This window comes from Homalodisca vitripennis, chromosome 7 (genome assembly GCF_021130785.1).
Source record: "Homalodisca vitripennis isolate AUS2020 chromosome 7, UT_GWSS_2.1, whole genome shotgun sequence".
Lineage (NCBI taxonomy): Eukaryota > Metazoa > Arthropoda > Insecta > Hemiptera > Cicadellidae > Homalodisca > Homalodisca vitripennis.
In genome coordinates this window covers 62,165,143-62,309,321 of record NC_060213.1, presented here as the reverse complement: position 1 = coordinate 62,309,321, position 144,179 = coordinate 62,165,143, and the positions used below count along the sequence as shown (strand labels likewise).

The window sequence follows — 144,179 nt, the reverse complement described above, 5'->3', positions numbered from 1 at the left end:
GACAAATAGCAGAGAACTTTTGCCAACGTAGAGAGTGATAAGCTCAAAAAACTCATAAATAGACGTGCACCATCATCGCACTCATTCTTATCTATGTAGAAATTAAATTTCATGCACAATTTAAAGTCTACAAATGTAATCTTCTTCGAGATATCTTGCTACTTGATATGACATATCTTGATGCACATTTTTGTCAGGTTTCATTAGCAATATTGAAATAACAAAGTCTTATTAAACTACATGTGTTAATATCAAATGTTAAAATATATAATTGTATTCAGTTTGTTTTGAAAATTTATTTATTCTGCTATTTTATTGATGCCATCATGGTTACTCATTTAAGAAAACATTTTTCGTTAACGCTTATTCAAATGCTATGGAGTGAGATGCAACATCATCGAACTAAAGTTGTTATATCTCTCTCAACATATCAGTTGGTCTCCTGAAAGTTATTGGTATAGAGGTTTCCAAATTATTATCCAATACAAATGAACAGAAATCTCCATTCTTTGTTTATAATTATCATATAAATACAAAACCTTTCTCCATAAATTCTATTGCATTTTTTATTGTTAATGCATAATGCATAATTAACCATCGTTAATTCTCAATTCAAGACATACAGTTAACCAAATCTATAGGGACGTATAGTTTTAATTCAGTTTATACTGAACAAAAAACGAATAAAGCCAGACGATACGTGGAAATCGCTGAACCATTGGATGATGCAAATTTGTGTTTTCCTCATGAGTACTTCTATGTGTTGAAAACAACGGGGGTGGCGTAAAGAGTCCCAAGGGTTATATTTTGACGCTAAAAGTCAGAGTTCAGCAACTGCGGGGGTGGTGAGAAGGGTAGCGGGGAGAAGGGATAGAGGGTGTCTGATTGCAACTTTTGTTATTGGCTAACTCTTCCCACATGTCCATTTTCATGGCTGTGTGCCCACTCGAACTTTAAACCGAGCTTAATGCAGACAGGGGTTTTCCAGGAATAAATTGATTTTTTAATCAGTATGTATGTCTGGCGATTTAATAATATTTTCCATAATGGACCTCTATGCTGGGAATGAGGTTTAGTTGTATATCGTTCCTTTGTGTAATAAAGTTTCTCAATTCAAGTATTTTGTGTTTCAACTCATTTTAGTGGGTAACGTGACTTTAATAATAAAACTCTCCTATGTGCTTCTAAAAATCGTTAAAATGGTTTCAGAATTCGTCGTAATAAGTTTAATACTCACCCTTATTTTTAAAATATGCGGGGCAAAAGTATATACGAGGGCTGCGCCTCGTAACTTTAATTTTGACCATTCAAAAATTTACCACCCCAGTCTCTCACTCCGTACAGATCAGTTCAAACTCTCACGTTTTCCGTGCCACAATTTATAGTCCTGGACGATTTATATATCTCTTGTGTAAATAATATAACAAAAAACTAAAACTCACCTTTAAGTTAACTAAAATCGAAAAACTCTGCAAATAATTTAAGGTTTTCTTTTAGTAACATTATAGAGCTGTAGTTACTTAATTTGGAACCGGAACTTGTGTTTCAGAAAGAGTTCTTTTATATTACGTTAAAATATAAAACTCAGGCGGGAGACGAGTCTAGACATGTTATCAGTGAGAAGGTCAGCCAGCTTACTGTCTCACAAAGTTTAGAACTTGTCAACTGGCCGGGTTTAACTTACTGACAATCAGGCTACACATCAGTAACAAGACAGTACCTACTGTAAGAACATGCCGAGTGGGACGCGAGTTCAGACTTGTGTGTGAAAAGGTCAGCCAGCTTACTGTCTCACAACGGATAGAACTTGTCAACTGGCCGGGTTTAACTTACTAACAATCAGGCTACACATCAGTAACAAGACAGCACTCACTGTCAGAATATGCCGAGTAGGACGCGAGTTCAGACTTGTGTGTGAAAAGGTCAGCCAGCTTACTGTCTCACAACGGATAGAACTTGTCAACTGGCCGGGTTTAACTTACTGACAATCAGGCTACACATCAGTAACAAGACACTACTCACTGTCAGAATATGCCGAGTGGGACGCGAGTTCAGACTTGTGTGTGAAAAGGTCAGCCAGCTTACTGTCTCACAACGTTTAGAACTTGTCAACTGGCCGGGTTTAACTTACTAACAATCAGGCTACACATCAGTAACAAGACAGCACTCACTGTCAGAATATGCCGAGTAGGACGCGAGTTCAGGCGTGTGTGAAAAGGTCAGCCAGCTTACTGTCTCACAACGGATAGAACTTGTCAACTGGCCGGGGTTATCTCACGGACAATCAGGCTACACATCAGTAACAAGACAGCACTCACTGTCAGAATATGCCGAGTAGGGACGCGAGTTCAGGCGTGTGTGAAAAGGTCAGCCAGCTTACTGTCTCACAACGGATAGAACTTGTCAACTGGCCGGGTTTAACTTACTAACAATCAGGCTACACATCAGTAACAAGACAGCACTCACTGTCAGAATATGCCGAGTGGGACGTGAGTTCAGACGTGTGTGAAAAGGTCAGTCAGCTTACTGTCTCACAACGGATAGGAACTTGTCAACTGGCCGGGTTTAACTTACTAACAATCAGGCTACACATCAGTAACAAGACAGCACTCACTGTCAGAATATGCCGAGTAGGACGCGAGTTCAGGCTTGTGTGTGAAAAGGTCAGCCAGCTTACTGTCTCACAACGGATAGAACTTGTCAACTGGCCGGGTTTAACTTACTAACAATCAGGCTACACATCAGTAACAAGACAGCACTCACTGTCAGAATATGCCGCGTGGGACGTGAGTTCAGACGTGTGTGAAAAGGTCAGTCAGCTTACTGTCTCACAACGGATAGAACTTGTCAACTGGCCGGGTTTAACTTACTAACAATCAGGCTACACATCAGTAACAAGACAGCACTCACTGTCAGAATATGCCGAGTAGGACGCGAGTTCAGGCGTGTGTGAAAAGGTCAGCCAGCTTACTGTCTCACAACGGATAGAACTTGTCAACTGGCCGGGTTTAACTTACTAACAATCAGGCTACACATCAGTAACAAGACAGCACTCACTGTCAGAATATGCCGAGTAGGACGTGAGTTCAGGCGTGTGTGAAAAGGTCAGCCAGCTTACTGTCTCACAACGGATAGGACTTGTCAACTGGCCGGGTTTAACTTACTAACAATCAGGCTACACATCAGTAACAAGACAGCACTCACTGTCAGAATATGCCGAGTGGGACGTGAGTTCAGACGTGTGTGAAAAGGTCAGTCAGCTTACTGTCTCACAACGGATAGGACTTGTCAACTGGCCGGGTTTAACTTACTAACAATCAGGCTACACATCAGTAACAAGACAGCACTCACTGTCAGAATATGCCGAGTGGGACGTGAGTTCAGACGTGTGTGAAAAGGTCAGCCAGCTTACTGTCTCACAACGTTTAGAACTTGTCAACTGGCCGGGTTTAACTTACTAACAATCAGGCTACACATCAGTAACAAGACAGTACTCACTGTCAGAATATGCCGAGTAGGACGTGAGTTCAGACTTGTGTGTGAAAAGGTCAGCCAGCTTACTGTCTCACAACGGATAGGACTTGTCAACTGGCCGGGGTTATCTCACTGACAAGACAGCAATCAAAGTCAGAACATTCCGTTTTATACATATTTACTACATCACAGGTAGCACAGTGATATAGTAGGCCTAACTGAGTCTATCATGTAGTTAGGCATTACGGTTGATAGAACCAAGGGAAGGTGTGTTATATTGGTAATTTACAAATTGGTGTGATATTTTGTCATTATTGATACCGTACATTTGAAGGTACAATTGTTTTAATCAGCTAAAGAGATGCTGCTGTCAGACAATTTGTGGATGTACCGCAGCCCCGCAATCTGTGCTGCGGAACACCTGGTTGGGATGGTATCGCTGATATTATATCATCTTGTTGGTGCCCGCAATAATACGTTTGTGACATGTATTTCGCATTCAATAATTAAGCCATATGTGTAATACCCAGATATTGTATCCCTATGCCACACGTATGTAATGTAAAATCATCATGATATTTCAATATGACAGTCGCTCATGAATTCAATCTTATCTCTGTGTCGGAAGGGACATTTTAAATGAAAAGTTTACAGACAGTATAAGATTACCGCCAAACCTATACCGTGTTTACGCTGTTTTTGTATAGAGTATTCAACACACTTATATTAGGAGAATATAGATAATACTGTTGGTAGTGTCAATGCCATAACATTAAAAGTAGCTCTGTAGTCTCTATATAACTTACTTGTAGTTAGTATATACTATTATACTATACTTAGATAAACCTTAGGGTGTGGGTGTTAACTAAGACATTACAGATGGGAACGTGGTGTGAATTTATAATATTAACCACACATTCTGCAATACATCTATATACCAATTTTGAGATAGTTAAGAACTGAAAAGTTACATTGATCCGCAACGTTCCTTCATATAAATCATCATAATTATCACTAATTTTCTTTTGGCTTCTTAAATTAATTAAAATAAACTAAAGATGTCTTATTTTACCAGGTGAAGTTAGAGCTAAGTAAGAAGTTTACTACAAAATTAACACTTTAGGATTAAATTACTCTCATTAAAGAAAAATTTAGTCTAGGATTTTGACCGAGCAACTGAGATTAATACATTTAGGTCGACAATCTATGACTGATATTATTAATCTCAGTTTTGTATTTTCAAACTCAACATTCTTTCAAGTTCAACAAAGTGCATAAACACAAATTTATAGCTCTACATAGAAATTCAGTACATACTGTATTTTTATTTGTAAAAATATGGTTGTCGGCTACAACTAATTAATATAATTGTTAAAATAGTGAGTAAGGAACATTTTAGAGGACACTAACTGGTTTGAACTGTCAAAGATGAATAGGTGGAAAGGATATTACTGGAGTTGGTGGCACTTGTAGATATAAGGATGTTCTAACAAACTTTGCTCGTATGTTGTAGGTTTGTTTCAATAAAACGTTGATTGACTAATAGAATATATATTTATGTCAGGAGTTCCTTACTAAACCGAGCGAACAACTAATGCACAAGCGGGAGTGTATAGCGAGCTGTATTGTGTTGCTTTGACTTTGAGCTCGGCCAGACAAAGAAACGTTTGCGTTGCCCGGTTCACTTCCAGCTCTATAACCGCTTTTGTCCCGGTACTTGATGTGAAGTCGTGCATACTCATGGGGGGACCTTACTAGTTGTGTCAACTGTTTATTAACCATTACACTGTGATACACTGCTTTTTTAGGGATGGTCTCTGCAGTTATTTAACTTCAATTAATTACTTCATTTGTTACTTCATCTGATTTTAAAAACGTCAAAACAGCGAAACGTTTTTGGCAAATATACACTTATTATTATTATTTTCTTATTTTTTAAATGTTTATAAAGCTTTCGTCTAGTTTAAAAAAATACGATAGAATACACCACACGATGTGCAGCGTGGATATGCTGAGGTTACGCACAACATTTCAAATTCACAGCTACATTTGTTACAATGTCGCATTTTAAAATTTCATAATTATGATTCAAACTGTGTGGTTACAAATTTATGCATTCTGCAATTTTCTTGTTGCCACCATGGTTACCCGAAAGACCAATGTTCACTAACGCTCGGCTAAAGTCCATGGAGTGATATGATCTAGTCTAAATATAAATGAAGGTTCATGAAAAATTTCAAGTCTGCAGGTCAGTTTGTATGCGATATATCGTGTGGACAGACAGATATATCAGGTTAATATTTACAGCCCACTTCGCTTAACGTTCATCCAGTAGCGACAACTTTCTAAAGCAGGCATACAAACATATGGGGGTTTGACATCGTTTTCTAAAATTTCGTCGCCTATATTTCCTAAAAATTGAAGAGAATTGGATATTTTATATAAGCCTACAATTAGGGTTTTGTTTTTTAAATCTCCCTAAGTAATTAAATCACGTTTTACTTATTTTCTATTATTTCACAAAAGAAAACTCACAATTATCCAATAATTTGTGTATTTTTCACGAGGCCTTTCGACATCGAAGATGCCATCATCAGGTGTGAATTAACAATTTAAAAACAAATATCAGCTGAGTAAAACTAACAAGATTTATATGGTTAAAATTAAAATAAAATAATATAAATATTAGTATATGTATAAAAGTTTGGGTCAAGAAATTTAGTTATATTTTAAAGGAATGGTGAATTTTGAATCGGTCCAAAATCATTGTTTAAAATTTTATCTTTGTGTTTAAAATACGTTTTACTTAGTTTACAAGGAAATTCTTCTATTTATATCACTATATGGCAGGTTTGTAGAACTTAACGCTTCCTAAAACACCTGTAATATCCACTCTGAACTTTACAACGAGCTGTTTAATAATGAGATGTAATCCTCTTTGTACCAAAAAAGCCGGACGGATTTCTAGCTCTGCCGTATTAATGCTTGTCTTCAGTTAAGTTTAATTATAAGTTTTGTATTTACTTACATCGAACGCTATAATTGTATTTAGAGTGATTAAAGTTATTGTGATATTTATTTTTGCTCTGTTCAGTTCAGATATTTAATAGCAGCACTTTAAAACTTTAAAGTGAAATTAAAACTCAACCAAAAACAGATTGGCTACAGGAAGGGAAGGCCAGATCCTTTGACTCCCACTTTACCCTTTCTTAAAAGAGTATTAGATGTGTATGAACAACTTGACAAGTGGACACAATTTGAACAGTAACTGAATTTGCTAGCTTTGCTATTTTACCAAGATAAGATCGATGCTTTCTACAATTGTTATTAAATAAAAGTGTTATTAAAACAGTATTAGATATTTCATTGAAGGAAGAGCTCTTCTTATAGAAAAACTATTTTCTGTTATTTGACAAAAGAAAACTTACATTTATTCAATAATTTAATTTTTTCACACGAGACCTTTCGACACACCTGACGATGGCACCTTTTATGTCGAAAGGCCTCGTGTGAAAAAAATAAATTATTGAATAATTGTGAGTTTTCTTTTATCATATAACAAAAAACAGTGTTAGATATGTATGAATGACTTGACAAGTGGACACAAGTTGAACAGTGACATTGGTCCAGACAGGATTTGCGACTTTTGCTATTTTACCAAGCTAAGATCGATGTTTTCTGCAAGTGTTGTTGAATAATGGCCCAAAGAACAGTGGCAACCAAGGAGGCCTTAAACCTTCAGTTTTATTTAAACTCCGAACCATGAGGACTTCGATCTCGACTATATTAGTCGGCTAGTGAAGTGCGGTCTCTAATATCCCATCCTATGTGTGCATCACTGTAAATTCGTCTGTGACAATGGTTTAACATTGTCTCAAACTATTCAATATCTAAGTAGCTTTGTATCATTAGTCCGTGCCTGAGTGATTTGCACCCGAGAATTCCAACTCTTGAACAAACCTACGGACAGGCTTTAAGAATTAGGATTACAAGTGTGAGCCGAACAAATGGGAGACCTTTCCCATAAAAATATTCGCGACGTGTGCGGAGTCAAGGGAAGTTTAGTTCAGTTATAAAGTTGGAACTCCTGAGTGCTTGTAGAGAGAGAATGTTGAGGAAGTTTTGTGTGTTGAGGACTGTCGCTGTCGTAACTCAAGTTACTACGGAGCACTCACTTAATTGCTACCGGTAAGTTGAGTACGGGTGTGTTTCTAATTATTAAGAAAGAAAGAAAAGAATTTACTTTCTCACTCTAACACAAAGATCATACAAAGATCATATCACACATCGGGTATTCTACATGACTTTAATAATGACTAGAATAAATGTCCAAAATTATATTATATTCTTAAATAATAACATAAATATTTCTTTAAAATTGAAGAATACAACATATAATAAAACTAAAAGATTATTACTACATTTTACATATTTTAACAGATAGATGAAAAAATGTAGGGCCTCAAAGACTAAGCCTGATTTGAGGTTCCGGTATGTGAACACTAGGTTTAAAAATAATATCATCGCTCAAAATGGAAGTTATTATACAAAGTTGATAATTAATACTTTTCTTTAAAAGCCCTAGCTAAACAAAAGGTACATTACGTTATCCCTTACATTATAATGTAATAGGATTAATCAATTAATACAGATTAACTTAAAAATGTAAAATGAGTTTAAAAAAATATTTTTATTTTACCTACCTTTTGTCTTTAAATTACAATGTAATTTACTATATATATTTTTCTATAACAATCATTCATTTGTGTAAGGAGTTGTAGGAATTTAATTTAAAAGGAATTTTATGAAAGTATAAAATGTGTATTAAGATAAAAATAACTTTTAAAAGTTAAACATTAGTATATTTTTTCCCACTCTCATTATTTAATGCATTTGCATTTACTGTAGATTTATTTCTAGTACTGTGGAGTATAAGTACAACTGACTGTGGAAGGTATTGTGTCAGTATGTTTTATGTAATTGTGATATTTATAATTACGTTATATTTCTTCTTTAAATTGTAGAAAACAAAATTTACGTTGAACATGCTTTTTAATTTTACAGACCTCCATATTTATTTAATACCGGTAGAAATTTACTTTCGGAACGAATGGCGATTCGTTGTATTTAAAAAAAGGCAGTTCGTTTTAAATAATATAGTGAAATATGTGTTCTTAATGTTTTTATCTTATCAAGTTGTACAACCTTTGAGGAATTATTTTAGAGGAACTAGTTAAATTGTTTAATGTGCTACAAGAAAAGTCATCGTATAAGTTTCATGCGTTCCAATCAATAACACCCCGTTAAGTACAATTAAATTGTAGAAATATGAATATCTGACGCGTGTTTATTAATTTCGGATTCTTATAAAAGTTAAGGATACTGTATTTTTTCAATGTAACGTTCTAAGCCCACAATAAAACATGAAATGTTTATTTCAATCTGGACTCTGTGCTATTTATGTAATCCAACGACTTGAGGGTTGATTCCAGCTTACGGTTTAGATTCTATCTGTCTGTCTACCTGATGACCGCTCTAATCTTCGGGTGCGTTGTTTAGTGACAAACAAATGTAATTTTAATATCGAAAGTGGGTTTCAGCAACGCAATAGTATATAAACGCCGGAAGACATAAGATTCAGACTCCACAAAACATTTATCTCGTCCCCCATTCACATTCCTTACAAACCTTCATTACTCCATATACTTTTTATAACCGTCCGTCCGTATACTTTCATGGGAATGTCTGTTAGCATGCTGTCGACTACTGGATACCATCTTCATGAATGAATGAAAACATTCTTTATTAAAGAGGCGGAGTTAGGGCTATCAAGCCCACTATACCACTCAAATATTGTATACAGTAAATTTACAATAGTTTGATACCATTATGGTAAATTATTAACTTATTCTTTAAATAGAAAATAACACAAATGCTCAATCTATACAAAATTAAATTAACTAAAGTAAAAATCTATATATTGAAATGAATTCAACGCTTATAATACAAATAAAAAACTTTATACATATTATGATAAATACAAGAAAATTCAAAATTAAGTGCAACAACATTCAATCACTCTTAACACACCGATTGACCACATGACCGCAACAAGCAGCACCACCTCTAGTCCTTGATCCTAGTCGTATAAGAATAATGTTGTATCACAAGCACTTTACTTACGGGTGAAGTATTATGGAGGCTGTCTCGTTTTAAAGGTATGGGTAATGCTCATCGTAACTCATTTTAGTACTTTTATTATTAACTAGCAATTTTGTAGGACTTGCACGTGTATGAGCACTGCTGTTTCGAGTTTAATTCTATTTACGACGCTAATATTGAGTTTGTCTCTAAACGCGATCAAGAAAATGCGTCAAAATTTGTATATTTATGGCGATTGTAATTTACTTCGTTCTAAGTTTCCATAGCTGATTTTGTCGTGTTTCTTGATCAAGAAGATATACATCACAGATCAGAGAAGCCTACTTCTGTCAGAAGAATACTAATAGTTTATAACAGTATTTACATTTAAAGTCAAAGATAGATAGTAACTTTGTTTATCATATCTAATAGTTAATATTTGCTAAAACTGTACATTTAAAATTTAAATACCAATGACACTATTACGTCTTTGTTTCTTTATAAGCTGAACATATCTTTAATATTGTAGAATATATAGAGCTGGAATTGGTACCTCAAAAGCACAGTCCACCGAACTTTTATTAACCATAGTTCTTGCCGACCGCTTCAAAGTGAGTTTGCGAAGTCAAATTCTGACCATCTTATGTTTTACGACATTTTCTTAGGTAGATGATTACTTACCTAATCATTGAAATTTAAAAATGGCGTAAAAACTAATGGTTACTCCTTAGAGAGTTTACACACTATAAATATAAAAAATTGAAAATAGTGGTTCAATTAATTAAACATACGGTTGTGCTGTCATAAAACAATGTTTATACAGAACAGTTGATTACATTTGAAAGTGTCTTTCAATTAATATTTCGCAACATTAGATAGATACCAAGAAGTGATTTTTTACTACTCTAAAGACCGTTAATGCGTAGCCCGTAGGAGATTTCGAAACAAGAATAAGCATATATTCATCCCAGATACCCTAAGAATGTCCATGTAAAATTTCAGTACAATCGGTTGAATAGTTTACGCGTGGAAGCAAAACAAACAAACAGAGGCAGTTTCACGTATTATTAATATTATTAGGATGTTGTTTATTTGCAATCCCGCACTTTGTTTACTTCACTAAAAGTATACGCAAGTTTTATAATTCTTTTATACAGATGAATAGTTTTTTTATGAAATAGCTCACATAATTCTGTGACCATAAATAAAAGCGTACAATTTTGTTTTAAGTTTAATTATTATTACTCATTATTGTGGGATAAAACTCCATCGATATACACTTCGATTATATATATATATATATATATATATATATATATATATATATATCAAACTCAATTTGTTTGACCAGAGTCGTCTCTTAACTAACGTCTACTTCTTCCAAACAGTTGAGAAGATATGAAGTATTTTCTGTTCCAAATAATGTGCCTTTCAAATTAGATAACGCGCATTGGAAACACATAAAACATAATAACCTAGTAATGGCGCATTTTACTACTTTGCCCACCATTGTTGGCCGCCTAAACACAGCACATTTCAGCAATAGTGCCGAAAGTGGTCTTTTCAGATACGCTACCGAGTTTTCCGTGCGAGGCGATAGCCGAGCGGGAAAATTCGATCAAGGACCGGAAAACACTTTAGGTGCGTGTAATAAGCGATACTTTCCCGAACACTATAAATAATAATTAACAATAATAAAAGACAACATTTATGAATGAAAGTTTATACGACTTGGCATAGTTTTCATTATTATTAATTGTAATGTTAATTGCTTTGTTGAGCCACTTATTCTGTAGGATCTGAAGTGTTTTATTTGTTTTATTAACTCACATCTGCCTGTAGAGTATTGTTACCATGATGCCTAAAGAGAGTTAGTTAATTCACTATAACAAGGTGTAATATATACTCGTATGTACCAATAGGATTATATTGGGAAAAGAATGTTTTGTTTTGATGATTTCAATTACATGTCTACTAATGATATCAAGTAGGCTACAAACAAGTTTTATGCAGACCTTGGGCCACAAGTGCAACTGCTCTTGGAATCAATGACTAATATCAAAAGGAAAATAATCTTCAGCTATTTTTGCAATGTAAGGCCTGGAATAGCCACTTCAGGTACTCAAAGCCAGTTCAGTGTCGTTACAGTGGGATGATGTATCATTTAATTTCAATCGTTGGATATAAATTCTGAATGCATCGAATTCCATCTTACTACCTATTAAATAATTAAACCAGAATTGTATAATACGTATCTAGTAATGATTAATTGAGATCTATATCTCATACTTTTGTATAGGAAGTTAACATAACAATATTTAAAATTAGATATAAAAGTGTAAATATTTAAATCTTACTAACTTAATCCTTCATGTAGTTTAAAGCACAATTACATATGCCGAAATAAGGTTTCTATTAGAAATACAACACTTATGCTAGGGTCAGTAGTTTTTACAAATGTTAGTGCAAGGAATGGAATAATTCATTTTGCGATCACATTACGCTCAAAAACTTAATTGTTATACGAAGTGGTTTTAGGGTAGGCCTACGCGGGTGGCATGTTTCATTCACTACTAGACTATTTTCAAACTAAATACCACTTCCTTACTTCAAATATTTATTTCAAATAAGCATGTAATGCTTAGGCCACTAAAATTTACCTTCCAAACGCAGATTCTTTCGTTTTGGTAATGATTTATTAATTAATCATGATCAAACGTAGCAAAACAAGTAAAATAACTTTTTTAAGGAGTATTTTATGGGGGAAATCAATGTCAAAAGATCGATCTTCTGCTATGATGAAAGTGTATGCAAAGCTAAGGAAAACCCAAAACTATGTAAACATAACCTTGAAAGAGCTGCGTGAAGGGAGAAGGAAGTTAGATGTGGGAGTACTAGCCAGATACTATATAAAATACTATCCAGTACATTACGAATATTGCAGTATTGTACAATACAATATCGACGGAGGGAATTGTTAGCTTTATAATAAATATTTCCCCTAACCGTTGCTTTGCGGAACACATTGACTGGAGTATCATGTAGGGGAACGATGATGGGATGATGTGATAAGGGACAGGATGCCATGCAGGGCGATGACAAGGAACGGCCAATTTCCCGACAGTTGCCCGTCCCCTTCCCCAGGGTGACCTAGTTTATCCCACCCCTTCCATACACACCCCAGGCAACACACAATCAATAGCACACCACTGTTATGGGTGAAAACATCGGTCACGCGTTAATATTAGGTTTAATCGTTTCCCTTACCCTTCCCCAGAGTGACCTAGTTTATCCCACCCCTTCCATACACACCCCAGGCAACACACAATCAATAGCACACCACTGTTCTGCGTGAAAGCATCAGCATCACATTGATATTAGGTGTAATCGTTTCCCTTACCCTTCCCCAGGGTGACCTAATTTATCCCACCCCTTCCATACACACCCCAGGCAACACACAATCAATAGCACACCACTGTTCTGCGTGAAAGCATCAGCATCAGATTGATATTAGGTTTAATCGTTTCCCTTACCCTTCCCCAGCATGACCTAGTTTATCCCACCCCTTCCATACACACCCCAGGCAACACACACTCAATAGCACACCACTGTTCTGCGTGAAAACATCGGCCTCATATTGATATTATATATAATCGCTCCCTGTCTGATACTAGCTTTGGCAAAAATGTTGTATTTTGTCAATAGTACTCCGAATGGCTACGAAGGATCATTTTGAGTTACTCATTCAGATTTTCTTTTCCCCAATAAGTTTTCTAGTTTAGGGATTCTGTTTATTTATAATTGGCAGTTAATTGTCGACCTTTTTGTTAATTTTATTCTATATACATCTTAATTTTGTTATTTTTCCTTTGCAGAATTTTGCATATGTAAAACATGTATTTTCCTATATTTTGTTTCCTTGTAATCATTCAATTAATACCGAACACTTATTTGTGCAAGTAAGTATTTGTAGAGGTGTTGGGTGCTGTATGATTCGATTTCTGTTTTAATCGTTTTTCTTTATCGATCAGATTTTTTAATGGATCCAAGTGAACGCGCTTTACGACATTAAAAAATGTTTGACATCATTGATTCCGATTCAAAATAGAAGTGGATCAGTTGGTGATCCATTTGGTGCCTACAAAGGGAATAAATGTAAACAGAGTATCCATCCCAATGGCACCTCTGCTATTATAGTTGAAACCGAACCCTCCATATTGGTCTGGCAAATTGCCCTCATGTCGCGTAATGTCCTGTATCCGTATCTGCTGTCAACAAAATTCATTATTTATTGCTATCGATATTTATTATTTCATGTATTAATTCAATCGATTCGTTTTTCTATTTAATTAAGGTATTGACAGTTTCTGTTAGTTTTACTCCAGGTAGGCTAGTTAGTTTCCTTCCAATTTTGGAGTAATATTTTGAAATACTTATATTGTTGCATATTGTGTTGTCTCAACTTGTTAGCTAGACTAGTATTTATCATGGTATTACTCGATCTTTTATAGTTGTTTACTTTGATAATTATTTATCAATATTGTTTGTATTTCCAAATTTTCGTACAAATTGTGTGTATGTATAACGTGGAAAGAAATACAGATTCCTATATAACACGGAAGGCAATATTATTAAACGTAGAGGGATAAATCACCTCTTCATATCCCACACAGAAACTTGATGACCTATCGAGACTCTGGCATAAAGTGTGAGAGGACTGCCATCTTGGTCTGGCAGTGGAGGTTTCACTTAACAGTCTGTTTATCCTACTCATATTCAGTGCTCTATTTGATTACCAGAAGTGTTCTTTGTTTAAAGTTTGTTTTTGACGGATACGAGAAATCTATAACACTACGTTTCGAGATGTGCAATCTGATCCCTTCATCACATGGATAAATAACCTAATACATAACTACAATCTTGTTTAAAATAAGAGACGCTGTGACACGCAACAGTCAGGAATCTGTGTCAATCTCATGTTGTGTGTCAACACCAAGTACACCGTCTCTAAAACACGTACTTAATAAAAACAAAACACTATTATTAAAACTGAACAAAAGAATACAGGTCACAGTAGGTCTGCACTGAATGATAAACCACAAAGAACTGTCCAAAAGGCAATAGTAAAAGAAACGGGAATGGTGGACCTTTTCTATTATTGGTTAATTCTAGACGGACCTCTCAAAACCATGCGGTTAATCCGCATTAGTTTATTAGAAATCTTTGAAGTGTTTGATACTTTAGGGATTTTATACTAGAATTGATGTCGATTCTACGAGTATTTGCAATGAGGATAAATGTGGAGGACCTTATTGTTCCACGAACAGTCCATACGACACCCAACACTGGCCAAAGTGGAACAATGAGGATATACTCCCCAGGCTGTAAGTAAACATATCTGTTTACATCCAGAGTGAGAGTCACGTGTGTCTATTTCAAGGGATAATGTGCCCGTTCACTGTTGTAGTGTGTTTGTTTGTTTATGTTTTCCGAGGGCGATTGTACTAAACATATCTGTCCAAGGAGGAACTGTATTCATCTGATAGAGCAGCAGTTCTGAATTACTGAGTAGAATAATTGCTCTTACTCAAGAACTTAGCACATTTTTTAAACTCGTCCACTGCTCTGAAAATCAATACAGAATTACTTGTGAACTGAAATAAACTCATAGCAATTTGTTATCCACTAATAGATTTCTACCTGATTTTTGTGTTAACGTTTTGTAAAGTCAGCAGAGCAACACCTTTGATTCAATGTTTGAGTAACGGAATGTTGTGTGTAGAAACCATGTCGCATGTTGAGCCCTGATGTTCTAGCGAGGTCTTATATTACAATAGTAAATCAAAAGTATCGATACCCGTATTAAAACTGTTAGAGGGTGCACCCAAAAAATCTAAACTTAATGCATAGTTAAATGGTATATGGCAGCTTTTTGGTTCCTACCATAGTTGTGCTTATGGCCCCGAATCTCGTCCCCTGTTGGTGGGACAAATTAACAATTTTTCATGTAAACCCCTTCAATTTGCACGTTTTGTTAAAGTCTTTTATGAAAGAAAATAAACAGTGAAACTTAAGGGTTACTGTCGTGCCAATACAAAATGGCGGCTAATTGAAATTTAAAAATCCTTACTCTAAGTATTTCTTTACAGAAATTTAAACAAAGTATTGACATTTAGTTTGAATTAACTTGTATTTAAAAAAAATGTAATAGACACAAGGTTTTATTTACTGAAATCAAAATTTATTGAGGTAATCTGTTGTTAAATCTGAAAACGACAAGTAGGATAAATTCCCGTAGCATCCATTGATATTTTCGCAGGAATTCGTATTTTCGTTACTAAGCAATGTTTACAAACATAAACAAAATGTGTGAAACAAAACAGTTGGGTGGGCTTTTGGAATAAATAAATTCAAATCCCTTTTCGTTCGTAAAACCCGTCAGGAGCGTAATATATTGTTCCAAGATCGGGCTGAAAAGTAGATAGGTAGAAAGTTTGTAGAAATATATCTACTTCGTATTCCTCCTTTTCCCTTTTCTCCATAAATTCCTGAATTATGTTTTGAGATGATTTATAGTGAGATTGTTTGAAGCGAATCTAGTTTAAAGCTGAAGAAAGATACACTAGCTATCATTTTGACATCATTACTATGTCAACACAACAAAGCAAGAAGGACTATATATCAGACTAAAGTAATAGTTATGTTTTTATACAATAAATTATAAGATACACATAGCATTTCCGAAAGTGAAACACTGTTACAAGGCTGACGGCTGTCAATTATGTATCATCATGACGCGGTTAGGTAGCCAATATAATATATACTACCAATATATTACGTCACTTGAAATAATCAGATGCGTTAAATGTAGTACACCATTAAATTGAAAAACAAGCCCCAATGAATGTATGCTGGTTTAAATCGTTGAGTTTATCAAAATATTTATTAGTTCGCTAATTATTGTTGTTGAATTGGTGTACTAACTAGCAAGACCAGTAACGTCGTTATTTTCCGTATTGTATTGTATCGAGGCAGTATTTACATGAAACTGACGTTATCGTCTACATTTGACAAACCTGGTATGTATTTTTAAAGCGCAATTTATATTTATATCTATTTATGATAACATAATTGTATGACATTGGCTTTTTTAAAGTGCTATCGATTTTTCGTAAAACACCATTTAGTTTTATTTTTTATTTTTTATTTTATTTTATTTTACATTTCAACGGACATCTCCATTTTTACAGTTTTGAATATAATATTAAACAATGAAAGTAAACAACCACAGTGACAAATAGAGCAATAACGATTAATAAACTATTTAAGTGACGAAACGGATATAAACTATGAATGACAATAACGTAATTAATTATTAGTGTACCGTGATTTAAACTATGGAAAACAACGAACAATAACAGCAATAAATTAGCACGAAACAATGAGAATAAACAAGATTAGACAAGAATTAACAAGACACAATATATAAATAACAGCAATGAGAGACGTACAGATAAAGTGTAAGAACGAATGTCTTCCCTCATTGTGCAACTCCTAGGCAGATAACTCATGCAGATCGGCGATCTTCCTCTTGAGCACTGGTATACTGTCCAAAAAAAAGTCAACGATTTTTGGACTTTTTATTTTATTTAATTTTTATTTATTTATTTAATAATTTAATAATTATTAATTTAATTTAATTAATAATTGTGTGTAGTAAAAACGTTTCATAAATTAAATAGTTACACCTCCATATTATAAGAACCATTATGTAATAAAACTCAAAGGAATTAATTATTATGGTCTGTTTTCTCGATGGTATTTGTAGAACTGTAAGTTTGTCAGAGTAGACAAACCAGCTTGTAGAACTGGAAGACTAGTGCACCTACAGTGCAGTAGAGCTGGAATTGCGATAGTTTTCTTTCCGAGTGTCGCAGCTTAAACTCGATACTAAGGTTGCTAGTGAGGCCTCCCTTCGGATCCTACTTGACATTTCTGTCCAGCATCCCCCTCCACCCCAGACAGCGACACTCGAGAGATCCATAAGTTACCAAAGTTATCTCGCCGTGAACGTTGGTTAACCTCTCCGTCATCTAGCATTCATTTGCTCTGAAATACATAGTTATTGTTGTGCATAATTTGAAGACAAGGTGTGTTTTTAATTGTCCTCCGAATTTCCTTTTCTTTAAAATATATGACATCGTGTGATGTCACAATACTGCTATAACTCGATGTGTCACTGTTGACGAAAGTTATTTAACTACTAATTGATGGGTATACTAACGTTCTTCAGTGACTAAACTCAGTTGTTAAGTTGGTATTATAATTACTTTATACGTTACAATAATTGCCGTATGTCTAATTGATTTCTGGGTTTTGGTTAAATCTTCACAGTCTTCTTAATTGGTTTGTACGTTATTATAATCACTGATCGTATGAAACATTATCTAAAAATGGCAGTTATATTACAACTTGCACTGTGTGTAATAGCAATTGGGTACCCCAAATATTACATCACTGTAGGATATTGGAGGGGAACTACTTTAGTACATCTGCATGTGGTTAAGGTGCTAGGGCCTAGGTATGAGACTTTGGTTCGGCTAAAAACTAGTCCGATTAAATATGGGATACCAGTATATGGTTTAAAAAACACTAGGCGACCCGCATAAGAAAAATCAATATGTTTATGAAAACTTGATACATTCCCATATGCCACCAATGCGGATATTATCAAAGACAAGTACGTTGCCGTCAGGTGACGCTATAAAATGTTGTTTCTATACATTGTGTGCATTTTTAATTCCATTTTTTGTGATCTGGCCAATTAGCAAACACCACAATGCCAGTTCATTGCAATAAATTCGTAGTTGTTTGCAACACCACTGGGTAAATCAAGAAATCTTTTGTCGCCAATGTCCATTCAGAAATCGATGTGCGTGCAACTGTACGTAGCAGTGTGTGGAATTCAATATGGTAAACCCATTCATTACTAAAATATAGTCTGACAAACATTAAAACTGAGAAGTAATGGTATAAAGGTTTATCAGGTTAATACCAGAAGTGTTACACCGTCTGATGGCTAATTTTACAAAGCAATTTCATCTAAATTGACAAAGCATTGTAGTTTTGATTAAACACATAATTCCTCCGGAAGGTAATGATACGGAATAAGTAGACAAGGATCTTGTGATAGATTGTTTGAGACATCTGACAGAGTCTGGTCTCTGTGGGAGGTTGTGCGGTTGTTGATGGCATATCAAACGTTTCCATCAGAGATGTCCCTGTCGTGTCTCAAGGGAGGTCTTCCCCGTGATGACGTTTATTTAGCGGAAAACTCAGAGCAATAAGTTAAAGCGGCTAGGAGTGGGTTGCTCTCAATTTGCGGAAAGCTTTATCCTTCATTGTGAAGCGAGACATCTGACAGAGTCTGGTCTCCGTGGGAGGTTGTGCGGTTGTTGATGGCATCTCAAACGTTTCCATCAGAGATGTCCCTGTCGTGTCTCAAGGGAGGTCTTCCCCGTGATGACGTTTATTTAGCGGAAAACTCAGAGCAATAAGTTAAAGCGGCTAGGAGTGGGTTGCTCTCAATTTTTGGAAAGCTTTATCCTTCATTGTGAGGCGAGACATCTGACAGAGTCTGGTCTCCGTGGGAGGTTGTGCGGTTGTTGATGGCATCTCAAACGTTTCCATCAGAGACGTCCCTGTTGTGTCTCAAGGGAGGTTTTCCCCGTGATGACGTTTATTTAGCGGAAAACTCAGAGTAATAAGTTAGAGCGGCTAGGAGTGGGTTGCTCTCAATTTGCGGAAAGCTTTATCCTTCATTGTGAGGCGAGACGTCGGACAATCTGTGTAATAGCCCCTCTGTGCCCTGTAGTGGTGTAAGCTGGCGTTTCTTTTCTGTCCCTCGCTTAATTAAAGTAGTTTCCCAAAAGAAATGCAGTGCGTAAATTTAACATGTTAAGAGAAAGTAACCGATTTAATGTATTCTTAAATTTCAACAGATGTGGGTATGAGAACTAAACGTATAAATTGAAGGCGAAGTTGTAACAGTTTAACGTCAAATGACCGACATATTTGTTGTGTATTATGTTGTATGTCGTTGTATTCACTTGTTTAACGTATGCTCTTATATAAGGAAACTAAAAAGATAAGTCGTGGGTAAGTGGTAAAGGTTACGTTTCAAACAAGGGGTAAGTTTAAAGTATGTGACGTGTCTTTCGGAACAATTGTTTACAACATAGAGAGGTGTAAAATAATTCTAGAACATAGTTTTTTATACTTTACACCGCCCAGCAACACAAGCAAAGACGCTGGAAGAATGGTTATGAGTATTACAAAACATGCATGAACATTAATATTACGGACAGAAAGTTATTGTTGAATTGACGTTGCCACCAACTAGCTAAACTCTATAAAGCCGAGGTAATGTTTGGTTGGGGTAAAAGTTTCTTATGTGGTCGTAAAAACACGAGTAACAAATATATGTATGATTTACAATGTTCAACTGGGGATTCGGCTCTGAACTGAAATTGTTGTCACCATACCCCTAGGTCTATATTAGGGTTTAGCTGAGAAAATATTTGATCGGCGCAAGTAAAAAAATGGAGATTATCTATTGGTGAATAACTGCAATATTGAACTGGAGCATGGCTCTGAGCTGATATTGTTGCCACCACTCCATTGTAGCTGAGTAAATATTTATATGGTGCAGGCAAACACTTGGATTATAGTGTATCGATTTGTAACGTGCACTGGTTCATGGCTCTGAGCTGAAATCGTTGCCACCGTCCCTCCAATTTGCGGGATCGTTTTAACACTGTAGCTAAGTAAATATTTGTTTAGTGCAGGCAAATACTTGGACTATAGTGTATCGATTCATGACGTGCACTGGAGCATGGCTCTGAGCTGAAATCTTTGCCGTGGTCCCACCAATCTGCAGGGTCGTTATAAGACTGTAGCTGAGTAAATATTTGTTTAGTGCAGGCAAATACTGAGACTATAGTGTATCAATTTATAACGTGCACTGGAGCATGGTTCTAAGCTGAAATCTTTGCAGTGGTCCCACCAATCTGCAGGGTCGTTATAAGACTGTAGCTGAGTAAATATTTGTTTAGTGCAGGCAAATACTTGGACTATAGTGTATAGATTTATAACGTGCACTGGAGCATGTCTTTGAGCTAAAATTGTTACCACCGTCCCTCTAATCTGCGGGGTCGTTATAAGACTGTAGCTGAGTAAATATTTGTTTAGTGCAGGCAAATACTTGGACTATAGTGTATCGATTTATAACGTGCACTGGAGCATGGCTCTGAGCTGAATTCTTTGCAGTGGTCCCACCAATCTGCAGGGTCGTTATAAGACTGTACCTTAGTAAATATTTGTTTAGTGCAGGCAAATACTGAGACTATAGTGTATCGATTTATAACGTGCACTGGAGCATGGCTCTAAGCTGAAATCTTTGCAGTGGTCCCACCAATCTGCATGGTCGTTATAAGACTGTAGCTTAGTAAATATTTGTTTAGTGCAGGCAAACACTGATACTATAGTGTATCAATTTATAACGTGCACTAGAGCATGGCTCTAAGCTGAAATCTTTGCAGTGGTCCCACCAATCTGCAGGGTCGTTATAAGGACTGTAGCTTAGTAAATATTTGTTTAGTGCAGACTAATACTTGGACTATAGTGTATCGATTTATAACGTGCACTGGAGCATGGCTTTGAGCTGAAATCTTTGCAGTGGTCCCACCAATCTGCAGGGTCGTTATAAGACTGTAGCTGAGTAAATATTTGTTTAGTGCAGGCAAATACTTGGACTATAGTGTATCAATTTATAACGTGCACTGGAGCATGGCTCTAAGCTGAAATCTTTGCAGTGGTCCCACCAATCTGCATGGTCGTTATAAGACTGTAGCTTAGTAAATATTTGTTTAGTGCAGGCAAACACTGATACTATAGTGTATCAATTTATAACGTGCACTAGAGCATGGCTCTAAGCTGAAATCTTTGCAGTGGTCCCACCAATCTGCAGGGTCGTTATAAGACTGTAGCTTAGTAAATATTTGTTTAGTGCAGACTAATACTTGGACTATAGTGTATCGATTTATAACGTGCACTGGAGCATGGCTTTGAGCAGAAATCTTTGCAGTGGTCCCACCAATCTGCAGGGTCGTTATAAGACTGTGGCTGAGTAAATATTTGTTTAGTGCAGGCAAATACTTGGACTATAGTGTATCAATTTATAACGTGCACGGGTTCATGGCTCTGAGCTGAAATCTTTGCAGTGGTCCCACCAATCTGCAGGGTCGTTATAAGACTGTAGCTGAGTAAATATTTGTTTAGTGCAGGCAAATACTTGGACTATAGTGTATAGATTTATAACGTGCACTGGAGCATGGCTTTGAGCTGAAATTGTTACCACTGTTCCTCCAATCTGCGGGATCGTTATAAGACTGTAGTTTAGTTAATATTTGTTTGGTACAGGTAAATACTGAGACTATAGTGTATCGATTTATAACGTGCACTGGTTCATGGCTCTGAGCTGAAATCTTTGCAGTGGTCCCACCAATCTGCAGGGTCGTTATAAGACTGTAGCTGAGTAAATATTTGTTTAGTGCAGGCAAATACTTGGACTATAGTGTATAGATTTATAACGTGCACTGGAGCATGGCTTTGAGCTGAAATTGTTACCACTGTTCCTCCAATCTGCGGGATCGTTATAAGACTGTAGTTTAGTTAATATTTGTTTGGTACAGGTAAATACTGAGACTATAGTGTATCGATTTATAACGTGCACTGGTTCATGGCTCTGAGCTGAAATCTTTGCAGTGGTCCCACCAATCTGCAGGGTCGTTATAAGACTGTAGCTGAGTAAATATTTGTTTAGTGCAGGCTAATACTTGGACTATAGTGTATCGATTTATAACGTGCACTGGAGCATGGCTTTGAGCTGAAATCTTTGCAGTGGTCCCACCAATCTGCAGGGTCGTTATAAGACTGTAGCTGAGTAAATATTTGTTTAGTGCAGGCAAATACTTGGACTATAGTGTATCAATTTATAACGTGCACTGGAGCATGGCTCTAAGCTGAAATCTTTGCAGTGGTCCCACCAATCTGCATGGTCGTTATAAGACTGTAGCTTAGTAAATATTTGTTTAGTGCAGGCAAACACTGATACTATAGTGTATCAATTTATAACGTGCACTAGAGCATGGCTCTAAGCTGAAATCTTTGCAGTGGTCCCACCAATCTGCAGGGTCGTTATAAGACTGTAGCTTAGTAAATATTTGTTTAGTGCAGACTAATACTTGGACTATAGTGTATCGATTTATAACGTGCACTGGAGCATGGCTTTGAGCAGAAATCTTTGCAGTGGTCCCACCAATCTGCAGGGTCGTTATAAGACTGTAGCTGAGTAAATATTTGTTTAGTGCAGGCAAATACTTGGACTATAGTGTATCAATTTATAACGTGCACGGGTTCATGGCTCTGAGCTGAAATCTTTGCAGTGGTCCCACCAATCTGCAGGGTCGTTATAAGACTGTAGCTGAGTAAATATTTGTTTAGTGCAGGCAAATACTTGGACTATAGTGTATCGATTTATAACGTGCACTGGAGCATAGCTCTGAGCTGAAATTTTTGCACCACCCCATTGTAGCTGAGTAAATATTTGTATGGTGCAGGCAAACACTTGGATTATAGTGTATCGATTTTTAACGTGCACTGGAGCATGGCTCTGAGCTGAAATCGTTGCCACCGTCCCTCCAATGTGCGGGATCGTTATAACACTGTAGTTTAGTTAATATTTGTTTGGTACAGGTAAATACTGAGACTATAGTGTATCGATTTATAACGTGCACTGGTTCATGGCTCTGAGCTGAAATTGTTGCCACCGTCCCTCCAATCTGCGGGATCGTTATAACACTGTAGCTTAGTAAATATTTGTTTGGTACAGGTAAATACTGATACTATAGTGTATCGATTTCTAACGTGCACTGGAGCATGGCTCTGAGCTGAAATCGTTGCTACCGTCCCTCCAATCTGCGGGATCGTTATAAACACTGTAGCTTAGTAAATATTTGTTTGGTACAGGTAAATAATGATACTATAGTGTATCGATTTATAACGTGCACTGGAGCATGGCTCTGAGCTGAAATCGTTACCACCGTCCCTCCAGTAAATATTACATAATGTGCTACGTTTGTATCTTTTATTTACCTTGTACCAAAGTTAATTGTTGCACTAAAGCTGCATAAACCATACGAGCACTAAAGTCAGACTGGTGTTGTCGACATAAATAAATACAGTACAACTACGACTACAGTACGAGCGCTAAAATGGGTGGCTTGTAATGTTTGCATTGCGTTTTTGTTAACAGGTAATCATCGTAATTTAAATTCAGTCAGGGTCATCTGTGTTTTAGTTTATACATTGACTACCATTTTTACTGTTTGTACACAAACGTTTCGTACACAACTTTTTACTCTATTTACATAATATTTTTTGTGTACATAACATTTTACATAATTGGCGTAGACCAGCGGTTTCCAACCCCTAGGGGTATGCAAGGGTTGTACTCAAAACATCAATAATGGCGGAAATCGTTATTTTAAAATTATTATATAATTGCGTAAATGAACTGTCCATATGTCAGAGTGCCTTAGTGCGTAGTCAGTCATGGCATGCATGACTTACTGAGCAAGCATGGACTGGACGCATGAACAATACAAACACTACTTGTGAACTGTGTTTAGTGATTGTTGGTATGTATTTAATGTTTAATATTTTTTATAATAGTAGTTACAACTTAAAGTGACTGAAAACTGGATCACTATAAACCTCTGTAAGTATCGCAGAGATTCATCTTGTTGAATTAGCAGCAGTTCGGTGCAAATTTATATACAAAACGGATTCGACAAGAGTGCATCAACAATGAATGCTTTGCTGCTAAAAGGGAAGATAAGGTCTGTTAAGAAAATGCAGAGCAGCAGTTCTCCGGAGATACGTAAAGAAGAGAAAATGTGTTAATGTATACTTGAAGTGTGGACTCCCCTTCATTGTTGGTAACGGCTGTCAAAAACCATACTAAGTTGTGTGTGGACAAATTTGATCTAATGGCAGTATGAGCCCATATCTGTTAGTACGTCACCTTAATGCAAAGCATTCAAACTTCAAACAAAAATACATTACTTTCTTATAAAGATTAACGAAAAGCCCTAAATGTGAATTCATTTTTTCATCTGTAAACAAAGTTAATGAGAATGTTGAGCCGAGAAATAAAGTTAAATGGTTTTTTGAAGATTACTCTTTTGAATTACATTGCAACTTTTTGAAAGTGATGAATTGGCTTCAGTATCTGGCACATTTGAGTGTTATTTTTTCATAAATAAGTTTAATTTTAACTATGACATCAATAAAGCACTGAAGTATATGTTGCCCTTTAAAATCACAGTACTTATTGAGAGAGCCTTCGTATGTATTTATAACAAATATACATAGGAATAAACTTGAAGCATTGGCAGGTTTGAGGCTGTACCTCTCATCATTCGACCAGATGTTAAAAAGCTGAGGTCTGGTAAACAAGTTCAAGAATCCCATTGAGTAAACTTTTCATACACTTTTTTACAACAATATTTTCCTCATGATAGAAACGATTTTTTGCATTGTGTTTGTCTGTGTTTCATATGTATGGAAATTTATATTAAGTTTTGTGTCGCAAAATAAAACGTCTTATATTTCATATAGTATGTTGAGGGTTTTTGTGCTCTTTTACACTAACATTATATTAAGATTAATAACAAAAGTCTATATGTAAATTATTGGTGGTGTGAAGGTTGGGAAGAAGGGAGTACTTACTTGTTGGGGAAACCTTACTCAAGGGATACCGGATATAGAAAAGATTAAGAACTACTGGAGAATAATCATAATCATATTTTTCTTGCTTTCAAACAATTTTACATTGCAATTGCAAACGTCGATAAATTAAGCTCAAAAGCATACCTGCATTACATTGAATTCTCTCTCTCACTCATACCTGGCTTCGGTATCGTTACTTAGTTACGAAAAATAGTGGTTCCAGCGGTTTAACATGAACTCATCCTTCAGGCACTAAAAGGTCATTTAATTGAGCTCCAAACAGTGTTGGGTTGTTGACATTTTTTATCCTCTCAGGGAGATTATTAATTAATCTGACACCAGCTTGTGAAGGAAGTAGCTGTCCCCACCTCTAGTATAATAGCTGTGGACGTCTCTGCCCCGCACTAACTCACATCGGAATCGGCAATGCAGTGCTACATCCAAGATAGAGAGGCAGGGTAAAGTTAGAAAAACTATACTGTGATAGCTTCGCGGCACGACTCTCATGGTTTCAGTTTGCACATAACTTTGCTGAAGAGATAATATACTCGTACAGTATAGACTTAAGAACAATAATATTCATCTTTATAAACATGCAATGTATGTATTGTTGTGTGATATGATACACTACAATAATAAATGTGTAAGGATAACGTAAATCCTTCAAAAAATAAATCTTTCAATGTAAAGTGTGAACATATTTCGTATCTACATTCAGTTCAGATGCAGTTTGAACATTTATTTGAATTATTATACGTATTTTTTCATGCATTATAATCCAATACTTTTAAAATCGATTGTAATTTCTTTGCAGTAAAGAATAATTTTTAATTATTGATTGTAAATTTGCCAATGTTTAATTTTATATAAATACTAACTGCTGAACATTTTTATTTTTAGTTTATTTTTATATAGACTTTTTTTTTTTTTAAGCAGAGGGAACCTTCAAAAGGTACTGGCGTCCCAGTTATGTGGGATTTTTACACCACTAAAACCACTCTGCCTGCCACGTCCTGTCGTGGCCGTACAGCACCTGGACCCTAGGTCCACTGACTGTAGAGGAAGCTCTGAAACTGTTAACTTGGCCTAATTAGGTTATGTTGTTTTCTGAAACAAAATTTGGTTAGTGTAATTTGCTGGTACGTCCCAGGATTGGGGATCGCGGCTTCATCCTTGGGATGAGTATTCTTTACGGAGGGTCGTCCAGTATTGTAGCTGGTCGTCGCCTGTAGTCATCTGGTCCGGCGTACGGCTCTGCGATGGCTGCGATGTGGGGATACTCCGAAGCTGCAACTGCCACGAAGAATTTCTCTGTAGTTGTCCTCGCGAATACGTCTAGAGTTGGGATCTGTAATGTGTTTCTTATTGTTTCGTTGCGGACGAACCATGGTTGGCGGGTGATGGAGCGGAGAGCCTTGGATTGGATGGTTTCCAGGGCTTTACGATTCGAGCGGCTGCAGTTTGACCACCAAGCTATGCAAGCATACATCATTAATGATCTGACTACAGCTAGAAAGATGGAGACTTTTGCACCCATTGGTAGGGATGATCTACGGTTTATTAGAGGACCTATTGATCCTGCGATCCGCTTGGCCTCTACTGCTTTCTTTTTCGCGTGAGGACCGAAGTTTAACCTGGAATCAAGCGTAACACCAAGATATTTAGCTTGCTGCTTCCAAGCGATCGGCTCGTCATCCAGTGTCACAGGCGGCGGGAGTCTCTGCGGCATCCTACGGCGCTTTCTGAAACAAACAGCTGTGCTCTTGTCGGTGTTGATGAATTACAACGGTGTTTTTGCTTGTGCCGCCAGGCGAGAATGCTGATAATTACATTACAGAGCTCGTGTTCGTGCGCGTGTGTGCGTGCGCGCGCACATATTGTAGTAGTGTAGCGGGGGGATTTTGCGTAAAAATTGAGCGTACATAGAATGAAGATGATTTACATTTTAATTGTCCTGCAGGCAAAGCATCTTCCTGCACTGACCATTGTTTACCAGACAACTCTGAGCTAGAAAGAGAGAGGGAGAGAGCTAGCCGCGTAACGCGGGTGGATTGTTTTCAATTTGCAGAAAGCTTCGCGCTCCGTGCTGAAGGCGTTCAACAAATAGCTTAATAGTATTTCGTTACCTATCCTCCTATTTTCTCTAACACCATTTCGGACAACACAACAGTGCCGAAGATAAAAGGCGTGTGTGTTCTCTTGCTTCACGTTGTACTAAATTGAATTGTTTTTTGTGGTATAAACTGTGTTGGTTTTGCACCAATTAGGCATCAAGGGAACTTCCTATAAGAAAGTCTTTTTGAAAATTGTGTTAAAATATTTTGCTACGAATAGCGAGTGAACATCCCTCAGAATAAATGCAGTAGATATCAATTTACTAAAAGTGAGGTGGTCGATAGTAGGTGCTATAGGCACTTGTATTAATCACTTGTTTAAACAAATAATAAAGGTTTGTTAAAATGACCAACAACATTTCAGGCAATTGGGGGGTGGGGGGGGGGGGGGGTGGGGGGGGGGGGGGGTGGGGGGGGGGGGGGGTGGGGGGGGGGGGGGGTGGGGGGGGGGGGGGGTGGGGGGGGGGGGAATAAAAATAATAACAACACTTGTATTTGCTGGTTTTTTTTGTAGTACACTAACAGCAAAAACAGCTGTGATGTAGATAGCACAGGGTAAGTTTTTTTGTGTTTTTTCATTACATAAGTAAAAAAATCTATATTTTTGCATGAAAAATTCAGTATGTACTCAAAACAACATATGGTTTTAGGTAAAAATGTATTTAAAAAAATAAAAGTTAAATTTAATTATATTTTTCTGTGTAAAAAAAAAAACAAAAACAAAAAAATATTTATTTATTTATTTTCTTACATATATTATACTACAAAACAAAACATAAATCAATGAAATAGGTTAAAATTTGAGGAACTTATGATTTTTTTAGTAAAACTACAAATTCACCATTTTAGGCTTAGCACTGTTGGGATAAAATCCGATAAAAACCTGAGCACTTTTGGGATAACATGTCAAAAAATTGTTAGCAGCCAAAGGGTTAAGATGTAAAAACAGCTGAACTATACTGTAATGTAAAATACCTGTAATTCGGTTTAGGTGTCTATATCGAGCATTCATTACTTGTATCATCGATGAATCGATAATCAAGAATTTCGATTTCAGTGTTGGACGTTGTTATACTGCATCCAGTTATAATTTTAACTTTTAATTTTTATAATTTGAAAAGTCCCAGAGTTTTTTTGAGTAATTGTGGAAAATATGCGAGAGGTTTTTGGACAGAAACAATGTTTTAGAAAATATTCACCTAAAATTATTTTTGATTATGAAAAGCTGATTGTTGCTTTGCTTTAAAGGTAAATAAATCACACAATATGTAAAATTTTGATTTTTAAATTTACAAATCACTCTAAAAAGTGACGTTTCCATGGAAACAAAAAAAATATCCGGTTTGAGGAGAAGTAACTGAACAATTGAATTTTCAATACTTTCATATTAGAGCAATTAAACACAATCTAAATCATATCTATTAACCTAATTTTATACTTTAAACAAAAATTGTAACAAAATAGTCAATTGTTATAGGTATTTCCCTTAAACACATGGTTTTAGAATGAAATTCACCTAAAATCATCATATAAAGCTTCTTTTTGATTTGTTTTAAATGAAATCATCTCGGAGTGAGACTCAGCACTCAGCCGTTTTTTACATTGTCTCTTAACGAGATCCCTGCCACTAACTGTAACAGAGTGTCAGACACGCTTTTATCCTTCTGAGAATTTTGAAGGATTAAAGCGTGTCTGACAGCTTGTAACACAAATAGCGTAGATTCATCGCCATTGTAGTTCCACATCATTATTCAAATAGCACACAAGTGATTTTACACTGTTTGAATTAATTTCAAACAAGATTGTTATAGTGCTTTAAAAATAGCTAGTTTTAATTAATTGTAAATATCTATAATAAGAATGGTTTTGTATTCATTAGGTTAAGTATTGGTTCGCTAATTTGATTGTCATGGTGGCTGCCTATAATATTGCATCCACGAGGTTATCAGGACTTTAGCATTGAGGACAACAGTTTCAAGTAAAACCTATCATCTATATAGAGACAAACACAATCAATTCACCACTTCTGTTAATAACAATAGTCAAATAGATCAATGATAAGTTGAACATTAGTGGAGTTTCGAATTCTAGTAGACATCATTATAGTCTACATAAAGCCAAAAAATAATTCATATCAGTGAAGTCAATTGCTGGAGTTAACTTTCCGGTGCTGATAATTTAAATGTAATAGATAGACAGATTAAAGTGTGTCGGTGGTCTGTGGTAGTTGTAGTATTAGTAATAGTGTGTTCTTAGAAAAAAGTTATAATGCCATATTTAGATGCTAAAAGTTAGATTATTTTGTTATACATATCTACCACTACAAAAGAAAACAAAATTGTTTTTGTGACAGATTTTTTTTTTAATTGGTTAAGCGTTATCACTTTGTCTGTCCACACAATATTTCGATAATAAAGTGGCCTAGAGCCTTGAAATTTTACATGCAGCTGTATTTCTGTATATAGAAATTAGCGAAATCGACTGTTGAATAGACAATGTTTCTTTAATTTTAGGGTCAAAAGGTTAAATAATAGCCTGTCTATAGAATAACTCTTGGAGATAAAAATATGCTAAAGACTTGTAATTAGATTTCTCTTGGTCCAAAGTAGAACTCTTATTTTATTTTAGGTTCAAAAGGTCAAAGGACAAGTCTCCTCTTCTGTGCGATTAAGCTCCTAGAAACTTGGTCCAATGTTTAAATTAATTAATTTGTAACTTAACGTACAGAAACGTAGTTAAATAATTACGTAAAGTATGGAAACATAAATATGTGTAAAATATGTTCTAATTCTTGTTGTATACATATGTACCTGTGATTCCATCCGTCTGACTTTACTTTGGGAGCTATAATTTTTTAGCCATTATTGGTAAAATCTACATTGGTGTATTTAAAAATTGTACAAATATAAAAATGTAGATTGTGTGTGTATTTTCAGACAGAATGAGGCGAGCTCATGCAGGCAACTATTACGATCCTCTGCCTACACAGTACGATGGTGACGCTATGGAGGAGGCAAACGAACAGATGACATCGGAGCTGAAAGAGAAGATCGGTGCCCTCAAATCCTTATCGATTGACATCGGAAATGAAGTCAAGATGCAAGACAGACTTTTACGCGATTTGGATAATGACTTTGAAAGGACCGGAGGCTTTTTAGGGAACACAATGAATCGAGTAATCCGTTTAGCAAAGGGCAGTCACAATTACTACATCTTCTACTTGTTCTTGTTTTCTATTGTTGTGTTTTTTATCTTATATGTTGTCCTCAAGTTTAGGTGAAGATTGTCAGATCTGTTATTTTATTTTGTGGTAATTCTAAACTTCATCACTTGTACATTCAACTGTGTTATATTAGCACTTGTATTGGCCATAAATTGTAAATATAAACTGCTTAAAAAAATTTATTTTGTTCATTTTATTTTAAATATATTGGTTAATTATTCTTATTCTCCATTAGTCTTTTGATGCCTAATCCATAATGGCCCATTCCATATTATATATATATATATATATATATATATATATATATATATATATAAATATGAAGTTGCTAAAGAACAGAATAATTCAGTGGAATTTAGTTACTTATAAACAAAAATTCTCCACTTTTATAAAAAAAATACTAATTTTCTTTTCTTAAAAACTAAAATAGAATGTTATAAAATTTACAGAAGAAGTTATAACAAAGTTACAATAGTTGAGATGTTTCTATCAAAGTGAGTGTTTTTAATTCTGACCGACCACAATAGTTTTACTGAATGTTGGACTATCTTAGACAAGAACTGTGATAACATTTTATGGTAAGACTAAACTCAACTCCATCTTTAAAATTTTTGTTTTGCAGCCTTGGGTTTCCTAGCTATTGCAGTCATATTAATTATGAAAGATTGACTAGAAAGTACGATAAATTATATATTATGATTTAGGCTATTATTAGAGAAATGTTTTCCTTTAGTATTTATTATTTTAGACAAATTATGAAGTACACATTACATGAACGAATAAAAATTATTTTGATTTTGAATTAGAATGTGTTGTTAATGGTAAGAGTTTAAAAATAAAGGCAACTAAATAAAAATGTTTCATATTAGAATGTATAGTACTTTGTTTTGTGAAACCGTTTGTAACCAAAGTGGACAGAGTTTTTTATGAAATTAAGATTTTGGGTCAAAAAATCGCCACTATCCGTATGAATTAATAAATTCTATAAGGATAGAAGTTAAAACAAAAAACATTATTAAAAGTTGAAATCAATTTTTTTTTTATTTTCAGAATTTTAGAATAGAAATGTACGTAAATACAATACTTTTTGTTTAAAGTTTGTTAATGACAATGGAAGGTCTGAAAGGATAATAGTATTTCATACATTTTCCATCGTTATATGTTACAAAATGTTTAACACAATGTTTCGAGGATTGAAATCCATCCTCTTTCAGTGAGAAAATAATTAGTACAAAAAGGCTTGTGTTCGTGACTTGCATCCTGTAGAGACACCTGGGTTAATTTTCTCCTGGGTGGACATCAAGCAGTTTTTGAGTATGTTTGGTCCCTTTTCTTTTTCTTTTTATATACTAATTATTTTCTTACCTGAAGAAGAAGTTGGATTTCAATCCTCAAATAGTTATAAAATTTGTAACATATAATACGCTTGCCGATTCTAGCTCCGGATTCACCAGATGGCTGATGGGGCTGGGGAGGGATCGGGTTAAGCAAGTGGACACGGCCACTTCAGGAAACACCTAAACACTCTAGGTTTACGAAATGAGGACTCGGAGTGTAGACTCTGCAATAAGTCTGAAGAGACTGCAAAACACATAATACTGGACTGTGAGAGACTGGGAGCAAGGAGAAGGGCTCTTTTCGGTGATAAAAAACAACCAGGCGACGAACCAGATGCTAGTATCGGGGAAAAGCTTCTTAGCCTAATTAAGGGCACGAAGATAGGCTTACCCCCTCTAACATCAAAGGGGCACACAATAAGCTCAGGCTCAGGTTGACGTGTGAGGATCTAGGAATCCACCCCAATATCCCAAAGGAAAAAAAAAAAAAAAAAAAAAAAAAAAAAAAAAAAAAAAAAAAAAAAAAAAAAAAAAAACATATAATACAATGTGTTTGGGTAATTAAATCTGTATGTATGGATCATTACAATTACCCCCACAATCCTTAACACATCTAAATGAAAATTGACATGAACATCTTCAAGTAAATAGCTAGGTCAAGTTTGTTGTTGGGGATAATCAGACCAAAGAGAGTGCAGGCTCAGCTGGGTAAAATGTTCAGGTAGTCATACATTTATATAGCTAAAGCATGGATAGAACACCAATGAATAACTACAAATAAACAAAAAATGTGTTTTATTGACAGATCAGTTCAGTAAATGCAAACAAAACAATTTACTATTTACAGACTAGCTGAAGAGAGGATTGGCTTTATACAAAACATTAGCTTTATGTCAGTCACGTTAAGTTCAAGAAAAGGGTGATTTCGACGGCCATCCAAATTTTGTTGGTACTCTCTTCTTCTCTTGTTCCTTTTCCATTTCCTCCTAGAAGAAAAAAACATTTGTTTACATTTGTTAGGACACTAGTCTAACAAATACATCTCATCTTTTTAGTACTGAGGCCTTTCACACAAAACACATAAATTGCCAACCAGTTTGTTCAAATAAGATTTCATAAAACTTTATGGAATTGTTATATTGAAAAACAATTATTAATAAAATAAATTTATTTTACAATTATAATAGGGTATAAATACCTATAATAGTGCATGGAAAAATAACCTGATAATGCAATACTGTTAGTAACAATGACACCAACTATCCCTACATTTAAGCAAGGCTTCAATATCTTGTTAAAACAACACATTCTGACATAAAATAATGAAGAAACTGTGAAAATTGATGTACATCACAACAATTATAATATAATAAAAAGTAAGTAAAGAAACTGTTGTTGAATTTAGTTCAGTTCATTCTTTTCATTAAACTGTAGTGTAGATGCAAAAAAAACATTGGAACTTGGTACCACGATAATGAAAGCTAACAATTACACCATCTGAAATATAAACAATACAATCCATCCGAAACAATTCAGACATGTAAAATTTCTGTGGAACGATACTTTTAGATCTTAAACACAATGCCATTTACAAGTCCAGTAAAATTTAGAATAATTTAAAATAAAAGCAAGAATCATGTAAGAAAGGATATACATGAACCATTTCATACAGTGATTCAACACCTTTTGCATATACATTCTGTTTAATATTAATATCTTTCAACAATTTGATCTTCACCTTTTTTTTAGTAGCAATAATATTAAGTAAACAACTACAGAATATAACATGTTTTGTAATAATTAATCTATGTTGTAATTATATTTCTTATTTCAGTTAAATAATACTTACAAATAATGAATTTTTCTAATTTTACTGGTCCTAATCATGGCCATTTTACTGAGTAAAACTATGACAGATCTGAGCCTGATAAAACAAGTTGTATCTGAAACCATTTCAACAGAGGCATATCTTAACCCTCCAAGCGTCCCGCGCCGGAATTCCGGCGAATTAAATAAGCGCGTGTAGCGTCCACACCGGAATTCCGTGCGAATTAAAACACGTGTGCGGAAAAGAACAACTCCTGAATGAGCTAGCCGTGTCTGGTAGGCCTTGATCGATATATCGTTGGAAAGGCCGTAAATGCACGAGTATTTTGATACCCAATACGATAATTTTCTTTAGCTATTTTGGCAACACTGACCCAAAACTTTCTCCCCTTTTGTTGTGTGCCAGCTGGTTAGTCTCGAGCGGGTCGCCTTTGTGTATGGTGCGTTAGTTTCGAGCGGGTCGCCTTTGTTTACGGTGCGTTACTGTGTTATTGTTTTGTTCTTTATTTAGTGCAATGGCAGAAGATTTTTTTGGTTAGATCAAGTGATTTGAAGGAGAATTGATTCACGAAGAAGATGGGGACATTGATAGTGATTTAGAAGCTGAGAAGAATGGCCAGACAATGTATCACTACAAGACTACTCATCGGCGCAGCGGCGAGGAATACGAACCGGGACCTTGACAACATTTCTTCATCAGACTCAGGTGATTCAGACAACGGCAGTAGAACTAATACCAATAACGGAAATACATCAATACCATTACCACCTCCACAATCAAGTGAATGGGTTAGGACTTACTCAACCGAACCAGAATGTAATGTTGGAAATAGGTTTCAGGTTAGACAGCCAGGAGTAAAGAATGTGCCACCACGAAATAGTAAACCTATTGAGTACTTTTTACTTAATTTTTTACCAATGCTGTATGGAACCACATAGTCAGACACACTAACTACTATGCCCAGAACAAAATTAAAACAAAGAGAGATTCTGGAACAATGCCAACGCATTCTAGATTTACAAGATGGGTTGATATAACTGTGTCAGACATAAAAAAGTTTTTCGCTTGTATTTTGAATATGGGTTTGATTAGACAGAAGAATCTACAAGCCTATTGGGACACTAGGGCCTCACAGACAATACCTTTTTTTCCATAAAGTAATGTCATACAATAAATTCATGCTTATCAACTCTAACCTACATCTGACAATGGCGCCAACTCTCCGTCGTGGACAACCCAATTATGATCCCTGGGTGAAAATTAGATTTTTATTAGACCATCTAAATAAAAAATTCAAAGCCTACTTTACTGCTTATCAAAATGTTTGTATTGATGAATCCGTAGTTAGTGGGAATGAAAAACCGTTGTGTCTTCATACAATATATGCCCAATAAAAATACATGCCCGCTACGGAATAAAAAAATTTGAAGTATGTGATAGCAAAACCAGTTACATTTTACATTTTGAAGCTTTATAGCGGTAGTGATTTTTTAAAAGGAAACCCGGCACCTTTTACTGAAAAAAGTTATATTAGAAATCATGCAAAAAGCAGGTTTGTTGGATAAGGGTCACCACTTATTCACAGATTAATTTTTATACCAAAATCCCTCTTGCTGAGAAGCTTTTGAAACCGTTCAACTTTTATCACTGGTACAATAAATAAAAGATCTAAATTTATTTGCAAACAAGGCATTGAACAGAAATTAAAAAGCTAGAGAAAGTGTATATTTCAGAAAAGGTGAATTACTTTTTGTTGGATTTCGACAGACGTCTACCCGAAAACCGGTTTTTCTTATTACTACTGCAGGGCATGCTGAAGATAAAATTATCAGAAGCAAAAAAGGCCAAGAAGGTGTCAAACCAGTTGTTATACATAATTACAACCAAGCTATGGGAGGAGTAGACAACTCTGACAAGTCCATTTATCATTTATCTTGTACACGTCCTACCCAAAAGTACTGGAAGAAAACTCTTTCTAAATTTTATCGACATGGCTCTATTCAATGCCTTTCTTTTGTATGCAAATAACAGTGACCAACCAATGGATAGAAGGAATTTTATTGTAGACATCATTGAGACACTGGCAGAAAAATGATACTGTTCTACCAATACCACAACCAGGTCCAGGAGGTGATACTTCTCACAAGCTCACTCACTTACCCAACAAGAATGATCGGATTTGCGTTGTATGCAACAAGAAAAGCACATATTGGTGCCCAGAGTGCAACTGTGGCATCCACAAACATTGCTACCCTTATTTGGATCACTTTTGGAGGCCTTCTGCTAAAGGGAGGAAAAGAAAGAGGCAAGCCTCCCCCAGCTGCTCTTCGGACTAAGATTTTTTCGAAGAAAAAAAGAGTGTACCAAGTTCGGTATATTGTAAATAGTGTTGTCAGTATAAGGTTTTATGTAAATATTTAAACATCTTCTTTTTCTACATTTATTTATTGAACATAATTGCTATTTTGGATTTTTTAATAACAATAAAAAAGTGATGGTTATCTAAGTGAAAAGTTGATAAATTTTTTTTCTTTTTAATTTTTGATTTATAAGCTCTAAGTTTCAACACATATTTTTGGTGAGTAAATTATTTAATATTTCCTTACTAAGAATTTATTACTGATTACAATGGTATGCTATAGTGTATGATTATTTCCATATTTGTATTTTTTGAAAATTTTTATCTGAATGTCTGCAAAACGGCTAAATGATGCTGGACGTTCAAGGTGGTTTATACGGGACGCTGGGAGGGTTAAACAGGGTGGCCACTTAAATCTGTTTTCAAATTCCCGGTTCTCCAGAACATGTAACAATGACAGATATTCAACACAAGCTATACTTTGCAGGAAATTCTACAAAGCTGCTGTGACCTAGCAAATTTCATCGCTAACGATATATACGAAAAATTCAGTGACGATTCATTGCTACCACTTATTTTGCTTCATTTTTTATACCTTTGTGTCTTTCAATGTGTTTTCATAACATTGTTTAAAGCTAATAATTTTCCTTCCTATGATATTTGGAAAACAGTGCATTAAATTCGGAAAAATAAAGAAAACAAACCATCAACAACACAGCGCTACCATGAGGCGGACTGCAGTGCACACCGGTACAAGACCATGATTTTGCCGGTACACGAGGTCGGTTTAGTCCAACCAAAGAAACTATGATCTAAATTCTATTTTTAACTTTGTTTAACCTTTTGGGTGACAATAAGCCTAAGACTACCAGGCTATTTCAAAAGAAGTTGCAGAGGTTCAGGGAAACATATATTTGTAAAACTACAAGTTTTACATTGTACATTTAAATTATGAAATGGTAAATTATAAATTAGACTTCCAGAATATATTCCATTTACATAAAAAAGTATGAGGTATATATTTAAATAAGTTATTAAACAAGCATTTGAAAAAAATAAAAATATATTTTTATTTATGACTGAGAAATGTGTAAAGATATTTAATGACAGATATTTCATGTCTAGTCAGGTGGCCACCTTGTCAAAGTAAATCTGTTAAAATATACAATGCTGAATGAACATTTACTGCTTCCTTTCTAATGTTAAATGTTATAAAAAAAGTTATACAACTGGAAATGTTTTCACCTTCTCCCCTGGTAACAATTCCAAACAACTTTCAAACTCTGGAGATCACTTACCATAAGTATCCGCTGCTTCTCCTTGAATGTCTCTAGGGGGTCATCAAACTGGCTGTAGTGGACAAGCACATCCCTGACATCATCCACATCATTTGAGGCTATTGCTGGAAATGTAAAAACAAAGTTAATATTGGAGAAAACTGATACTGAAAATTCATTATTGTTTGGCTACAGAGGGGCTAACCGGAAAGAAGATAAAGTGAGAGAATTAAGGACATATAAAGCATGCTTCAATCTCCACAGTCCAAACGTATGTGTATGTCTTACAACCATCTCATAACTTGTTTGTGACTGTGAATTACCTATATGGTTGTACCATGGAGGTGTTTTTTTCTCATTTAGGACGATATTAAGGTTAAATGTTACTAAAGCGTAGTGTATGTTTAATATTATTTAATTTTTATGCAAGATGGGTACTGACCATATACAGCAAATCAGACTTCCTGATTTAATCCTGTATGTTTTAAGTGGGAGGTGTTTCTACATCCGACTACCACCTGTTTCGAGCAATGAGGACCAGATTAGTTACACGGCGCTTTAATTACAATGTGGAACTGTGGGAGGGTGTGACTACCTAATTGAAGTCTCAGATGGGAGACCTTTATATCTCTGGAATTTCAAAACTAGGTCACTGCTCTGATAAGTGCCTAATTTTGTATGGTGACTATATTGAAAAATAGTATTTTAGATTCACTTTCAAATATATAATAATATAATGAAATTGTTTTCTTGTACTTTGTGTTTTGTTTATATAAAAACAGTAATCTACTTTATGGATAGCTCTTGTATTATATTTTATGAATAATTTTGGACTTTTGAAGACCAATGTATGAGACTTCCTCCAGGTTTTCTCTGCCTCATTTAAACAAAAATGGAAATGACAAAAACGCCCTCAGACCACGAACACAATTTTATCCCAATTAGAAGAGAAGATTAATTTGTTTCATTTAACACTTTAATTAAAAATAATAACTGTAGGAGAACTTCTCTTAGAAAAAAATAGCATGGTGAACATACTCTTAAGAAAGGCAGCGAGGTCCATGAGTGAAGTGTCGCTATCGGAGCCTGTCCACCGAGGGACGAGGAACGTATTCGCTCGATGGAGCTTCACAGAGTTAGGATTCCAGTCCACAACGATCACCTGCACACAATAATTTTATGTTTAGAGCAAATAACAATTTCAGATGTGTTTTCAAAACTAGGTGGTAAAAAGAAAAGTTAAAAAAGGCTTACATATAAAACTCGGTTTTATTGATATATTTACTTAGCAATAAGATATTACAACATTTATAATTTAGAAACAGAATTTGTTCATATTGTTTCAAAATTCTTTTAATTTTGTTTCTACAATTAAAAATAATGTACTTCCAGTAAAACTTAATATACAACATATTATGGAAACTTTTCCACATAGGCTTTAACCACTTTATGTGTGGATACTTAAATTTTTAAAAGTATCGATTCTGTGATTAAACATCTTCAACGTCATAGAGAAGGTATTGTATTTTGGATAGAAAAGAATAAATAGTTTTTTCCAATATTCAAATATTAAAGGTTTTATGGAAAGATAAAATAAAAGTTATATTCACTTTGGGTTGCAGTCAGTGTGCGAATCAGTGTTGCCAATTCACTTTTAATAGAATGTTCTCTAATGGTTGAAAAAGATTGTGGTCAAAAATTTCTAATTATGTGTAAAATTTGTGTTCTTTTACGTACTTTCAATTCGTGGACCCTAAAAGTAAATTTTCAAGGTGTCGGCTGCTGATTTCCTATCTGTCTTAATTAATTGATTATTACATTGAAAATGCATTTGTATAAGAACAAATGGATATGGGAGAAGACATAACTGACATATATTATGGGCTTGAATGTTCTTACTCACCCTTTTAAGATCACGATTAAGGCAGTCCAGGTTCTTGACATGGTGACCATCAACGTAGTCCGTGGCGTCCCTGAATAGTCTGTACATGATGTAGCCATTTGGGTCCAGGGTGTTGATTATCGGGAAGGCAACCTGTTCAGAGGACATGTCATGAAACTTAACATTCTTGTTGTTTGTGTGACACTTAACTTGCATGTAATAATGATGATAATTTATCTAAATCATTATAATTGCCAAGCTCAAGTAAAAATGTATAAGTCGAATAAGAACTTCAAGACTAAATTTAACTTTTACAAACAATATTTAATATAAGAAAAATAATTTATATTTATTACTTTCCTTGAATTCCAGAAAAACTGGTACTGATAGCACAGCAATTTTATTCTTTTTGATTTATGAAAGAAACCCAATCTCGTAAATAACATACTGGTACAATTTTATATTAACAAAAATTAAAAATTACCTTAACAAAAATAATACTATGAAAATAAATTACAGTCCTACTACTAAGAATAATGTACTTCCAGTAAAACTTAATATACAACATATTATGGAAACTTTTCCACATAGGCTTAATTCCTCATAACGAATTCTTAAATAGAGACAGTAATCCCAATTTGTAAGTTCTAAAATTGAAACTTGATGCACCAAGAACAACAATAAGATGTTTTAGAATATGAAAAGATTTAATTTGTTTTGTCCCAAAATCTGAAAATGCCATTAAATTTTAACCTTCCGGAGACCAAGTTACAACATATAGACTGTTACATATAAGCTGTTCCTTGCTCACTTTACATTGTCAGTGGTCTTATAAGATTACTGACAGTGTAAAGTTAATATGAGTAGGTAATCAGTATATCCAAAAATCTTAAAAACCAAATATTTTAGAAAACTTTTTTAACATTTAAAAAATTCAGTGATCTGTCTGCCAATGTTACAAGTCAACCTTAAAACAATGATAATAAAAAATATTCATATAGAAATAATTATCGGGGCGAGTTTTAGTTATTGTTACCAGAGCAAAAATAAAGAAAACAAGTGTCTCCATATTTTGATAAAAAGTAAAATATTTTAAAATATACTTGAACGGAATGCAAAATTAAAGTTATGTGCTTTTTAAATCTGAAAATGCATTTCTGGGTTCATACAGGTCAAAACTTTTGTTACCAAACTTAGAAAAATTTTATTTTTTCTTCCTCAATCTGAAAATTCACCTAAGTTTTGAAAAGTTAACAGGGCAGTTATGAGAGTACAAAAAATTCAAGATATGACCAATACTAAAAAAATTTGAGACATTTCAAACATATCTGAATAGAATACAAAATGAAAATACATTTTTCCTAAATCAGAAATTACTATTAACTTTTTAAAACTGGTAGAGATTAAGGTACTATATGGATTAAACGTATTTTACAGCTAAATGTGGAAGTATCCACAACTTTTTTAACTAATAAATAAACTAAATATTATCCGATGACAGTAGAACAGTATGGCCAGAAAGGAGAATTTCTCACTCTACTGATTAGTAACACCTCTACAAATACAGACTAGAGCTACTAGAGACTGCCCTTACGTACCATACCCTGTTCTGCAGTGTAGATAACTATCTCAAACAATGGAGGCCCAACTTGCTCCAGGAACTGGTCCACTCCAGGTCGCTTCTTGAATCTCCATCCTGTGCTGTACTGTAATAACCAATCACCGTTTATTTGTAACTTTTATATGAAACTTTTTAAAACTAACGAATCATTGAAATTAAATTGCTACATTAAAATCATGTTAGGTAACTATCTTAAATCTCAGTATTATAGCTCCGGTAATGTTTATTTCAATAAATAATTGTAATAAGCAACACAAAATTAATTAAATGTTTACAGCGCAGAATTCAGAAAAGTCCATAGCATCAGAATTGCTCTAATTGCGGCAAACAGACATATCCATATTTTAGTTTATTGTGTACATTACAATTAAAAAAAGTGTCACGAATGTTCAAGAATACATGAAGGTATTGATTTATGACTTTTGGGAATCAAACTGGATGTGTTTCTCACTGACAATATATAAATAACCAACGTTATTCTCTAAGAGTAGTTTTGTCTATCTATACACAATCTATACAGTTGTGAAAAAAATAAACTTTGGTAACAATAAAAAGTTTTGTAACTATAAATGCACGCTAACTGAACCAAACCCTCTCTAGTCTATTTTCAAACCAAATAAACAACTGTAATACTGCATTTAACCCTTACGCCGAGTGCAATGGTGACGGTTTATCGTCACCTGTTGTATTTGCAAGAAATGCCACAAAGCTGCAGTGCACTAACAAATTTCATCGCTAGCGATATGCGAGAAATTCACTGATGATTTATTGCAAACACCTATTTTAAGCTTCTTAGTTTTTATCTGTCTTTCGAATTGACAACATAAAATCGTGTATACCTAATAAATGGCCTTTCTTGATGGTCGGAAAATACATGAATCCAATAAGGAAAAAACAAAGATAGAAAACAAATAAATACTAACACAGCGCTATTGTGGGGCAGACTGCAGATCAGCAGTGCGGGTTAAAGGTTTGTAGTAAACGAACTTTCAGTACAAGACAATGATTTCGCCAGTACATAAGGTCGGTCCATCTGTTACTTCATCAAATACTTTCATCTGAACTCTACTTAATTAATTTATCTTTTTCTTCTTTTTTTGGGGGCCACGCTACTTCAAAGTAATTTACCGAGATTCAGGCAAATGATTATATTTAAAATTAAAGTCATGACCTTTACTTTAAATAACAGAAATTATAGATTATAAAATGAGCTTCCAAAATATATTCCATGTACACAAAAACATATGGATATATTAAATAGAGAATCTATTTATATACAACACAAAGTACAACAACGTTTAGATAAAAATTAGCGATTGCCTGTTTTCAGCTGAGCAGCTAACGTCAACGTATAGAACCAGCAGACACAAGGACATTGACAAATATACACAGAGAAATTACGAACATCAATTAAAATAATATCTATAAATCACGGTATTTTGTTACTAAAAACTTATTGTTTAGTGAAGTTATTAACTTATTATTATTGTGAAGTTATTGTTTAAAAATTATTTGCTGTATAGGTCTGAACACAGAAATAAACAAACTATACTTTAATGTGAGTCCTATAATTTTAGCTCTACTATTTAGTTTGTAGTTAATGTTCAAACTCTGGTATGTATACTTTTTGATCCGAGAGTAGAACAGACCTATATCTACAACCTTTAACGTATTAAGGATTGCAAAAGTTTGAAACACAACAAATTGATCTTAACATTACTACACCAATAACCTGTCATAAAGTACTGTATGTAGTATAATAGATCAAAAAACTACTTTTACTATCGCGGTGTGGAAAACAGTAAGCTGTTCTTTATGACCTAATATATATTTTTGTTTGCTTAATTCTTAATTTTGCATCATCTTAATTTTATTTTAATACAGTTATAAAGTAAGAACTGGGTTAACCATTGAGTTTTTTGTAAACTGTATCTGTGTTTCGTGATGTGAACTGTTGAATGAATAGTAATCTTTAATACATTTATTATGGCTGACTAGCTAAGCACTGAGGGGAAAAAACCAAAAACTGATTTTGTAGCTAGCTACTAGGTTAACTAGAGGCAAAGTCACTAAAACAATATCAGACTTAAGTTATATCAACGATTTTCTGGCCTTTTTGACAAATTTTTAAACTATAGACTCAAAACTAATGCCTCCAGCCAGTTTGTATTCAACTGATGAATCCCAAGATCGGTAAACCATAGTGTGGATAGGCTGGCACTGGGCCCACACTCTGCCGTCCTGTGAGGTGTCTCTACGTCTTCCAAATCCACATAGATTAGCTTTTATATTTGTCACCCAACGATCAAAGTGACTTTCTCTGTTTCACATTGTTATAATTTATATGTCACCGTGAACTTTAAACAAATAATAAAAACTTTTATCGAGGCTTTCATAGAAAAATCAGAAATGTTGATTCTTCCTTGTATATTTTAATATACTCGGTCTATACTAGCAGTGAGTACACTGTAGGCTGCCTGGCCCACTTGAGCCTGGGTCCCGGAGATTTTGCCTTCTCTGCCTCTCCCTGCAGTTTAGAGGTAAACGTTCACTGAATAACGAAACAGCACTAATGATTAGAAGTGCACTTACTGTCCACTCAGGATGCACAAGCAGGTCAGTCAACTCCAACACCAGAGTATAAGGAGGCTGCATGTAAGGATACTGTAAAGGCTCTGGCAGTAGTTTCTTACGTGACGGCTCCTTGATCATCTGCAACCACATACTATCATTAAAGCCTGCTATGGAGAAATTTCTGTGTGGAATATTTTTCACAACATTTATTTAACTCTTTTGAACAATTTTTTTTAGATGAAATTTTTTTACAATTTCACAACATGTTTGTCACAATGCAAAAAAAATTATAAATTATAAACTAACAGTTTACTTACTTTAGTATAGAAATTCATTGTTTTAAACGTCCGTTTGAGGTATTGTGTCACTATTGGCAGTCGGCTGAATTCATCTTCCTCAAACGTACCATCTTCATTTTGCATCGGGGAACCTATAACATTGACATATGTGAACATTCAATTTTAAGTAAGTTCAAAAATGCACTGGCTGATATTTTATCAATAAGACTTACTTAAATAAATTAATATACTATCTCTATTGTATGTCTGATATACTGTGTATTTAAGAGTTCTAGAACAGGATTTATACTTACCACAGAGGTCTTGTAGTTCTATTGAAGCTTCCTAAATTAAAATGTGAATATTAAAATAAAATTAGTAAAAACATTTTTTTGCCCCAGGTGCATGACTTCCATGGAAGTGACATTTCTGGGAGAGAGTATCTCCAAAGGCATTTGGGTGTATAAAAGCCAAATTTTTAAGGAAAGATTTGGGAAACTCAAACTTAAAGTAGGGTTATAAAACAAAACTGTTTACTACTGTTAAATAATAAAACTATACCATTACCAAATTGAATCAATCATTTAATTTTTATTTCTGAGGTTTACTTATTACGTTAAATATAAATTGTTTGACTTTATTTTGTTTTGACTGTCTTAGTTTTATAATACATGAAAAGATAGCTTTACTGTTACTATGTAGTTTAGATATTAACTGAGTAATCTATTTGTAGTTTATCTGTTTTATAAACATAGTGCATGATGTTATGAGAACTAATCAATAAATTATTTTTCAACGATAAATAATATTGAGTACATCAAAATTACTTAACCCTTTTAGTGCTACAGCGTCTACGTCGTAGACGCTGCGTATTTTTATATATATTGGTTCAGTTTATGCGAGTTACTGGCTGCAAACGATGACAGTTCATCCAAAAGCCATAGAGTAACGATATTTGTATATTTGATTGCCGACGACCAGCTGTTTATACGTCTTTGATGTGAAATAAAAAGAAGGTCAGTTAGGATATTTACGTTGCAAGTGAATTGACGCTGTGTTTCGTTTACTTTGTTTTATCTTATTTTATCCATTAAATTGTGTTATAATTGTGAAATGCTACTTCATTTGTATTCCATATCATTGCATTACTTCATTTTTCATTTGTGTTTTCCGTGTGTATTATATTTTACGAAGTTACAAAATATGTATAATAAGAACATTGCGGGTTATGATGAGTTACTCCACTTTTTTATAGTTTTATTACTGAATAAAACAATTATTTAGGTAAAAAAGTGTTAACTGTGCTTGAATTTCTTCTTTTATAAATAATAATAACGTTAGTAAAGTATTTATGCTAATAATAGTAAGTGTATTATTTTTTCTCTTGAGCGTTTCAAACATTACATCTAGGGCAAAATTTGGCGTGGACAACATATCATATTTTTTATCCACACTTCTTATTTGTTGTGTAAAAATAAAATAAAATATATGGAATTTGTTTAGTTTTAGTTGCTCTTTCCGATGGTAGCATCAGAAAAATCATATAAAATTGTTGACATACTAAAATTGTATGCCAAGGTGAAAAAAAACTATACAAAAAATTTACATTATAAAAAAACTTTTTTTTATAACAATCCAAATATGTACAAATGTATTTTTTTGTATTTATTTCTGTTTATTGGTTATTTATCTTCAATACAAAAAAAAGTAACAAGATATGACCTCAAATTAGGAAATAGTAAAGGAATTTACTAAAACTCTGCATTTATGCACTAAAATGCTAAGCACTCTTGGGTATGGCAATGTGCCAGACCCCTTAGCACTAAAAGGGTTAACTGATTGAATATTTTTGTTTCTGAAATATGTTTAGGAATATTTAGGATAATGTTTAGTAATAGAATGTAAAAATTAAGAAATATTAATTAACATTAAAAATTGTACTTAGTACTCCACCATTCTTTAATATTCATGGTGGCATATAAACTAACATGAACATTTTAATTAAAATTGTGTGATAGATACACCAAGCTACTATGATTGTCCCCATTTTTACTGGTCGTATACCACAATGAATATGTTAATTATCACATAAATGCCTAAGTGTACATATAATTGCAAACAATCAAATTAACAACAAATGTGTATTATCATATAAAGACAAAATATTTTAGTTATACTATTGACACCTTGAACAATTAAGGAATTTATTAATTAAACACAATTACCGAATGAAAATATTATGTAGCCACCACAAAAGGTGATAGAGGAAGCTATAGCAATCAAGCTTATTTTCATAGTCCGCCATGAGGCTTCTCTTTTCAACCGTTCCTCCTCTTCTTCATTTTTACTCGAACCCTTGTCAGAATCTGATCCATCACTCTTAGGCTGAGGAAATGTGTTTTCCAGAATCTTCTGTGTGTCTATTTTTTCTGTACCTGTAAAAATTCAATTTACTCATTACATGTCCTAAAGAAAAATACAACAAAAGTCAGATTAGCTGTAAAAAACTAGGACACCTCCTATCTACTTTACAAATTGAACTCACTACCCACCTAATCGGTCCAATTAACATTTCACCAAGGGTATAGAAAATATTCTACAAGGGGAATTTCTTCATAAATAAAAGTACAGGTCTATGCTGAAAGTAATCAAGCAAGTAATTGACACAGGAACAAAAGCTGAAAAATAAGCTGCTATTTTGAGCAACAAAGAGCAAACAAAGCCCACACTGATGGCCATTTCTAATCAGTACTTTCCCAAGCCAGATCGTCCAACGTGATCTGAGACCGGGAAAGTACCAATTAGAAATGCCCCTGGCCACTGTGTGGGTTTCGCCAGCACCACCCCACACTACAGGAGAAAAAAAGAGTAGTTTATAGCTTCTTTCCAACACCTGTAATCAATCATCTTAGATATTATTAAAAACCTTACCTAGCAATCACAAATGCCGTCGACGTGGAACTGGCCAGATTCCATCCATAGAAAGAACGAGTACCTAGTTCCTAACTGAATCCTAACCTAGTTCATTTTACAGGCTATGTATTGAAAAGACAAATCTATGGATGGCCGTACCTAAAAAACGTACAAACCGATTTTGATAAAACTGATTATACAGATTTGAGACACAGTCTACTATACTACATTAAAAGCCTCATTCTTAGGTCACACCTATTTTTGGAGATATCGATTTTACAAGTCAAATATTAGAAAAACATACAGATGGCCATACCTCAAAAATGTACAATCGGCTCACCGATTTTGAGGAACGGCCATCCATAGATTTGTTTTTTTTCAGCACATAGGCTGTGAAATCGGTGTGGCTCCGAAAATAGGCACAGCCTAAGAATGAGGATTATATTGTAGTATAGTAGACCACGTATATTGAATGTGTAGAGAATGTTTTATCAAAATCAGCTTGTACGTTTTTGAGGTACGGCCATCCATAGGTTTTCGTTTTCCAGTATTTGACATGTAAAATAGATAAATCTCAGAAAATAGGTGTGACCTAAGAATGAGGGTCATAATAAATACAGTAAAACCATGTAATGAATGTGTATAGAAAGTTTTAGCGAAATCCGCAACTAAGTTTTTGATATACAGTCATTTATACACTTGTTTTTTTCTGCATTTAGCCTTTGAAATTAAGAAGACTGTGTTCATGAAAACCGGTATTTGTAGTTTTAGAATGCCAGTTAAGTAGGACTATAGATTTTTTTTTGTATTTGTTCTTTTTGTCTTCAAATAATAAAATTAATTTAGTTTTGTTAATTGAACTGGTTCAGGAACTAGGTTAATAGTAGTTCAGGAATAGTTTATGAACCAGGTTAGGATTCGTGTCAGATTAATTCTTTCTATGGATGGAATCTATAGGCAGTTTCACACTGCTCAAATGCCTATGGTCATCAGTGTTACTGTCAGAGTTTTAAGAACCTTTGATTTTAAATGTCTTTCAATCATTTAAGTCTGTTAAGGTATCAAATGTTATTTATACAACATTCACAAGACTAAATGTAACATAGACTGTTTATTAATTACAGGAAACATACACTTAAGCAATAATGGCAGTATATAGGTTAAATGTATACAATAGTATTTCCCGTCTCTAGTGGCCATTACTTAAATAACCATATACATGATTTAACTTTGTTTCAGTTACTTTGGAACAAAAATGTCAAACCGAATTATGACTTTTAAGACTGTATTATCGTGAAGCTATATTTTTATATGTCAAAGAAATATATGCATTTTAGGTTATAGAAAATAATACTTTGTTTTCACTAAGTTTGAGCAGCGTAGTAGCCTACTTACAGTTACTTAACAGGGTAAACATGTCTGACAGCATTAAAATCAATCTAATTCATGATTCGATATTATCAATCATTCGAGTGCTGGACACTTATAGCCTACTGCAGCCAGGTAAGCAGATAAAAGTGTTAATAGTTTTCTTTTGTAATTCTAAGCCGAAACAATCAATATCACTCATTAATGGTTTATGCATGAAAATGAAAACTTAGAATCTTTTCAATACTGTGCTGTTTATTTTGGTTTGAAACTATTAAAAAATATTGTGGTAAATTTTAAGGTCAGCGACTACCGCTCCGATCGCCGTAATTTTTTGTATTCTAACACAGGTTAACGTCAGGTTCACAAAAAAAATAATCCCGACTGTCGCCGTAGCCGTTTACTCCCCCCCCCCAAAAAAAAAATTAAAATTAAAAAAAAAAACCTGACTGACAGTGCATTTATTCGTTTTTTTGGTGTTATTAGTTCGTAGGGCAGTAGTCCAGGTACTACTTCTAGTATAAACTCGGTCTTATCTTATCAGTGATAAATGTGCGCCGCTTATCTTTTGCCTGTAACGAAACCTGCGTTAGTTCTGTCTGAGTTTTGTGTGTGTAAGGCACCACCTTCCCAACAAGAGGGCAAAGTATTGGGTAAAAGTCATGTCCCTGAAGAACTCATCCCTATTTTTCATGAAAATTACGATAGAGTTCAAGATTATATAATCGTTTCTATGTCAAAATTTATTAAAAAGAAGGTAAAAAAAGCAATTTAAATAATTAGTTTGAGGTTAAACTTAGTAATTAAATACAAATTTAAACTTACCATAATGCCTAAACAGAGAGGTGCCAATAGGTAAAAACGAAACATAACCAGTAGCGTTACTGAACCTATTAACAACTGATGAACTTTTTATCGATAAACTAAACTGCCTAGAAAATATAGCGTAATTATTTGCGTTTGAAAGTGAATTAAATAACAATTTTCTAGAAAACTGAGCACAGCTTCTTCCTACATTCGCCATCTTTTTAATCACCTGTTTTTTAGTGTTTTAGTTTAGTTGTGGTTTGGGCCGTTAGGACAGTTGGACCTATATATGCATAATGGAACCAACCAACAATTTTTGGGAAATTGAGATATCACCGCCATCTTGAAGAGCTTGAAAGAATTTATACCCTGATTTTTTTACTTTAACTGGCTTTGAAACTACAAATGCAAAAAAAAATCATGAAAAAACATCAAATGCTGTATGTCGGATTCAATATTATGAATAAGGGAACCAAGTGGCTTGGTTCTTTGTTTCAAAATTCAGAGACTGGTTTTGTAATATGCATAACAGAACCAACCAACTTGATTCTCTTTGTTGTGTAGTCTTCATCTTGATCAGCTGTTTTGCATACAGGAACCAAGTTTGAAGTTAGATAAACCTGCTTGCAATACAATAATAATAGAGTAACATAAATGATTGTTTTATGTCTGTATTGTGTCTAAGTGTTACAAAATGGATATAAAGAGAAGAACTTTGTTAATTATGGAAATGGCAAAAGTTCAAACCCCTGATTCTTCTGAACCAGATCATGAGCCTACGTTATTGGAAACTGATCAGGTAAGCACATAATTTTTAGGTTAAATAATAGGTTTTTGAGCCTTGACTAATAATTACTTATATTTATAATGAAATATTGTAATAATAGTAAATATACATTAAAATAAGATGAAATTAATATTTTCCAGTAAAATAAATAATTAATTGCCTTTGTTTCAGGAGTCGACAAATATACAACAAGAGCATAGCTATGTCTGCAATGATAGTCCTATATCACATAAACCTACACAGAATGAAGGAGAAAACGGTGTAGATCTCAATGAAATGTTGGAAAATAACATGCCTGATTTGGTAAGTTTAGATTTGGTATAAACTTATCTGAAGGACAGATACAAATTTATTTCGAACATAACCTAGCCTATAACAATAGCTAACAAACTGGCAAAAGTTTAGGGTAGTGGTGTTAATGGCAGAAAGATTTTTTCTACACATTACTTGCAGTATTACGTACCAAAAACTGGCCTAGCCTTTATTTATGAACTTTTGGTATATATGCAGCAGTTGGTACTTGTGGAAAAATCAATATTTTTTACTAATTTCCATGTAAAATTACTTGCTGAACATGAATATGACGGTCTTTTTTGTCGGAAAAGTCGTTAAATGTTCCAAGGCAGCAGATTACAATCATTGAAATCTGTACTTTAAGTAGCATTTAAGTGAATTTAACAGCGTTTCCGACAAAAAAGACCATTATAATCGTGTTCAGCAAGTAATTTTACATGGAAAAATGTTTAAAAATATATATTTTTCCACAAGTACCAACTGCTGCATAGTTACCAAACTTTTTGTTTGGTATTGGATTTTTTAGTTCAATACTAGGCCTAAATTAAATACTAAATAAAAGGTTTCAAAATATCGCCTATTTGCTAATTTTTTCGATTGTCAGCGTGCAAAGCTGTTAGGTTATATTATTATAATTAGGATTGGTAAGCTACTATTCATGTTCATGACTATCTTATTTAGAAATTATGCCAAAAATGACAAAATACTTCTTTTAATCTGAACTACTTCAATTTACAACTTTATGTTCTGTTCTAGGATACAAGCTACCTGGATATTTCAAAAATGGAAATTGTGTACGACTTTCCAAATATTTCATTTGATACCAGCAAATCACAAGAACCTAGTCTAACAGATTCAATATTAGATGATGGTGATAGTGTTCAATTATCTGGTGCTATTGAAATTACAGATAATATTGGAAGAATGATGGTAGAAAATGGAACTAACCATGCACCAGATGATCTTAACTCTTTTCATATTGTTCCTCATCTGGAAATGGAAGAGCATGAGGTAAGAAAAAGGAATACAAATTTTAACATACATAAATTCTTTTCAGGTCCGTAAAAAATCTTCCAGTTATCTGGTAGAGATCTCTTAATGTCTTAAAATTATTGATCGTTTGTAACATATCTTTGCTCCGGCTCTTAGGCTATGGTACTGTCAATGTTGTATTTTATGAATAGATCATAACCAGAAAATCAGTCGGCTGTACTACTAACTCAACTAAAGATTTTTATTTTAAAGATGTTATGTCTAAAATAAATGGTTGAAAATGAATATTTATTAAAGTATACTTTATACCCAAGTAATATTTTTACTCAAGTTTTACTGAAATGTGTTTAAAGAAAACTCATTCATTCTCCCAGCATGTGATTGAGCATCCAAGTAATTAAATCCATGATCTCTTAAACTTAAGTCCAAGACACTAACCATTAGACTAGCAAACTGCCTATTATGACCCTGAAGCTAATAATCTGTTTTTTTTTTTCAGAGTATGCAAGATGATGACCCACTAATTACTGGAAATCAAAATAATTTAATTAATGTTGGTGAACTAAATACTGAAGAACCGAACATTGAGGATCAAGTAGTCGAAGTAATTGCTGAACCCCAGATTGATAACAACAGAGCAGAAGTAGTAGACGAAACGCCTAGCATAACAGATGATAGCTCTTCTAGTGGTTCTGATTTTGAAGAAATTGACAGTTCAGGAAGACCAAAGAAAGGTAGGAAGAGAAAGTATGCACATCAATCTAGAGATATCAGAAAAAAAAGGAAAAATAGTAATAAAAAATACATTTCTCAAACAGGAAAAGTTGTGTACCCTAAAAACTTCAGGGATTTTCATTGTGCTTGCAAGTGTAATGAGAAAGTGTCACTTGAAGTAAGAAAAAGCACTTTTAAGAAATTTTATGATTTGGGGGACTATAATGCCCAAAACATGTTTATTTGTGCATCAGTACAGGAAGAAAAAACAAAAAGACCAACAGTACAACTATCTAAAAGACAGTTTACAAGGAAATATACAATTAACAATACTGTTATTTGCAGGAATATGTACGTACAAACCTTAAGAGTGTCCACAAAAAGAATTAATACAGCTCTTAAAAAGCTTAAAAACGATAATGTGAAAGATGAAAGGGGGAAATGTGGTGGCAGTAACAAGATTGAAGACAAACGGATTGAAGAAGTCCGAAACCACATTAAAAGAATTCCAGCATACAAGTCCCACTACTGTAGAACGACAACAGAATCATGCTGGTTACCCCCTGATATGACATTGCCACGTATGTACAGTTTGTACAAGGCTGAAGTAGAGCATCCTGTGTCCCAATCAAAATATAATCAAATATTTTATGCAGATTTTAACCTAAAACGGAAACCACTTCAGAAAGACACCTGCAGTACCTGTGACACACTACATGCCCTGGAAAATTCAACTACCAGTGATATAGAGAGAGATGAAATTAAAATAAAACATGAGGCTCATCTGAAATTAGTCGAAGAAGTAAGAGCTCAGTTCAAGGACGACTTACTAACGGCAAAAACTGTTGAATCAAAACAAACGCTGTCTTTTGATCTTCAAAAAACCCTACCATTACCTCGTCTGCCGACAAATGTCATTTACTATAAACGACAAATCATGCTTTATAATCTGGGTATTCATTCGGGGAAAACTGGTAAAGGTCATTTTAATGTTTGGCTGGAGAATACTGCTGGCCGAGGTACTCAAGAGGTTGGCTCTTGTTTGAAGAGGCATATTTTGGAAAATTGTCCTGGGATTAAGGAATTGACCTTGTGGTCCGATTCATGTGGGGGGCAGAACAGGAGCATAAAAATAGTTCTCCTCCTCAAACATGTCCTTAGCTTACACCCGACCTTGGAAAACATTGTCTTAAGGTACATGATTCCAGGGCATTCTTACCTTCCCAATGACGCAGAGTTTGGGGATGTCGAGTGCCACTTGAAGACACAACAGAGAATGTACACAGATTCAGATTACATAAGTGTGATGGAGAATTGTAGGAGAAAGAACAAGTTTATTGTAACAAGAATGGAAAAAGAGGACTTCTTTAGCACATCAGATTTAGAAAAGAAAAATAACAAACAGGAAAGAAGATGTAGATGGAATAAAAGTTGGATGGCTTAAGTTCAGAGAAATTGAAATCTTTAAAGATAAACCTTTCTCAATATTTGTAAGGACAAGTCTAGGTGGACTGCAACAAGAAATTGATATAAAGAAAAAGAAGAAGGTAGGAGCTAATACGTGCTACTTGCGATTAGCAGAAAATTTACCACTCCTATGGCCCAATGGAAAAGGGATTTCATTGCCTAAGTTAAAAGATCTCAAGTCAATCATGAGTTTAATCCCATCAGATGCGAAGGAATTTTACAAACAATTTTCCTCTGACACCAACGTACAAGATGATATTGATGGTTTCAATGCGAATCTGGATTTTGAACTAGAGGCTGAGGAAAATATCAATTAAGTGAATATAGCATTATGTTCTAGTTTTTTTAATTTGTTCTACTATAAAAATAAATACTAGTGATGACGTATGAGAGATGAAAAGATCCAACTTTCATCAACGATGTAACTGATTGTTATAACGTTTTCCACACACTAAAAAATAATACAAATAGATATTATGTAATTTTATTAGTAATAGATTTTTTAATAAAGTTATTTTTAAAATGAGGTGTATTTTTAAACCTTTAATTATTTAGATTAAACAAGATTGCAGGATAATAACAGACATTTGTATCAATTGGTTCCCTTGTGTTATAAAGCTCAAATCATATTATTTGAATTTAAGCATAAGGGAACCAACCAACAATTTCCTTAATATATCAACCAATATTATATTTCTTGCTGTGGTATTTTATTTAACAACTTAATAAAGCCTTTAATATGTTTATTAAACACATCTGGAATATATTTCTTTGTTACTGGGAATGGGGACCCACGCTAAACTTTTAACCTCTTTTTCTCAGTTAGACATCATTGTGGGTTGGTTCCATTATGCATACATACGTCCAGTTTAGATAGATAAAACATAGAGAAAGTTATCTTCCTGGAAGACAGCCACAGTCTCTAAACCAAATCATATTCTAAAGTTTAACAGACAACGTGAACTTCCTGAGTTTTTGCTGCCACATGATATGTTTGATTATCTTAGTCACTTAGTGGCTAGAAGTTTGAAGCCTTGACTATCAGCCAGAATTCAGAGTGCATTAGGATTGTCGGACTACTTTATACTAGTATTAATACAGGGTGCATTATGAAACTAATACCCATGATTTTTTGCGACGCGACTATTTATCGCAGCGCGCTCGGAACGGTTGGATAATGTGATGAAGATTCTGCCCTTTCAAATGCACCCAGTATCATGTCCCTCCAAGCTGTAGGAGTGGTAGGATGTGCCTTTGCACAAAGTCTGTTTTTCGATTGAGTCACGGCGCATAGGAGCGCTCGATGGAACAGCAGTACGCGATCAAATGTTGTGTGGGTCTGGCGAAGAATGCGATGGAAACTTACCAAATGCTTCAAGAGGCTTTTGAGGAGGAATTTATTTCAAGATCTCAATGCGGGAGGTGGCACACACTATCTTCTCCTAAACCCAAAAGAGTGTGCATGAGCAAATCTTGCATTAAAACAAAGCAGATTGTCTTTTTTGAAGCCTGAGAAATCGTCAATTCTGAGTTTGTATCGCAAGAAAAATCTGTCAATGCAGCATTTACCTCAAGCACTGGGAGTCGGTGGGGAACATCCAAGCCCACGTTACTAGGTTCCTGAGAGGCATTCAGTCAAGGAATTCCAAGGGGCTTTTCAGGCGTAACAGAATTATCTATGCAGGTGAAATGATGGAGGTGGAAACTATTTTGAGGACTTTTAACCATTTGTAACAATCGAATGAATACATCTATATTTCTTAGAAGATGGGCATTACTTTAATAATGCACTCTGTATGTATTTTACAGCTTTTAACTGGTGTTTTATTTACTATATTTTAATGGCTCGATAACATGTGCTGTATGTAGTGCAATGAACTAAAATAAGGATCATCCTTTCAGTATTAGTTCAGAAAGTACACTATATTACTGACTTGTTATATACGGAGGATACATAAAAATACCAGATGAAACCAGTAGATCTGCTGTTCTAACGCTTTGCAGTAGTAAAGCATTTCACTATATTTGTTCCGCATAACCTACTGTCTAGAAAAATTGTTTAAAGTAATGAAATTTAGTATTCTAAAATTAATCTAAATAATTTATCTCGGTAGTCGGAGTAAACGGTTTTGCTTGAAAGAACAAACTCAGCTAGTGGTGCTTTGATCTACGATGTGTAGTCAGTCCGTGTTATTTTACTGTCCCGTTTAACAACGGGAGTTGGATAAGTTTAACAACTTATTCGCCGCACATACTATACTACTGTCATAAACTCAGGCACTCACGCAATATAGCGACACAGTAAGCAAAATATGTTTTCCTGGACTGAGCTAAAAATATGTTATTAAAAATAAGCTAAAATCACTAAAGGCGAAGAAATGGTTACCATTAAGCGTGCTATAACATATAGCGCTGTGATAGCCGTCAAACTTCTAGTATTTTTGATTAAAGGCACGCTGCATGATTAGAATCAAAACAATCCCCAGGTATGTGCATAAATATCTAGGATTGTCAACTTCTCCGTGCCTGTTAATGATAACTGGCTCAATGTTCCACATATATATTCTGTACATACTCTTTTTTGAGGATATGCTAAGTCGTGTAATCAAATCAAGGGTTGAAAGTAACGCAGGATTTTTTTAGAAGAATTTAGTTCAATTTTTTATCCATGCGAATGTTAGTTTAGCTCTAGTTCACTTTCCTCTTACGTGCAGCATCTGAAATCTGAGGAGAAGAGGTGTTCTCGTTGTCTCATCAGGTGCACAATTGAGTGCACTACGATGACGATCCAAAATCAAGGTGGAGTAACCGAGTCTTCTACATATAACGCAGCTATGGTGGGAAGAGTTGATTTAATGCGAATGTTGAGGTTGAGTTTACCTCCAGTTTACACTCCTCTTATGTGCAGCATCTGAAATCCGGTTCTGTTGCAGACTTGACTCCTGAAATCTGAAGTCATGTTCGTCTGAAGGGATAAAAAAAAACAGAAGAACGAAGAAGCTCAAGACGAACATTACTTCAGATTGTTTATATAAAAGTGAAGCAATAAGTAGCATCTTGTGGTGTTTCAGATCTAATGTAACAATAACACTTAGAGACCGAATCAAACTCCAACCACGTGAACCGGGATACCGTTCTCCACATGCCTCCTAACATGCCCGGTGAAATTACAATAATCGTAATGCAGTTGTGAATAAAGCGGTGATCACACAGAGCGCTCCTACTGACGTGGTTCTTTTGGGCGACTTTAACGTTTCACAGGTTTATTGGAGAGGAGCTGGCCCTTTGTGCCCTACACAGCATTTCAACTTGTTCAGCGACTGGATGTTGGATTAATCTTGCACAATTTAATCACATTGTTAATCACAGGAATGTTTTCTTGGACTTGGTTTCTTAGACATAAGTCTCGATGTGCTAGCAGACTCTCTGCCCTTATTATTGATGCCCATCGTCCAGCTTTATCCACCACAGCTCCATTGGGCTCTTCAGTATCACAAGTGGAATCCATTATTCCTGATTTTCTTAGATGCAACCTGAAACGGACTCTTGATAACCTGCAATCAATGGACCGTATGATATTACAGTTGGCGATATTTACCCCAGATGTTTGAAACTTTGTGCAATAAGATCCGATCGTCTGTTTTGAAATTCACCCCAGCTAAGAAACTGGGGGCTTCGAGGCTCCCATGCTGGGTGTCCCGTGAGTTGAGTCTCGAACGAGACGTGGATATTGTGAGTTCTCCCGAGCAAGAACTGCATGCCACTTGCTTTTAAGGTAATGCTTTCAAACTTACCAAATTCCTTTGGAGTCTTTTCAAGAATTGTCAGAGAAAGAGCCCTGTGCTCTCCACCCTGAAGTTGGATCATCGTGTTACTTCAGACTCAAACGACATGTGTGAACTTTCCTCATCATTCTTCTCTTCAGCGTTTATTTCTCCTACTGATCCATTGTCACTGCTGGAGGTATCTAATATTCACTGTATATCCTCTTGCCAGGTCACAACCGATAAAGTCCAACAAGTCCTCAATTGCCTGTATCCTAACAAAGCCTGTGGACCAACATTTTTCAAATCGTGCTGAAGCACTGTGTTCTGGGAAAGCTTCATGACTGGTTCCGGAGCTATCTATCGGATTGCAAACTCATCATCAGGTTCGTCGGCTCAGAGGAGATCTGTGCCTCATCTTGCGTACCGCACGAATTGAACTTGGGTCCGGTCTATTCTGCCTTTTTATTAACGACTTTGCGTCTTCATTCAAGACCGACTTACTCCTTTTTGTAGATGACATCAGGATTTTACATGGATTTCCAGAGTTGACGAATTTAGGAACCTACACGATCGCTTGGTTGCTTTAGAAACTTGGTATTACTTCAATAATATGGCCTTGATCGTAGAAAAATGTACAAGCATTAACTCTAATAGAATAAAGTCTCCGATTGTGTTTCAGTGCCGCCTCCAGGCACAAGTATTCAATCGATCAATTTCTGTTCGTGACTTGGGTGTAATTTTTAACCAGCATCTAAGCCTGGCTCAATATTGTGACACCATTTGTACTAAGGCGTATAGAGCTTTGGACTTCTTAACTTGATCCTCATGCTACATGGATAGCCCTTGGATTCTGAAGACTTTATTTTGTGCTTTGTGAGACCATATATCGAGTGTTGTTCAGTGGCGTGGTCGCCAAATCAAGCCACATTACAGAGAGGATTGGGCCTGTACAGAAAAAGTCCTCCGTTTGTCTTCGAATAGGTTTTGATTTTAGAGACGTTTCTCTCGTTGAGCCGTAGGCCTTTCTGAACATGAGCACGTTGTAACGTAGACGATTTGTAAATGAAGCCATTTTCATATTCAAAATTCTTTAATTATGTATTACTATTCTCTGCCCTAGTCAAGCAAGATCTCAAGAACATTTTCTCACCACCATAACCTTAAAAACTACAAAGTATTCAGTACAATGGAGATAATCAAATAATTGGAAAACGTACTGTCTTCTAATGGTGACACTTGATTTACCTGCCTTTAGAAGAACTTTAATGCCTAAACTGTATCATCCTACTCTGTGACCATCGATCGGAAAGGACAGACTTTTAATTAATTTGACAGGTTGTTGCCAAAACAGACAGAAATGAAAGTTCAAACTGTCTCACTTAATCTCAATATTTGTTGTTGTTTTTCCATTCAGCTTACGTAGTAACGGTGTAACATTAGTTGTTCTTTATTTGCATGTCATAACTTGTTTATCTGGTTCATTGTTTTCCTTATTCCATTCAGTAACATCTTAGTCAGTTTGATTTCTGGAGTTGAATTTTTTAATCTTTGGACGTTACAACTTGTATTTATAGCATGTGTCATCCTTTGTTTTAAGTTTACGTTCAACAACACTAGTACGCTTATCTGAATTTTGGTTTACATAATCATATTTGGTATTATGATGGAAATCGTCTTTTAAATTTATAAACTCGTTTCATCATTATTTACTTTGTGGTGTACAAACGTGAACTGTGTTAGAACATTTATAGGAGACATTTTGTTGACCAACAGCGTGTTGTAAAGTTAACCTCTCTCTCTACCATTTTTACTAACTTATTCTCCATTTACTTGTTGTTTCATGTTGGTGTCGGTGATAATTAGTTAATTTTGGTTCATTGTTGCTCAAATGTAATTTTAATGTTGGGGTTGTTATATTTATTTAATATTATTTGTTATCTGTGTCAGTGTTTAAGTTAATTCAGACTATCAGGCTCGATCCAAAAGAAACTAAGTAAGGTTAGTAGGATGGACCCGTCATAACGGATCCAACCACCATGGCCACGCCAGAGAATGTTCTAGAAAACCGAAAAAGCGGTTTTGAGTATTATGGAGACAGAATTTCCTCTAAACGAGCTACACCATAATGAGAAATTAGAATTAAATGCTAGCCATAAAGAAAGTTTACTGAAACAGAAAGTTAAAATCAAGGAGTAAAAAAATGATCAAATGAATCCCGCCAAGTTACCCAAAAAATCATTCATACAAAGATGGTATAATGCAGACTCAGCTGGGCCATATGAGGTTGTTTGTAAGTTCTGTAAATAAAACAAGGGTTAATCCTTTTGCTGTTGGTAAACTCCTCTGTAAGTATGAAGGTAAGATAGACCATATATTAGAAAGGGTAAGAATGTCTCCATCTTTTGTAAAAACCACGGAGGCAGCAAACTCTCTCGTAAGTGAGAATCCTTCTAACCTTATTAACTACCATGTGTTTATCCCTAGTTATAGGGTACAGGTAACCGGAGTAGTTTTTGTTGAAACCAGATGTACTCCCAAATGAGCTAGTAACGCGGGCCCTAAGCCCAATCCCTATATTAGAGGCTTACCGTATCACTAAAAAGGGGAAGGATGGAGTGTATAACACTCACATTATGAAAGTAATATTTGAAAGGTAACTGAGCTTCCAAATAAAATCAAACTAGATTATGTAATGATGTCTGTTGAAAAATACACACAACCTGTAAGACAGTGTTACAGATGTTATTCATTTAATCATGTTGCAAGCGCACCATGTAAGAACACCAACCTATGTGGCAACTGTGGGTGAACCCGCCCATGGCGAAATCTAATGGTGAGCACTGCCAGAAAGCTGCCAAATGTGTCAATTGTAAAGGGGAACACTCCAGCTTTTCCAAGTCATGTCCAGAGTTTAAGAAACAATTAGCTATTAGGGTCAGAATGTCAGAATATAATGTAGATTTCTTCAATACAAAGAGCCACACAAGTTAAACCTCACAAACCTTTTCTCATCAGTGGTCAGTCATAACGTCACAAGTCATAAAGACTTTCCCTCAACTTAACTCTATTAGGCCTATTCAAAAGTCGATCCTCGCAGATAATTACTATAACACTTTAATTGACAGCGAAGATGAGGGTGAGATAACGGAAGAAAGTGGATGGCAACATCTCACTAGAAAGCCAAAGGACAGACGAGCACCTTTTAACAACAAGAACACAACTGTGTCTAGAAACAGAAATTTAAAAACCCCTCATCAAATATCCCTGCCAAAGGAAAAAATTGCTTAAGGTTTATAGGCCTAGTCCTAAGCAAAGTAGGGTCAGGTGAGAGCTTACTGAGAATGAAAGAGCCCCACCTCAAAAAATCGATGGAGGAATTCCAGGCAAAATTATATTTTGAAAAGCTAATGATAAATGCAGCTGCCGATAATGCTGGCAACCCGATGCAAGCTGTCAATATAGTTCTAGAAAATATTAAACAGATTCTCGTAGGCTTGTCAGTGGGTATTAACATCGTCAGTTAATGACAAACAATCCACCTCTTAGGATTATACAATGGAATATTCAGTCTATTAAGTCAAAACATTTTGTTACACTTAATAACATAAAACTCATTGTACTCCAGGAGACCTGGTTATATCCAGAAGAAAAGTTCACCTTTAAAAACTTCAGCACGGTAAGGAATGACAGATATGATGGTATGGTGGTACAGCAATCCTAGTACACAAATATCTAGAATGGAAAGTGGTACCAGTTCCAGGCCTGGAGAACTATCCAATCCAGTTTACAGGTATTGAAATATTAAACTTAGAAAAAATCCTTATTTATATACAACTGCTATTGCGCTCCAAACAAATTATTAGATCAAACTCTATGGAACAAATTATTTCTTTTGCAAAAAGAATCCTCAATCTTAGTGGGGACTTTAACGCTAAACACCCCTACTGGTCCAGTGATGGGCGGAAGGATTATAGAGGAATTCAAATTTTCAATACTTACTATGATTCACATTATATTCTCCTCAATGATAAATCCAGTACCACAGTAGGATCCCCTGGTAGGAGACTCTCTACCATTGATCTTACCTTTGCAAACATTTCAATTGAAACAGAGGATCCTTTCTTGGATAGTGATGAAGGACTCGATGGGTAGTGACCACTACCCTATTGTTATAGATATGAATGTTCAAAAACCAAAATAATCCCACACCATTTTTAGACCAGGCGCAAGTTTCCAGGATAGAAACTTCAAAAAAGCAGACTGGTGTGCATTCTCCAATACTGCCGAGAAAGCCTCTGTACAAATTCTAACTGTCAAGGCCAAAGGTGACATAGAATATGAGGATTTTATGAAAGTTCTGAAAGAATCAATTATAAATGCAGTGCCAAAATATCACAATGGCCCAAAAGGTATTGATTTTAACTCAGAATCCTGGTGGACACCAGAGTGTTCCAGGGCAGTTTGCCACCAGAAGAAGGTATTTTAGCCAATTTACGAAGGAAATGACACCACTGTTAACTATAGCCACTAGAAAAAAGCTCATTATGAAGCAAAACAAATCATAGTCAAAGCTAAACAATCTGCATGGCATTCACTATGCGAAAGATTAAATTATAATAATAACTCTCAAATATGGCAAATGATAAATGGACTAAGGCAAGGAAAGAATGCTTCAAATAGTTTCGAAAAGTAATTTAGCAAATGACAAGGACCTAAGCTATAAATTCATGAAAACTATCTCCCCAGATTATGTTCCAGAAAAATCAGAAACTGACCTCCCCATCTTCATGAAAAATAGTAATAATCACCAACTTGAGGTGAATTCAAAGAAATCGAACTGGAACATGCCATCAAATCTAGGTCCAAGTCCACTGCCCCCGGATTGGATGGTATTAACTATTTAATCTTAAGAATGTTGCCCCTTCAGCCAAAACCCTTCTGCTAATTGTCTTTAACAACATTTGGTAGGAAAGAGCATCCCGGAATACCTGAAAAACATAAAGGTAATAGGCATATTAAAACCAACAAAAGATAGGACATCTGAAACTCATATAGGCCTATCTCATTAATATCCTGTATTATGAAAATATTTCAATTTAATGATTAAATACCGTAGAATGGTTTACCACTAAGAACAAACTTATTCCTGACAACCAATTTGGTTTCAAAAAGAAGAGTGGAAGCAATGACTTCCTGCTGACCCTGATAACCGAAGCTCAGGTAAGCCTTACAAACGATAGAACTGCAGTTGTTGCATCCCTGGACCTAAGTAGCGCCTATGACTCAGTCTCCATACCAACGCTTGCAAGTAAGTTATATGTTTTAGGAATCCCAGCAAAATTTATAATGCACATTTTTAAGTGGTTTAGTTGTAGAACGTTGACCTTCATCAGCAATCAGGGTACCTTCATCAGAACTGCATATAGAGGCCTTCCCCAGGGGTGGTGCTCATCCAATATTATTTTCACTGTATACTGCAGACATCGGTAGGTATATGCCAAGACAGGTACAACCTCTACTGTACGCAGATGACATAACCATAATCTGTAGTCATAAAGAGCTTAGACATTAGTGCAGCTGGGATCCAAGAAGCCTTGTCCAGCCTTGAACAATACCTGTTAAAGGTATCGCTTAATATAAATCCAAGAAAGTGTAACATTATCATAATAAGTAGAAGGAAAGAAATCATAAATCCCACATTGACTGTTGACAATCAAGTCATTCCTGTAGTCAATAGCCATAAGATCTTAGGTATTATAACCGATAATAAATTAAACTTTAAGGAGCACATCCAATCACTGGTAAGCAAATCCCTAAAAGACCTTGACATCCTGAGGTCACTGGCTTGTGGGAGGCTAGGTGTCCACCCGCAGCTTCTAACAAAGGTATATAAAAGTGTAATTAGATCTAAGCTGGAGTATGGTTGCTTTATTTTTGGTCATGCCCCAAAAGTCAACCTTAAAAGCCTACAAATAGTCCAAAACCATGCATTCTCGGAGCTATGAAATCTTCCCCAACTAATACTCTGCATGCAGAGGCAGCATTATCTCCCTTACATATAAGGAGAGAATTCTTAACATAGTAAATATTGTTCAAAAAACTAAGTAATCCATAACATCCATGCTATGTGAATATAAGATATTTTACATGCAGTAGCTTATCATCATAAGTACTGGGTCAAAAAACCCAAACCTCTATACATGGAACTGGTGAATACAGTAGATAATCTGGCGAATCTAAACAATACTGCAGTAAGTGATTCGAATCTTTTGGAATTCGTTGATAGCCCCCTACTGCTTAAGAACTTAAAAATATCATTTGAACTAGAGATTGATGACACAGTTTGGGAAAAAAATCATTACATTACTCCCACCAGAAGCCATTAAAGCATTATTTCTAGAATTAATGAGAAAGAAATATTAAAACTATCTAAGAATTTACACTGATGGCTCACGAAGCAAGGATGGCGCAGGCTCTGCCGTGTATATACAGGACTTAAAAATAGAATACAAATATAAACTTCCAAACCAGGCATCCAGCTATTCCGCAGAACTGTATGCCATAAAGAAAGCTGTTAAAATAGCAAACGAACAAAATTATGATAACATTGTAGTATGTTCTGACTCAAAAGCTGCTATACTAGCCATAAAGGCAGCAAGTTCAGCAGATTATGAAGAAAATCTGGCATCAGCCATTACAATCTGCATGATGAGAGGTAATAAATACTTCACTTTTCAATGGGTACCAAGTCATGTGGGGATAGGTCCCAATGAACATGTAGATAGGCTGGCAAAAGAGGCAACCCAAGCAGGTGAAGAACCAACAGATTTTAAAGTGTCATTGGAAGATTTTGTTGGCGCAATTAAACAATCACTACTTGCCCCTGATAGCCCCTCCCCATGGTATAATAATTACAAACTGAGTAGAAATAAAATAGTAACGATAAATAGACTAAAAATTGGACATGCTTGGGTTAATGAAACCCCATTTAAAATAAATTGTTATTTCACTCCGTAATGCCTCAAATGCAATGCAGGTTCCATAGAAAGTCTTCAACGTTTAATCTTTGATTGTGCGCAATATAACGACTTCAGACATGAATTGCTCACTAAACTGAAAGCGAAGAAAATAAATATGATCCACCTTATATATATTTTAAAGATCTTTTAACGAGCTTTGATATGGAAAATAATACTGGAAATTGTAAGTTTTCTTAAATCTATAAATAAGGTAATATAAAAAAAACATACTAACATAAGTCTTGAAAGTGACCTGTCCCTTAAGAACATGAATGTCTTCACCATGGGTTATAACAAAATGTTCTCTCCAGGGCCCATTTCCTGTTTCTGGACTAGGAAGCCGCCTGAAGGGTCTCTGGCGTGAAGTATTCTATCCTTGGAGTTGGGTGCACAACCGTTCCTATTTAATCCTACACACATCAAATACCTTCCTTAAAGAAATTCCCCCAACTTCTTTCAAAGTAAACACAACAAACAATAGGAAGTATTAACAATAGACTTAAGGTTGTGACTAAAATTAACAAATAAAAACAAAAAATAGAAAACCAAACAGAAAACACCCACAACACCAAGAACAACCTTGTCTCCAAGCATACAACCCTCGTGGATACTGAGTGCAATAGTGAACTTACTGTGTGTAAAAAGTGTAAAACTGGTCATACATACAAGAATGTTTATCCGAGGTTCCATGCTCAAAAGTAAGCAGAACCTGCTGAAATTCAGCAAACAAGAGGAAGAAAGAAAGAAATAGCATGTCATCATTTATTAATTTGATCTCTTTTGTTGCATCTTGAATTCAAAGTAGCATGAAGTTACATAAGTTACTTATTCGTTACTTATTGTTACTTATTCATATTAACTTATTATTTCGTTGTTATTTTTATTTATGGTAACTTGTGTTATAACTGAAATCACACCTTGTTATTTATATTTTACTGTTCATGTTATGTAATTTATGCAGTATCTCATCATTTGTCAGTGTATGTTCTTGTAATGGCTTGTGAAAATAGTTGTGACCTTTGAATAAATCACAAAAAAATTATACATATTATTTCTTGTTTCCTCGTAAAGTTACTTCAAATGACAGTATTTTATATGAATAAAATGTTAATGTTTGTCATTATTGTTGATAACAGATTTTATATTAAACATATTCTAACATTTGCACAATCACATCATTACCATCAGATCCACTGTTGCCTTTGAGAATATAATACATACGTTACAGTTATCACCGGAGTCACCTGTAAGCATGTGTATTGGGAAGAAAAAAAGAAGCAGCCATGAAATGATGCAACAAAATCTCAAAAAATGTTAAAAGGATAATAATATAAATAAGGTTATGAATGGTATGTTGACATTTAAGCATTTTGTTAGATGCAGTAATTTATTTTAGGTTTAGACTGTCATTGAAAGTATTGTAGCTGTCCTTTCGTAAGTTTTAATTTCATCATGTTTAAAACAAAAAAATTAAACTTCAACTTGTTTATTCATAATATACTATCTTGTGAGAGTTAAGGTTAGCCTATCTGTTCCACTTAAGAATACTTTGAGCTAATTTAATTTCAAATCATCTAATAACTTCTGTATCTGGCCTTAAACTAGATACAATTTGGGATTTAGAATTATTCAGTCCAAGCTTTAAAAGTGTAGCTTAGATAAATAATATTTGAGTTTCCCTCCCATTTGTTTTTTTTTTTTCTTATTAGAGAAACTTCCATTTTAAACACTAATGGAAACATAAATCATAATAGCTCTTGCCTACTATACTAGTATGGCAAATATTGTCACATTGAGAAAGCCTCTGCTGAATAAATAAAGTTAATGTGTTTTACTTTAATTGAATACACTTTTAATAAGCGGCACAACTAATTAAATTAGGATGTTTTTATTTTATTGAATGTTTCGATTGTTTTTATCAGATGAAGAAATTGATATTAGGCTAATTTAACTTATTTAACAAAATATTATATCAACATAATTATAGTAATGTTTAATGTAAACAGTAAACAAAATAATGTAAATAATTTTTGGAGAATTTGTAAGTGGTGATTGGTATGAGAAAATTGTGTGAGATAAAGAATTGAAATTTCTTGGTGAACGGTTACTAGAAATGTGTTTTTGGTTTTGGGTTACTAGGTAACCAGAACAGCTGAGGCCATTTCATGTGGGCAATTAAGCTAGGAATGGAAATAATATTACATTATGCAATGTTATTATGCAATATAAGTAGGTTCAGATTATTGTAAAAATGTGACTAACTAGTATAAGATGACCATATTTTTTAGTAACAAAATTCGGGACGCTCCAAAATATTTACCCAACCCTTCAAACATCCTCGTTACTTCAAGAAGTACTGACACCAAACACAATAATAATAATGTAAGGGAAATTGAATTCTAGTAATAATAAAACGTAACACACTTTATGGTTTTTTCATTAATGAATTTTAATGATCTTATAAATTATTTATACACATATAAAAATACAACACAAATTCTTGATTAGTTGTAGATGAATGAAACTGGTAAAATAATTACATCAATTAAGAATTTTTCTTTTAAGAATAATGAATTTTTTCTAGGAGGTTTTGTTATTAAAATTAACATTTTATAAAAGTCTTGGTAATTTGTGTTGAAGTTGACTTTTGCAACCAAAATAGATTTTGAAGTGTCGACTGTCAATTTTGTTTTTTTCTGGTGACCATAAATCGTTCATTAAAGAAAAAAGTCTTTCAGTGGGTCCATTTCTTCCAGGATGGCTAAGCAAATTCAGCAACCTTGAATATGTTAGAACTGGGAACATCATTTCTACTAATGTGAGTGAAGATCTCAGCCCGCTCATTTTCAGGAAGAGTTTTCATCTCTTTCCATTTATTCAGCTGTTCTTCATTAACAAACTACTTTACATAAACGTATTCGTCACAGGGTTCGCTTAAAGTTGCTCATCCACATCTTTGTTGTACGATTGTACAATGTAGTGTGAGAGAATAAGAGTAAAAAAATTAAAGTGGTAATCAGTATTTATTCTTATTGTACTAGCTGCATTTTAAGATTTTCTGTAATATGTTTCGTAGATTTGGATTATGCAAATTAATATTTGAGGAATTATTCTAAAATTGAAAACAAATCTGAGATGAATGGCAAACCGTTATCTAAATTTTGGTACAAATGCCGTCCCAAATGACACACAAAACATTTCGGAACCCAACCTCAGATATCGGGATGGTCACCTTATACTAGTAGTACCAAAGTTAAATATTACCTTTACAAGCGCTTATGTTATTTGAGCTTGAATTTGGGTACTATCTTGAGGAATGTGTTTCTTGTTTCGCCAACAGTGCAGGATGGGGCGCTAAAGTCCGCACTGATGATCAGAAGCATTTTCGATCAGTACTTTCCCGATGTTAGACACATCATAAATCTTGCCATGTGATGTCTGAAAAGATGGAAAATCTGGGACGTTATCAGAGGGAAAATACTGATCAGGAATGCCCCTGGTCATCAGTGCGGGTTTCAGTGGTGTCTTCTTCACCACTCTGCTCTTCTGGTGAAATAAGAAAAACATCCCTCAAGATAGTACCCAAATTCAAGCTCAGATCACGTGAGTGCTTGCTAAAGTTATCTTGAACTTTTTATATTTATAATACGTACATATGTATAGCCTATGACAAATTGAAGATATGGACCTCGTAGTACCCAATAATTGTGTTGAATAGTCAAATTTGAACTAACCCATTTATAAATTACATTACATTAGTTTACTGTCAGTCTATGTTACATTGTAGTGAGTTAGTTACATTTTGTATGCTAACATGCTACCACAGTAACAGGTTACAGGAACGTAATAACTTAACGTGTTATTTTGTAATAGGTATTTGCAGGTACACAACATTATTTCCAGTTTCTAGCGTCCATTACTCAAATACCATGCACATGATTTAATTTTATTTCAATTACTTTGGAACAATAGTATTGAACTGGATTACGTTATAGACTTTTAAGATTGTATTATACTGAAGCTATATTTTTATATGTCAACATATATATGCATTTTAGTTTATAGAAAATAATACAACTTTGTTTATACTAAGTTTGAACAGCGTAGTGCTTACAATTACTTAACAGAGTAAACAAATCTGATAGCATTTATGTTACATTGTAGTGAGTTAGTTAAATTTTTGTATGCAAACATGCTACCACAGTAACAGGTTACAGTAATAACTTAACATGTTATTGGTGTATAATTGTTCTAATCGATTACCAGGTGTTGGACGCTTATTATACTGCAGCCTTTCTCTGATATGTAGGTCAAAGCAAAAGTTAGGTTTGTGATTTTTTCAATGTTGTTAAATTTATTTTATAAAAAATTGTAATGTATATTTTTTTGGTACAGTAAAAGTATTAAAGATGTTTCACTGATGTTTTTGACAATTTTAAAATTGTCCAGGTGAAGAATAATTGTCTGTGAAGAATACTTTGAGTGTTTTCTTTTAAATATTAACTTGCTTTTTCTTTGAATAGAAGTTTAATTTCTCTTATTTCATTATCTCAGTGTATTAGCCAGGAAATGTAGACCAGGGCAATTATTCTCAGTATCAAGGTCAAACAAATGGTAATCCTGTACCAACTGGTTAAGGATATCAGAATGGTTGTTTGGTGGAGAAGGGCTTAGCTGGCTGTAGGCCAGAGTACATTAGTCTTCTGGTTCAAACGGTCTTGTTGGCTGAGGTTGTGGTTATCACAGTCTTGTTCAAGATGATAAAGAAGCTCAGGGTAATAGCAACTTTTTTATAAACCAGTAATTAATAAAAAATTGCAAAAATACTTGTCTAAAACTAAATAATGTAGTACCAAGTACGTAGTACACTCTCAATGACAAGAACAATAGTTTTTTAGATATGTCATGTGATTCTATGAATTGTGGAGGTTTTGAACCATCCCAATTGTCACAGTAGACATGTAGGTGTGTGAGATCAAAATAAACCAGAACTGCATCACACAACTTAATATCAGTTCCTTAGTGTCTATTGAAATAGCCGTTTGATGTGTCACTTCTTGGTTTTGCAGATGTTGAATTATCGTGGAGCCTTTCTATCAAAGAAGATTAATTGGCAGACGTACAATTCAGTTACATCGTTCGCACTATATTCTCGAAAAAGCAACACCAACCAAGGTGATGGATTTAAAATAGTAGAAAGGAAAGGAGCAGAATCAAGGGATGGTAAGTTATTCAATGTAACATTTGCCGGTATTTGTGTCGTGGATTATTGCTAGAGAGTAAAACACGCATTGTCATGTTTGAGGGATGAATGTAGATAAATGATGCTCTGTGATAAAGTTTATGGAATCCATATTGCATTATTAGTGAAAGTAATAGTAATTTCAAGTACCAATGTTTTAGTGAGGGAAGGAGCAACAGTAAGTGAAATAATATGATGTCATATGAAATTAATTGTGTCTCTGCCATCTCACTTAACTGCGATGAAATACAATAGTGATATATATAATTGATTTTAAATTGGCAGAATAGATTGAAAATAACATTATGCCTCCTAATTTTTGTATAATTTCTCGGATAATTGAACATGTCAGATATGAGATATCATGAGATAAATTAATATTCTGAAAATGTTTACTATACAAAATTTTTATTAAGTTATATCAGTTCTACTAACTTACTACCATTCCTTAGATGAAACTTTCTGAAGATTAAAATAATGAATAAGTAATAATTATAATATTAAAAAAATAATATATAAGTTATAGTAGGCCAATGTTTTTATCGACCTTATAATATCGTTCCAAGGTGTTTTAAACAGAATGAATAACGTTTATTCCAGCAGTTCATATGTACATATATACAATGTTTCTTAAATGAAATAATGAAATGAAATATGTTTGAAATGAAATGAAATATGTTTATTGTCCCTTAATCAACAGTAGTTGCAATAGACATAGTCAAATGTACACAGCCTTAGTGTTAATCTTAGATATTAAAGGTTACATGTCAAATTATATAGGTCAAATAGAATAGATTTGTAGTCAACAAAAGTGAATAAGATATGGTAAATCTACATTTAAAATGTATAACAATACGTGTAATAAGTTAAAAACATATAAATGAATAAAAAACCTATAAATAAATTAAACACACAAATAAATACAAAGATTCAAGTAAAAAACACATATTTACATAATATCTTGGATTAACAATTTTATGGAATAGAAATTCCCATTTTCAAATTCAGCTGCACTATAAAATACTTGACTAATCAGCCAATTTTTCGGGTCAAATAAAATACATCTATAGTCAACAAAAGTGAATAAGATAAGGTAAATCTGCATTTAAAATGTATAACAATAAGTGTAATAAGTTTAAAAACATATAAATGAATAAAACCTATAAATAAATTAAACACACAAATAAATACAAAGATTCAAGTAAAAAACACATATTTTACATAATATCTTGGATTAAAATTTTATAGAATAGAAATTCCCATTTTTCAAATTCAGCTACACTATAAAATGCTTTGACTAATCAGCCAATTTTGAATTTTTGTTTTAAAAGCGTTAATTGGAAGATTTCTAATGTTCAAGGGCAATTTATTAAAAAAGTTTTTATACAAATAAAGCTAAAAGACTTTTGGGTTTTACTCAGTCTAGCATATCTTACATCCAATAGATCTTGACCTCTGGTATTGTAATAGTGGATTGAACCTCTTGAAACAAAACTATTTAAGTTTTCCTTGACATGGGTGAGACTGTAGAAGATAAATAGACTAGGTAATGTGAGTATTTTAAGCTCAGGAAATATAGTTCGACATGAATCTCTATCCCCCAGACCTTTTATACACCTGACCACTTTTTTTTGCCACATGAAAAACTTCTTGAGCTCCACTGGAATTACCCCAAAAGAGTAATACCATAAAGTAAACGTGAATGAAAAAATGCATAATAAGCTTGGGTCACTAAATCTAAATGAGTACACATTTTTAATTTACGGATCAGAAATAAAACTCTAGAAAGGCAAGTACATAAATGCTTTGTATGAATGTCCCACATCAATTTAGAATCCAAATTAATTCCAAGAAGTTTAACTGTCTTATGATGAGTAGATTTACTTAAACTAAAGATGATTTCTTCAGTTTGATCATTATTTAAGATAAGCTTATTGGATGAAAACCAAAGATCACAACGCTCCTTCATGTAATCAATGACCAATTCATTACGTTCTCGATCAGGACTAGATGTATAAAGTGTGGTGTCATCAGCATAAAGAAGGCACTTTTCTGGAAGAAAAATTAGGTAAAGTCATTTAACAAAAATTATGAAAGAAAGGGACCAAGGACAGAGCCCTGTGGAACCCCCCTCGTCACCATCCTCAGGTCCGATCTTTGGTCTCCAAGTTTTTACAAATTGTGACCTGTATACCAAATAAGATTTCATAAAAAGATAATTCAACATTCTCCAAGCCATAGAAATTAAGCTTATCTAGAAGTTTCTTTATGTGGAACAAGGTCAAAAGCTTTACTAAGGTCTAAAAGTAATGTTCTAGTTTCTTCTTCGTTGTGTTCAAAACCCTCCATAAACATTGAAAACCAGATTTTCTACCGCCTTAATGGTAGATAATCCTCTTCTAAATCCAAACTGAGCAGAAGTAAGAAAAATGGTTTGTTTCAAAGTAGGTTTCTAAACTGATCCTTAACAATGGACTCTATCAGCTTGGATATTACTGGCACAAGAGCAATCGGACGGTAATTATTTACACTGAGCCTATCACCTTTTTTGAAAATGGGACTTACAGCTGTTACCTTTAAACAGTTTGGGAAAACTCCCTCTGAAAAACTCCAGTTGATTAGAATCGTTAAAGGAATGAGCAAAACTAAACCTAACTTCTTGAGAACATAATTTGAAAGCCCATAAACATCTTCTGCCTTTGAATTACTTTAGACTACTTATACATTTATTCACAGTAAACACAATCTACAAAGTTAAACTTAAAAAAAACAGTTTAGGATCCTTTACAGGTTTAACAGACTGTAAAATTTCAAGTGGGGTTGCAATTTTATCAATAGGAAAACCTTGTTGGTTGTTATTTACCAACATTAACAAAATAATTGTTAAACTCAGTAGCACTAATGGGTAAATTTGGAGTGCTTTGTTTAATTAAACGACCAGTTTCCTTATTGATTATCTTCCAGGCTGCTTTACATTTATTTTGAGATTTCAGAATGAAATCTGCATTAGATTGTTTTCTTGGCTTTTACTATTTCCTGATCTGTACAATTTTTTTTAGCCTAGAATAATATTCCTTATATTTAGAACATGGTCTAGCTTTGTATTTTTCATGACATATTACAAGAAAAGATTTAATTTTTCCTAAGTACGGAGTGTAACCAGTTTTTTTGGGCTACTGAGGGTTTTTCCTTATTTTTACAATTTTTTTTTCCTTAAAGGACAACAGTTATTAAACCTAACTAACCACTAAATCGTTAATAAAAAGTTCAAATGCTTCATTTGTATTCTTACAGTATGAGAAAAATGTTTCCCAATCAGAACTACCCAGACCATTAAATAGGGCAGATACAGCTTTTTCATTGAGCACCCTATAAGTATAGCTAATATCTGATGTGGTAGCATCAGTAAAATTTGGAAGGTCAGTAATTAAAGACAATTTGTTTAAGTCAACATTTAAAAATAAGACCAGAGTGGTCAGACAAATGGTGGTGATCAACCTGACAAACTACTGCATTATTTCCAATATTAGAGATAAAATTATCTATACAAGAGCTAAATCTAAGTTGGCTCTAAATTTAAACAGTAAACAGTCATATGACCTAAGCATGTTTTAAAAAAATTGACAGTCTTACGGTCAGAGTGTCTAGGATCAAGATTCAGATCACTAGAAATTATATCTTGCAATTAACCATTTTAGACAAACCAGAGATACTATCCAACACCTGAGACATTTTATCAGTGAAAACATCTATTGAAGAGTCAGGGGTCCGGTAAATTGATAGTAAAACTAAATTTAACTTAGAAAATTTGATTGCAGACACCTCAAATTGTTTTTCTTCACAAAATCTACTAAATATCAATTATTTCAAAAATTGAACTTAGCATTTTTATTTATGTAAATAGACACACCACCATGAGAAAAACAATTTCCTACAATAACCAATTGCTAATAAGAAACCACTTGGCACATAAAGGTCGAGTTCCTCGTGAGCACACCATGTGTTCATTAAGACACAGTATATCAAAGTAATTACTATTCAAATAGGCTTCCAAAGCATATAATTTATTTTTTACAGATTGAATAATTTATATGACAAAGTGATAGTTTATTACAATTGACAGAGTAATGACTAGGTAGAGGCTTACTGGCTATGGATGGTGGGTAGAGGCAGTTCCTTCTATGTTTCCCGATGTCGTTTCCTCTTAACGTCACCAATCCCTGTTTAGGGTTTATCTCAGAAGGCTTCACCATCAACACAACCGATCCCTGCTGAGGACTTTTTCCTGGTAGGCTTCTCGCTGTCGTCAACCAAAGATTCATCCCACAACTGGTACCAGGTGGTGGTGGCTGAGAAGTATCTACAAGATGTTCTGAGTCCGCCAGGTTGTCAATCGCTTCAGCAATACATTCAGCCAGAGCCACATTTTACCCCATAAGGTTTAGATGTTGACCGTGCCGTGTATGCAAGTGCCTCTCAGCTTTACTCACTTCCACTAAGCTGACATTTGGGTGTAATAGGCTCATTTCTTTAAGAGCAGCATTGGTTTTTTTTCTTGTCTCTAACATTAACACAAGACCAATTAGCAAGATCGTGTCTATTAGGAATATCTACCAAAACAAATTTAGTGTGAGAAAAGTTTGGTTAATGTAGTCTTTGATACCATCCCAGTGCCTCACAAAGATTCATTCTTAGCAACATCATTAGCCCCACATATAAGCAACCATAACATCATTTTTGTCCAGTTTTTCTGAGTCAATGTTTTTGGAATTTAAAATGTTTTTGGTTCGGCCGCCAGGACGGATAAAACCAAATGCGTTATTCTTCATTTGTTTCTTGTTGAGGTGATAAGCGATATCACGTCCATTGGCTATCACCGCAAATCATAATTTTAGATTGCACCTCTTTCATATTAACTTCTTCTTCCACTTCTTCATCCAGGACTGTTAGGCAAGCAAAGCGGTTTGTACATGGAAGGCCAGCTTGTTCAGGTATTCCGGTGGTTATGTTAACTCTTTGAGATGATTTGACTTGAGTCCATACCAAAGTCTCGTCAGAAATTTGTTTACCTAAACCTGATTTTGAAGGCTGCATTGGAGGAAAACACACCTGATACACTGAGTAGACAAAATGGTCATTTTTTTAAATTTTAGTTTGTAAAATATCATTATCTTCCTGTAGAATAGTCATAGCCGTTTTTAAATTCTCGTTTAGTAACTTTTCATTTTTTCAATTGTTGCAAGATAATCTGAGTTTTGAAAATCTTGTGGAGGTAAGCTCTTGACAGGGTTTTCTATTTTTAAAACTCTTAACTTTTTCAGCTAACTTACTGTTATCTTTTTATCAAAGTTTTATTATCACTTGTCAATTTATTACTTATATCCACTAATTTATTTATCCTCTCTTCATAATCGATTCTAATTTTTTTCTAGATTCAATGCAATTCTGAGTTATTGCATCAAGTTGATATTTTGGGTCTAGTTCAAATGAAGTATGGACGGTCTTATCTGATACAGAAGAATTGCAATAAGAGAGTTTCACATCAGTTTTATTCTGGGTTGGAGTTTTAGGAGTTGAACATGCTGAGACAGTATTCAGAGGGAAACTGCAACTACTATTTCCATGTTTATTTGTATTAATTTTACTTTCAGCTTCTTTTTACAGCAATTTGGAACTCTTTATTTTCCAAATTTTTTTCCAGTACAGAATTTGTTCTTTGTTTTTCTTTAAAGGGGAAAATTGAGTTTTTTTGTACATTCTCCTTTTTCTTTTTTTGTCCCAAAAAAGTTTAATTTATACCAAGTGACTTTCCCTTTGATCACAATTTCGTTAATGATAGCAGGCCAGGCCTGGTGGCCACGTACTTGGGCAAAGACACAATGACCAACTTTGTACAATAGCTATTATTATATATACAGCAGCTTTTAAATATATATATATATATATATATATATATATATATAGATATATATATATAAAAGAAATGTAAAAAAAGTGTAACGAATAGCACAAAAAAAAAAAAAAAAATAATAATACTGGAAAGAAAGGGAGAGAATTAGAAAGGGACAGTTTATGTCAAAAGTTCATGGCTGTATCTAGCCGCAGTGTTGAAATCTTACCGCTTTGAAGATGACATTTCATGTGTTAGTGTTTTTTTTTTTTTTTTTTTTTTTACAAAGCACTATGCTTGTAATCACAAATGACATTGGTTAACCCTGTGATTGGTGTGCCAATGGATAGCCAAATATGTGGTCACATATGAAGGAGAAGGGTAACTATCATAAGCTTCTACTGAGAGTCAGTACATTTACTGATGTATTGTGGCACTAGTGGAGTTATTTTGAAGAAAACCTTGTTCTGTATGATGGAGATATCTTGTGGTGATGTGCAATGTGCAGATTTATTTAATGTGTTACAATTTGGTGCGTTATATTCTCCAATGATCTGTTACTAACCTAATATGCTCGTAGGTGTGGCTGTCGTAAGGTATGGTATATTCCATGCTCATTAGTGATAAGGATTTATAATCAGCTCTCATGATGTGTATGCATATGTTTTTCCAATTGAGATTGTTGTGTAGACTGCAGTGTACAATAATACTGTTGTAGAGGTGACAAACTCAAGTCTGGGACTGAACGCTAACTGGGAACTCTTAACACCTCAGGGTTTCCGGTTCTTCCTCCCGGGCAACACAGGCCCTGCATGGCAAGATGTGCATTCATCGGCCAACATCTCAAGTCAGGTATGTACTTCAACAAAACACAACAGAATCATTTGTTTAGTTTGTGTTTAAATAACAAATTGTTTTTGTTCTCAATCATTCATTTTATATACTCTAAGCAATGTGTTAAGATTTGACTTGTTTTATCTAATAACCTCCTCAGTAACTCGTAGTCTCCTCAAGTTATGAACAGAGCACTAAACATAGAGCACAGAAGTGTTGTTGTGTTTCTCATCTTTTATCACTTATGTTGAATCCTCATTTGTCTATTTTGTTCTATAATGATGAAGGTGCTTCCCAACCTTAGTGGACCACAAGCATTTCACAATGTCATTCAGCAATGACAAAAAGTTCAACAAGTCAAAAAATAGATAAAAAAGTTGAACATTTTAGAAGTCTACAGGCACTTGTATTGTACTATTTATCATGTATACTAATAAAAAGTATCATTGTCTGAAATGTTTTATATATTAAACACAATATTATCTAGCTAATTTTTTCTATATGTTGTTTTCTATTTTTTTAATTGTATTCTAAAATACTGAAATGTTTTTGTTTTAGGGACATTTAGAGGATGGCTCTCCTTTAGATTGTACAGTTCGTGAATGTCCAATACTGCTTAGACAAGGTAATTTTCTTGCTCTCCAAGTTAACTTACACAAATGTACATTCCTTCATTTTACAGAAGAATATGAAAGTCAGCAATGTAGAATATATTTTGTATTAACCCATTGGCTTAGACCTACAAAACCATTCCGTATGCTTCCTATTTTCATACATATGTCACTATCTCCGTTATGTAACAATATATCCTCTATCGAACATTTTATGTGACATAGTTCAAAGTTCAACTGCTTAATGACAGGTAAATTCAGTTCTATTAACAGATTCTGTTGTGTTTTTAAGAGAATTTGGTAAAATTGAGTAGTTATTAGCTATTTATTTGGTCATGGTTTTATGCTGCTTTACACACATTTTACGCTAAACTGTATGTTGATAGTCTTACATTAGATAACTTCTATTACGAGGTATGTCGACAAAGTAAGTTCCTTTTCGTTACATAAAAAAAAGTGTACAGATACAGAAAAAATGTATTGTACAAAAATCTACAACTCTTAAAAGACTTTCTATATAACTTCCAGAATTTTGTAGGTAAAGTAAACTAAAGATGTCTTATTTTACCAGATGAAGTTAGGACTAAGAAGCCCTCTCTAACACAACCTGGGGACCAAAGGCTTAAAGGTGACTTCCGAACTACCACCAATGGCTGGGCAGGCGGGCTGCTTGCAAGGACAGGATCACTCGGTGGCCACCCATCCAAGCAGCAGTCACGCTCGACGTTGCTTGATCTGGTTATCTTGCGATAACCGCAGTACCCGCTACACTGCACCATTGGCAATGTACATGTAATAGAGTGGCACAAGTTTTTGTATGCCTTCTTCATAGAAGGTTGCTGCCTGTGTTTACAACCATATGGTAATATATTCTTTCAGCTTGTCATCATCATGCAAGTGTTGTCCACCAAGGAAAGACTTCAGGTGTAAGAAGAGATGAAAGTCGCTAAGAGCTTGGTCCAGGCTGTACGGAGGATGCTCAGACATGTCCCAGCCATATTCCTGTAGGAGTCAGAATAACTGCCGTGCATGTGCGGAACTGCGATTGCAGCGGTATCGTGAATAGAAATAGAAACGGAACTTACTTTGTGGAAATACCTCTTATATTGTAAATAATGATGTGTGATGATGTAAATAGTGGAATATTATCTCCATTTTATGTTTTTTTATTCGACCTGCAACTGTGAAAATTTGTTCTATACAGCAAAAAATACACCCAAACTTTACTGGATATTTAGGATGTTGATTTGTTATTTTATATGTCTCTGGTTTGTTTTAGTTTGTCACTCTAACTTAAACTAATGAAAAATCATAATCTAAGAACATTGTTTGTTGACAAACAAAATGTTGTACTATATATTTCATTTGTTTGCATCCTTTTTCAAACCATCAGTTATATATATAAAGTTATACATATTTTCAGCAAAGCCATAAATACAACATACCGTTATAATTATTTCCTACAAAAATCAAGCAGTTTTAAAGAACCTTTATCATATTGTAGGTAGATATCGTATTTGTAGATTGTGTTTCGTAGGTAATTTAAATCAGAAGAAGGAGTTGTATACAAATATGTATTACATGAACAAAAACTTTTAACATAAACTTTATAGTGACAAAAAAATTTTGGTGAACAAATGTTACAGAAATAAACTATAATAGGTCATTAGATTACAAAATTTGAAGACAAATGTGAACCTAAATAGCACAGTGTATTACTTGTTACAATGAATACAACTACTATAGGAACAACAGATACTGCCAAAGTCAAACAAATAGGATAAATAGAATTAAATACAGCAAAGAGAATAAAACACTTTTATTGTATGATCCAAAAACTATTCAGTTATTGAATAGTCGAATTTCAACAAATCATTTTAATAAGTTGTTAATCTTAATCCTAGTCGAACAGATGTGAATATATCTGATGAAGACTGTGTTTGTACATGGTTTATGGATTTATCCACAAAATCAGATCAAAATCATACCAGTTTAAAGAAATGTAAAATCGTTTAAAATGCACATTTATAACAAACAATTTACAAAAATATAACAAATATTTATTAATTTCCCTGAACCTAAAAAACTTGACGTACCTTACCATTTTTCAGCGTCCACGAAAGGTTAAACATAGCAGAGGTACTTGTGCTACGATGTTGGCTGTTTTTGACTAAAATGACAATATTCATATAAATGGTTCGCCATTGTTCAGAAAAATAGTTTTTATTCTATACATTTTACTCTTAATTTTATCCTGAAAACTGTAATAAATCCATGATAAGTAAATAAAACTAGTGTTGAAAGATTTGATTATCATAACAGTTAGTAAAAAAAGTATTATAAACTAACTGTAGTAAACTTAGACTGTTACTGACACTGTTCATTTAATTCAACCTCTACTCTGTGGCAGGAGTGTATGAGCTATTCCCCGGCACCGAAGGGCTCGGCTCGCTAACAATAGTGACACTAGCACAGCACGCACGGGCCCGTGTGACTGGTGACCTCGAGACGGAACGACTGACCAAGCAGTTTGTGCTGGCTGCACAAGATATCTGCAGCAAACTCAAGCTAGCTGGCTTCTGGGCGGACTTCATCAACCCGTTCTCTGGCCTACCATACATCTCTGCAGGCGCACAGCAGAGCGGACGTCTCTACCAAACTGACGAGCGCTTCCGATGTCTGGGATTCCACATCTTCGAGAAGAACCAGTGTAAAGTAATCGCTGATAGATCGTCCCGTCGTTTTCTTGGTAAGTACATTCTTCTTTTGACTAAAATTTCTTTGTAACTAACAAGATTAACAAAGGGATTCAATATATAAATGTTTTTAAAAAGTGTTAGAATTTGTGTCTGCAAAGTTCACATTGCCAACGTTAGTCAGAAAATACAAGGAATTTATAAACCTCTTGATGATAATAGTGTTACTCCAATACTAATAGTAACAAATTGTAACACAGAAGTTAGGTTAAGGAGTCTTACTTTTACTGTTTTCAATGTTTTTAAGATGCCAGTTTTTACTATTTAATAATAGTTTGTAATTATTGCTATATTAAATGTCTATTTTGATATGTAAAAGTACCAAATCGACCTTGGTTTCCAAAAGTAAGTCTTAACAAATTTTTAATATTTAAAACTTGAGTTTCAGCTGATTCGTAGTCAGCTGTTCTGATTTTGATTCCCACCAGTCTCTTGCATGTTTCTATTACTATTATTAGCTGTGTAGGATTGACAACTTATGTAAAATATTGCCATATAATTATAAGTTTCAGCTCCAATCCGAAATTTATTTTAGGTAGGACTGATACTTTCATAATTATGACTGATGACACCACTTTGGCAAAAAATAACCTTTATGCAAAAAAATAACCTTTATGCAAAAAATAACCTTTTACCTACAAAATTATGATATTTATCAATAAATATATTTCTACATAAATGGCAGCACATACTTTATGAAGAGTTTCAACACATATATTTGTCAAGTATGTTGCATGTCAACATGCCATATGGCGTCATAGTACTTTTTATGTAAAAAAAAAAAAAAACCATTTTTTTTTTCATAAACATTATTATATTCTGTAATTATAACGCCAAATTAATAAAATAGGTTAAAAAACCTTAGGAATTGGATTTCTGGTGCTATACTCTGAAATAAAGCTGGGCTGGAGTGTGTTAAAATAGATTTAATTAAAACAGTACTCAAAAATACTTAGTTTATACAGTTAGTTACAGTGATTTTTAACATTATTTTCTGTTCTAAAATTGTTATTATTAATAGACTTAAAAATGTTTCCACTCAGTGTGTTTTTGTTTCCATTATTTCTATACAATAATTAGCGTTTGCAAGGTAACCATTTGAGATAAAATGCAATAACAGTTTTAATGAGCCAGTCACTGATAAAAGTAATCTGCTTGCTAATTCATTACGATACAAAAATTTGCTTGTTTGAAAATACAATATTAGTAGTATGAATAAAGAGCTTCTTTGAACATTAATGGCCACTATTCCAGCTAACCCTTGATCTGTAGGTTAAAAAAACTAATGGCTAAAACAAGTTGATTACTATTTGCAGATATTGTATATAAATTGTTTGAAATGTACCCTAAAAATACATTATACAAAAATCTCATGAAGTTTTCATAAAGAAATTAACAAAAATGTTTTTATATATTAATATATTTCATATAATATTTACTTTTGTACATTAAACAAAAAGAAGAAAATAACTTTAAAGTTTCAAGCACTTTTTCAAGTTTTAATTGTTAGAACAACTCATGAGCCTTTATTATGTAATTGTAAAAAGCTATCAATTATGTAACTAGAGTCAAAAAATATAAAAGTAAGTTTGATGGACTCTTAAAAAAGTACTGAATTTATATCTTTGACCTGGGGACCTCATGGCAAATGCACTGCAAGGGGTTTGTGAGTAGAGTGAGGATGAGCAACATCAACACATTGGGCCAAATATAAAGCAAAACAATTTTATTATTTTTGAGATACAATCAATATCAAGACCTATGCAAAGATAAAGAAGTTGTAAAATGTTTAATTTGTTACTGAGTCTCTGCTCGTTATAGATTGTTCAGGGAACACAATAAATGTTGACCTTGAAATGTTCTGTTACATACTGAAACAATCGATTTCAAATGGCCTGCTTAGTGGAAAAGACCTTGAAATTCCAAACTTGATATTGAAGTGGTAGATATATAAAATTGCTTCAATAATGCTTTGAATATTGACTGTAACATAGGATCTTCATTGGTGAATTGAATAGTAATTGATGTCATTAAATGAAAAAATTGTGTATGCTCCTTTATGTATAAAAAATAAATGGAACTCCCTTCACCTGTTCAGTAAAAAAAATATAAATTCAAGGCCGTATGTGGACTAAGGAGGGGGAACTAAATGAAAACAGTATAATTTTAAAGTAATAATAAAGATACACTGTAAATTCAGTTTGATATGTTTTTTGTTTGGTGCATACAGTTTAGTTTTCCTCTTGAATCAGTAAAAAGTCTATTAGTTTTCATCCTTACTTTTGTTTTTTTAATTGGTAAAAAGAAAAAACGAAAACATCATTACTGCTGTAGACTATGAATAGTGTTAATCTTTATAGTTTTTTCAGGTATTTGGAATTTAGAACTTAAAATTTATTAACAATCATAAACTATAAGATTTCTATAAATTCTATAAATACAAACATACTTTTATTTAATATTTTTAGAGAAATTTTACCTTTTGGAGAGAAATCAATCATTAGCCACTCAAGTTTTGATTGAGGTCAAAATGGGTGTATGTAGAAATGGTTAATTTTGTCTCAAATCTAATTTATCTTAGCTTGACACATTTAAAACCAACCATTAGACATAATAAACAAACCCTGAAAGTTAAGGCTTTCAGTCTCTTTATCTATTAGTCTGACAGTCATATAACTATTATTTGCATATCTGATGATAAATTTTAAGTGTCAAGCCAGGAAATATATAATTTGAGATAAAAATTATCGTTACAAGTTTTTTACATTTTGATACCTTTCCATTTTTGCCACCAAAATTAGTGTACTAATGATCTTTCTCTAGTAAAACTTTTCTATAAATTTCAAGAAGCAGTTTCAAATTAACCTCAAACAATTTTACTAGTTGTTTCCTATTTTTTGAAAAGCAATGTAAAGAGGTAGTAGTAGGTAACCTTGTTCGATCTGTTTAAATATAAACAAGGCTTGTTTAAAAGATGTTTATTTCTTCTGTTTCAGGGAGCTTGTTTACCAATGCCCCTCCTAGCACAATTCTACTCAAGAAAATTCTACAACAGTATGAAGATTAATCCTTTTAGGATTCCAACTCTTCTAGTGAAATTTACCTGCTCATTTTGAATCTTTTTGTTGAAGTTGTGATGAAATTTATATTTATTTTATGACAGTTCTTTTCTGTTTTTATTTTAAACCTATATTACTTTTCTTTATTATTAGATTATGGAATGCTACATTCCTAAAAAGAATTATTATTGTAAAAATGTGGTATTAACTGTTACTTTTTGTATAGAAAACAATTGTGATTACTGATTTTCATACCATTTTGAGACTTTTAGGTAATCAAAGTTGGCAGGGAGCATCATCTCTTTTATGAATACGCTGTTAAATAACCTTAGCCAATATCAAATCATTGGTTGTGGTTACATACTGTTTGTATCGACGTTGTAATAAATATTAATGTTTAATACATTTATTAAGAAAATAATTTCTATAAAAAGTTAATATTAAATCGTATACTTGGCTGCTAGTAAGTGAAGCCAGTGAGGCCGGCAAAATTCCTCTTCAGTCTGTATGTTGCTCTGCATGATAACTCTAGAACGAACTGATTGACCTTTAGACTAGGTATTTTGCATAAAGTTTTATTTCTATACTAGCAGTTACCCGTGGCTTTGCACGCAATTTTGTAGGGTTTTCACCTATATGAGCACTTCTGGTTCAAGTGAGTTATATTTCTGACGCCAATATTGATTGTGATTTACCACGATCAAGAAAAAGTATTAATAAGAGTATATTTTGGACATTACAATTTACTCCCGTCTTAGTATTTTTGATCCATAGTTGATTTTACCATTTTCCCAATCAAAAAAAATATGAACATATGTAAATATACATACTCAGCTGTGAGAAATATATTTATGTCAAAAAACAACTAAGATAGGTTTCATAACAGTCTTTAAATGTATAGTAGAAGTTAGACTTTGTCTTCTATATTTGCACTGCTAGCAGTTACCAGCTGCTTTGCACACGATTTCATAGGCTTTGTACGTGTAGGAGCACTGCAGGTTCAACTGAATTACATTTCCGACACCAATGTTGAGTTTGCCATGTTGCTACGATCAAGAAAATGAGCCAAAAAGTGTATATTTATGGCCATTGAAATTTACTCTCTGGTCTTTGCATTGCTGATTTTGCCTTGTTTCCTGATATATATACACCTGATATATATATATATATATATATATATATATATATATACACACAGATGTGAGAAACCTACTTCTGTTAAAAGTCAACTAAGATGGGGGTTTTATTACAGTCTTTAAATTTATAATAAAAGTTACATAGTAACTTTGTCTTTTATATCTAATTCTTAATATTTGCTAAAAAAATGTACATTCCTACATTAACAATACATTAACACTATTTACGTGTTTTGTTCCTTTATAAATTGAAAAAATATTTTTAATATTTTAGAAACTTTAGAGCTGGAATTGGTACATTAGTTCAAAAGCCCAGTCCAGCGAACTTTCGTCTAGTACTGACTGCTCCAAAGGAAGTCTTCTGAGTCAAATTCTAACCATCTTATGTTTTAGGGCATTTTTTAAGGTGGATTTGTAAGATAGCATGTTTACCTAATCTTTGAAATCTAAAAGCGGCGTGAAATCAATGGCTACCTGTTAAGAGAATTTACAAACTATAAGTGTAAAAAAATTGAAAACAGTGGTTAAATTAATTAAACATTTGGTTGTGTTGTCATTAAGCAATGTTTACACAGAACAGTTGATTATATTTTACAAGCTCTTTCAATTAATATTCACAACTTTACAGACCAAGATAGAAAGAAATATTTCATCTCTAGACTTCAAATACTGGTTTCACGAAGGGCAAGTCATTTTTAGTTTTTATTAGTGTCACAAATTTTATCTACAACAGTTTTAACGAAGATAATAAGACTAGGGGATTATCCATAGATTTCAAAACGGCGTTTGATCTAGTAAATCACAAAATTCTGTTAGGTAGACCAGAATCTGTAGGAGTGAGGGGAACTGCTCTACAATGGTTTGAAACATTCCTAACAGTAAGGAAGTTGCGCATAAAAATAAAGAATTGTTTTAGTAGCCCTACTATTGTTAGAGCTGGAGTGCCTCAAGGCTCAGTGTTGTACGCTACTTTATTTTTAATATTTATAAACATCTTATTATAATCAAATTTCCATGGAATGCCAAGCGCTTTTGCCGATAACATAGCTGTCTTTTATTCTAATAAAAATATTCAAGATATATGGATAATATTCATGTTTCAGTTGTAGGAATAAGTCATATTAGAAATAAGCTATGAACTACTGACATACTGTTAGTGTACTGTGATAAGCGAGGAACACAGACGGTAGGGAGTGAAAGTGCTGATTTTATCAAAGGTTATCACAAGCTGGACCGACTTTATTTTCATGTTTTTATTTGTGTTGCACTGCCTCGCATCAAACTTAATTTCTATATCGACAAGAATGTTTTGACGATGGTGTAATATGTGATTCCCTGGGATTCATTAAAACTGGCTGGCAAAATTTCTCTTCTGTCAGACTGGGAACTGTAAAAATTTCTTGTCTGTCCGTTTATCTGCATGTTTGTCCGCAGGACATCTCGAGAATGAAATGAGCAATAGACCTGAAATTTTCCATGCAACTTAAGCAGACCTGTTATGCAACTTGTGGTCTGCCATTCTCTTTCCTGGTGTTCGTAGATAATTTAAGTGCATTGTAAATTTGGATGTAAGGACATATGTCAGGTAACCGGTAATTACTTATATAAGTAATTACCCATATCTTGATAAGAACTCCACAAGTAAGCAGGCACAGGTAAGTTGAATTGCATGTGTTTAAGCAATGCTGCTTGAGTTAATCCAATAGTGAAAAACCACTGATAGTTGGATGGGACAATATGGAAAAAGTTAGCTGGCCTATATGTACATATTCCTGTCACATAACGTAGCTATGGTAGGAAGGGTTGATTAAATGTGAATGTTGAGTTCAGCTCCAGTTCCTCTTCTTCTAGTGCATGTCTTAAATCTGACAATGCCATAGAATTGACTCCTGGAATAACTCTTTAACTCACTCTAAAGGTCGGTGAACTGGAGCTAAAACTTAACATCCACATTTAATCAACCCTTCCCACCATAGCTACATTATGTGTAGAAAACTTGGTTGCTCCACTGTGCTTAGGGATCGTGTCTTAAACATTGTAGTGCACTCAATTGTGCACAGGATGAGCCAATGAGAATACCTTGTCACCTAGATTACACTATACTTGTTAGTCTAGATGTCTCTGATGTCAAAACGACGTAGAGTTCATTTTGAGCTTCTTCGTTGATGACTTTTTTTGGATCTCTTCAGACAAACATGAGTACAGATGTCAGGAGTCAAGTCTGTGACAACATCAGATTTCAGACACTGCACTAAGAGGAAGGTGAATTGAAGCTAAACGCAAAATTCACATATTCCTGTCAGTTGTATATATCAATATAAAGAAAATGGATTGCTCGCATCAGCATTAGAGCGATGCCTCATAGCGGTCCGCTTCCCCACACAATTCAATAGGTGTGCACCATCGGGTGTACATATTGTCTGATTCACGCTATATCTGACGCGAATTAATTTGTTTACATCCATCATGGGTTCCGTGCATAGAATGTAGATTAAACAAAATGATGTATGTGGTTAGCTCATTGGTTATGTAAGTTTGGGAAATGACAAATGAACGTAAAACATCATGCAGACAAACTTAAGTTTTTAAAAATATTGTCACTAAGATGAATATTAAGTGCAGTATTGTTACTAACATTAAAGTGTAGTTTGTTATTTTATATTGACAAAATAAGTGTCTTGAATCTATCTAAACTGATTAAAGTGTCTATTACCAAATTGTATGAATCAGGCATTAATGTACATAATGTTCTTTTGAAGGCTCTTCAGTTACAAAATTTGGTTGTAAACCTGCTCATAAATCATATTTTAGTTTGAAAGTAAGCAGTGTAAATGTGAAAGTCTGTCACTCTTGATGTTTTAATTGGCTCACAATAAGTGTACTATATAATGATTAGATCGTGTTGATTTTAAATATATTGAATGACAAATACCATTTACACATGATAAATAAACATTTTTTATCACTATACCAAAATAAATGTGAAGCTTGCTGCATAAACCCAAGGTGTCGGTGTTGCTGATGCAATTGAGTTTCTAATACCCACACAGAAGCCAGAATTGGTTTTAAGTAAAATCCACTGTTCAATTTATTAGAATCACAGATAGGTTGTTTGTTCAAAATATATGTGTTCAAAGACAATTGTTTGTGATATCTCTGAATGTATAGTATATTGTGTGTTGTTAAGTATATTAATTTTATTTCAATTGAATTATAAATTATTGTAATAGTAACTAGGAGTACATTCATTCTTTCTGAAACAGGATGAATGGACACATTGAAAACAATAAAGTATTAATAAATATATAAAACTATTTAATAAAACTGTTGTTTTGCAGAGGCAGATTATACAAAGAATTGTATTATTTAATGATTGTAAATAATTATGATGTATATGAAGTATGATTAAATGAACTCAAGTATTATTAAATTCTATGAGATTTGTAATTATTTTACACACGGTTGGCCAATAGTAATAAAAATGTCTTTCTTTCATGTAGTTTCATCTCATTTTAATAATAAAGTGGAGATATATTATTCCTATGTCATTGCTCCAATATGGATTATAATTTGCCACCATAAGGAATATATTGTTCCTTACTGTGTCATTGCTTCAAGATGGATTATACTTTGCCATCATGAGGGGTATATTATTCCTTCCTGTTGTCGCTTTCAAAATGGATTATGCTTTGCCACCATGAGGGATATATTATTCCTTCCTGTCGTCACTTGAAGGTGGATTATACTTTGCCACAATGAAGGATGTATTATTCCTTTCTGTCGTCACCAAGATGGATTATACTTTGCCACCATGAGGGGTATATTATTCCTTCCTGTTGTCGCTTCAAAATGGATAATACTTTGCCACCACAAGGGATATATTATTCCTTCCTGTCGTCACTTGAAGGTGGATTATACTTTGCCACCATGAAGGATGTATTATTCCTCTCTGTCGTCACCAAGATGGATTATACTTTGCCACCACAAGGGATATATTATTCCTTCCAGTCGTCACTTCAAGATGGATAATACTTTGCCACCATTAGGGATATATTATTCCTTCCTGTCGTTGCTGCAAGATGGATTATGCTTTGCCACAATGAGGGATATATTATTCCTTTCTGTCATCACTTGAAGGTGGATTATACTTTGCCACCATGAAGGATGTATTATTCCTTTCTGTCGTCACCAAGATGGATTATACTTTGCCACCATGAAGGGGTATATTATTCCTTCCTGTTGTCGCTTCAAAATGGATAATACTTTGCCACCACAAGGGATATATTATTCCTTCCTGTCATCACTTGAAGGTGGATTATACTTTGCCACCATGAAGGATGTATTATTCCTTTCTGTCGTCACCAAGATGGATTATACTTTGCCACCACAAGGGATATATTATTCCTTCCAGTCGTCACTTCAAGATGGATTATACTTTGCCACCACAAGGGATATATTATTCCTTCCTGTCGTCACTTCAAGATGGATTATGCTTTGCCACCATGAAGGATGTATTATTCCTTCCTATGCCGTTGCTGCAAGATGGATTATACTTTGCCACCACAAGGGAGGTTACGTAGAACCTAATCATTAATAGCAAAATGTCTCCTAACAGACAAATGAAAGTTATGAACACTGGATGAAATTCCCGTCTCTCCACTTTATCCTACCTTGATGTTTCAAGATGGAGTACACTTCTCACACACTATCAAACTTTAAAATTCAACTGACCAAATAAGCATGCTGCAAAGTGGAATAGTGAAAATCCAGGGTATAAATAAGGTAAGATAAGAGGAAGTTGATTTTGTCATGTCCGTCTATGGACCATGCTGAGGTCACAAATACCACCACAGTAATATAAACATAGCAGAAGCAAGTTTAAACAAACTGCATGTCTGACTGCCCTTACATTTATGATGAAGTCTAGGTTTGGGTTATTATATTAGTAAGACTAAATATCATATCAAAATTACTATCGCCGGTTGGTTCAGTGCAAAGAACAGGTTATTTTGTGTTGGTTGTATTGTTTTTAGATCGAGGTGAACCATGGATGTCATTCTGTAATTAATCAACTAACAGATAGCCTGTTTTCCTGGATTTCTTCTGTGTATCAGCTACCCATTGGTACAGTTCAAAAGTATTTGTAACATAGTTTATGTATAAAAAACTAAACTTTTAGTAGTTATTACAATTGTGGTTCACAGGATTATTTTATTCAAGGCAAACTTTTTTATTGTGCTGTTCAAACATTGTCAGCTTAAATATCAGCTTGTAGCATAGAGGATACAATTACCACTAAACTCACATATACTTATGCCGTAGATTACTTGTGCGCCCAATTAAATTCAGTTGATATATTGAAAACTAGGGCGATACATGGTAAAAAAATCAATACAGTAATAATATTTTGTACAAATTTATTTAGACCACTGTTACAAACAATTGCACTCGTTTCAAACCCAAATTCTTTACCAAGCATTCTTCCCTAAAAAATCCCAAACACAAAAACTCTCTGACTGCACAGCAACTTTGAAATTTGAATGCACTAAAGAATTCCAAAGTCGCTGAGCAAACATCAAAACTTGCCCCCCTCGCGGTTTCTGGCAAGTCCATCATAATTAAAGAGGTTTTGAGATTTGGAATTCCCCAGGGTTCTATCCTAACCATACAAACATACTTCCCTCTAATTCACGAGGCATATTAAACTAGTTATTAAACATACATATCATAACAATCTAAAAATAACATGCAATATACACACAACAAAAATGGGAATAACAAATTTATATTTTAAACAATTTTAGCAAAGCTTTTCACAAAGTTAAAGTTAAATTAAAAGTCAGTATAATTTTAATTATAAACCATAAGTTCAATGTATGTTAATTTAAGGATATAATAAAATAGAAATTTTTGAATATACACCATGAAAATTGAGTTATAATACTTAACCTATAAAAATTGTAATCCGCTTTATAAAAATATTTGTTTAGTTTTTCAACTATATATAATGTACTTTTTCAAAGTATATAATGACTATTATATAAAAGAAATAATGTTAAAGACTTTAAAATCATGAAGAATTACACCGGGGTCTATTGTAGTGTCATGACTGTTTTTAGTGTTTGACTTCTAAAACAGTCATGTTTTAAAACAAATGTTCTAAAACAGTTTTGACTTTAAAAAAACTGGAGACCTTTTTGTATTTCCTCCTTTAATATTTTTAGCAATAATTTTTTTATTGCATGTCCTATTTTAAAATATTTTCACCAAATATCAGATAAAGATATGCAACTGAATTAATTCAATGATTGCCAGAAATTAGGAGGTAATGAGTTTTTCTATGTCGTTGATGATAGCATCGGGATGTGTGCTAGCGTCGTAGCGGATGAGAGGGCGGCCAGTACGGTCAATGAGAAATTTCTCCCAGTTCCAACGAACATCCCAATTCTTGACAGGCTCGTAGAAGAGGCTCTCCTTGCTTGCAAAGCCGTCTCTCGTCGTAGGACAGTGAAGCTGCAACACAAACTTGGTTTTAGCTTTGATGTAAATGATATAATCAAAAGTTTTTATAATTCAATACAATTCAAAACTCTTTATTCTTTTTTATGTACATGTGTATACATTGAATAGCGCCAAATTTCTATACACCCTCCCAAAAGGCATTTTTAAAATTATATACAGAAATAAAGTATCCAACTTCTTTAAAATACAGTAGTTACATATTTTATATTGAATTAGGTTTGTTTAATTTATTTAAATTTTTATTTATTCCATACCCTGGTGGGTAGATCTTCAATCAGATTCATCCCCCCAAAGCCAAGTCCTAGTTACATCTTTGGTACAAATAAAATCTAACAATTTGTAATTTGAATTTAAAAAGAATTAAAACACAAAACAAAATACACTAACTAATTTTCCATTGCTTTATGTTACATTGAAATCCTATAGTGTGAAAGTTCTAAAATTAGAAGAGGTACCTTTGTTGAAAAAGCTTTACCACAATAATGGGATTTAATTATTTTTTTAACATTTTGCAGCACTCAGCATAATGTGATCTTGTAATTCTAAAGAATAAATTGATGACAGCACAATCATAGAGTACACAATTAAATCATCCACTTTCCTAATCCATATTTTAGGATTCATATTTCAAAATTCAATATCCTTCAAAACATTAAAATATATATTGAGGCCTATACACCAAAATATTATAATTATAATTTGTATTAGTGATGTTAAATTAAATTTCAGGTTATGTCTTAAATATTTAAGAATAAAGTACAAAAATATGACTACTGAGAATTTAATGGTTTCAAATTTGATAATGTAATTATTGATTAAAAAGTCAATTATTTAAACTCAGCTGTTACCAAATGGAAATGATAACCTAGTTGTTAATAAATAAAATTGATGTAGGGGGATATATAACTGAAGTTAGCCCTTGATATAATCACAAACAATTGTACATATTTCAAAGTCAATTCACATCCTTACCTTCAAATATGTGTAAAGTGGATGTTCTTTTTCCCCATTAACGTCGATTTTGGTAAAAAGCTGGAAGTTGGGTTGGAATCCATTGCCTGGGCGGACATAGTTGATTCCATTCATGATCTCAGTGGAGTTGGCACCAGGTTCTTGCTGTAAAATAGTTAAAGGGATAATTATCAGTATAGTATGATGCTAATAGTGCTGTTATGTTGTCAAAGTAAATTTAGAAATCGCTGGAAAGAACTTTTTCACATATTATTTGCAAAAATGGTTAGTTATTATATCACAAACACAATTCTATGAAACATCACTATAACTGTACAAAAAATACATTTACAATAGTATTTTTATTATTAAGAATATAAAAATCATAATACATGTGTCAGGATGTTGATCCATGAGGTGCAAACATGGAGTTTAAAAAACTATTTCACACACATTTCCCTCAAACTAAATAAAAATTTCCATAAACTAAAAAGCAACTTTGTAATTTGAACATTGCTTTAATGAAAGTAAATATGATTTTTGAGGAGCATATATTGTTTGATTCAGAAGTATCTGAAATACATTCTAGAAACATTTGGTAGAGACATATTTTAATTCGGAATGTTGAAATCCTTATTCAAATTTAAGTAAACTCTCTTTTTTTTTGTTCGAGTAAAACAAATACAAAGATTGCACATTTTGGCCATTTGTTCCCTACTATTTTTGGATCAGACCTTGGATGGTTTTAATTAATAAAGGTGCCAAAGTGCAATAATTTGCTAAAAATATTATCAAAAAAGCATTATTTATTCATAATTATTTATGTTCTTTAAGTGTAATTTTACACTTAAAGAACAGTTTATTAATATAATTTCTTAAACAAGCTCCTTATTGTTCATAAATATATTTAGTAAAATCAAACAAAACTTTAAATAGTTTTATTATAAAAATGTATTATTTTTTATATTTGCATTTTATGTTAGAGAATTCAGACCATTTTTATAGTTTGTTTTATTTTATTCAACTGTCTTAATAATTTTAAATTTCTAATAGTGCTTTTGTAAAACATGACAGAAACACATGAAACTTGAAATGCCAAATGAACCCTCTAGCCAAAACCAAGTATGTATTTTGGTTTTAATTGTTGAATAATATTATTTACAATTTTATAATTCAGCAATAAAAATTACAGTCTACTCAAACATTTCGTTCACTAAGTTCGTTAATTTGGTTACTTCAGACGAACTTCACAAAGCCACGAATATGTAGGTTATATGCAGCTCTATTATACTTGTGTATACATTTAAGAATATAGCCAGAAAAAAAATTTCGGGGGGTCAAGTAAGGCAAGTGCTCATTCCCCATTTTGTTCCTTACACAGTTTTTGAGTTGAGAACGATCTTTCATCTGTACATTTCTGCAATAGTGAATTATTTAAATAATAATAATCGTTTGATAAAAAAGTAATTGAAGAAAACTGAAAATTTGGGGGGTGGTCTGAACCCCCTCGATAGCTACGTTCATGTATAAAGTACGGAATGAAAAATATTGAGTGGAAAATTCGAAATAAAAGTCAGTTCCAAAATTTGATTATCACACACTCTTACGTTGTAGTGCCCTGCCTATTACTACAAAAAAAGGGGTTATCCTAGTTTCCATCATCTGTCATATTACATCTATTTCAAATTAATCAATATTATACGTCTTGTCCTATTTAAACGTTCCGCTGACTTCTGTTTATAGTTTCGTTACAAAGGGTCAGTTGTTTTTATTGCACTTTCATACATTGTCCTATAAGATAAATACTGTCAGTAAGGTAAAAAGACTGTGGTAAACAAACAATTTGCATAACATAAAACCACGGGTTTCAACATTAAATAAAAATATTGACTTATATAACAGATTGTGATTAAATAACTTTCTTTTAGTTAAAAATATTATCTCAGCTGATACTTTGAGGTCAATAGAGGATACCTTCAGCCAATTATTAATGAATAACATCCTCAGTCTAAAGACGTACATATTTCCGATAAGTCAGCTTTGATTTTGTTATAATATTAAGATTAATGATTCATCGCATTCCCAACAGTTTTTTCCAGATGCCTCCTAAGTCACAGAGTAAGAAATATTCCTGCACTCAAGCTACCACTGGTATCCACACAAACTTTATCTCAAAAGTTTGTGAACCGTATAGCATAAAATTTCTTGCGGTGTTTATTCTTAATACCGGTATATATCAAATTCTTTTCACTGAAAATTGTTGATTTTCGTAAATTCCAGCAAGATAACACTTTCCCAACTGTTGTTTCCATTGATATTTCTAGAACATTATCACAGTAGATGAAAGGGTAAAGGAATGTGCAGACTTTCAGCCCAATGTTGTTGTCCCAATTAACAAACGGCTGACTGTTTATTTGTATTTATAGTTAGAAGAACAACATCCGTGATCTGTTTCTGCAGAACTCAAGCCATGGGTGACCGTTCAGGCGATCATTACTCTATTCTTTTATCCTAACCTATACGTGTGGTTAGGTTAGATTACAGTAGTGTCCAGATAAAGTACGGTACGGTTGGCAGTGCGATATTTAAATTCAGTTATCTTCCCTCAACTCAACCACCACCATGATCACTGCCACATTCGACATGTATGTTATGTGGCACGTTGTGTTGCTTATTCTGTGTTTGTAAAATATAAATCTACAGTAGCAATACAAGGTGAAGTCGAATTACGACATTGCGGCCAAAGCGACGAATAAAATCATCTTTTTTTCTAAGACAATGTTACAATTAACATAGCGCTTAATTTCATTCTAACCTACAATGCTAGAGACTGGACCACATTTTACTAAGTCCTAAAATCGTAATAACAATTTTGCAACGTATTTAAATAGAAATTTTCCCTTTGGTGTTATTTGAATTGATAGCCCAGTCATACAGTATATACAAAACGATGTAGTAAACAACCAATTTATTATTCTGCAATCAATGTATTCATTAACCAAGAAATGTTTCGGCAAATTATCACAAACTAATTTGTATAAACATAATCAGAGTGTTTGGATATATAGAAAGAAATGTATAATATATTAATGATTTACTTGTTAAAATTGAATTCTGTCCAACATTATTTTAAAACGTAATTATGTTCTATATACTAAACACGGGTTATATCTATCAGTTGCAATGAAGCAAATGAACTGTTTGTTGACACACCACCACATGGTCCGTATGGCATTTCCTCTATCAGTACAAACCAGTCTCTTGAGGTATTCTGGTTGCCATCTGCCGACACATTCCTGTATCTAATAACTTATTAATTAATATACAATTATGTATGAAGATCTCGACTTTAGGGTATATAAGTACCATCAAATGCTAAATCCTGTTCACGTAATCAGTACGTATTGGAATGCCAGTGGTCTGAAAGTTCTTCAGTTGAATAGCTCGTTTGCAGAGAAAGAAAAACAACATTCGCAAGACGTTCTGCCATGAGGTGAAATAAATCACCTGACTAGACTACCTTGAGCAGAGCAGCTTAAAGAAAGGTCACCTTCTATTGATGTAAGCCAATTAAATTCGTATTACTTAAGCTTACTTCTTACGCATAGGATGATGCCATTTGTTTTTAATCTGTGTAAAATCTGAAGTTTGTACAATCGCTGTAGATAATGGCATATTGCCTACTTATAAATAAGCTACATTAAAGAACTAAAAATCACAAAAAACTCACCAGTCCAAATTGGTTGCAGGGGAATCCGAGTACTACGAGGTCATTATTATATTTGGTTTGTAGTGCATTCAAACCCAAATAATGGTTGGTGAAGGCTCAGTAGGTCGCCACATTGGCGATTAACACTACCTGTGGACAAAATAGTGAGGTAGACTACAGTTCTTGGATTGGTTTACAAACATGCTTATGAAAATATGTTTCTTTAATACGGTATTGCAGTTTTATCTATAAACTACAATGTAAGACATACTAATATAAAGGAAACTTAAGAAATTTACACGGCAAACAAAATTAACTTATTACTAAAGTCAGGTTGGACTATATAAGCAAATGAGAAACGGATTAAAATTGGAATGTTATAGCAATTTATTGTGAGTTCGGAATGTTGAACTAGGAGCAGCAAATGTGTAGATAGAGAATAGAGAAATGAATTATATAACATCGATTCTCTATGGCGTGTGGTACCCACATATGACTGCAAAACACGGCGCGCCTACTGCGACTGGCCTCTTCCGATCACTACGACCGGCCTCTTCCGATCACTGGCCGGCCTGCCCGACCCTAGATCATTCCGGCCTTTTCAGTCAGTCTTCGTGCAAGCGCAATAACAGATGTATTCTCATACTTTTATGAACGCAGACAGCACGAGAGCGGTTATTCTTTTATGTTCTTTTGCTCAAGGTACTCGTATTTCGTTTTAAAATCAGATTATCAGTTTACTGTTTCATTATAAATTATAATTTGCGTTTTATGATTTTGCACTTAAAGAAATAAAATGTCCTGATGAATCATACCAGTACTGAATACGTGTATTCTGTTTTTTTTTAACACGTAGCAGTGGTAAATTTCCATAAGTCAGATGTTTTCAAAATAGACATTAACCGTGGTTAATTAAGGGAGACGTTGACAGAGATGTCAAAAAAAATCAAAGATAACTTTGATATCATTGTTATCTGTCCATAACCTTATATAACTTTTATTGGTTTAATTTCATATCTCCATGATTATGTGATGAAAATGGCACTGCATTCAAACCCTGTATTATATGCATGGACAATTTAAATCCTACTACGCAACATATATCACTTTTACATGTCTTTATTAAAGGCTTGTCAAGACTACAATGTTAAGCCTCTTAAATTCATCTCTAAATATTGACAGGAATACTTTGATCCAGTTTCATTACATTTAATGTTAGTATAAATAAAACAACTTATTCATCCCTTGAGAAAAAGTTTGTTTGGACGTTCCCTAGTATTGTCATGTTAAAACGTATATTTTATTAGCTACACTCATACTAAAATTAGTTATTGTCCTTGGATATCCATTTTTTTTTTTTTATTAAACACGAATTTATACCATCGGCATTGTTTTTGAAAACAAATTCACCAGAATAATATTTAAACAGCATTTCCTTTCGGGATACTACAGTGGCATACAATCCAATAAAGCATAGACTACTTTCGACACTGTCACATTTAAAATCTTTAGGACCACTTTTGTAGTCCAGCTTCAGACTCAATCAATCCATTTCTTTATAACCAGTACACATTATACTAAAATGTTGGCCGCTGTCTAGTCAAGTTACAATTTAGCCGTTCATTCACAAAATCTCATCCAAACGTACAAAGAAATAAAAATCCATGTATCGTCATGTAAAACTCAATTAATTCCTACTCCAGCCATCACCTTCCTTCCAATTCAGCAGTCCTTCAGTTAAATACCAAATACTTATTAGCCTATAAAATGTTTGGGATAATAAAAAAATATCAATCGAGGTTTGACCACTTATGTTGTTTAGTCAGTATGCTTGGATTTGAAATCATTGCATTAACTTGGATCTTAATACTCATCTGTCTGCATTTGCTCCAGGTTTATAAAATAGAAAGGTCTTGGTGAATGGGTTACAACATTGTTTACAAGAAACTTATGTTTTAAGATTTCTGTGAGACTGTTACGCTTACTCTCTGGTCGTCTGTCTGAGAAGAAAAATCTGGATTATCATCCGTACCTCTTGAATGCGACACTCTCAATTCAATGACATTTTAAAAGATATTACACACATTTGAAAATAACCGACTTGCGCATTCTGTTTGCCTGTTACAAAATAAAAAGTCTCACCTTGCCCCGGTACTCTGAGAGGGAAATGTCTCGAGCACCCCAGAAGTCTGTGCCGTTGTAGTCATAGATAGTGTCCGAGTACCCTTGGCGCAAGCAAGCTCTGCTGGGTATTCTCTGAACTTTGCCAGCTCCGGCCGCCAACCCTACGCACACCACTGCTAGGCTCAGCAGAGTGCCTAGAGGCTCCATGCTGCTTCTAAAAAAGAAGAAAAAACAACTCGGTACAATAATAGTAAACAAAAATGTCATAACTGTTAAAATGTTCGTACAGCATTACAACATTATTGGTCTTCTTATATACAAAACTTAAATTCACATGAGTATATACTGCTACAAGAGTTTTAACCCTTTACTTAGCATGCATTCATTTAGATATATCATCCTGACTGTGCCATTGCTTAGTCATGAGACTCGCTCATAATATAAGAGTTGAGGTCATTTTTGTAAATGCCATGTTGACATGTTGCCAAAGTTCTATAATTAAACAAATCTCATTACGTAGGTAACCAACTTTTCAATTTATATTTATTTTCACAGTTGAATTGCATGGGTAAACTATATTTTCTATGTCTGTACTGGAATAATAAAAAAATCAGTCTGTAATTCCAATTAGTGAAAATCATGGTCAGAGTTAAGCAGAAAACCCAATCATAGTTACTACTGTTTCCTGGAACCCAAGTAAATCTGAGCTTATTGAGTCTAGTGCTGATAGTAGAAACCCTCTCCCACGCTTAAAAAACATTATTTTGACCACAAATTGGAATTTTACAGACTTAGTTACACGGCCAGTTATGGACTTGTTTCAGTCTGTAAGGGTAAACAATTATAATCCTCATTTTCTAATTTCTGATTCATCTAATTTTTTCGCATTCATTTTCACTTTTGGACCACCAACAATTTTCTGATTTTGCTCTAGGTTCACCGCTTAAGTTGAAAATGGGTAATGATCATGGCTGAACGAATTTACTTCTTAATCTTGTTTCTTCATGGTCTATTAGTCACATTTCACTCTAGGTATCTTGGGTTTTCAACTAAAGAATATTGTAAAAGAAGCTAGACAAATTAAGAAAAGAAATAAAAAAGAACATTTTAGCACGGCCAGGGGAATATCCGATTGGTACTTTCCCGTCCTCACATCATGTGCCAGATCGTCCAACGTGATCTGACGGACGATCAATCATGTGATCTGAGGTCGGAAAAGTACCGATCGGAAATGCCTCTGGCCATTAGATCTTCGACATCAACCTGCAACTTTGACGAAAAAAATGAAAACATCCCTTGAGATAGTACCTAAATTCAAGCTCCAGATCGCGTGAGCGCTTGTAAAGGTTATCTTTAAATTTAGTACTAATAGCATACTATTAACAAATAGTAGATAGGGACAGAGTGGTCTTCTCGCTGACATCGCTTCCTTTTGGGAGGCAGAATACAAAAACCGATCATCACAATGACATGGAATTTTCTTTATTTTTACCACTGTTGAATCTAAAACGTAAAACTAATAAAATAATTTTCAATATAATGTTAATTTTCACTCAGTAGGCCTAATTTTTGCAGTCATATTTTAAGTTTTGTTTTCTATTTAATTTGGTTATGCACAACAAAGAGCATCTTCACCTCCATTGTTACGTATTTACCAATATAACACAATTCTCACTGCAGTTCTTACATTCTGTTCTCATACGTATATCAGTGAGCTACATTGAAGTACAGAACGCTAACTTCAGCATTTACTTTTCCACTCATTTAAAACAAAACATAACCTAATGTTACAGACAAATAAACAAACTTATCATAATAAATACTATTAAAAACCTCTATATTACCTCTTTAACGAATCAAAATAACCATGCACTGTAAATTTAGGTTCACAACATTGAAGAAAACAAGAAATTTTACTCTGGTTTCTGACTGATGTTTATAATATTTTGATATTTTATAAAACTATTGTAAACACAAAACAGCTGATGAATTTGTGTGCTATACCTGGAATTTGAAACATTTGAAACAAGTAAGCAGTGCAGAAAAGAGTAAGTAGCTAATATGCTGCCAATAATTTTGTAATTTTACCACACAATTAGTTAGTGCAGCAGATAATTTTAGTGATAGCTCAAATTAGTTTAGAATCTCATTATATAACAAACTTTTAAATTATCCTATTTTCCAGTTAAACCGAAAGTTACACTGTATTTTCATTGCTATACAGAATTTATAAAATAGTCAACAACATGTAATATAAATGATCAAAATATATCTGTAAAGATTATTGTTAAAACATATGTAAAATTTAATTAAACTGCAATTAAAACTTTGATATGAATATTGTTGACTTATGGAATTTTTGTGAGATTGTGCATGAGTGTATAATGTATAAATATCTCGAGACAACGGTTTTAATTTGTAATCTCTATAAACACAGTAAACTGTTATTTTCACTATTATGTTTCTTTTCTGTATTAAATTTCATAATGAAATGCTTAAAATGGAATGGATTCACTTCTGTACAACTCTCTCCTTCAAAAATAGATTTTTATTTATTATAAAAAATTGATTTGAAGAAATGGATACAGTGTTAAAAGACACCTATTTGATCAAAATAAATCTGGAAGAGAAATTGAAAGTAGTAGAGATTGTACAGTTTATGGGGTTTTTTTGAATACAATAATTCAAAGTTGTAATTGTAATTCTGAAGATCCATTCTTTTCTTGTTAATCTTCGATGAATGATGATCCATACACTAAATGGTTATGTGGCATCTTTATATACTGCTAATGGTCATTTGAAATAATCAATGAATCTTTTACTTTAATGAAATAGAGAAGTTCAAATAATACAGTCAAGGTTAAGGAGATAACCTTTTTCACAATCTTTGCCCTTCTGCAATGTATGAACTTCTCAGCACGTGGGATATCTCTGATTTAATATCAGAACTAGTTTGTTCCCAAGTTGTAGAGAACAATTAAGTTACAACTTGTTTAATTTACTAGTGATAATGTAAAAAACATGAATGATAATACTAATAGGAGAAAATATTGTAAATATAAGATAAAAAGGAGTTTTATTTTTATAAGATGTATGTTTAGAGACTACTCGAGTAAAAAAGGGATTTAAAAGAAATTAAAATTATTCATCTGTCCGTGTGTATTTGTGGAGTCATGCAAATAACTAGGCATATAACATGCCTATGGCGTTGGCCACATACGAATTACAATTTAAAATAGGCGAAACATGCTTTATTTTAAGAGGCAAAATTTTGGCCACATAGTCCTTTCTTACACTTAATTTGTATGCAATAATAAAACACAAAGTACATAATAAACTAAAAATAGTTCTACATGTACAATATTCTGAGGAAAACGTCAATGCCATACACAATACCTTAAATCAGGCCTGGACAATACTAGCTGTTAAAAGATGTTAAGAGTGGCCATGGGCATAAGTATTTTTAGCTAAGTAATTGTGTAATGTAAAAGGGTGAGAAATACTTCTGTATTAAAATATGTATGTTTTTCTAGGGTTTGTACAAATGAAGGTACGATATTTATAATATATAATAACAATATATTTTATAATTTTATAATAACGATATTTTATAATAACAATATAGTATTTTTTTATTTGTGTGTAACAGCTGGTTTTAGCTGTGTTCAACAAAATGTAGTGTTGACCTCTTGCCAAATGTATTATCTCATTCCTGACCTTTGGCTGTCCTTTAATTTGAAACCCGTTCAAAACAACAATATTCCAAAACAACAATATTCCATTAGAAATGCACACAACAAAACGGCGATTTTGCTCTCAGATCCTTTTTAAAAGTTAGAAACGTGTGTGGGTGTAACTAAGGACAGAGTGTTACTGGCACTGTCTTAAAAATGCACTGCAAACACCATTACACACAATCTAACTGGGTTTATTTTTTTATTGTAGAGAAATATTCCTGTGGTACCTAAACTACTATTTCGTACTCTAGGATCTTACAGAATTCCATTCAACTATCACAACTGCATCATTCACTAGTGATAGTTGGACTACGACATGTGTGTTATTTGACACTAAAAGCTTGTTCTCGTCTGGAAAATATAGGATGGTCCATCCATAATGCACGATGATAATTGTTAGTCACACCTTAACGTCAAGTATTTTGCCCAACTTAATTTAACATTTTTTTGTTTCAGTGTTCGACAAATTCAACCATGGAGAGATATACCATTGAGCAGCGCGTTAAGATTGTTGAAGCATTTTACGAAAATGGACGTTCAAATCAAAATACATATCGTGATTTTTTTTGGTCACCATAATCGACCAAATGTGTCCACAATCGGGAGAATTGTGCGCAAATTTCAGCAAACCGGATCTGTGGGAAATTTGAAAACACCTGTGCGTGCTCGCCCAGTCCGTTCTGCGGAAAACATTGGTGTTGTTCGCGATAGTGTGGCAGAAGAGCCGTCAACCTCGACTCGTCGTCGTACGCAACAATTGAACATCTCACGAACATCACTGATGCGAATATTGCATAAAGATTTGAATTTACACGCTTACAAGGTTCAATTAACTCAAGGTCTGAAGCCTACTGACCATTTCAAGCGTCGTCAATATGCCGAATGGTTGGTTGAACACACAGAAGTCAATGGTGATTTTTCAAAGAAAATTATCTTCAGCGACGAGGCACACTTTCACCTCAGTGGATTCATAAACTAGCAGAACTGCCGCATTTGGGCAAATGAGAATCCACGAGTGATTGTTGAAAAGCCGATGTATCCAGAAAGAGTGACTGTTAGGTGCGGTTTATGGGCTGGCGGCGTCATCGGGCCGTACTTCTTCGAAAATGAGGTCGGCCAAGCAGTTACCGTGAATGGTGCTCGCTATCGTGAGATGATAACGGACTTCTTGTGGCCAGAAATTGAGGATAGGGACCTGAACGATATGTGGTTCCAACAGGATGGTGCCACTTGCCAGACATCCAACGAAACAATGGCTCTTTTGCGCGAGAAATTTAATGGCCGTGTTATCTCACGTCGTGGCGATGTTAATTGGCCGCCACGATCATGTGATTTGACACCGTTGGACTTCTTTCTTTGGGGATATTTAAAAGACAAAGTGTACGTCAATAAGCCAAGAACAATTCAAGAGCTAAAGGATGAGATAATTCAGCATAAAACGACATTGAGTCTCAATTATGTCTCAGAGTCATTCAAAATATGGAGAATCGGATAGAAATATGCCACCGAAGCCGGGGCGAACATTTGGCCGATATTTTGTTTCACACATAATTGTCATAGATCCTTATATCATAATAAAATATATTAAGATAATTCTCTGAAAACTCTTTGTTTTATTTACAATTTACTTCGTGCATTTTGGTTGGACCACCCTTTAGAAGACAAATTTTGTATTTGACTCACATACATATCGTTAGTAAAGTTTTGTCATTGATAAACCCTGTTTTAAGGCTGAGTTTCTCTAAAAAGTAAACTTCAATGTCCAATAAACTTATCCTGTAATTGTGCTCTATCCTCACAGTTACTTTGCTCTAAGAATGCAGTTTTTGTAACTAATGTTGGACATAAATATATTATCGTCATAATAATTAAGGTTATCCTTGTGTTTTTTTTAACTTTAATTATTTTGTAAATGAAAAACTTGTACCACACCTTTTCTAGTACGGACTTAAATAGATTTACTACGTTGACCCATTTCAAGGCTGGATGTAATTTAATTACATGAAACTAGATTTGTCCACAGTGGGAATCAGTGGTGAATTCATTTACTGACCCTATTCCTCCTATTCCAAAGGCACATGTGATTATAGATCTTCTTGTTCTCTTCTTTCAGAGGACACTCCCCAATTCCAAAGTACAGTATTGAATTATTCTCCAATTTTCACCTACCCTGGTGCTTGAGAGCTGTGTTGTGTACAGCTCTTGGTTCTGTATATTTACATGATTTGAATTCATTTCAACCAGTCTGGAATTACAAGCATATATTAAGTAAAACTTGATATGTTGTCAAATTATACTCTGGAAAGTCCATCGTCACATTTTAGTCTTTAACTTATGTTGTTTGTTTAACTTAATGTCTTTAAAATGTTTAGATATCCGAAGAAGAGGTTGGATTCCATTTCATTAAACGCAGTGTTCTATATTTGTAATGCGATGGGAAATATCTAAAATCCTATTATATTTCAAATCTTCTATCATCAGTAACAAAGTACCTTCCATGGTTAAAAGTCTAGCTCGTAAAGTTTTAAATGCCCTGTATCTTTCCATCACTAGCACTAGTTAACTATGTTTGATCCCTCTAACTTTTTATCATTCTCTATACACGAAACGTAAAGTATGTTATTTCGCCTACAACATGCCTACTCCATAATTGTACATAAAAAGATGGTTTTGAAATTTCTAATTTTCATTATGTAAACGTATATAATAAGAACAGCGAGGTTTTGAAAGTCATTTAATTGATTCTTGCGAGCAACTCAGGATCGGACAATCATTCAAGGCCATCAACTTCCTGTTTCTTTATCTTCATTGCTGTTCGTTTTAATCTGTACGCAACATCATTGTTTCTTTGTTGTTGAACCATTACCTCGCAATAAGCAAAGGTGTTCTTGAAATTCAAGGTAAATGTTGAACAGATGAGAAATGATTGCAAATCTAAAATATAGAAATATGGTTGGATTATAAGTTTAATATTTCATTACTATCTTGTTTCTCGATTACACAGAGTCAAAACATTGCTATCACAATGATTATCTTAGGATATTCTAGTCTTACTGTGGAGGGCTATCTTTAATCTAGAGATGTTAAATTGAAACACGGCTTTGGCGTCGTATTAACAGAAGAATTTACTATTTGAGGTGATTTATTGAAATTTAAAATACCATAGGAAACAAAGTACGTAAACTAAATAACACTATGGTACCAGTGGAATTTGATACATAGGCAAATTAAAATGTAATTAATAAATAATTATGAGAGAAAATATATACAATGATATTTTAGAATATTTGCGAAGAAGTTTTTAGGGAAGTTTTAATTCAGATTTATATATACTCGTAGCCTCGTTTATAATTGGGAAAAAGTATATTTTATTTTGAATTAAATTATAAATTTAAATTGTGTTTGAATTTAATAATGGAGTTAAATTTTTAGTTCATTTTAAGTTTTGGGTAAAGAAGTAACTTCAGTTATTTTATTTAAAACATAAAAAAACTTTTCTTGAGGAAACTTTTACAAGAGACGTGGTCCTGTAAGCTATTGGTTATTAAATATAAATATTCATTATTACATATATACATACATTCGAGAAAACATTCTCCTGTTTATCTTAACTGACAGATATAACTAATTAATAGACTATTAAAACTGTAAACATAAGTGTAGATAAACTAATAGAAAAAAATATGTAAAGAGATTTTGTGAGTTTTGCGGACCTCTCTAAAGTAACTAATAAACGTTAACTATAATTTTTATTTTATTTGAAATGGGCTGTAAAATTGATTTAAAAGTGTTTTGTGTGGTTTGAATACGGCATAAACAATGTAATCTCGATTTGCTGAATCTGCATTGTGTTGTGAGTTTTTGTTTGGAGTGATTCAGAGGACGAAGGCTGTGTTGCCTGTCACTGAAACGACCTTGGATTTGTCAGGACTTCGCAGTTGGCTGGGGGCCAGAGCGCGGCCGGTCTTGTTAGCATTCTTACTATCGGGCGTATAAGTGTATACATGGTTAACCTTCATCCTTACTACTATTGACTCTAAATTGTCAGAAACAATACATTTATTATTATAGCCATCTCTGGATAATTTGATGGATTTGTTTTGTAAATAAACAAACAAAACATATATATTATACCTGATCAAAATGTTAGCAATAATTTTCTGCCCTTTTTTCTGAACTATATCTCCAACAAACAGTGAATTGCCAAAAACTATCGGATTAATTAACATAAAAAGCTGTTATATTATTCTACATTACAGTATGATTAGTTAGAGACGCAATAACAGCGGTACGCTTTTTTGTTGCAATAAATTTTCTATTACCACATCTAAGCCTAGTACAGTACGCGCGCTGAAGGTTCGGCCCTGTCGTTGCCCTACTAACCAAATAAAAACATTGACTGTCCAATGATCCGTCACGGACGGCAATGTTTAATTCTCGCTCGACAATCAACTTACGGTTAGACCAACTTCCTGTACAAATAAAATTCTGAAATTTCGCAGATCTATTTTCCTGTTTATGCCAATGCTAATGGATGTATTAAGTTTCAATGTTTTATTACTTTTCTTCAATAAAATATATTTTAAAATTAACTGAGCCAAAATTGTGATACAAAAAAGTTTGTGTGTGAGGATTTTTTTTATCATTTGGTCAGGAAACTTCTGAATGAACTGAAGCGGGAAAGTTTTTCTGAATGAACTGAAGTTAATTTTAGATTTAACTTTTTTCAGATACATAGTTAGTCTGAAGTGGAATGTATCACCGACACCGCTGCCCTACAGTTTATGGCCTATTCACGTAAATGCAACACGGCAATACCATTTGAAAGTTTAACATTGAATCACTTTGCAATAGTTTATTTCTGAAAAAAAAAAAAAAAAAAACACTTTAGGCCATAGTGGTGATCTGTGATAAACTAAAAGTTTAAACTTTAATGAAATTATGTTAAATTTCATTGTATTATATTCGAATAGAAAATGTTTTGGGGTGTATTGTTTATACACTAATTTTATGACAGATGAATGAATACGAAACACTGATGTATAAAGAATCCTGAGAACAGGGACAATAAATATTCAGACTGCAGCGGGTCAAACATTGGCGGATGTCTGCAGAACAGTTGTTATATCGGGCAATCCACCCGTCCCCCGCCGTAGTCCGCTCGGTTGACTCGGAGCCGAACCTTCAGCGCGCGTACTGTACACATACTTTATCCATGCTTCTACTGACAACTCAAGGCGATAAAGCAATGGTAACCTTTATTGAAATGGATGGTGACGCTCTTGCTAATTGATTATTGACAACAATAACACTTAAACTTTTATCAGACCACACCTAGAAAAACTATCGTTTTCTAGGGATTCGAACAAGAACCACTTACATAAAAGAGATAGAACTAAATTTAATATGGGAGCACCTCGTGCCCGGAAATTTATTTATTCTCTTTGAGGTACCTACTAAAAGAATTAAGTTTACATACGTTTTATATTAATTTAAATTACATAATTTAAAAATGTACACGGAATTAGATGATGATACTGAACGTAAAAATGTGTTGAATACTTACAAATAACTGGGGTTTTTGTAATAGTAGGCCTACATATAGTTATAAAAATAGAGTACCGTTTTAAATAATCATAGATAGACTACATCAAAGCAATTAATACAATTTTATAAAGTGCAAATATTACAAATACATTATTTTTATTTTACACCTACATAAAACACGTATACGGCTCTAGCGATATGGTACTTGAAACAAAAGGCCTCAACAAATCGGCAAGTAAAAAAATATTTAAATAGTACGATTTTGAGAGTTTTGAAAAATATTTTCAGTAAGAACGTAGCATATGTGTGATTGGCTAGTATGCTACCAAACATCATTTCACGATAAGCAGTACTGTACTATGATACTCTTGAACCTAACGCTTTCTTTAGGTAGATTCAAAAATACTGAATGAAATCATAGAAAACGCATCTTACATTGTGTTGAAAAAAAACGACATGACATCATATTAAAGTAAACATAAACTTTGTCCGTGCGGCGACACAGAGATAGTAGCAAAGTAAACACAAGTTAGTAAATAGCATAGAACAAATACACGGACATAATACAATGGGGTTGAGGAATGTTTTGAAATGTTGAAATTATTGCGGTTACATATCACAATGGGTGAACTAATTTTTTAAGAAGAGCCCATCAGTAAGCAAAAACAAATAAAATGATTGGTACAATGGGGTTGATAACTGTTAAAAATAACAGATGATAACAGATATAAACTGTTCAAAATTGTAAAGTTATTACAGTTATAGATTTAAATGAATGAAATAATTTTGTAACAAGATACGTAAGCAAAGAAACAAAAACAGATTAGTTGGGGGTGAGGATTTTATTTTTTAATGATTGTAGTTACAGTTCCAAAAGAACTAAAATGATGTAAGTAGAAAAAACAACAACAAACCAAAACAACAAAAAACAAATACACGAATCTCTCTGAGGTTGGACGTAAATAAAAATAAAAAGTTATAGTGTCTTCGATGCTGTGTAATGGGCACTACAAGAGTACACGATAAGAACACGTGTAACGCAAGATTTAAAAATATATTTTAAATTGATGATGTAATGTACAAATCAGATACTGTATGAGGATGTTCAATTGGTGATGGGGTCCGAATTGGACGACAGCAGAAGTCTTACTGTCGATTAAAACTATTATTACTAATTGTAACTGTAGTGGCTTAAAAATTATTCCCGAAATCCCCCTGGAATTCTCTATAGGTTCTGACAACGTTGATTCGTAGAACATCGATTAACAGGTACAATATAGCAAAATAATTCACAAATATTCGTTTATAACAACCACCATTGTTAATACTGCTTTGGAATACAAATTAGCCTACAGCGTGTTTAAAAACTTGCTTTGTAACACAAGTTAAACTCTGTTGAAACTTGCTTCTGTATAGCAACGTCTCTTTGGAATACAATTAGTCACAGCCTGCTTAAACTTCCGAATTTGGGTTCATTTAAGATGTAGTGGCCAATAACAACGCAGAAGTACTTTAGTAAACATATACTACTGTACATGGATAACGGCGGAAGCATGTAAAGTTAAATTATAGTTTCACACAAGAACGTAGCCAGGAAAATATTTGGGAGGGGAGGGGGGGGGTCACGACAACTGGTTTTTCCTAGAGTAGACAGAAAGTAAGACCTCATTTTGTTCCTTAAAAAGTTCTTGACCCGTATCTGTGTTGAGAACGATATTTCAGCAGTACATATCAGTAATACTGAATTATTTAAATAATAATAATCGTTTACGAAAAAAGTAATTGAAACCATTTAAAAATGGGGGGGGGTCCTGACCCCTTCGATCCCCTTGCTGGCTAAGTCCTTGGTGTGACACCGTTTATGTGACACATTTTGTAATTACGGAATAATAATTATAGGCAATGCAGCGGATACATCGACATTTGTCATTTTTAATGACGGTAGAGTGTTAGATCTTGGGCCGCGACTATCACCAACGCATCGCTTACATTGACCTTGAACTTCTTCATCATCATCATCACAATAATGAAAGGCTACAATTGGACCTTTCCTTCTCTCGGCCTCGCTTCTCAAGGAAATAACAACACTACTGGGCGGGATGGATGGCGATATTTATATAAATAACGACACGATAGCTTACGGTGTTTAGACTACGCTCGATTACTGATGGTGCCTACCCTACCATTCTTACAATAGTAGGGACTAAATGTTAAAAAGTGTTATTATAAGCTCAGTCCATCGAGAATTAGTATGAAATGAGCGTTTTTATTTATTGAAATTAACAGTTCCGTCATATTTTAGGCGTAACTCTTCTAAAATGTTTGAAGGAAATGAGTGTTTTGTACTTTCCTTGAAGACAAAAAGTGTAATAAATGAATTGTTTGAAAAGGAAATACGAAAATGAACGACCTGGTTATGTCACCTATATTCATAAAATTAAAGTGTAAAGCATCTTGGAAAGAGTTACAAGAAGAGTCGGGTCTAATATTTTCTTTGAAGAACAATGGGTGAGTGGCACATAAACTCAATGGTAAAATTGCGTGAGGAGCTATATAAACAGAACAAACTGAAATTCATATTGATTTACTGTTACATAGAAACACAGAAATTCTACATAGTTTAATGATTTAAGTGCTCATGTTAACATTTAGTCTGGCCAAAACAATGTGCACAATTGCAACCACCTCTCGGCCATTTTGTATGTCAGTTATATTTATCCAAGATTGATAAGATTGATATTTCTACCAGTGGCGAAACTAGCCCTTGGCTTTGGGGGGGGGGGAGAATAAATTTATTTGAAAAACACACCAGACCGGCGGTATGAATCAATCTGAATGAATTGAATAGGCCTAATTCGAAATAAAACATTGTATTCTAAAAAGTTAAATTTTAAAAATAAAAAATGTCATTTTAATTTTTAGGGCTTTTGGGAGGGGAAGGGATTCTGACCCCCTCACCCCTCCCCCCGCTAATAGTCACGCCACTGTTCAAATAGTTTATTTTATACTACGTATTATTATAACAATCGCGTTTGTACTATATGATGATAGCGATCACATTTTCCTCTTAATATAAAGTATCACAATGGATTGAGTTTCGAACTGCAAGTATGTGATTTGAACGTAAGGTAAGTATGGTACAGCAATCTTTATTGCACAACCCACACAATAGTTACGGTTATTATATATTCGCCTGTTGTGTTTTCGATTATATGTGCGATATCAGAAACTAAGATATTATTGGCATGTCAAATAATGTTTTAAAAGTTAACCTCAAACTCTTTGATGTTTTGAGTGACACATAATTTGGCATTATATGAAGAAACCTTTGTTGAAAGTATATGAATTTTATGGATCATATAATTTTATAAATAGTTATTTCTCGTACTGTTGTTACCTGGCTTGTAATTCAAGAATTTAACGTCGCGTAAATCATCTACGCTAGGGATGGTTTTTAAGAATGACTGCTTCCATTAGATTCACTTTGGAGCCAATACAATTCATTACGTAACCAAGTTCAGAAAATATATGGTTGAAATATCTTTTATTTACATGTAGGTGAATCTACACCTAAGTATGACAATGTAAATGTTATGAATGGTTACTACACGTTTAAAAATAAAATCAGCCTACAATTATTTTCAGTTTATCAAAAAACGTATGCTAATTTTTTTAAACGAACAAAAAAAGAAGATATGAAAGGGAAAAAGGTAACTTTTTAGGTGCATTCAATAAATGTCTAAAAAACCATAAGTAGTTTGCTAAGAAACTACTGTCTTGTTAAATCAAAACCAACAGTATTTTGTTCCATTAATAATGTTCTCGCTGTAAAAATATTTTAAATTACATAATAGGCCAGTGGCGCACCCAGGGGGGGGCTTTGGGGGCTTAAGCCCCCCCCAAGGAACCTGATATATCCGACTAATAAATACTGGTATGTGACTATCATTCGTTATGTATCATCATATTATGTTTTATCGTACTTTTATAAAACTATAATGAATGGTAACGTTAAACCTATTTATTAAAGTAACACAGATTAAATCATAGAAATCAAGAGTTGTGAAACAAATATTTAGACGTATGTATTCACAGTATAACTGCCTGCGCTGCTGTGGTAGCTCCCTCCATTCCATCCTGCTCTATGGCGATGACTACGTGCCGTTGCCATGGGCGAACCAGCTCTAGTTTCCACAACTCTCACCAGACGCGCCGTGCCCGCCCCGGCAGTGAATTTTGTCTTTTGTCCAGTTGACAGTCGTAGTTTTATCGAATTGCAGTATAGTGTGTGTTATGGGTTGTCTGGCTGTCAAGTTCAAGCTGTGTTTGTGGTCTAGGTCTGACAAATTGGTTGGACAGTAGTCTAGTAAGTTATGGGTGATAAAAGAAAAGCTAGTATACAAAAACTATTTTAAACCGTTGAAATGCCACAAAAATATTTCGGCAAGTAAGGAGCTGCCTACATGTGCTGAACAGCCTGAGTTTGTGTTGGAGGATGTCTCGGAGCTAACGTAAGAACTCTGCAGTCCGATGTAAGTCAAAATAACTTAGACATTGCTTTGTTTAAAACAAAAAAATTGACAGACAGTGAAAAGTTAAAAGTGTTGAATGACAGATGGGTCCCTCAAAGTAGTTTTAAACTTTCCTTACAGAACGTACGGGACTCAACAACGAAAAATTTTTGTTTTCATGGCTAAATAAATATACTTGGCTGTCTTATTCTGGAATTGAAGACTCTGCATACTGTGTTCATTGTATGCTTTTTTTCCAAAAAAGAAGTAGGCAAGAGTAACGCTCAACATACTGGCCAACTTGTTGAGGAAGGTTTTTCTAACTGGAAAAAAGCATTAGAAAAATTTGAAAAGCATGCAGCCTCACAGTACCACAAGGACTCTTGTGTAAGCGCAGCTAACTTTAAAAAGAGTAATGGATAGTGAAATCAAATCAATCGACAAATCCCTTGATAAAGGGAAAGACCTTCAAGCCCAAAACAACGTGAAAAGAATCCTTCCGATAATAGACACTATTATTTTGTGTGGAAGGCAAAATATTGCTCTTAGGGGCCATAGAGATTATGGCGAGTTTTTGATATAAATCGTAGACCTGCGAGAATGAGGGTAACTTTAGAGCACTGCTTAGAGCCAGAATTGAAGCGGGGGATCAAGATTTTAAAAAAACACTTTGAATCATGTGGAAAAAATGCTACGTACATAAGTTGGAACTTCCAAAACCAAATAATTGATGCTTGTAACCAGATCATAACTGAAAAAAAATAGCAACTAAAGTTAAAGAGGCTAAGTTTTTTAGTATTCTCGCAGATGAAACGTCCGATGTTTCAACAATTGTAACAGTTTTCGTTGTGTCTACGATACGTAGATTTCTGATGCATCAAATAATTACCAAATATGTGAGCAATTTCTCAAGTTCATGCCACTAACCTCCACAACCGGTAGGGAGTTTGGCAAAACTGTAATAAAAGGACTTGAAGATAGTAACATTGACGTCAATAACCTACGTGGGCCAGGGGTACGATGGAGCGGCTGCCATGAGTGGGAAGTTTAATGGGACCCAAGCCTGTATCCAAGAAGCTCACCCCACAGCAATATTTGTGCATTGCGCTTCTCATAGCCTTAATCTTGGCATTATCAAACGCTTCTGAAGTTGCACCTATCAGAAACTGTTTTCGGAATAGTAGAGAGGGTGTATAATTTTTTTCAACACTCCTAAAAGACAAGCCGTTTTACAACAGAGTGTATTGCATCGGAGATAAATGTTGAAACCAACAGGAAAAAACTGCTACAACTTTGTCCAACAAGATGGGTGCAAAGGCATGATGCCGTCTTTGTCATGAAGGAGCTTCTTCAACCAGTTGAAGTAGCGTTGGAGGAAATAAAAAAACTGGAGTGATAGAGACTCTTCTTCTGGAACTCTTATTTTACTCAGCTCTTTACGTCAAGGCGAATTCATCATTTCTCTCTTGGCATCAGACAAGCTCCTTGGTTACACTGTAAACCTAAGCAAAAAGCTGCAAGGAAGTGATTTGGAACTATCTTCTGCAATCACACATGCTGAAACTGTACTTGAAAGCCTAAAATCCATAAGAACAAATGCGGATGAAGAGTTTCACTCCTTGTTTGAAGAGGCTACCCATATGGCCAACAACTTTGGATGTAAAATCTCCATGCCCCGAACAGTTGGCAGACAACAAAATAGAAACAACACACCAGCAGATTACGCCTGAAGTGTACTACCGGCGATCTATTTTCATCCCTTGGATTGAATCTTTGATAAGTTCTTTGGAATCCCCGATTCATGAAACATAAAGACATATTGAAGGGGTTTGAGTGTCTGATGCCTACAGCCGATGGATCACGTGGAAAGGAAGAAACCTCAAAAACTTAATTATCTGCAGCTGTGTTGTTTTTATAAAAATGACATAATTGAAAGTGGGTGGGAACAACGAAAGCCCTGCTCAAAGCCGAGTTTGAGTTGTGGCACAACAGCTTTAAGACCCACACCAACACACCAAGAAATGTAATTGATTTGTTGAACTTGTGTGATAAGGACATGTTTCCTAACATCCACATATTGTTGAAAATATTGTGCACTATCCCTGTAACTACGAGTACAGCAGAAAGGTCGTTCTCAACATTACGTAAACTCAAGACCTATCTAAGGAATACCATGGGTGCTAACAGACTGAGTGGACTGGCGGCTTTGAATATTCACCGTGAAATAGAAGTGACCAATACAGAGGTAGTTTCTGTTCTCAAAAAATCGACCAGACGTCTAGATTTTGTCTTGTAAATATTTTAACTTTAACTTACATCTCATTTTGTAATCATTAAATTTACATTTGTCAATTTAAATGTATTATTTCTTTCCTTGAAAACTTAAAACTAATTAATGACAGTCCAACTTATTCCAGGATGACATTTCATAATAAAAATCAATATAAAGCTTTAACTTGTAATTTTAATAAGGTTTTAATTGAGCTAAAAAGCTGGTTTAATGTAATAGTAGCCTATTAACTTAAATTTTTTCTCTAATAAGATTAACTTGTAGTTGATTATGAAACAGGCCACAGACAGTTGGTTTTAGCTTACTCAATTATCTAATGATCATGTAATACAGTGATGTACCAAATGTTTACATTATTGTAGTTCGATATGTTATAGGCCAACTAATTATATATTACTGGTCATTGAAGGTCATGTAATGGAAAACTATAGGCGTACATTTTAATACTTGGGAAGCCGAAGCCCCCCCCAAACCAAAATTCTGGGTGCGCCCCTGTAATAGGCTATACTTTACAATGTGTCCAAATAGACACCAAAATACTGTTGGTGTAGTTATTTTATTATATTAGTCCTGAAAAATATAATAAGAAATTAAAGAATAAAATAGATGTGTAAGAAGACTGTCCACAGGAACTATGCATTGCTATTTTTTTTATAGCGAACAGTTAAAATTAAATTATTGATTACCTATTTATGCTCTGAATGGATATTAAAATAAAGTGTGTAACGTTTTGAACCTGAAACGAATTAAAAAGGTTTACTCATCTCAAATAAGAATATACGATAAGTCGACCAGTCGTGTTTAAGTCTGACTACAATACTATACGTGTCTTAAAAATTATAGATAATTAAAAGTAAATTAACACAAAGGCATGAAAAACCGAATCGTGTTACAACATTAGAGATAAAACCTGTACAGATTAAAAGAAATAGGGAACATTATTTCACCCTTTTGAACTTTATTCTTTACGCAACATGTTTTCTTGATAATTTTTTATCAGGTGATTTCTTACGGAAGAACTTTAAACCTTATCATAGTTTTTAAAATCCAAATCAGTGAAATTACTTTAGTTATATTTATAGACCATAATGCGTTATTTTTACAACTATTAAGTAAAAGGCACAAGGGATAAAACTGAATATGACTTACTTGTTTCTCCCACCGGACTCTCGAATCTTCTGACAGCTCTGCTCGTCGCTACAGAAGCGTTCAACAATCATGACGTCATATCTAGCCCGGCCAATCAGAAGGCGCTCTCAGCGACCTCTCTGCGGCCCCACGCAAGTTATGAGAAAAGTAAAAGTTGTAACCCGGATTAAAGTTTACTGACCTGTTACAAGCAGCGTTGGGTTTCCAAACAAACTAACGACCTGTTTGTCCTGTTACAATCAGTAAGGATTTGTTGTGGTTGTGGTCATCAAAATGAAATTAATACGATAAGGCGTCCACACCAAAACAACTTCTTGTATTGGCAGTCAGGTTCATATTTTCCTTGCAAAGCTGCAGTAATTAAAGACAGTAGATTAAAACACTGTATAGGAACTCTGCCATAATATTTTTTTGTTATTCATAGACTAATTAGTTAAGCCAGTTTTGTTCTAAGTAAACTTCCTAAATTATAAGTGCCTTATTTAAAAATTAATTCATTTTTCTTGAGGACATGAACGGGTTATGTTGAAACGAATTTGTACAATTTCTTCTATTTGGAAACGAACGTGTTAAATTGTTTTTCAATAGAATTTATTTTTTAGAACATTTATTTGCACTAAAAGTTTCAAGGGAGAAATAGCTAGTCTTACCTATTTGCAAATTTTATGACCTCTGGTTAGAAAACTGCAGCCTTTATGGAGAAGGGCTTGTGTGAATAAATTATAATATTACTATTACTGTTTGTTATTTGCTAACTAATTATAGGTTCTTACCTTCTGTCAAATGTCAATCTGAAATGATGCAGGAACATTTTGATATGTTTTGATGCTTGTCATTGTCATCATAAGGAATGAAAATAATAAAATTGTATCAATGAACCATTAAATGACAAAGATTTTCTAACAAAAAATTTATTATTGGTAGACTTTTAAACAATATACATTGATCATATATATAATACTAAATAAAACAAATTTAGCCACCAAGGTAGTTAGAACATATGATAATTTGGTTTCAATTACTTATTTTCATAATTTACCTTAACCTAAACGTACCTGAAGATGAATTCTTAGAATTTGAAATGTACATTGTACGAAATAAAAATACATCAAAGGTTAAGTGTTAAAAAGGTTTATTATTGTATATATATATATATATTTATCAAACACTTTTCAAGGCTACCGGTACATCTGTAATATGTAATGACCTTCCTGAAAGTATGTTAAAATGTTCTTTTCTAAAATGTAGGCCAAAGTTGAAAGATTTTTTAATAATAGGTAATATAAAATAATATTAAAAAAAGTTATTATACATTGTAACAGTACATTAGTCAAACATGTTTTTATTATTTAGTATAGTTACGACATAAAGTATTCTTGTAGTATTACGACCAAAGCTGATCTAAAAAACAGATTGTATTGAGAATATGCTTGGAAAATAAAGGCATTTTATTATTATTTTCGCATCATTTTGTATCATCCAAATTTATCTTTATCTCATAGCTATTTTATAGACTTTGTTATGATTTTTAATCAGATAAAACTTTATAGATATAACAATTAAGTTACAGATCTATCTGCACTAACGAAAAGGGGTATTTTAAGTGACTAATAATCTATGAGTTAGTAAACAGGATCCTAAGTCCTGCCATCTCAGGATAAACAAGGAAGTCAAGGCATTGAAGGACTTTTCCACTCATTTGTTAGAACCAATGACTCAGAACTGGTTTAACACACCCAAGGCCATATACAACATGTCTAGTTGCTTTCTTACTCCTATACTCCAATTGCAGTGACCTTTTCATTTATGTATAACTGGTTTGAATAATTTGTTTTATTCATGCACTATTGATAGTTTAGAAAATAATAAATTTTGATTGCGTTATCTGAACACCCAACACGTTATTTTTTAATGTTCGTAAAACCTCTTGGAACTATATTGTAAGGATATCACAATGTTTTTTCAGAACCAAAAGTTTACTGCAAACTCCACAGTAATTAACTGTGTATAATAACCCTGAGGCAGAACTTACCAACACAGGCTGATAGAAGCAATGTTTTTGTTGGGCAAATATGCAAACTTAAGAGCCTATTTCATAAACGTTAGAAATACTTTGATATTAAGTATTCAAAGTAGATCATAATAGTATCTTAGTAAAGAAAATTATAGACTTGGATTATATAATGTGCTTTGGATAATGTATTACTTTATTATCCAAGTCAAAACAGTGTATAAATGAAACTAAAATGTTCAAACCAATAATGTCTTAAATATAATTAATACATTAAAAATAAATTAAAATGAAAAACTTGAAAATATAAGGAAATATCGGGATGATTTTTTTAAGAAATAAGTCCACTGATTCTTAACAACACCATTTAGGATTTAGAAAAGATCACAGTCAGAAGTGAATGGAGTTAGTCTATGATGAAACTAAAATTGTATAGTAATTAAATTAAACTGTTGTTGAAATTCTATATAAATTACCATTTTCAGCAGACTTCTTTAATAATAATTAAAATGATATTCACGACAATATTTTCAAAAATTCAAATTCTATCATGAAGGTTTTAATGTAATGTTTGTTGTGTTGATTTTAACAACTTCAGAGAAAGATTGCAGAGCTTCTTGTATATGAGAAATCAATGTTTTTGTGTAGAGATTTGCACACTCTGAATTTGTCATCATTCCAATTTTGAATTTTCCAAAACATCATGAATTTTTGCCTAGATGTATAAAAGTTTGTGATTTTAAAATCATTGTATCTACATTTTTTTATTTAACGTTAGCCCTATTTAGTTCTAATTTTCTGGTAAATATAAAATTACATTTCAATTCATAAAAATTTGCAAAATATTCCATATTTTATGTTATAAATTAATGTCATTTGGTATGGTTCTTATTTTTAACTGTACATTTGTATACAGTGATTATAACATGATTACTATTTTTGTATACACATATCTCATAAATGCAATAAAAAAAGATTTTTAGCAAAGTTATTTTTTGGATAACATATTTAAAGAATAACTATTTCCCACAGTTATGATTGTATGATTTAATTTATTTAAAGCGGGATAAAAAGAAATTTAAATATTAAACATTGTTTAAAACAAAATCTTCAAAGTCTGCAAAACGGGCAAAATAGTGCAGGAATTTTTCCTGGGTACATTGCAAAATAAATCACCAAGATTTTTGGGAGATATTTTGCAAAAGATGGCAGGGATCAAAAAGGTTATTCCTATTTTCAAAGTAAGACCTCTAGTTAGCATTTTACAAACTACTCTCTTTGCTGCCAGTGTATAAGGTACAAACAATCTGTAGGTGGAAATAAGACTCAGTAATGGAATAGGTTGCTTTATTAACAAACATCATAACAAATCTAAACATTTAAACAGGTACAGTATCATAACAGGGTTACATACAATTACTAAAGATTGGACACATTTGTTCGACTATTGTGATGCAAAAATATTGTTGTGACCAAGCTCATGGACGGATGTACACAAAAAATAATAACATCAATTTTCAACAGTTCATTTTTGACAACAGATTGAATGTGAATGTTTTATAGGAATCTGAAGGAATGTTAAACATATACTTTTTTTGAGGGAGGAGGAGAGTGGAAAAGGACAAATTTTTTAACAGGGCTGGCTCGTCGATTTATGCACACAAGGCGAAAGGCATGAGCATGACAAAATTTAGAGACAATGTGGTCGGGACTTACATTTTAGTAGATATATTGAATGTTACAACACCAAACAACCAATCATTTACATCGTATTTCTTTACACTTACTGAAACACAAATGAGGATTTCAAACCTTAATGTAATGATAATCTAGTGCGACGTCTAGATCTCTCCCATCGCTGTGTGCCGCCACAGGTGAGTATGAGCGATATCTCCCATCCTATCTTTGTTGTTTCAGATTATCTTCGAACAATCTTTTGTATAGACTGTATTTTCACCGTTCCTTGGGACATAATCTTACATTGGTGTTCGTTTGAGTTTACAGTTAATTTGTGTGTGTCCGTGACACATTGTGAATTTCTACGAGCATCTACCAATAGCATATTACACATTTGTCTGCAATAAATGTGTTGAAGCTGTAACAAATTGGGAAGCAAAAAAACAAAAACATTAGCTCAAAACATCAGAGTCAGCCCTGAATAAGAAATGATTTGATCAACTTGTAAGATAAAATGCTACATTTATATAGTAAAGCGACAGTAGTTTTTTTAAAGGTAAGGCACAGAAGAACGGAAAAATTTGAAAGCAAATTATGTAGTATTGGAAATAAGAAGTTTATCCATAGGTGGCAGAGCCTTACAACAGATCAACATCTTATTTAATTCATTCTCAAATCTCTGGAAACATAAAAAATATATAGAGATTTTCAAAAATAGCTTCTTTACAAGTACATCATTTTTACTCCATAAAATGCTTTTTATTTAAATTGTGACAATATTATTCAGCACTAACAACTGAGTAAATCTAACGTTTCTATTACATTATTAGCATCAATAAAAAACTTCACATATCCACAGAAATAATCTACTGATCTTTGATGTTGAATGTTTCTAAATCATATTTAAGTACAACCATTTAAAAATCTGACGACAGATTTTACTTGGCAGCTAATAGTATAAGTTGAACAACCAACAATACCACAGGCAGAATATTGATCTAAACAATATTCCACTGTATCAGTTCAGCTTTAAGTTGGTCCTCAGGTATACAAAATATTAGTAACACATAGACACAAAACATTCAATATTTACTACAACTATTATTAGGATATGTTTATGAGAGTGTTTGAAAGCTCTTCCCTTTTAACTGAGGTCTGTATGCAAAAATAATAAACTTTGATCGACCATGTATGTTTTCACAAAATATTACATAACTCTTGAAATAGAGTTTGAAATATTTAATTTCTATACTTTTCATTGGACGCTCATAACATAGGGAGTAGCCATTTGAAAAACACAATTACCTTTTAAATTTTGAATATGCCAAAAGAAGTAATATGTGAGAATGTTCAAAAATAGATTATTTTTGTAAAAAATAACATTTAATAATCAAACAAGAATTGGTGAAAGTAACAAATTAGAACAAGTTTGTTATTCTGACAAGAAATGTTCTACGAAATTTAATTTTTTCAGGGAAGGGAGGTTTTGAACACTCGTAATTCAATGTACTGTATCTATATATGTATTTGGTTATGAAGCCTGTATTTAGTTTAGTTTACAACACTGTGAAAATAAAGATTACACTTAATACTATAATAGTACAATGCAGGGGTTACACCAGTATTTTGTAAGGTACACTCTAAGTATGTTATCTTTAAGCAATTCATATTTCAACAGGATAACTCGTGTGAAGCAAAACTATGCTTCCGACTGTTCAACAAGAAATTAATATAACATGTTTAGATACTATAAAACATATTGTAAAAGCATTGATTGGGAAGCAGTAGTGACAATACAGCAACTTCAGTCACATCTAGCAAAACTATGAGTAGGGGAGTCATACGAAATCTCACAAACGTAAAACCAGGGAGACGACTAGACATTAGGACACCATCTTATTGGTGAAACTAATCACAAGTCACCAATTTTGTGAAGAGTGGTTCAGATAGAGCCTTTACAACTTATTATTGAAATTGATCCCGATAGTGTTACAGTTTGGAATTGCACTGAGACAGTTTCAATAGTTTTTTGCTATGGAGCATTAGCCAAAAGCGTTCTATTAGTACATTGGTGAAACTATCACAGAAGATAATGCACATGCAGCTGTCTCAAACAGCATTTCCCAACATACCCTAGTTTTATGACTTGTTAATATTTCTTTGTTTTTAAGTTAATGGTTTGTCCTCATGCTGATTGCTTCAAGTGTACAGGTATCTTGTATACTTAGTATTTTAATATTTATTTCATATAAAACGTCTGAGTAAGACTTTCATGACTTCATCGCTATACTTTGATTAGTCAAAAAAATTTTGTGTTTGCTTAACCTATGCCTTAAGTGTTTTTTTTCACACTTGAAGAAGAGGATAAGTTCCAATTATCATCAACTAGAGCAGTGACAAATGCCTGAAGTCCTGTTATTATTTGTTAACAATTTTATGTCTTCCCATTTTATTGTTTTTGTCAATATGTAATTTTATTATGTAATGTTTATGTAAAACCTGTGTGGCCTTGTTCTTCTCTTTTACAAGATTAAATGTTTTAACAAGTGAACAAAACTTAACTCATGGACTCTTGAAATGGTTGGGGTTTTCTCAACGTCCAGCCACCAACCAATTTAATAATGTTTTTGATCGATTTCATGACGAGCATGATCGATTTATTGAAGCACGTGATCAGTTTATTAGTATGATTAGTTTCTTGTGAGTTTCACCAATAATTGCGTCTCCATACCTGTATAACCTTACGAAAATACACAATCAATCATTAAAAACAGTTATAACACAAGAATGCCTATGTTACATTTTCTTGTTATGACGACTTTAAATATGTTCCCAAATTGAGTTTGGGATCAATCTAAATACATATTACATGTGTATACAGTTTCTTGTATAATTTCTGTAAAACCACGTCACAAACCCTAAACTAACAGTCCAAGGGGAAATAAAAATTCTTAAAACACTACATTACAACAATGGAAAATAGGTGGGGTTTTGGGAATGTCTAATCTAACAAAGGAATGGCTGCTAAAGGAAAAGTTAAGGAATCACAGTATTACACGTCATAGCAATCAACCAACATAAATGTGCCCTACAACCTAGGCTACATTCACAATAACCTGCTTAAGAGTACGTTCATTACATTACACATTAAAAATGTTCACATCCACTTAAAAGTAACATAGAATTTGCAACAAGATGTGTCCGAAACGTTTCTGATTTTCAGTACAAAACCCATACGTACAAGATTGTTGGGAAATTTTCACAGACTAATTTTAAGCTTGACTTAAATCTCTTCCAACTTTGGAGCCACCGGAATAAAAAGTTTGAAATGATCTTTGTTCAGACTCTTTCGCTTTGTTTAACTTCACCTCCATAACTAAAAACAAGATGGGTAGATTGTTGTTAGACCTCTTAAGTCCAAAGTCAATCAGATTCTTACTTTAACCAAAAGGAATCTATATACCAAATTTCAAATCTGTAGGACAACAAAAGTTACCACACAGAGATGACATACAGCCAGAAGGAAGAACTGGTCCTTGACCTTTTGATCCAAAAATTAATAACGTTCTTTCTTGGATCAAGAGAAACCTAGATACTACGTTTCAAGTCTCTACGAAATTTCCTATCAAGAGTTATCGCACAGACGGACATACAGCCAGAAGGAAGGACTGCTCCTTGACCTTTTGATCCAAAAATTAATAACGTTCTTTCTTGGATCAAGAAAACCTAGATACTATTTTTAAGTCTCTACAAAATTTCCTATAAAGAGTTATCGCACAGACAACACTTTTTTAAGAAGACTGTGTTGGGTTCTGAATAAAGTGGCCGGTTTAGGGCCATTCTAGAGCATATAATGATAAGGGCACAGTCTAAGGCAATCTAAGACAGTCGTTGATAAATTGAAGTTGCATCTTTACAATTCTTTATCATTATTAAAATGGTCTAGCACAGCACACAATTACGGGTGACCGGACTGCAGTTTTAACGTCAGCTGTGTCACAACTTTCAAAATTTACCACACGCGGTAATTTGCTGTAAATAGAAAATGAAGTCAGATACGTTTAGAACACTTCTTATCCTGCTATTAGTAATGATAATAGATAATAATTTATAGAATAGTAGGACTACAGAAAAAATCCTTGCATTACAAATAACAAAAATTTTACAACACAATGACAATGTATAGCTAACTGGTTTTGTGTTATTAAATTGGGTGTTATAAAATAATAACTATTTCTGTATTTAGGCGTCTAAAACTTAGCCATCACTAAGTAAAAAAAAATAATCAAAATGCATATAAGTCATGACGTGACAAATAAAAATTACTTTACTTACCTCTAACTTGCTGCAGATAGCTTAATATTTGTCACCTTTTAACTTTAATTTGACTTTTACATGTTCAATATAAAAAGGCATAAAGCTATTGGGAGTACAATTTACTTGATGTTCATTACAAAGATAGATAAAGGTACTGTGAATATAATTTAGAGGCCCTATTGTACAATAGAATAAACAGCTAAAATTAATTTTTTAAGTACACTTTTAATTAAGTTAATTTACTACTCCAAAAATCAGTAGAATTTAAGATACAATAAAAATATGTCAATCTAAATTAGTTGGTTAATGTTTAACAAGTGATAGACAGACGTTTAATTATTATCGTAATGCTGATCGTATGACCTATTTGTTGACAATGTCAGCTAATGTTGATATTTTTCTACATATCATTGAATAAAGAGAAAACAGATGTAAAAAAGGTTTAGATGAACTTTTTTAGTAAATTTTTCCGTACCAGTAAGATTAAACGCCGGGGCGGCAAATCACGAATTTGACGTTACCAACGTATTCTGCTCACCCTCCTGAACAAAAAATATATATAGTACTAGGGGGTGCAAATGACAAATAACATGATTTTAGGGGGTATATTGATAAGTGGTTAAGTTCCTAATGTTTTAATGTTCAGTTTGTGTGCTGTGTCTGGATAATCTGTTTACTTGAATATTATCTGCGGCCGGGACTGATAGCAGCCTGATAACGTATAACGTACCTGTTATCTGAGTTCTCTGGGGCATGGGTCAGTTCTACACAAGATATCGTGTTCAGTAGGTCGGATTGAGTGAGTGCGTTTACAATGATGAATCAACCATCCACTAGTTCAACCAACCCTAGTGAATTGTGTGTGTCGGAGTGTTTCGTAGGGCACGTAAAGAGTTTACGTTTTAACCGAAACGAAATTATCTCTTTTTTAATTGAACATGGAATTTTTTAAAATGAGTGTATGTGTTCGTCGTGCGGTCGAGTGGTGTTTTTAAACCGGGAGACTTTGTCGTTTCGTTGTGATAGACGACTTTTTTGTTGCCGCTGCTCAGCTATATCCGCCAACACACTAATGGTATGTGTTCTCTGATCCATCTATATATTTGAGTTTTCCATGATTTATTTAGTTTTTTAACTTTACATAATTGCCTTTGCATTACATTTCAATTTATATTTTTGATCAGCCCCTCTAGTATTTTATATTTTACTGATAGGTACTATCTCGAGGGATGTTTTTCTTTTATTGACATCAGCGCGGGCTTCGGTGCTGCCCCGCGCTGATGGCCGGAGGCACTCGTAATTAATTTTTTTCTCGGAATTAAGACAAACATTATTTATTTTGATCAAAATTCTGCTCATTTCTGTATTAGTTTTCATTTACGTTTGCAAAGATGGCGGCGCAACCGATGACGTCATCACGAGGTTCAATCATTGGCCACAAAAGGTCACGTGACGCTAGACGTGGATGTAGAACATGGAGATATTACTGAAAAGTTATTTAATTTTTCATTTTCTAGAACTTCGTTATTTCTCATTTCCACCCCATCAAACCTTATACTTTTTTTTCTATATGACGATTCCAATAAGTTTTTAACGCAAAACTCGTATTTTTCCGCCCCGGCCGTTAATATGATAATTACCAATACTTTAATACTAGTTTAAAAAAATTAAAAGTTTCACAATAATAACTTACACAATCAAAATCAAGAGTATTAAATTACTACGTATAAAATTGCAACTTAATTAATGAAAAAATGGTTTAAATAAATTAAACATTGTAAAACCTACGTAATAAAAAGTTAGATAAAACCTGAAGAAATTGAATGCTAAAGACGCAATGCAAAATCTCATGCAACAAAAATGGTAGTAATAAACAATAAATTAATTACAAATAAAATAAACAAAAAGTACACAACTTTTAAAATAAAAATTAATAAATAATTAGTAATAATTTCTTACTTATAATTGTATATATTTTAAACAAATAGTATACAATGTAAAGAGTACTGTAGTTTCAACTGCAATCTCTACAATTACTAGGTTAAGTGTACGAAAGGGCCATGTGGTCCTAACTTTTGCCTGTTACTATAAACAATTTTTCTTCTAATTTACAATAGCTATATGTAAAAAATAATACATTTTCAACTATGTTTTTTTTCTTTATAGCTTTACGACTGACTGTTTTAAACACTAGGCAAACAATAATAGGACTAATAAATTCGACTTCTGTATGACAAATGATATGGCAGCATTCTTCCTGTTATAACAAATTAGGTCTCATAAAATTTCATTGGTTTTAGTTCAGTTACTGCATTATGTGAGCACAGTTCCTACAAGCTCATTTGTTACTTTACTTCCTTGAACGTTACTAACAGATAGAGCAACTCATCTGTCGGCAGATGTAGTCTTGGACAGATCATCAAGGAATATAATGTGAATTTCTGATAACTGGACAGAAAATCCTACCAAGCTTTTTTTAATCACGGCCAATTTTGAGTTCAAGTAAGATCCATAAAGGCACTTTGTTTAGAATTTTTTGACAGAAATGTAAAACACAAGTACATGTATACTTGTAAAACTAGGTAAAACTAGGCGGTGATAACATCTCTGTTTAAGTAGTCAAAACCATGGCTCATCTAACATTTTGTGTCACTAACTTTTTGTGACACAAATCAAGAATCCTCACTTAACAAGAATAAAAATGGCTAGCCATGTTTGAATATGAATTACACGTGACTACCATCAGTTTTGTCACGTAATATATCAAAAGCAACATGTTATTATTTTTTGTAAATATTACACTAGTTTACAACAGATTTATTACACTAAATTTGTTCAGACATTTTCCAGATGTTGCCGGCAACTCAAAGGGCCTGTAAAATATTCATCACTTTACTACAACTTGCAATACTAAAATTTACATTTTACAAACTGGCAGCAATGCGACTTTAAGAAAATACTCACTAACATTTGAAACTGATTAAAGAAGCTAATTATTTTTACATTTATGCGGTGTATGCACAAAAAATATGGCACTTAATGTCTGGCTCTCATTTCCATGGAAAGCTTTTAACATATTCTCGTTAAAAACAACAGCAAATGACAAAATTTAATTTTGTAACAGCCAGGAGTTGGTAACTGAACAAACAACTACTTACAAGGCTATAGGTAAATCCATACAACACTGCAAGATTTGTTTCAGTGCATATTAACCCATTGCGTGCCTCAGCAAAATATCTATCCAACAGATTATCATATTTTTGTTTTATAGTCTTTTTTTGTAAAACGCATGTAATGGAAAATTGTACACTTATCATTTTATCTCTGAAGAAAAGCTTTGTGAATACAATATTTATTGTAATTTAAATTTTTACAAGTAAAAGACAATAAAAAGCAAAGCAGAACGTATGCATAATATTTTCTATGAGGTGTGAACCTTTATGAGCAATTTACAGTAATGTAAATAAAATGTTGCACATCAATGTCAAAAAAATTGTTTTCTCTTGAAACAGTAAAAATAATTCTTAAAAAGAACTCCGAAAATATTTATGAAAATAGAGAACATTATTAAGTATAAACTGCATTTTAATGTGTTTTTACTCAAAGACATGAATATGGGAATGGATATAATATATCTTGAAATCAATTAATACATCAACTGATAGCAGAAACAGTTACGACGACGAAGTGGTTCATAGATCGCAGAAGAAGAAGAAAAACATAAAACTCACATTAATAAAAAGTTGTTGAATGCCTTTACTCAGTTAGAGAGGTAAAATAACTATATATTGCATTAAAAACCGCATCATAATCTTTGAAATTGACTCTGGAACTTCATAGACTTTTTTTCTCAAGTTAAGCACTCAAAGGGTTAATACTTCCATTCAAAAAAGTTTTTTGTACAAAAATATATTTAAATCAATTAAATACTTTATGCTTTATGTATATAGTCCATACATACACAACCTATACAAAATATTACACAGGTCTTAAGATAAGTGTTATATAATCCAAATGAAATATTAGTAAAATATATTACTAGGTAATTAATTTAACTATAATAAAAAAAATTTTAATTGTATAAACTTATTTTAACATAATTCCTTTTTATTCGTAATCATGCATACTAATAAACCATATCATAACTGAATAAAATAATTAGTTAACTTGCTTGATAGGGTAAAATTTGCAGACTTCTGAAATTTATTCATTTTTTCTTTTTTCAGCGATTGCAAACACACGTCTACAAACTTCTTTATCTTTTAAATAATCCGTCAACAAATAAACTAAGTTACTCTGTTGAGTTTATAACATTAAAAAAATGACTAGTTAATAATTCGGTTTAATTATTTCTAAGATTTAGCTACGGAAAATGTCTGTACCACAATTTACAACAAAACTTGGAATTCTCTCATGCATTAAAATATTATGTTTTGTATCGCAATAACTACTAATTTTTAGGATTTATAAAAAATATTTTCAAATGAAAATATAAATCTTTTACAACAAACAATTCTATAATTTATAGAGAGTACCAGAAGACTAAGTAAAAACCTAAATATTACTCAAATTCAACCCTAAGTGGTTGTAAGGCCAATATGCTAAAATTGACTTTTTATTAAAATATGTTTTAGCACAAAAAAATTACAGGGTATATTGGAAACAGAGACCTATCTATACATATGGCCTCCTAAAATACCAAACAACTCAAAATTAGCACAACAAACAACTAAGGATCGAACAAATAATATCTGTCTTGCCCAAGTTTCAAGAGAGCATTTAAAATATAAATAAAAAATTATCCACATCAACCCCAATGTCAGACTATCTCCAACATGAGTACATGGGATTACAATTTTTGTAAAAAACCATTATTTTGATTTTTACACATTAAAAATAACAATAGCAATCTGCAGAGATCTTGTTTTATAAAAGCTTACTAATGTTTCGAGTTGATACATTAAAAGGACTACTGATTTTAAATTTTGTAACAAGTTTGAGCCACCATAAAAACCTTATCAAAAATAATGAATTAAAATTATGTATAGATCTTGTGAATACGCAATATGGTACGCTAACTATTCAACCTCTATACCAGCAGATACATTTTCTTAACACCAAATATAATCCTAACTGTATGATATAGTGAGTATGTAAACTACATAATGGTGATATCACGATTAATGTTTAAGTGTTATCCATTGGTCGATGTGTCCCCACCTACAACATATAATAAAATAATTAAATAAAACAATATATTTAATAACATATTAGTGTATAAATTGCATGTGAAAATTGAAGTACCAATTACTAAAAAATTCTTAATATAAACCATTTAAAGATCAAAAGATTTTGCATAAATTTAGTATATGACATTTTTTTATCTTTGATAAGCAGGTTTGGTATTGAAAAAAAAGACATGAAACGTGCATTTTGTAGTATTTTCGTTAAAACATACGAAAATATTAACTTAAATCATTACAACATATAACGAAACATGACAAAAACAATAACAGAAGATAAATATACGTTTCATTATCTTAGCACGGAGTAAAGGCAAATTATTTCGTAAGAGAAATAAAAGTAAGAAGGACATCAGACTCAAACATGTGGTAACATCATCAAACGTCATCAAATTGGTTTAGTATATTTTGAAATTATAGCATTGGGGACAGTAGCTTTAGAAGATTCTTGAGCCATTGAGTGTTGATCAGAGATCATGTTTCGAGATAGGATTTGGAAAATGCAAATAATATCTGACTAACGCTCTATTTCAAGAAACCTCTGTACTTACTGTTTGATTTCCGTTAATCCGGTGTAGGACTTGAGGTATGCCAAATTATCAAATATTCTTTGTTTGAAGTTTATTTTTGAGAATGGAAGAATTGTGAAGGAAACAGGATTTTTCCGGACATTTGCCATCGTTCAGTGAAACAAAAAATCAGTAATACTACGTTTCGAGATCTGCAATCTGATCTCTTCTTCAGGTAAATAACTAATCTAATACATAATTAATTACAAACTAGGTTAAAATAAACAAATCATACCAAAGCGTTGTGGCACGCCTAAGTCAGGAATCACAACCACCATGTTGTGTGTCAACTTCACTAACTCTAAAACACGCACTTAATAAAAAACTATACATAACACTAATCGTTAAAACTGAACTACAGAATACAGGTCACAATACGTCTGCATTCGTCTTCCAACCACCTACGACTGACCAGAGGCCAATAGCAAATGGCTATTGTCACAGCAGAAAGTAACAAGATGGCGGAAATAAAAAGGAAGGGGGACAGGAATGGGCCTTTATTATTATTATTGGTTCATTCTGCATGAACTTCTTAAAACCATATTGTGACTCTGCATTGGTTTATTACAAATATCTGGTCCGTTTGATACTTTTGGTTTTCTTTTTAGTTAATTTTTTAGAATTGGCAACCAAAGCAGTTGACTGATTGGTTGGTCTGCCAATTTAATGTATGTTACCTCTATTAATTTCCTTTTGAAGAAATGTGGTTCCCGATGTATTATGTTGGCTTCATCCCAATTCATATGATGGTCTTTAGACTGACGATGGTGTGCAATGTTTGACTTATCTGTGAGACCCTTTCTCATGTTTTCTTTGTGCTCTTTTATCCTTACGTTTAATGGTATTTTTTTCTCACCTATGTATTCCCTATTGCAACTACATTTTATATTGTTAACACAGTTTTTGGAATCCTGTGTGCCATTTTTTGGTTTTGTTTTTACAAGAATTTGTCTAAGAGTACTCTTATATCGAGATGTTCTCATTATAAATCCCATTATATGAGATATTATTTTATATAATTGGAATGATCACCTTTATAACTAAATAATATCTTTTATCCACAACAAATGTTCGTATATTTCTCATATTATTTACTGCATCCTGTGTAAATATTAAAAGGACATAAATCTATTTGAGAAGTTTACATTAAGGATTGTTTACTGAGATTAGGTGTGGCAGAGGCCGACCTTATCACCAAGTTAGATCACAGGCGTACTTGACCTAACCCACGCAGATTGACCTCCCCACCCTCCATCCTGCATCATGCCTGTTCTAGCAATATGAGTAGAACCAGAACCATCATAATAATTATTTATATATGAGCAATTTAATATTAAATTTATAAACCACTTGATTTTAAATAAGCATAAATGCGAACAATAAAATACATTTCATTAATGATTTGTGTCTGCCTTAAAGTATATGAATATAATGATTAAATAAACATTCATTTATCATTTTCTAAGCTTGCCACAGGTGAAAATACTAAAATTCTTTTATACTACCCATTTGATGAATTCTAACTTATATTTAGTACATATAGATCTAGACATGTGGCAATCAACGAGCAATCCTAACATCACAGCTTTAAAGAAGAGCCCATAGGATCAAAGTGAAACTTACATTACAGGAATCTGTATGATAATGCCGACTTGTGCCTGGAACGACATGGGCGGAGACAGCATTGCGTCACAACCACTGCTGCCAACATCACAGTGATGACGCACAAGTACAGGATGAGAGCATGGAATCGTGACGGCAGCCACAGCACGTGATAACACCAAGCCTCCCCCCTCCTGTCTGAGATAAACTATATTACTGTCTGTTTGGTTATTTAAAAAAAATCAACACAATACTAATTTATGTTTTTATGGCTGTATTATACATTCACATTTAATCGAGTCCAGATTTTCTGAAGTTCCGTTTTATTAGAGGTATATAAAAAATTAAAACATAACAAAAAGAGGCCATTCAGTTTTTTTGCGAGTTATTGCTATTATGTGTAGCATATTCAACTTGGGGATGGAAAATCCACAGCACTAAGTATATCTGCTCGTGTTTTGCAACTTCGGAAAAGATTGAAAATGTTCGAAACTGTATGGTAGAGCTGGCCATGTCAACAATGGCCTTTTTACTGACACTATTCGGAAGCCTATGTGCTGTGAGTAAATAAGGCCTGCATATTAGTGCATTTAATTATTATTGTGCCATCTGTTAGTTTGTGGATGATGAGTAATTATACTTTCATAAATAATGTTTCTACATCGTTTCTTGAATAAAGAATAGGTTTGTTATATAATATAGAAAATGCTTATACCTGTACCATATGTGTGTTTAAATATATAATTAATAATTTCATTGACAGATACAGGACAAATTAGATTTAGATTTAGTATTTTACATTTTTGCTTGAGTGAATAGAGTATTTCAGAATCAATTATAACATAAAACAATCCTAAAATAACTGATTTATAGTGATAAAAGGTTGATTTTTATAATTATAAACATCATGTAATAAAATATTCATTACTATGTTCTTAAAATAAACTAAAATATAAATAAATTACTTTATAATTTTATACAGTAAGAATCTTATTTCAATGCAGTTTACACATCAGTTACTTAACTTTGAATTATGAATTACCTATGAATTAACTGGAAAGGCACAAGACAAAGCAACAATGGTAAACATAAAAAAGACGTATGACATCACACTAAGGACATTACAGCAAAATGCTAATGCACAGAAAATAATTACCTCTAACAATAAGTCAAAAGCTGTATGGGATCTTATAAACACAGAAAGAAATGCCAAACAACCTAGTCAAAACTGCCCTAAGCTCAACATCAACAATACAGTTGTTGACAATCCTATTCAGGTAGCTGACCAATTCAACACTTACTTTACTCAAATAGCAGAAGTAACAATTCAACAGAACAATCAACAATTGGGAGGCTGCAGACTGGAAGAGGATCAAAACCCTTCAAACACTCCTTTAACACAATAATTTTATCTGACTCCCACAACATGCAAAGAAGTAAATCAAGTCATACATAGCTTAAAAAACAAACCATCCAGTGGCATAGAACGAATTCTCATAAAAAACCGTAAAACACTGTGCAGAAGAATTTAACTACCCCTCTCACATCCATAATAAATAAATCTTTCTCATTAGGGCAGTTTCCAACCAAACTGAAAGTCTCCAGGGTATATCCAAAGCATAAAAAAAGGACCAAAAACCGACCCAAAAAATTACAGGCCCATATCATTAATTTAAACTTTTTCAAAAATTATAGAAAAAAATAGTACTAAACAGGTTAATGACCCATCTCAAAAAATCAAGCCTTAATTACTGACTGTCAGCATGGATTCCAAAAAGGAAAATCAACTATTTCTGCCATCATAAGCCTTGTTGAGTCTATAATCGACAACATAGATGAAGGACAATTTGTAACAGCCTTTATTTTTTAGACTACAGCAAGGCTTTCGACTGTTTGGGACATGAGCTGATCTCTAAAAAACTTATAACTTTAGGAGTAAGAGGCTTAGAAAACAAATGGTTTGTCAGCTACCTTAAAGAGAGATCCCAAGTTGTAGACATCCAACATACTACAGCTGGCCTTACTACCATGTTCAGATCAGATCCTAAACCAATAATAAGAGGAGTTCCTCAGGGATCCGTGCTGGGACCTATTCTATTCATTTTGTTGACTAACGACTCTTCCCAGCTCTAATTCACAACTACAGTACCAGCTGCATAATGTATGCAGACGATACAACCCTCCTTTTAAAAAATGACACAGCTCAAGAATTGTACGATAACTCTGTTGCATCTCTTCAAAAAGCAAAGCCATAGCCTACAGTAAAACAAAATGATTTAGCAATAAACCCTGACAAGACAACACAAGTACATTTTAGCAGAAAAAAAATTCTACCCACTAGTATCCCCAATGTAGCAGTGGCTGATCAGATTAAGTTTCTAGGAATAACTCTAGATAATGGACTCACATGGGCAAACCATGTAAACAACATCTGCAATAAAATCAGCACTGGTGTCTATATTGTTAAGCGCATTAAATGGGTTGGCACTCAGGAAGCGGCAAAAAATGGCATACTACGCTCTAGTAGAATCTCATATTAGATATAATCTTACAATCTGGGGAAGCTCCTCGGGAAATCTGAAGAGAGTACTTGTACTACAAAAGAAGGCAATTAGGACAATTGCAAACCTGGAAGTCCCAGCAAAGCTGTCGTCAAGCCTATCAGACCCTAAGGCATACTAACAGTACCTGCGCTCTACATCTATGAAAGCCATTTTATATGCAGACACACTAAACCTGCAGACTCACATGGACCTTCACAGCTACCCCACACGCCATGCCTCTAGATTCGTCCTACCCCAACATAGAACAGCCCTCTTCGAGAAAAAAACCGTCATACGTAGGCCAAAAAACTGAAAAACCTCCTTCCAGACCACTTCCGGACCCCTGACTGGCAACAGACTGAAGAGCTTGCTTAAAGAATTCCTGTTGAGGAATCCTGTGTACAAGATAGAAGAGTTTCCTGGAATTAATGAACACATCTCCTTAATTCTACTTATTGTAACTTGACAAATTACTGTTCTTAATGTTCATGTAATAAATAAATAAATAAAATAAATAAACTTATTATAGAAAAAGCACAGCTTCCTTAGTATTAGTATTATTATTTTGGTACTATACATCTAAAATACCAAGCTAGTAATGTGTTAAATTAAATTTTGTAATGAATAAAACAATAAAATAAATAACAAACATATTTGAGATAAACATAATTTACGATTTTCTGTAAGTTGTAAGTCGTCTTTATTAATGTATACTATCAGTCAATACATGACGACAAACAAATAATGTAAAACCATACCGAAGAGAGCGACTCCAAAGCCCATGTCGGAGACGCCCATTCTGTACGAACATGTCGGTACAACCACCTCATAGGTCTGATGATCTGACCTCTGGAACCTCCATGAGGGTTGCTGGAACATGAAGGCCTAGTAGTAATACTGTTATTACAGTTGCAGGAGTGTACGGGAAACAGGAATTGGCAGTGAAAGGGTTAAAATAAATGTAAATGGACAATAAGAGTGTCATTATGTTCCGATGCATTCATCAGCTGAATATTGAAGATTTTAATTTGTAATTTATAAAGAAGACAATTTTACACTTCATATCTGAGTGATGAAGAAACCTAATCTCATTGTCGTCCAGATAAGTGCAGTGTGACTAATCAACTGTTGGGAAACTTACAGATATGATAACACTTTATATGGCTCTCATACCAGTTATCTTCAAACAAGCAAATTCTAATGGATCTGCCTAAGAAATACACATTTAAAAATGTTGTGTGAAAAATTTACTCCATTCAAATAATACAATTATCACATTTTGTGTTATTTTAATCAATTACATCCATATTAAAATATTATACGTTTTTAACCTAGCTGTAAGGTTGAAATGCTTCAAATTTATTGAAGTTAATAATGAAAGTTGTCATGTCCTAGTTTGAAAATACTAACATGTGACTTTTAAAACTTCACATCAATAAACAAATTTTAATCTTATCAATTCTTTATGGCACGTCAATTTTGATATTTTATGCAATTTATATATGCCACAGATTTAGAACTTAAATTTTATTTATAACTCCTTGTGATGGAAAGAATAAAAACAAACAAACAAAGAGGCAAAATGTATCTGTATTAACATACAACATATCAGTAGTTTTTATCAAGAGTCTTCGTGGCACATGAACTGAAAGAATTGAAATATTTTTTCAATAACAGCAACATAAATGGTGAGAACAGTGAATAAGAATACAAATAGACAAAGAATTGACAGTACATAAACTGCTTGATACTTTATTGTAAAGATAAATACAGTTTAGATAAAAATTAATTCAAATTCTAAACACATAGCAGTGTAGTTCACAAAGATAGTCGTACCTATACAGAAGTACAGTAACGTTTATAGAGGTTATTTGTCAAATAGCAAGTAAATCAATATTGTAAAAAAGTAGGCAAAATAATTAGAACATGTCCACACCATCTGGCAACAATAATGTAAATTAAGAGTATACACTCTTAAGTATTAGTGGCTTTCACAGTCAGTGTTACAACTATCCTCAAGGTGTTCCAGTTTAAACTGTGTAAGGATTTGTTAACGTAATTTTAAATTTTAAATATTTCAGCCTCACAGTGATATGTGACACATTGTGTGTTTTGCCCAAAATGGTAGACAAAATCTGGCTCCTCACAACCAAAATATTTCTAATTATGTTTACGATTTTTTGACACGCTTTGAGAACTGGAACACCTTGGTGAAAATTATGAGTATGTAGTTGGATGTTGTTCCTGGGATCATTACTCAGAGTGGTCAGTAGCTCTATTTTACTGTGAAAATTGTATGCCATAACACCTCAAGTAAGATCATACATTAACTGAGGCAATAATACTGTGGGCTAGATGACTCACCCAGTTGGCCAGCCAATTATCCGAAGATGTGTCGACGGTAAGACGCTCTCCGGTCTCGATATCTCCAGAGAACCGAGCCAGCTTGTGATCGTGTGCAGACAGAATCACTTGAGGTCTCAGCTTCTGGAGCACCTGTATATGGTCAGAACCGCTTGATCACTTAAACTTGTTTGTTTAGAGGAGGGTTAGTCCATGACTATAAATAATGTAACTGATTGAAAAATATTATAACTCGTGAGTTTAAGTTGATCAAATTTTTACAACCTTCAAGAAAGCAAGACTAATTTTTTTCCACGATCCAAGTCCAAAGTGATGAATTATTCAGTCAGACTGCTAGAGATGAGATTGTTAAAACAAAACCAATTAAAAATAATTCTGTTCTAATACAATCTTCTTATGTATGCCTCACTTTTCCTTATTTATAAGAATAATATTCTGAACTGCTTTACTAGGGTAGAAAGCCACATAACATAGACTAATTCATATTTAAATATTATCAATTACAGAAGAGTCTCATTTACTCAAACTGATTGGGACTGAACTCTGATTAGAAAATGAAGTTTCAGGTTAACTGAAATGGTAACAAATGTAGGCATAACCAATAGGATAGTTAGAATTACATCAACAACTATCTAGTGATATGGTTAATATGCTTAGATGACATCTAACATCACTGACTCTGTACTCTTTATCACCCCGCAATTTATCACTCCTTCTCCTGCCAATGAATTAAACTATTGCAATGTATGACAAGTCCCTAATAGTCCTATACAAACTTAAAGGTGCTCAGGCGAAAAGATATATCTATTAGATAAAGTTACTTCTGTGAGACGTTTTTGTTAGATGTTGTCTAACAAGGAGCCTAATGGCAGCGTAAATTTTCAACATAACATGATATATGTGTCACATTTAGTTGCTACAGTGCTTAATTATTATTCAATAAGTTAATATAAATATGCCTTATTAATTAAAATTTGTGGCTGAGATTTTATTAGAGATTGTTTATTTTTCTTCATTTTTAATTAGAGATAACAAATGTTAACATAACACAACATTTTTTTAAGCTACAATTATTTTGCCACATTAATTCCCACTGAAGGTGTTTAGATAAACAAAGTTTTGGACAAGCAAGGTTGCATTAGCAAGATTCTATGAATTCTGTTTGCAAATTACTTTGTTACCTCAGCAGCGAAAGCACTCGGCAGACCCAGGAGTGGCATGTGTGAGATCACAACTCTAGTTTGGTTGTCGTTCGGAGACAGTGGGGACAATAGTGGCACCACACGTTGCATTTTGTCTACCTGTAAATTGGGCATGGTCAATAGCGTTTAAGCCTTACGATTCATAAGTCCGACATTGTAACTTTGGCATTTCAGTTGTATTTTGGACAGCATTCAACACTGCAATGATGTCACTTTTGCTTAATTTTTAGCCAACTAATAGGCGTTCACATACGTTTGGTCATTTCCCACTCAACAATGTGTAAGGAAAATAAGAAACATCACATCCTATATAATATACAGTATAGACTAACTTTTACCCAATCCATCATCACCACCATCACTATTTGCTATTGGGCCTGGGCCAAGGCTATAATCACTGCCTCTGTTTATTAAGTTTTCTAGGGATGAAAGAGCGTCCTTACCATAAAATTGTAGATTTTTAACAGTACTAGAAACATTGTCATTTTCTAACTCAGCGATAACTTTGAAATCAGAAAGATAAGAAATAATTAGCAATGACATATTGAGTTACTGACGTGTACATGTCCAACAATAGGATAGCAAACTGGCTACAACAGCAAAAAACACAAGAACCAGCAAATGACAATAGTTTTCCAGCTGTCGTATTATTCCAGAGAATGTCGTGTGATCACAGCACCAAGGAGAAACATCGCAGACCAGCTGAAAATGAAGTTTAAGTAATGTCATTACGATGTCGGATGCTGTCCGACATTTGAGCAGAACTGCAAATCGCAATGTCGCACCACATCTGTCATGCTTGTTGTAAGGAGCATTATTGTATTACTGCATAACCTGCACGAAACGTTATTGTCTTCATTCTGTAAAACGTTTCGAAAGATATCATACTATGTTAAAATACAAAACTTATTATTTTAAGTATAGTTTTTGAAACACTATTACATTATAATGAAAATTAATTACAATAAATTAAAAACACTATAAACTATTATAAAATATAATAATGTATACATTTTTACAACCACTAGTTTGCTAAAAATCGTGTTTTCACGATTAAAAATTAAAATATGATAAAATTAATATGAGCTGAGAAGCCAAACAGGTAAATAAATCCGATTAGAAATGGTTAACACAATGGCAAACTATAATAACAGGCTGCATACCATTACTTGGATTTTATAAAAGTCTGTCAATTGCAACCGTTTTTGTCAGCACTTAGGAAAAATATCTTTATCATAGCTGATTGTTACTACCTCACAACAATACCACCTTCAGTTCTCTTCTTAAGCCTCAGCTATCAAATAGCTTTATTATGTATTAGCTTATGAATATTACTGTTTCAATTAAGATTACCAATGATATTGAAGTGTAAGTAATAGGCAACAAAACATACCTGAACAAACTGGACTCTTCCTAAATTATAGATTGTTGGTGAGGAAAAATGTTGCTTGAATCGGTTAACTTTCTTATCAGTCACAAGCTCATCTTCCCCACCAATGTCGTTGTCTCCAGGTGCAAACACAGTCTGTAAAGAAAAGAATACTTGAAATTGATTTGATCTTTAATCTTCATTTGAATGAGTTTACAAAATATTTGGTACTTTTGTGTTATCCTGAGCCCACTCTGTCACTATCTACTATTTGTTATTAGGCTATACGAGTAGGTAAATACATATGAATTATAAATAGAAAAAGTTAACGTAAACATTTAAGTGATCTGAGCTTGAATTTAGGTACTATCTTGAGGGTTGTTTTTCTTTATCTGTCAGAAGAGCGGGATGGCACCAAAGGCGCCATAAAAGCCTACGCTGATGGCTAGGGGCATTCCTGATGGGTACTTTTGCAACGTCAGATCATGTTGGACAACCTGGCACATGATCTGAGGTTGGGTAAGTACCAATTGGAAATGCACCTGGCTATCAGTGTGGATTTCAGTGGTTCGTGCCACCCTACACTTCTAGCGAAAAGAGAAAACATCCCTCAAGATAGTATCCAAAGGCAAGCTAAGATAACATGAGCGCTTGTATAGGTTAACTTTAACAGTGGCACTACTAGTAACATGTTAATGCTAACCTAATATAAACGTACTTATATCACGTAATAACGAGTAGTAGATAGGAACAGAGTGGCCTCCGAATAATATGAAAGAACCAAATATTTAGTAATAATTGTTAGATTTACTTACTGTTAAAATTTACTTAAAGTTCTATGTTTATGAAGGGTGGTTGTTCAATATACGTTCCAGAAAAGTTTGGTTATAATAGAATTCCAGAATATATTTCATATATGTAGATATTTTGATTACCTTTGTAAAATACAGAATTTTGTATCTGAGAAATATACCAACAGCAAAATGGTACTTCCTTAATAAACTGAGCCAAACCTCACACAGCACATTGCAGATTTAATACACATTATATTCTTGAACAATGTTTTAGTAATAGATGGTTATAAGATGATAATCTGTGGACCAATAATCTGATCTTGCAACGGATCTACATCCGGTCAGATATTGACAAATTATGAAAAAGAGGGATAGTAAAAAAACACAGCGTTTTGTGTATGAATAGCGTTTGTTTAATCAGAAAGTACCAATTCATATTAAGGCCAAATTTCCTGCATAAATTATTATGTTCCTAACAATCTTATCTTCCCAAAAGATTATCTTTGCTATATAAAAGAACATTAACCCTAAGAGTGCTGTATATAACTTTCCATACTTTCCCCTAGCATGTAATTAGCTTTAAAAAACGAATTAACGTAAAGTTCTATTTTAATTAAGATTTCTAAATTTTTAACAGGAAGTAAAATTAATGTAAACGGTTTTTTAAAGACTTTTAAAAGTTGTTACTTACAAATATATATGTACAGAAAACAAAACAACGTTTTCAAATTCATACAAAACAGAAAAAAACAATCACAATAAAAAATAAAATCTTAATTAAAGTCATCCAACAGTTGCTGTAAACAATGTACAGATGTAATGAATAGCACACAATTTGACAAACGAACAGAGCTTGTGCAGTTCTTAATAATTATTAAACTGCTTGTGTAAAGTGGAAAATTGCATTCCGTTGCTATGACAACCAGTTTTGGATTGATAACAGGTGGCCGAGAATTACAAATAGAGCGCATCTGTTGTCTGACGTTCAGTTAACATTCTAACACATTTTACCACCAGTTTTGTGAATTATTGTGCGCGATCAGGGGCAAATATCTTTAATAGCAAGATTTGTCATCATATGCATGTTGAAGTCATCTTTATTGTACTAACATCTAAACTAAAACATGTAAACTGCACAAATACACAGCTTCAAAAGTTCTTGTAGGTCTAACTAATATCACCTTATTTGCTGGAAAGTAGTCAAGTTGAAATATGTCCTTGAACCTCTGGAAATATCTCTGGTATTCCTCATCAGTCGCTATGCTGCCTTCGTCCATCAAGTCACCCAAGAAGATTATAAGTTCCGGCTCCACATGACGGAGGGCAGTAGCAAATGATCGTCTCAGGTACCTGATAGGGTTGTAACAGGATTTAAGAATCTTAAGAGATATGGGATTAAATAAGTTTAAGGTTATACAAATAAAAAATGATCTGTGGTAAAAAGTCAACCACCCTAAAATTTACAAAATAACTTTGGAAATTGTCAAATACCATTTTGTTAAAAAACTGTGATACAATAGGTGTGTGAAGATTGTTCAGGATCTTTTACAATTAATTTTTAACTGTTATTCATAACTTAAGTGTAAATTAACTTTTTCAATAGATTTAGATGGAAAAAAATTATTTATTCTTCTAAAATTGTTATATTCCTCAATTTAATGGATGTTTCATGTGGAAGTCTTCACAAAGCTTTTATATGTATAATGTTTTTAAACATATTATAACTTTAAGAAAACAACAATGACATCAATGAAGTAACTGATATAGACATGAAATTTGGTACTAAGGAAGGGTTCTTTCCCCCTCAAATTATGATTTTATAGTTGATGAAAATTCCCATAACAAATGCATTGGTTCAAACATTAGTTATGAATAATAAACATTCTGTAAGATGTAATCAGCTGTTCAACCAAAACATTGTTATTAGCTGTTTTTCAAAGTGTGCTTCATATCTTCATGTGCATCATACCTGAATATCTTGAAACAAAACAGTATCAAAGTATCACTGGTTCTCGACACTTTGATACTGCTGCACTTTTCACACGTTTCCGATAACAATATTTTGAATGTATGTTATCCCAAAATAATTAACAAATCAACAGCTTAAAATATGATTGAAAAGTGACAATATTTTATTGAAATCTTTTTATTCTGGAATAAAAAAACCAAGAATACCCTATAAAGAGAAGAACAATTCTTAAAAGATACCTGTGTTATAATCAGGTACCATATTACTGACCATTTATGACGTAGCTGTTTTCAGTCTCAGACCTATTTATAGAGAATACATTTTTCTTATTACAAGAGAAAACAAAAATTTATTTTATAAAAAAACCTTGATATCAAGACCGGTTTGATAAAGCAATCACAGAAGATGTTGCATCAAGAAAATGTCTATGTCAAGGATTTCAAAAGTAGATGGGAAAACAGACTAAATGAACTGTAAATCATAAATTCAATTCTCCATTTAAATGTTAACGAGCGAATCATAAATTTACAAAATCCTGAATAAAAAAAAGTAATTTATAAAGAAATCAACAGACAGATTCCCAAATTTAATAATTTAATTTACTTTAAATTAATTTATAGGTGTAGCTACATCAGAGAACCCTAGTATATGTATGTATATGTGTTTAAAATATGCTAATGTATAATTATTTTAAAAAGAAAGTCTGAATGTCTAGATAAGGGCAACAACTGACCTGTCATTGTCCCATCTAGCAATAAATGGTTCAGACTTCTCCCCCAGAATCTGCGGATCAGCGACTAGCATCACAGAGTGCAACTTGTCAATGTTTCCACACGCCACCTTTGGCCATGTCAGGGAAAAGAAGAAATAAACCAAGTATTCGTTGAACAGCAAGATTCCTCCGATAATCAGTACTGTCAGACGGAAAATATTTCGCCGATGAGAACAGAAAAGGGACATTTTCTGCAGCCTTTGAGTTCATCACCATTGTTTTGTCATTGGAAACTCATTTTGTCTTGCCAACTTTCTGAAACAAAAATGAATAGTCTATTTTACTTTTGAAGAAAATTCTTTGTTTAAAAAATTTGGCAGTGTATTATTTTTATAACAAGAATTAAGTTAGGCTACAGATACAATCTAATACCCCACCACAGATTTCAACTTGAGCCTGCATTGCTGTAGAGAGAGGAGGGTGGTGGTTATTAAGCAACACACTATATATTTTGGGCAAAACCAAAGAAGGAACAGGAAGAAACTCAATAAGACTTTTCATTCTCCAACTGCCCATATAATAACTTCTACACTGTAAAGCCCATTTTGGTGGAGTTTTCCTAAACTGTGAAGGAAACAGGATTTTTCCGGACATTTGCCATCGTTCAGTGAAACAAGAAATCAGAAACACTACGTTTCGAGATCTGCAATCTGATCTCTTCTTCAGGTAAAGAACTAACCTAATACATAATTACTGTTTCTTGTTTCACTGAACGATGGGAAATGTCCGGAAAAATCCTGTTTCCTAAACTGTTATTAAATGTAGCCTACATTATGCTTTATAAAAAGATACACTCATTTTATGTATATTCTGCAAAAGTATGTAGAGTTTGAATATTAAATTGGGAAAAATATTAGCACTCATAACACGATACCTTGTCAAAACTAGTGGTTGCTGAGCTATTTTAGTGCAAAACCACGAATATCGAGTTCCCTGGTCATGTACCCAATTTTTTTTGGAGAATACCAAAATAGCCAAAAGATACAATATTTATCATCTAATAAGAAAATATAAAAAAAAAACACTAACTAAGAATATGTACATATTACAATAACATATACAAAAAAGTGGCAAATGGACCAAAACTGCAATGGTTTTTTGACAGATCAATAGCCTAGATCTATCAAACATTGTTTTACAACAAATAGAACAAATGTCATAGAACTCCCAAATTTATGTTCAATAGAATAGATACCTAATAATTGGTGTTTACCTTATTAGGTAAATAAGAAGAAGAGTAAAAGAAGAAGAGGACTTTTAAATTTGTGTTTGTTTACATTTGTATTACACCATTACAATCTGTAAAGGTTTTGTCAAATGTTTCTCATTTTCAGGAGAAAATACCAGATCTTATAAGATCGGGAAATACTTTGTATTAAAGTACAAAAAATAATCCTTTGAATGTTTCATGTAGATTGTATCCAAAGAAACAACAGAACAATATGATTTATACAACTCTTTTGTACAGTCATATCTCATACCTGAGGTTACTCACTTGGAAATAAAACATTCCAGAACGAGGTACTGTATATACAGGATGCTTACGAATTCTCCTTTTGATACCCTTTCTTAGAAAAAAATCTTGTGTTAATTTCAAGAAAACAGGTTATACAACACAATTGGCACTCAGCTCATGGACTATGTAGATAGGCCTAGTATAGAAAAGGGGTAGGGTACGATAAGCGGACCCGGTTTTTTATATAGAAATTGGCAAACGATATTAAATAATCATAAACATCGATACAAGCAATCAGTACTGATTGATTAGTTTAAACAATTAACTTAATCTAAATCAACAGCTCTAAACACTGTCAAATAAAACACGTAATCGTATTATTATTATTATTATATATACGATTACATGTATATATAACAATAATAATTATTATTATACATACACGTAATAATATATAATTACGACATAATCAGTTTTCTTGTTTGATCATTCTCATTTTGGTTGATTTATTATTTATGTAATTTATTAATTATTTATGAGTTTTCCTATATGTCTACATATTTATATTTTAAATTAAAACACATAATTGTTATTTAGGACTACAGATTTTTTTATCAATTGATAGTCTAGGATTCGAGATGCGAATATTAGGTATCGATGATATTTTTATATCGACTTCGATAACCGGGTCCGCTTATCGTACCCTACCCTAGAAAAGTACGGTAACATAGGTAAAATGTTTGAACAAGAGTACTTAAGTGGACCCGGTTTTTGTTTTGCTTACTATTATTATCGAATAATAGAACTATCAATCAATAAAAAGATGAATTAATATACTACATAAAAGTTATAGGTTTGAAATTAAAAGCATTAATTTTATATATAACATGTCTTAATAGGAATAATTTAAAATAATTACAGAAATCATAATAACAAAACAAACATACTGAAGTTAAGAAAAATTCATGTTTTGTCTCTCAATACCATTTTGATTAGTGTTTTAAAGTTAACAAACAGTTTTATTGAAATGAAGTCGTGTATCAAATGTCATGTTCACAATCTTAAAACCTGTTTACTCAAGTTAACTATTAAATTAATTAATCAGTATAAGGATAATTATATGATGGGTGTAATTAAAAAAATCGGGTGTGTTTAATAAAATCGAAATGAAGAGCCAGTCCCCTTATTGTACTCTACCCAAACGTTTATAATTAATTAAAAAACATTAGGCCTATGTGTCCTGTTTGCTAGACTGAATTATCACACCCTCCTATCCACGATATCACCAATGCAGAGATAAGGCCAGTAGAATAGAAATTTTGATAAACAATTAAGTCTACCACTAATTTTGGATAAATAAAAGAATGCATTTTATTACACTCACTTACCTTAAGTTATTGATGTCCTGCATTGTTCATATTATTTAAACATATTTTAATTAATAAGTTGAATACATGTCTTTAGATGGCTTCAATTATGTACAGTACATATTAGATTAGGATTAATTAGATTTGTGAACTCAAACAGACCTTGTTAACAACAACATAACCTCCTCATTCCTCTTGTCAAAGTGTTTTGGACCTTCTTGTCTAGTGCTAGTACTAGTAGCGTAGCTGCTGTAGAGATGGGCGTTATTTAACATAACAGGATAAATAACAGTGTTGCCGCGCGGGCAACAGTTTATCCCCGCAACGTGTTATCAGAAACTCCCTGTTATAACAGGATGACAACGAACAATGAATTCATTCGTTTCGTTGCCGGCAACGGTAAGCCTGTGCTGGTAACAGTCAATAGCGGCAGACTGGAAACTCTTCACCTGTTATTTGAGCAACGGTGTTATGACAAACAACAGAGTTGTAGGATGACAATTATTTCATTGCCGGGAATCTATCTACGGCTTGACAATGACAACAGCAGCTTGATCTGTTATTACAACACCACCCGTAACGATAATATAGTAAAGTAAAATAATCAAAATACTGGAGACGCGACATTGCGGCTTGGGGGAGGGGATGGTGCCTGTTCGGACATGAAAACCTGACCTGATTATTCACTTTGTTTATTCTATTATGATCCCATTCCCACACCCGCAGTACAATTGTTTTAATTTTGTTCAAGAGCAACAATACAGTGT

General features: G+C 33.5%; 6 protein-coding genes across 10 annotated transcripts; 3 read left to right on the top strand and 3 right to left on the bottom strand.

Moving 5' to 3' along the window:
* Positions 1-30,129: 30,129 nt before the first annotated feature.
* On the top strand, positions 30,130-31,024 carry LOC124365925 (BET1 homolog). The gene has a single exon (XM_046822051.1). It carries the CDS (start codon positions 30,523-30,525, stop codon positions 30,859-30,861), a length of 339 nt encoding a protein of 112 aa, XP_046678007.1. The 5' UTR covers positions 30,130-30,522; the 3' UTR covers positions 30,862-31,024.
* Positions 31,025-32,919: 1,895 nt separating this feature from the next.
* On the bottom strand, positions 32,920-49,298 carry LOC124365923 (mitochondrial import inner membrane translocase subunit TIM50-C-like). The gene is made up of 9 exons (XM_046822050.1): positions 49,067-49,298; positions 46,186-46,395; positions 44,000-44,112; positions 43,701-43,820; positions 41,086-41,193; positions 39,509-39,640; positions 38,644-38,767; positions 37,627-37,730; positions 32,920-33,127 (listed from the first exon to the last, which is right to left on the bottom strand). Exons 1-9 carry the CDS (start codon positions 49,263-49,265, stop codon positions 33,050-33,052), a joined length of 1,188 nt encoding a protein of 395 aa, XP_046678006.1. The 5' UTR covers positions 49,266-49,298; the 3' UTR covers positions 32,920-33,049.
* A 33-nt stretch (positions 49,299-49,331) lies between these two features.
* Positions 49,332-53,280, top strand: LOC124366743. Its single transcript, XM_046823345.1, has 4 exons — positions 49,332-49,847; positions 50,007-50,138; positions 50,886-51,140; positions 51,622-53,280. The coding sequence occupies exons 1-4, from the start codon at positions 49,743-49,745 to the stop codon at positions 53,278-53,280; spliced, it is 2,151 nt and encodes a 716-aa protein (XP_046679301.1). The 5' UTR covers positions 49,332-49,742.
* Positions 53,281-65,296: 12,016 nt separating this feature from the next.
* Positions 65,297-82,587, top strand: LOC124365922 (cobalamin trafficking protein CblD). 3 transcript variants are annotated; one of them, XM_046822048.1, is made up of 6 exons: positions 65,297-65,438; positions 69,159-69,312; positions 75,940-76,073; positions 76,614-76,680; positions 79,077-79,415; positions 82,419-82,587. In XM_046822048.1, the coding sequence occupies exons 1-6, from the start codon at positions 65,436-65,438 to the stop codon at positions 82,487-82,489; spliced, it is 768 nt and encodes a 255-aa protein (XP_046678004.1). In that variant the 5' UTR covers positions 65,297-65,435; the 3' UTR covers positions 82,490-82,587. The 3 variants fall into 3 exon arrangements, with proteins under 3 accessions (XP_046678004.1, XP_046678005.1, XP_046678003.1); XM_046822049.1 differs by lacking the exon at positions 65,297-65,438 and adding an exon at positions 65,507-65,641 and having other exon boundaries at positions 69,157-69,312; XM_046822047.1 differs by lacking the exon at positions 65,297-65,438 and adding an exon at positions 68,832-68,864.
* Positions 82,588-89,017: 6,430 nt separating this feature from the next.
* Positions 89,018-114,306, bottom strand: LOC124365921 (glutathione peroxidase-like). Its single transcript, XM_046822046.1, is given in 5 exon segments — positions 89,018-90,130; positions 91,112-91,255; positions 94,821-94,949; positions 96,942-97,137; positions 114,158-114,306. Coding segments are annotated over 5 exon segments (735 nt in total). The 5' UTR covers positions 114,229-114,306; the 3' UTR covers positions 89,018-89,935.
* Positions 114,307-123,752: 9,446 nt separating this feature from the next.
* On the bottom strand, positions 123,753-143,661 carry LOC124365920 (metallophosphoesterase 1-like). Of its 3 annotated transcripts, none has more exons than XM_046822045.1 (9): positions 143,575-143,661; positions 140,551-140,844; positions 139,030-139,198; positions 137,079-137,210; positions 135,665-135,784; positions 134,484-134,615; positions 132,878-132,989; positions 129,598-129,774; positions 123,753-127,382 (listed from the first exon to the last, which is right to left on the bottom strand). In XM_046822045.1, the coding sequence occupies exons 2-8, from the start codon at positions 140,775-140,777 to the stop codon at positions 129,599-129,601; spliced, it is 1,068 nt and encodes a 355-aa protein (XP_046678001.1). In that variant the 5' UTR covers positions 140,778-140,844; positions 143,575-143,661; the 3' UTR covers positions 123,753-127,382; position 129,598. The 3 variants fall into 3 exon arrangements, with proteins under 3 accessions (XP_046678001.1, XP_046678000.1, XP_046677999.1); XM_046822044.1 differs by having other exon boundaries at positions 143,430-143,657; XM_046822043.1 differs by having other exon boundaries at positions 143,434-143,657.
* Between the last annotated feature and the right edge of the window lie 518 nt (positions 143,662-144,179).

What these genes read in the sequence shown, in the direction of transcription:
- LOC124365925 (XM_046822051.1), top strand. Translation starts at nt 30,523, where the DNA reads ATGAGGCGAGCTCATGCAGGCAACTATTACGATCCTCTGCCTACACAG.
- LOC124365923 (XM_046822050.1), bottom strand. Translation starts at nt 49,265, where the DNA reads ATGGCGAATGTAGGAAGAAGCTGTGCTCAGTTTTCTAGAAAATTGTTA. An exon ending in CAATGAATTTCTATACTAAA is followed by an intron (nt 43,821 to 43,999) that starts GTAAGTAAACTG and finishes ATGTGGTTGCAG; the next exon opens with ATGATCAAGGAGCCGTCACG. An exon ending in TTAATCGTGATCTTAAAAGG is followed by an intron (nt 38,768 to 39,508) that starts GTGAGTAAGAAC and finishes TATTGTGTGCAG; the next exon opens with GTGATCGTTGTGGACTGGAA.
- LOC124366743 (XM_046823345.1), top strand. Translation starts at nt 49,743, where the DNA reads ATGGATATAAAGAGAAGAACTTTGTTAATTATGGAAATGGCAAAAGTT. An exon ending in AAAATAACATGCCTGATTTG is followed by an intron (nt 50,139 to 50,885) that starts GTAAGTTTAGAT and finishes GTTCTGTTCTAG; the next exon opens with GATACAAGCTACCTGGATAT. An exon ending in TGGAAATGGAAGAGCATGAG is followed by an intron (nt 51,141 to 51,621) that starts GTAAGAAAAAGG and finishes TTTTTTTTTCAG; the next exon opens with AGTATGCAAGATGATGACCC.
- LOC124365922 (XM_046822047.1), top strand. An exon ending in CGGCCAACATCTCAAGTCAG is followed by an intron (nt 76,074 to 76,613) that starts GTATGTACTTCA and finishes TTTTTGTTTTAG; the next exon opens with GGACATTTAGAGGATGGCTC. An exon ending in ATCGTCCCGTCGTTTTCTTG is followed by an intron (nt 79,416 to 82,418) that starts GTAAGTACATTC and finishes CTTCTGTTTCAG; the next exon opens with GGAGCTTGTTTACCAATGCC.
- LOC124365920 (XM_046822045.1), bottom strand. Translation starts at nt 140,777, where the DNA reads ATGTCCCTTTTCTGTTCTCATCGGCGAAATATTTTCCGTCTGACAGTA. An exon ending in ACTACTTTCCAGCAAATAAG is followed by an intron (nt 137,211 to 139,029) that starts GTGATATTAGTT and finishes TTTTCTTTACAG; the next exon opens with ACTGTGTTTGCACCTGGAGA. An exon ending in GAAGAGTCCAGTTTGTTCAG is followed by an intron (nt 135,785 to 137,078) that starts GTATGTTTTGTT and finishes CCCAATTTACAG; the next exon opens with GTAGACAAAATGCAACGTGT.